General features: G+C 38.9%; 4 protein-coding genes across 5 annotated transcripts in view; 2 read left to right on the top strand and 2 right to left on the bottom strand.

Annotated features, from left to right (window-relative positions):
• mettl15 (methyltransferase 15, mitochondrial 12S rRNA N4-cytidine) overlaps positions 1-15,457 on the top strand; it is a 47,013-nt gene extending 31,556 nt beyond the window's left edge. For both annotated transcript variants that reach the window (XM_023424406.2, XM_023424405.2), the window contains exons 4-6: positions 6,523-6,714; positions 8,252-8,430; positions 13,936-15,457. In XM_023424406.2, coding sequence (XP_023280174.1) covers positions 6,523-6,714; positions 8,252-8,430; positions 13,936-14,366 — 802 coding nt within the window. In that variant the 3' untranslated portion in view covers positions 14,367-15,457. The remainder of the gene's footprint in view (positions 1-6,522; positions 6,715-8,251; positions 8,431-13,935) is intronic.
• Positions 15,458-62,025: 46,568 nt separating this feature from the next.
• Positions 62,026-94,279, top strand: lgr4 (leucine-rich repeat containing G protein-coupled receptor 4). The gene is made up of 18 exons (XM_023424375.2): positions 62,026-62,814; positions 72,487-72,558; positions 76,972-77,043; positions 77,978-78,049; positions 82,144-82,359; positions 83,822-83,893; positions 84,946-85,014; positions 85,460-85,531; positions 85,772-85,843; positions 86,050-86,118; positions 86,208-86,279; positions 86,557-86,622; positions 86,797-86,868; positions 86,968-87,039; positions 87,194-87,319; positions 88,619-88,716; positions 89,788-89,841; positions 89,989-94,279. Exons 1-18 carry the CDS (start codon positions 62,633-62,635, stop codon positions 91,395-91,397), a joined length of 2,937 nt encoding a protein of 978 aa, XP_023280143.1. The 5' UTR covers positions 62,026-62,632; the 3' UTR covers positions 91,398-94,279.
• A 1,651-nt stretch (positions 94,280-95,930) lies between these two features.
• On the bottom strand, positions 95,931-129,637 carry mybpc3 (myosin binding protein C3). Its single transcript, XM_087178778.1, has 33 exons — positions 129,554-129,637; positions 125,443-125,712; positions 123,581-123,715; positions 122,793-122,870; positions 122,146-122,294; positions 121,500-121,617; positions 121,328-121,376; positions 120,180-120,218; positions 118,378-118,437; positions 117,346-117,372; positions 114,683-114,846; positions 114,455-114,587; positions 114,327-114,329; positions 114,062-114,186; positions 113,863-113,968; positions 112,654-112,820; positions 110,708-110,873; positions 110,516-110,622; positions 110,390-110,419; positions 110,161-110,300; positions 109,604-109,675; positions 107,724-107,883; positions 107,487-107,591; positions 107,170-107,358; positions 102,540-102,674; positions 102,113-102,280; positions 101,687-101,775; positions 100,303-100,498; positions 100,049-100,188; positions 98,375-98,534; positions 98,106-98,242; positions 97,477-97,663; positions 95,931-96,438 (listed from the first exon to the last, which is right to left on the bottom strand). The coding sequence occupies exons 1-33, from the start codon at positions 129,576-129,578 to the stop codon at positions 96,377-96,379; spliced, it is 3,891 nt and encodes a 1,296-aa protein (XP_087034904.1). The 5' UTR covers positions 129,579-129,637; the 3' UTR covers positions 95,931-96,376.
• Positions 129,638-131,462: 1,825 nt separating this feature from the next.
• spi1b (Spi-1 proto-oncogene b) lies at positions 131,463-140,992 on the bottom strand. The gene is made up of 5 exons (XM_023424306.2): positions 140,619-140,992; positions 140,000-140,090; positions 138,579-138,775; positions 136,417-136,564; positions 131,463-134,143 (listed from the first exon to the last, which is right to left on the bottom strand). The coding sequence occupies exons 1-5, from the start codon at positions 140,658-140,660 to the stop codon at positions 133,830-133,832; spliced, it is 792 nt and encodes a 263-aa protein (XP_023280074.1). The 5' UTR covers positions 140,661-140,992; the 3' UTR covers positions 131,463-133,829.
• Positions 140,993-144,179: the final 3,187 nt, after the last annotated feature.

The raw sequence follows: 144,179 nt of genomic DNA, 5'->3' as shown, positions 1-144,179 counted from the left end.
TGTTCAGTGATGTTAAGAGGAAATGTCACAGTAGATTGGCTGTTTAATAGGGCTGTCTATACTGGATTTTTCTCATGTTGGCTCGTTAGTCAGGAGACCACTGACACTATGGTTACTGTTTTCAGTGTTTTTACAGTGAGATATGTAAATCTTATTTCTTTGTTTAAAGTGTTTTAGTTATGGCTAATTGAGTTGAAATGTTTTATTTCTACGAGTTTCTACGTTACATTAAGCCAGCACAGGGGATTCAAAGTGTCAACATACAAGCCTGTTGTGTTTACTTAGCAGTTATGTTTCTATTCTGTTAATTGTGTTTAGAATATGGAGTCATCTGCTCATGTCTCCCAGTGTCTCACCCTGGTGGGTGCCTATACACATGTATATTTGTACAGAACGTCTGCTCATAATAGTGAACACTTAGTATTGAAATGTTTGTAGAATGAGGTGAGCATAGGTCTTAGAATGTGAACTTGTAATGAGAGATAAACAGGGCAATATGTGTATGTTTTTTTGAATGTTTATTTGATATTTTTATATACATTACTTTCAAATTTCAATGGATTCTAACCAGGAGTAAAAGTCATCACATGGTTCAGAGTCTGAAATTGATAATTGTCTGTGAGAGAAAGGGAGCTTGGTGTATTCCAAGCTGTAATAACCATTTTATGGAAGGCACGTGAGGCTTTTGAGGAACCTGTGAAATAAAGCAAATTATTGCTGAAAAGGAGCAACCCACTGCGTTCATTCACTGCTCTTTACAACTTTTTCCAGCATAATCTGTTACATTGGGACTGTAACAATCTTAATTCATATAAATGGGTAGGACAAAATATTAGGTGCCCCTCTCACTATAACCCAGTACAATTCAACAGCACCATGAATTATAGCCTCAAAAATGACTATTAAAATAAATCAACATCATCTCTCAATCATCTCTCAAACAGAGTCAATAAAAACTGAACATTATAATCCTTATGAAGGGAGGACTTAATGCAGGCCTTTTGTATTACACTGCATTCATTTTATCTGGGTGAATGTATGTCACAGCAATCCTTTTGAATTTGTGGTCCAGTATTTTCTAGTAAGGCATCTGACAAATACAGTCTGTCATTATTATCATGACGATTATTATTATTATTATTGTTATTATTATTATTATTAACACAGCAGTGACATGGAAATTAGATGGTGATGATTAGATGATTCAATAAAACATTTGAATATTAATGACATAACAAGCATGCTTTGATCAGGCAATGCACTAGTAACTACTGTGATGACCCCTGGGGTCCTCTTGGGGTTTGGTTCCCATATTAATCTGTTTCCAATTCAGGGGCCGCATCCTTTGTAGGATGGTCTAGACCACAAAGGCTGAATCAAGATGAGGCCGTCTGGCCTACAGAGGATTTCCGCTTTGCGTCACTAGCTGTACCTGCCCTTACCGTTGCGTCACAAAGCGTCACTCCTGTTGCTTAGCAACTTTGACAACGCAATTGAGTTGCACTGTTAGCTGTTCGACTGAGCAGAAACCCAAACGTGTAATCCTTGGGCTCTCTCTTGGTGTTGTCTGTTGTTGCTGCCATATTATTTTCATTACGAGCATGCATTGAATCTTGGGATAGGTTGGGCCATGAAGGGCCAACCCATTTCTCAGCTGCATTTGAAGGAGCTTTCAAAATGGGACAGCCTTCTTGCGCCGCTGTGACGCAATCAGTCTTCGAAATGCAGCCTCCAAAGGATCCGGCCCCTGAATTGGGACACAGCTTGCAACTCTGACTGCAGGTAGCTAATTGGTGTATCTGGAACACCTGTGCGGCCCAGTGTGTTCCAGGGCACATAAGTCTTGGCTGCAAACTAACCACTCTCTCTCAGCCCCTCTCCACAGGCACACCACCTCTTGAGTCTGGTTATGTTGGCTTACTTTATTTCTTATGTTTTGTCCTGCACCTTGCAATACGCGCACTCACTTTCCTTACTCATGCACAAGTCCATTGGTTTTCAGTGCGTAATTACATGAAGACCACATGAAGACTGGGGGTGAGTAATTAGTAAGTTCTGGTTAGCCAGTTAGAGTGAAATTATCTGTGAGGGCTAACTTGTGCCTCATCTGCATCTGTGGTGAACAACACCTTACTGTCTGTTTCGGTAATGATGGCTTCCTTGTCTGGGATTTTAGATGTGCTTTCAATGGCATTTGTGAATAGCTGTATAAAGGGCCAGCTAGCGCAGATAGCTGACCATTATGGCATTATGAAAGCAGAGAAAGAACGAGCTTGGTGCGGCCATCGCAGAGCCAGCACCCGGTCCGGAGCCAGCATTTTCGCTGACAACTGGTTTTGAGCAGCAGAAAGAGTAGATAGCTCTGCTGCACCCGTTGATGTTTGATGTTGTGGCTATTTTACGTTTGGTGCTGAAGTTTAATGAGTAAGACCCTGATACTTTTTTCACTTTCTTTGACCGTATTGCCGTTGCAAAATATTAGCCTGACGAGGACAGGGTACTCCTGCTTCAGTGCGTCCTCATTGGGAGTGCCCAAGAGGCTCATTCAGCTGTATGTGCTGAGGAGGATTTGGATTATCAGATGGTGAAACCGACTGTGTTAAAAGCATACGTATTGGTGCCTGAAGTTTAGTCACTGGGAAAAGAGTGATAAAGAAACAAATGTAGAGTTTGTTTGTGATTTCTCTTCTCATTTTCACCATTAGTGCTCAGATGCTCAAGTTAATGATTTTTAAAGTCTTTGTAAGTTGATTGTGTTACAGCAGTTTAGGAAAGCTATTCTCCAACACATTGCTACTTATGTAAGTCATCTAGTTATGTAAGGACTAGAAGCTCCTACTTGTGGCAGCTTCGGCCAGGTCATTACACTACAAATAAGCTAAACTTAAATAAAAATATAGAGGAGCAATTCAATAAAAGCTACTTGTAAGTTAATGACAATAGATAACTTTACAGGGCTCCGGTCTGCACCCATTTAGTTCACATTAGTTCTCACTAAAGTTCATATCTGGGTGTATCAGTGCCCCTGAGAAATGTGTCCTTTTTTCTATAACACGAGCGAGAGATAATAAATGGTAGTTTGTGTGATGAGCACTAAGTGGCTATTGTGCTCTAGCTTAAAATCAACAAGTCTTCTACTCCAGATGGAGGTTCATGTGTTGAGAGAAGTGACTCAATCGATGTGCACAGGTTGCTTCAAAAATGGGTGAGACATCAGATTTAATGACGTATTTGAAAGGGCATTGAATACATTCAAGATCAGAGACTGTCTTCATTCTCACAGGAAGAAGACCATCGGATCACCATACCCTGCTAACTAATGTGGACGCTAGGGTTAAAAGAAATTGAGACGTTGTTTACTGAAGCTGTTTGCGCCATTGATTGAAAATATATACTTTGCTGTAATACAGATGCAGTTCGCTCTTTCACTGAAGTACATGTCAAATTATATGCATCAGACTGTACTCCTTAAGTGGACGTTTTCAAGATGGTGCCAGTCTAACAAAGGCTGATAGCAATGATGTTGCTTTATCTGATAAAGACTGTTACCATAGTTGAACTAAGTTTATAAATATATCCTTATTAATTATTGGCTTGACATAGGGAAAATGCTTGTTCAACAGTAGACAAACTGAAAATGCATGCCATTAAACAAGTGAATGAATTAAATGAAGGACACTTGATACCAATAGCAGCAGTATTTCGGTTTTGAGCCATCAAGGCTTAAGTACGATTTTCTAAGACACGTGCTTCAAGGAAATACTTGAATTTTCCCAGAGTCATGCCAACACTCACAATTCCCTCAGAGTTTATGACGAATAGAGCAAGAGTTATCTCTTTGGTAGGTCACATATTGAGGCCTTAAAACATTTTAAAACGGCTTAAAAATGCATCTTAACCTTATACTGATAACGAATTGTACTGAGTGCTGGGTAAGGCTGGCGTATTCAACTTGAGCTGCCTAGATTTTGCAGTGGGTCCATAATGTATAAATTGTTAATCATTTAGACATGAAATTCAGACATTCTTTGCCACTTTTGTTTGAGGACTTATAACTTCACTAGAAACATAGTTTCATATCTGGGAACCAACTAAGTAGAGAAGGCTGCTGAAGACCTTTTGCTTCTAATGTATAGATGCTTACTCCTGTTGCTTTCGTCTACCATCATCTTTGTCCACACAATGCTAAAAGGTCACATGAAAAATGCATGAATGTGGCTGGCGGATCTCACCACTCGTGCATGAAGAAGTGACTGAGCACACAGCTCTGTCAGAGGCAAGGAAGGATCTCAATAGGCTAGCTAAGACGTTTAGTCGGATTCCAAGGAAATGCCTGATTGGTTTTAAAAAGGTGACTGAAAAGCTGCTCAAGCCATTGTGGGTTTCCACCTAACTCAATATATGGTCTCCCCATGAAAATTTCTGCTTATGGCGAGTGTGGGTGTTGTGTCTCTACAATGTATGTATGATGCTGTAAATATGGAAAACAGTCAGTATTTCCCAGGCATTGAAGAGGGGGCTTTACTTACCATTCCCATGCAGTAGCAGCTGTGACCTAAAGATCAGAGAACGTGAAAGAGCACTGCTTCCTGCTTCCTCATTACCTTAGCCTCATAGCACAGACTAAGGTGCCCTTGAGCACAGCACCTAACCACCAAAACTGCTCTAGTGTAAATCAGACTGTGGGTTGTACCGGCCAGCTTACAGGTGTGAATGTGTTTGCCAGCTCCCATTCATTTTCTATGAGAAGCAACATATCCTTCTCTCAAACTTGTTTGGAACGTGTCACACAGAACAGCGACGATGACCAAAATCATTGTTAGTAACAAGAAGAAATCCACATTGGTGGGAGTACAATAGTTACACATTGTTAATACATAGATTATAACAATGTTAATAACTAGATAAAATATTAAGTACTAAAAAGAGAAGAAAAAGAATAAATAATAATGACACAAAATAATAATAACAAAGTTATTCCAATGAATAGAAACATTAATGGAAAAAGATATAGAAACACAAGGTGCAAGGCCATTTACTTGATTTGGACATTTCTTGAATAAATCCTGATGCGCACATTTAAGAGATTAAGAAAATCTGGATTTTGGAAATTGTGAGTTGCATTTTCTAGTTCTTGTTTTCATAATATATAATAATAACCATGGCTTCCAGTTTAATTGTATGGTTTATCTGATTAGGAAAATAATCCCTCAATTTTGTCCAATACACTGTTGTATATCACAATTCATGAAATAGTATGGAACGTTTTACTGTGTCGTCTTCACCTTTACAAAAAAAAGATATTGGTGTACTTCAGGGTAGCATACTTGGTCCACTATTCTTCTTCCTTTTACATTAATGACTTGCTAAATGTATGTAAACAATTTCTTTTCTACTTTATGCTGATGACACTGCAATCTACTCGTCTGCTTCAACATTATTAACTATGCACTATCTTCAGAAGAACATCACGTGACTAACAAAAAAGTGAATGTATGTATTTTCTTTACAGAGAGATCTTTAGCTAGAAAATGTCCCAGCCAGGTTATTTAAATGCATAAAATCATTCAAACTGGCAGACAATTTACTGTTGTCTGCCAGTTTTATCTCTTCCCATCACAAGACGTATTGGATCAGTCAGTAAAAACTCTTCAATTAAGTGCATAATATCCTCAAACCCTCTCCTTGGACTAACTGCTGTGAGGCTTTATCACAGCCACTCTGTTTTATCAACTACATAACTCCCCTCTGTATTATTTTATCAAGGAGTAATTCTGCAAGACTTGTGTCACCAGAGCCAACACACAGGAACTCAACCTTTATCTTTGAATCGTCTTGAGATCTTTTTTGGTAAATCATGAAACACAATTCAGTACAATATTAGAAATACTTCCTCCTCTCTACAATTTAACTATTTGTAAAGGCATTTTTTTTACTTCAGTGTCAAAATTGTAAAGATTTACATGCCTTTTTGTGACAACTATCATCTTGAATCTCTTTAAACCATAATCTTTATCTTAGCTGTTTTCTGTACTTTTGATGAAGTATTTATTTGTAATATTTGTAATCTTATCTTCATCTGTATGTTTTGATTCAACCAGTTGCCTGTTTTTCCGGGTTTATTATTTCATTACTGTGAAATTTCCTTCTTCCCTTGTCTTCTTTAATATTGCTTTACTGTTAGCAAGCGACCAGTTCATTATATTAAAATATAACTTGTTCAAATGATTAACTAAGAGAACAATAATAAAGGCCCTCACACAGTGATATATTTTTTCCTTACTCTCTTTTTATTATCAGTTTCAACCCTTATTCTTCCCTCCTCCTGAAGGTTTTGTTGTCAGTGAGCTGAATGACAATGAAATTTTTTGAAAACACTTCATGTCAGCCAAATAATTAAGCATTTCCTTTCCAATTCCATTGATAAAAGGCCAGTATTTTGACAGTAGTTGTGCCATATGCACTGGTATACAAATGTCTAATGTCTAATTGTGCTGTTGCTTTCACAAATCCTTTCTCCAGTGGTTGTGTGAAACCATTGCTTGGCCGTTTCAGCGAGCTTGAGACCCTGCTGTCTAACATGAACGTTCAGCCAGGCAGCATTGATGCTGTCCTGTTGGATGCTGGCTGCTCCTCCATGCAGATGGATCAGGCGGAGAGAGGCTTCTCCCTCAGCAAAGATGGGCCCCTGGACATGAGAATGGATGGAGAGAGGTAAGAGATGAGGAACATAGGTAGGTCTGGAAAAGCTGGTGGATCTCAATCTGATTAACAAAACTGGAAAGTTCAATATCCTAATAAATAATGTTGGGAAGTGTTTGGTTGTCTGAGCCACTGATGCCTTGAAATTTCTTCAGTACCTATTGGAGCAGTAATGTCAAAGTGCAGCTAATAAAAAAAGAGAGTAGCCTCAACATGGGGCAAAATGGCTGGCAAAATGATGCTAATGGTGCTATTGACTTGGAAAAACTAAAATTTCAATGAAAGATTAGATTAAAGGAACACTGTGTAGGATTTAGTGACATCTAAGGGTGAGGTTGGAGGTTGCAACCAACTGAATACCCTTCCCCTCACCTCTCCCTTTTCAAGCGTAGAAGAATCTACGGTGGCTGCCAGGCAACGTTAAAAAGACCCCCTCTGTTTGATTTGTCCATTCTGGGCTACTGTAGAAACATTGCAGTGCAACACAGCGGATTTCACAGAAGAGGTCCCACACCCTATATAAATATGAGGGACTCATTCTAGGGCTCATTCTAAGCTAACAACACAACTCACACTTTCAGGAGGATTTTACACTAAAGAAAACATGATTATGATTATATTTAATTCTTGCCAATAGATCCCCTAAATCATACACACTGGTCCTATAATGTTTGAGTTTTGGCAAGGTAAAGGCATGACCATAAAAAATTATATTATGATGCCACTTTCCAGTTGCTATTCCTTCATAACAAAATAATGATCATAAAACTTATTTTATCATAGATTGTTGAATTTACAGTAACTGCTCTTTCAAAATTTTGTTTTTGGTATGATTGGGTTTGTGTCATAATGTTTACCATTAAATGGTAAAATATATTTTGAAGTGGAGACCGACTGATAAACCGGCCAACTCTCTTGATCACAATTCTTTAAATGTTACCTAAAAAAAGATGTTAGTTGTGTGTGTGTGTATATATGTATATATGTACATATGTTCAAAAATGCAAAAGTGAACACAGTTCAATTTGAATTATACCTTTATTTTTTCAGCCATAAAAAGAGATCAAAATGCAGTTGCTTATTTTCTTTTTTTTTCTCCCTTTTTTTAATTATGGCAGCATCGTGACTCCATATCATGTTTGATGCGTGTTTCTTCAAAAATGTGTCAATGTAATATAAAACCCCATTATAAACATGTTAAGCTGTCTCATATCTCCCTTTCTAATATTTGTGTTTGTGTGCGCGCATATGTGTGCCTGTGTGTGTCTCTGTGTGTGTGTGTATACCCTATATATGTATTGCAATGCTTATTGTTTTCAGAAATGTATATCCAGTATTATACGTGTATGTCAGCAGAAGAATCCAGCTAAGATAACCACATTATAAGCTATTGAACAAGATGCATTTCTCTTTTCATTCCCTCACAATCAGTCTGTTCATAACTGTCAGCCGTAAAGGTTTCCAGCTGTATCTCAGAGTTGTCAGGATTCACCACTGTCAGCAAGGACATGACGTCAAGCAGCTTAATTGGGCTTCTCTTTGTGCGTAGGTACCTCGACATGCCCTGCGCTGCTGACGTTGTGAATACCTTAGATCAACAGGCTCTTGCATCCATCCTCACTGCATATGGGGAAGAAAGACACGCCAGGAAAATAGCTTCAGCCATTGTGGAGGCACGCCGTGTCAACCCCATCACCCGGACACAGCAGCTGGCCAGCGTGGTGGCAGGTAGCTAGACACTATCCTGATTAATTCCCTGCAGCATTCTAGAGGCTGTAAAGGAAAATAAAACATGAGTGGAGTTATTAAGGCTGCTTTCCGATGTGACGTATTTGTCTCAGAAAATTACGTGGACTGTGATCTCAGTCATCATCCTCTGCTCTGGCTCTTTTTTGGGGTGCCTGTCTTCCACATCTTCCTTTGAGAGATAGAGATGAGACAAAGACAGAGCTGGAGGTGGCTGGAACAGAATGTGGCTAATGCCTTGAAAACAAACAGCATCTCACATACAATAGCCCAACCACATTACATTTTTGATATCTTTTTTCCCCTCTTTCCCCACAATTTCTCTGCTCACAAATATGCACACACACCTGACACAAATGAAAACACCCACATATGCTCACACACGACACACTTGTGCATAAAGCCAGGATTACATTGTTTGTCTTCAATGATTGTTTTCTCCTTTTTTTTCTTTTTTTTTTTTTTTTTTTAGCCGTATGCCTCCAGATTTGAGCTTCTGAACGAGTGAGATGTCATTTTAATAGTTATTGCACAGAGCGGTATGTGCGTCAGTGTCACCCTGGGAGAACAGGTGTGAGTAAGAGCAGCTGTTTGATCTTTTTTGAAGCGCAAAGCAAGTCACCACCGATGTTTATTTGGAACAACCGAGGGGGCTTGATTTAAGAAAGTTCCAGGTGTGGCTCTGTGACCAATTGTGACAGTGATGCTGACAGGAAAAATGTACAGTCACAGGGAAAATCATGTGTGTGTGAGACAGTGGTGGGATTGCTATTGAGACATCATTTAAGAAAGGTCTTTTGGTCATGCTTCCTCCCTCTCCTTTAAGTTTTTTTCACTTAAGGTTATATTGTTACGCATTACACAGCAGGAAATATTCATTCAAAATGCAGCATTTTTCTAGATGAAAATAAATAGTGCAGCAAATAATGTGTTGTATTTTTAGTCTTTATACTATTTTGTTTATACTATAACTGTTCATCGCATTACTTTTGAAACCATCCTTACTTTAGTACCTGAAAATTTAAGCTGTACTGTATGAGCTGTGAAATATTTTTCTATAGGTCTGTCTTTGAGCAGCATCAATTTAAAATGTGAGCCATTATGTTTGGTGCATAAATTCCAAACCTTCCTCTGCCTGTAGTCTTTCAACAACTCCTATAGTCACGTTCTGACTTCAGCTGGGATTTATGTATATTTGGTAGAGTTGTTTTCCAACTAGTTATCCAGTATATTGTACCGGTCCAGTATCCCAAGGATTTTCGTTGATATTGGATGATTCTGCAGCAGACAATTTGTGTCCAGTGCCAATGTTCATTGGTATATGCTATAAACCAAACTATAGTTAATTATCTTTGTGTACTTAGGTTCCCTGTGTTTATGTTCTTTTCCTGTCATCCTTTAATGTGAGGCACTTTTGTAAAGTCTGTTTCAGGACGTAATTTACAAGTCAGCTGTGCGTAATAGTCTTGTTGTGCATGTGGGGCCAATTTCGTGATTGGTTGAGATTCTTAAAACAGAACCACGGCATTGCTTTACAATTCAGACGAAAAGAGTGCATTGCATGTATCGGGCATTGAACGCACACAGGGCTTAAGTCCAGCTTCCATGTGTCTCGCCTCTGGGTGATAGGAACGTTTTCCTTTTATGTGCTAATGGAATTGGAGAAGGCAAATAAGTGAGATTTAACATAACAACACATTTGCATGGCACAGGCAGCCAGTAAAACACAACCAACCATGTTATACAGCTGCAAAAGTAACAGAAAAGTCCCCCAGCCATGAAATGTTACAAAACACAGCCAAGCAGCTTCGCCAAATTCAACCCAACATGTAAATGAATGGAAAGTGTGTTTATTTGCTGAAGGCTGACAGAGCAGGAATCAAGTGTAAAAAAAATTTACTTAAGCTGCATTACAGCACCAAATGCATTCAACACAATAACCCAGTAAATTGCATAATCACCCTGCACAGTATTTAACTGTGTGTGTGTGTGTGTGTGTGTGTGTGTGTGTGTGTGAGTGCGTGTGTGTGTTTAGGTAACCAGAGGGAAGGATGTATTGATTTAGAGACACCATAAACTGGGAATGTCCACCCAGAGCAACAACTGTAACTGTAAAACACGTGTGATTATCTACTTGAATTAATTAAACATTAGTAAAGAAGCAATCACTGCCGATTTAAGATGCATTTTTAAAAACTCTGTAGCAGTAAACTGCAACCTGTAGCAGAGTTCCACAAAATAGCAGCAAAATAACCTGTTTACAAAGATTTACAAACAGTTCATTTTCAGCTCCCTGGCTGAAACATTTGAATATAAATGTTTGATAAATGTACTGATATGTCTTCAGTAAGCTAATACAGGCCGAGCGATCAGTGGAAAAGCCACATGAATCATGTTCAACTTGTGTGAATTCTGACACAAGAATTTACATTGTTGTTCAAGTCCAAAAAAGTCCCAAATGAAGGAAGCTCTCATATTAGCTTTGCTGCATCATCCAAGTTTAAATACACCTGCTCCACCAGAGTATAAACTGCTTCACAAAAGAGGTGTGGTTTGCAGTCGGTCATGGTAGTACATAGGCCAAATACTTCTTTTGAGTAAACTGGTAAATTGTTGGGCAGCTACCTTGTTGACTGGCAACTAACTAGCCTGGCAAGCTGTTGTGACTGGCTAGCGCTAGCGTACTCCCAGTGAGATTACATGTTACCAGTTGGTGTAGTTCACCAAGTGCAGCAGCTAGCCTCGCAATTAGTTACTACGTCACCAAGCATCCATCACTACCTATTTCATGAGGACTTGCAAATGATTTATACTGTGAAACTTTGTGGTGTGACAAAGCACTTAAGTTTGATAAATTCCTCATCTGTGATGATGCCACCTCATTCTCAACAGTCCAACAGTGTTTCTGTAAATTTATGGCCCAAATTGAAAAATTTCAGCTTGAGCAAATGCATCATTTCATCTATGGTGCTATGAGAAAACAAAGTTGTGTCCATTTTTTACAGCTCCGTTTATTCTAACAAACTCAAGCTTTTTGTTCAGCCAGTAACACCAAAGCATCAAACACTCTTGTTGTCCTAATAGCCTCTTGTGGAATGTAGTTGTGTTCGTGCCTTTGTAGATGCATGCTACAAACATCAAATATAGCACTGTAAGATAAGACATGACAGTACAACAAGAGCTTTGTGATGTAAATTCTGTAAGTTGTCCTGTGTAATACCATCACAAAGTTGTGGTTCCTTGTTTCCCCTTTATGTACACATCTTAATATCTTCTTTTCTCCATGGATCTGTCTGTAGGACCTTTGAAAGATGAATTAGAGAGAGAGCACATGGCTTGGTGAAGCCAGACCAGGGCTGGTCCTTGCTGTGCAGGCATTGTATTGATTGCAGTGTGAGTCACACCTTGGGCTGTTTAGTGCAGGAGGAGAGAAATGCCACATCACTCACTTCTCTATTTATTGCAGTTTCTCTTTAGGTCTACATAAGTTTAATTGTTCTTTTTTTCTTCTGAGTGGTGGTAATGAATTGGTCAAGCTGGACATTAATATGATTCTAATATTTCCTCAACTTTAGTGTATAACAATTCTTTAATCAGTTATTAGTCGTGTTTTGGCCCTAACCTCTAATGTCCACATTAATTGACGTTTTTGTGCCTAAATTCTGATGCATTCTGCACGCAGTATGTTATTTATCAAAAAGATGCTCAATCGTGTAAGTACAGGCATCTCTCTCTGTGCCCTGCATGTCTGCAGCTAGATATGCCTGTCTCCTTATTGTACATGCATTTTGAGGGAGAATCACTTGAATATGAAAGGTTTTGCATGGAAATTTTTCTGCCTCTAAAAAGCATGTGCAAATTGCTCAGGAGTATTAAAAAGAAAGGTTGAGATGGGGAAGAGAAACTTAAATCACCCTTTACAGAAAGCAGGTCAAGACTGAGTGCACCAGCCAGAGAACAATAACAGCAACAGCAACAACAAAACAACAACAGTGTTTTGGTATTTCTTTTAACAGTAATCAGGGCATGAGGAGTCGTCGTTTTGTGCTCAGTAAGATTTAACTTGAACTTGGCATTCAGTGAACTGACAGATCATAAGAGACATTTACCTCGGTATTTTAGTGGCATATCAGCCATATCAACACCATCTTCACCCTCCATCTGCTCCGCACAGAGCCTCTGATGGACCTGCTGCTGAGTCCTGCTGGAGCTTGCTCTCCACTGCTTATATAGAATTCTTTTCAATAGGCTATGCTTTTTGTGCTCCATCTTGCTATGTCAATTCATCTTTTTTTTTTTTCTTTAAACTTCATTTAATGACTCCTCTTGCATTAATAATATAAACCAGCCTATTATATCTGATGATCTTCGGTCAACCAGAAGCATAACTACAAGTACTAAGTCAAAGGCAACTCAGTCAATGTTTTCATTCAAAAGTCTTTTTTTATTCTCCTGACCAAGTGAAGATCTCAGGCATTTCAACCTCTGTTGTGTTATTCAAACACTGGTAACTATGAGTCATTAGGTTACATAAAATGCTTCAAAGTAACAGGTGTCCAGGTATGGATTGGTGGTGTTGTAGCTGGTTAGTTGTGTGAAAGGCCCTTACTTTTTTTGCACATGGTTGGTTGGGGGCTGATGAGCGATGATCTCTGTGATTGATGATTATCAGAGTGATCATCTTTGCCAGTGTCTAGACAATATTTGACTTGTTTTCCCATTCATGTATTAACTTATTAATATTATTATTTTGCTGTGTCAAAGTAATATTCAATTTAATTTTCCGATTTCATGTGTTAAAGTTCGATCAGGTTGAACTCTGCAAAGTGACAGAGATTTATTTATGACCGCAAGCAAATACATCTCAGTCCATTTGTCATAGAAATGAAGGGGAAGCGAAATCTGATGCACATGCAACTTTAGTGTGTTGAAAAACACAGGGATCCAGTATTTATTAAAGATCTTCCAGAGTTGGTCAAGCACTTCATACTGCCACTCTACAGCAGTGGTTCTCAAAGTGGGGTCCGGTGACCCCAAGGGGTCCTTGAGGGGCTACTGGGGGTCACGATGACATAATGTATGACTGTTGGTCATGGGTTTCAAACACCTTCTAGAATAAAACATCTAAAAGCAAAAATCTTATTGGATGGGGGACACTGGGACAAAATGGGGGTCCATAGTCTAGTTTGTGTCGGTTTAGGGGTCCTTGATGTGAAAAAGTTTGAGAACCACTGCTCTAAAGGGACCAGGACTCCAACAAACAGTTATTTTCATCATTTAAGCCCCTAAAAGTGACCACACTTGCTCATCCATCTAGCTTTCAAAGACTTTTTTGTATTATTCTTTATGGCTTATTTTATTTTGTATCATGTTAATATGAAATAAAAACAAAAGTAAAAGTACCATAATAAAAAGACTATAGTGCATTAGACTTACATCCAGTTTTTACAAGATCCACTCACTCTTTGATCATTTCTTTGTCTCTAGGATCACTTCCTGCTGCTGTTGCCTATGCGCGTAAAGACCGACTCCACCGACCTGCACATGTGGCCACTAAAACTTTCCAAGCTTTGCGTATCTTTGTGAATGACGAGCTGAACGAACTACATGCAGGCCTGTGTGCCGCCCAGGCAGTACTGAGGACAGGAGGACATCTCTGCGCAATCACTTTTCACTCGCTAGAAGACAGACTGGTCAAACGTTTTCTCCGGGGAGATGACTTATCTAATCTGGATCATTATCACTTCAGCCCAAGGAATCAAGGCAACAGGAAGAAAAAACTGATGGATGAAAGAAGAGATGGTGGAAGTGTTCATTGGCTTCCTCTGCGAAGAAAAGTGATCACCCCAGAAAAAGACGATGTAAAAGAAAATCCGCGAGGACGCTCCTCTAAACTCAGGGCAGCACTCAAATTATGAGAAACCTCTTACAATTAATACCTAACATAAGTTCAGCAAAGATGTGATGGAGAAACATAGTAACTCTCCCCTGCACTTGCCTGCTGTGGATGCTGCTGTGTCTTTTTATAATTTTCACTGTAAATGGAAAATGTTTCTGCACTTGGGTACACGAAAAAGCAGCTTTTTGCAGTGTATCCTATTCGAGACCCAGCGTTTAATACCTCTATTTCAATTGTTTGTTCCAGTGAACACAACTGGCTGTTTCTGCTGGTGGGTTGTCATCTTTGATCCCACATTGGTAACTCCTGATGGTTGTTTAGGGCATTGCATAGTAATGGGGGGATTCTGGGCAAAGGAAAGAAGGAATCCCAATACCATGCAATATGTCAACTAGTAGAAGCTCTTTTTTCTTTCTTTTTTTTTATTTACTGGCAGGTGAAGAATGACAAATGACTTGAAACATCATGCGTTACAAACATAGCATGTTTCTGTAGTCATGCTCAGGGTAACAGTAGGGCTTGCAAAGACTGATGTGAATGAAAAACTGGATTCCAAATATGGATAAGGCAGGGAAAATAAACACAACAATTACCTATGTAACAAAATAATCTACACTCAAAGGTCCACTACCTGGCTCTCAGAGCTTTCACCTGCATCTCACTGTCTTCATTTACTGAATCAAGCTAGTTCAAGCGTCAGGCAGGGCTTGTGTGTTGAACTTTGGTCATGTAATGTAGCATTTTTCCACATGTAGGCTATTTACTATTCACTGAATGAAGACCATCAGGTGCAGTTGAGAGCTCTGAAAACTGTAAACTTATTTTGCTACATATCCTGTTCCCAAAGGTCAAGAATGGACTTCCATGCTTGAAAACAGCATGTGCACTTTAAATTATGAAACATGCAAAAGTTGGCATATCCGAATCCCAGTCTTGCTGGGCAGTAGTCTGTCTTTCTTTGCCTTAGCACTGAAAAACTTGTCTGAACTCAAGTGATAGCCACGACTGTGAACACAAAGTTATATGAAAGCTGGTCTGAGGTGTTACGTAAAAATATAAATGCAGTAAAAACTTTTTATACCAAAATAAAAGTATGTGACTGTTTTTGTATTTATTGCCTTTGTGTTATTTGCCTTTTGTATTATAGAATATACAGAACATAACTCACAAGTTTATAAAAGCTTTTGGCGCTGTAATGATCCTGTACATTACTGTGTTTAAAGTGACTCCTTGACAGATTTTAATGAAGAAAAGACCTTTCTACACTGAAGATTTGTTAACAAATTCCCTTGTGCTACTCTGATATATTTGATTTTCTTGCATTGCTAATGTTTGACAGCATATTGGGTGGCTATTGCAGCTCAACATATAGACTAAAAAAAACTCCTTTCTCTATTGACGTCTGTATTTCCCCTGAACCTCCCTTGATGAGTAGCTCAAGCGAAACCTCTACTGTACCATATGAATCAGTAATGCCAGTAAATACTGAATGACGCAAGTGTCAGAAGTGGTGCTGAATGAGCTGGGTGGTTGTTCTTGAGCATTCTCTCACCTTCGACTGTAAGCAGATGAGGTGTTTTGATCTTTACTATTTGACTTTGACTAATTGTAATTGCTCCATCAAGATTATTAACACTTTTTTTTCTTTCTGTCTCAGTTTAGTGCACTCTAAATATACCCTTCTTGTTACCTTGGAAACTAAATGGCGTAAGTAACATTTAACTGTCTAAAATTACATGCTGTTTTAATCTGATATGAAGTGATGCTATATTTTGAGTTTGAACGTCCCTCCCTTTTGACATCAGTGGATGTTCGTTAATGCAAATTATCGTCCCTGTTGACGAAATATGTCATGACATTTGATCTTTTGGATACCTTGTTTCCATTTTATTGCCATAAGACCTTTACTGAATCAGGAGGTGAACATGGGTAAGAAAATGAATAGTGTTACTCACGACATCACTACATGCATGGCAGTGTTAATATGAATATAAAACCTGAATAAAACATGGGAGAGATGTCCTCTTTTTTAAGCCAACATTTTCGTTAATGAACAGTTGCCTATTTTTCTGAAAGATTCAACCTTGACATTTTTAAGTGGTCTTTTATACTTCCACCGTTTCACTGGCATGCAGAATGCGATGACGTCATGTTGACGTGTTTGTGTGTGTTTGTGTTTGTTTGTGCGTGCGTGCGTGCGTGCGTGCTTTAATTAAATCTTGTGAACACTAACTCCACAGGTTGTATTCAACATACAAGCACTGATGAGATTAGACTTAAGTATATTTCATTTTTCATAGAAATACTGTAGAATGAATGTGTTAGTTAATTGTCTGATGACTGTTAAACATATGTTATAGTGATGACTTCAATGAGTCATTAAGAAGGTCAAGTGCTTACAGCGCAATATGTCGTGTGTAGCCACGATTGTGGAGTAAAGTACATTTACTCAGGTACTGTAATCAAAGGTTAACTCCACTGATTTCATACATCAAAGTTTGTTTACTAAATATGTATGTTGCATAAAGTCTTTTTCTCAGTTAAACTGCCTCAAGTGATGTCATTTTAATATTGTATCCATTGTATCTATTCTCATAGATACTGAATACTTTTACTTGTGATATTAAATTTTCCAGGTGAGACTTACATCATTTTGAAAAATTAAATGGATAAATATATTCAATATGTTTAATACAATATTTTATACTTTTTTTCAATATGCTATTACTACTGAGGTCTCTGCCATGGATTGGTATTTTGGTGTTACAGATAAATTTATAATTTATGACAAAGATATATTGTTTGTACCTTGAAATAATCTCTAGGTGTATGTCTCTCATCCTTGTGGAGACCAGGATGATTTATTTAATGGTTTATTTGTTGCAAGAGACAAGACTCAATTGCAGGGCAATTGTGTATCCAGTGTAACCTGTGTCAGAGTGGATGAGGCGTATAAATGTAGCAGAGAACACTTTTTAAAGTTGTCTCCCTTTTTAGATATCTGTTATTTATTTAGTTATTCTGTGTTCTCAGTATAAAACTTATGTTTGTTTTTCAATGCAGGAAAAGATGATAAGACAGGAACATCAGTGATTATAAATTGTTATCTACGACATTGCAAATTCTCAATCACCATGGAAACAGTAACCTCAGATAACAGTAAATATACTGTAAGATGGTGCTATTATTGTAGACTTAGATCAATCCATAAATTGACTACCAGATACGTAACTAATAGCTACTGTTGTGAATCACGTATCTGAAACCGCAGGCAGACACACTGAGGATCGTCTAACCTGCTGCTAACAAACCTGTAGACACAGGATGAATGGCTTCACTTGATACAGGAACAAGCATACAAAAGCAAATCTTTATTTCACTGTCAGGTTTCATTGTTTCATGTCAACAAAGGAATACACAACAACGAGACCTTAAACTATTTTTTTTAAGGGGTCTGCACAGCACATGAGAGTGGAGCAAGTTTGATGACAGAAGGCTCTTATACAAATCTTTTTTGCATTTTATATTAAAATTTCAATCACTATTTTTTTTTTTACATCATATATGCTAATCACTGCCTTAATGAAAGAGCCAGTCTCTGACATAAGAAGCTCACCTCAAACAGTGCAGGACTACATACCTTGCAATTCAACAAGATTTGTGGGTAAGACATGATAATTGACTGGAGCCACAAAGTAGCAATACTGTACCACTCTGTACTCCATTACAAGTAAACATCCTGAGCTGAAAATGTTACTCAAGTTAAAGTATGTAAGTATTATCAGCAAATGTATGCTCACATTAATGGTCCCTGTGAATGATACACATTATACACTATATTATTCGATCATTGATAATAAGTACAAATAATAAATGCAAACTAAATACATTTTGGTAATGAAAAATGCTATTTCTGTATATCTGCATTTATTTGTTTATTTATTTATTTCTGTGTTTATTTAGTTGTTTATTTATTTATTCATTGATTTAATTATGCATTTCTAGATTTATTTGTGTATTTTTTCTGTATTTCTACATTTCTAGATTTATTTATTTGTGTATTTCTACATTTTATTTATTTATCCATTTGTTTATTTTTATGTCTGTATTTTAATTAGGTAGGCGGTCCTACCTCAGTCTAAAGCTGGATTGATTATAGCAGTGTAATTGGTTGGATGGATCTACTACTACTGTTTTGACTTGAAAGGTACGCAGTCAGGAAGTCATTTTTTGCCCTTCATATTTTTTGACATCTCATAGACAATTTATCAGTTTTATACCAATAGCACTAAACTGTGGAGTGAAGTGTGATCCAATGAAAATTCCTGTTATATGGAACTTACATTGGACTTCAGCTGTAGGTGACTTGTAATGAACCTTTAATTGAACATTGACACAAAAAAGTAAAACATAGTCAGATGAGTGAATACTATTATTATTATTATTATTATTATTATTATTATTATTATTATTATTATTATTACATTATTTGGGGGAGGAGGGGGCATCCATATGTTAAAGTAAATTCTGTATTTGGAAGAGCAGAATCTAAAACATTAAAAACAAACAGATACAATGACAGAAACAAGACAAAATCCATTCATAGCTGACAGAAGAAGAAATATGTGCTGTGGTCTTTTCTCCCAACAAAATGAATGACCATGCACCACCACTGGATATTCATCTGCCCCTGACTGTAGCTTTTTGTTATTTCTCAATTTCTGGTGGAGAGGAGTGAGACAGGTGGTGTGGCAATAAACTCTCTCTGTGAGGAGAGAGACATGCGTCAGCCTGTGGCTCCCCCATCGACAGTCTGAAGAATGTATGAGTTTCACAGCGTTAGAAAACAGATTGAGGCAGCCACAAAAAGATCATTCTATCCACATCTTTACTCCCTCCCCTCCTACTCTCGCTCCCCGCCCATCTCTGCTGCTCCGCCTGCTATAAAAAGATTTCTCAGTGAAAAACACTGAGGTCAAAACTGTTTTGAATAATTTTTGTGATTGACGCAGGGCCTGCAGGTCTCAAGGGAAGAAGATCCAACTGTGACAGAAGACAGCCATGTTGGATAACAGGCCAGGAGCTACTACTGTGTTTTGCTGACTTTCAATTTAAAACTTAGTTCAAGGGATTAAAATCTGACATTGAAAACGTTAATTACAAGTGCTACCATCTTCAGAGATTACTCAAACTCATCGCCTTTGAGCTGCCAAAAATAAATTGAAGGTGTTGTTGCGACATTAGTGTAGTGTATGCGTGTGTGTGTTTTTTCCTCTCCTGTGTCTCCAGGTTCCGCCCTCCCCCTCCCTACTCTGCTGCAGGTGGTGATTCACACCTGTGCTGAAATTGGTTATCAAGGACTGGAGCTTAAAAGCTGGAGGAAACGCACACACTGGGCCAGTGAACCATGTGGCAGCATGTGTGCTGAGTGCTTGTGTACTGGGATCGGTAGGTTACTTCCTTTAAAGTGAGGGTGTAAATTGTTCTCCAACTTGAGTTTAACTTGGGCTATCTTGAGTTAACTTTATTTGTGGAGTTTGTTGTAGTTACTGGCCTCCCCCACCTTTTGAAAGAGGAGGTTCATTTAGAGTTCCTTGGGCTCGTCCAGGATCGAAATGATTTATTGTTTTGTTGTTAGGCCAGAGTTTTTGTGTATTATCTCAGTTGACTGTGACTTGGTGTCTGGGTGTCCATGGTCTAGCATTCACTACACATTATAACAGCTTCCTCAGTTAGATAGGTGAGTGTTCAGCTGGGTTGTATTAGCCTTTCCATCAAGTACTTGTTCATTAGTTTTGCCTTTTTCTTATTTTTGGAGTAAACCATGGGCGGGGATAAAGTTCCCTGGTGGAGGTAGGCACCGAAGTTTCAGTCTTTGACGTTGCCTTGAGCCAAGAATGCTGTGGAGGATTGGTAGATTGGTAATGTTTGGGATCAGGCATGGTCTGGGGAAGTTTGTTTTTGCAAGGCTTGGCAGAGTATTTTACACATTGTGTTTGTGGCATCTAGCATCAGTGCTATTGTGAGTTGTGGGGTATTGTATTAGCCTAGCTTAGCTGGGTGAATAAGGTGGCGTTGCATGCTGCTGTGTCGGTGTTCTTGTTTGCTCCAGTCAGAATGAAGTATTTAACTTAGTTTGACAACTGTAGAAAAAAGGATGTGGTTTGTTTGCAGAGTTTTATGGTATTCCTGTCTTGAACTCCCTTGCTTAAAGAGGACCGAAGGCTAGTCTCAAACATGTTGGTAGAGAAAGGAGTTTTAACCTCACATGCTTCAGCATATTTTTGGATGAGGGCCATGCTGATCCTCAGTAACCAAGCCACCACTTGCTGATTTTTACTCCTGGTGTAAAGAGTGATGTTAGTGAAGTGGGGGGTGGGGAGCCATGCACACTACCACGATGTGAGCCAATCTCTGTAGAGAAGTCTCCTGGCTCTGGGTTAGATGCTCGGTTAAAACTGTGGTTAGCTCATTTTCATCTGGAAACTCAGGTAAAGAGAGAGTAGCGTGAGTTTCAGCTCCAGGGGGAGTTGGCGTGCATCCTGGAGCGTTCTGGAGCTTAAGCTGACCACAGCCTTCATTATGTCTCAGCCATCATCAGAGTACCACTGCTGTGTCAGGTGGTGTACAGGGTGAACTGATGTCAGCTCACTTACTCGAGAATCTCAAGCTGAAGGACACACACCAGCTTTCTTAGCTTCTATAACAACCAATTGCATTTTTGCACCTGCTTATTTCTGTCTGGCTATTTAACACTGTCCCTTACTTCTTCCAGGACAAGAGGGATTCCCATAAATGTAAAAAAAAAAAAAAAAAAAAAAAAGTGAATTTGACTCAGCAAGGACAGCACTGTTTGCCTCCACCCACACCTTCCTGAACCATGTTGTTAGTTCAGGAAGATGAGGTTGAGGGGGAAATTTATAATTTTTCTGTTTTGAAAATGTACACAATGTTTTTACCAAATGACATTCAAACGGTCATGTCTGACAAATGACATCAAGCTGCTAGCTGCTGCAACCCACAAGCTATCATGGTCAAATATAGTTTTATATGATAGGATGGGTCATATTGGATCATTTTATTACCCTATTTACACCTGATATGAACATACATTCAGTATCTGGATATAGATCTAGCTAAGGAAAATATATTTTGATGTATTGTGCTAAAATAACAAAATAAAGAAGTTAAAATTACACTGAAGAGAAAAAAACAACTACCTTCAAACCAGGTTGTAGGAGGCAAACCCTGGAAACCAGGAGCTGCTGGTAATCAACACCAATGAGGCGATATATTGGATGGTGGCAGCAGGATAAAATCACCACCCTTCAAGTAGGTGTACAGTATATGACTAAATCTTACCACCCCCCACTTACTGCCATTATCCCACCGTAGGGAAAATTGCCTGTCTGGGTACAAGCCTGCAATATTCCCAGCAGTCGTCCATTTGGCTCTTACAGGAGCACCACTCTCTAGAATGACAGTGAAACTGAGGTCATGAGCCGAACAGTCACCCTGGGGTTAAAATGATAGAGTTTGTGCAAGTATAAATTACTCTATAACACAGGGCACCTTCACTCCAGCCTTTAATGGATACCTTCCTAGTCTTGCTTTATGGCTATCATATCAGTGTGAGCCCTGTTGGCTTGTGGAATGTGCTCTGACAATATAAACACAGGACCTTGTTAACTCGCATATCACAGACTGTGATACATTCGGCTATTTTTAGTAATTTTCTGGCTTAGCAACTCACAATTTTATAAATATGTTCAGAGGTAGTACTGAGGTAGTCCATTCCCTATTACAAGCCATTTTTTATTTCTTCAATTTCAACGTGAAGCTCATTTTGACTTTTTGAATTACTACTGTTAACCTCAGAAACAGTAGTTTGACAAAAAAAAAAATTAACTCAATGTCCACTTCATTACTTACTCACCTAATTTGAACTTTCAACCACAACTCCTGTTTAAATGGTCTAGTAAGATCTAGTAATAAAATGTTTTCTTTTATTTGAGGGTTTTTTGGACAAAATTAATCAGATTGTTGCCAAACGCACCAACAGCACTTGTTTCGGTAGACGCCAAAATATTAACTGTGCATAAGCAGTGGAAAGGCAGTTTGCACAAAATGGAAATGTTTTTAGTATGTTTTCCGTTAACTCAGTAAATTTCTTTCAACTGAAGTCTGTTGACAAAAAGGTATTGTACAGCACTTGTAGAAAGTTCCTCCAAATTAAACAGCGAAAGACGTATCTCCATGCTCTCTAGAACAACGCAGAAGATTTTTCTGGTCTGATGCCGTTATCAACTGGATGTCATCAGTTTTACAGTGGCTTGAAAAAATCAGTTTTATGATGTGACAACACTTTGGTTAAGGTTTGTTAGGTTTAGGCAAGAAGTATCTTGGTGAGAAAGATCATGGTTTGGGTTGAATTAAGAACTTTGTTAAGGTTTGGGAAACATTAAGGACCTTCACATGTTTAAGGTTCAGGTAATGATCATAGTGAAGTTTTAAGACAAAAAAAGTTAAGTCATCTCCCAATGTTTTATTGACCATCCATCCACCCTGACCATTTGCATATTTTGTGGCTTTGTAACATCATCCCCTTCCTTCCTCCTTTGTTCCCTTCGTTTGCTCCCTTCCTGTGAATCTTAGAGAATTTGTTGATATATTGGCATGTAATATTAAGTATTCGACTTTGAGGCAGGGTGAAACTTTTGATTTTGTGCAACCTTGGTGGTTAAAAGTTCAACCATTTTTTTTCCCCTGGAATACATGTTCATGACTAGACTCTGCTTCAACACTTTCAAGATGTATAATTTCTGCTTTTGCATTGTATCATCTAGATGACTGCAGTGCATTATTTACTTGATTTAGCCTGAGGCTTGAGTTCAGCTTAGGTTAAATATCTGCAAATCTGATATTACTGTCAATTTCAGAGTTTGGTCTGTTCATTATAAATGGATTGCATGGTCCAGGAAAAATTGGATTTGCAAAGAGCATTCATCAATGTTTGCATGTGCATGGCAAAGTCAAATACTTACTCATTCATCACCACATCAGCATGGCTTTAAGAATTTTGTATGTTCCTTGTGGCTGTTTTGAAATCACACCACCTTCAAGGAGGGACAATATTTTTTGACAAATTGCAATCACAAACTCATCCTACTGCATTTATGGTCTTCCATCTACCCCTGTAATGTGTGGACCAGCAAAGGATAATACTTAATTTTTTGATATAATTCTGTCAGTACATGATCCCCCTTTTTCATAGTGTCTTTTTAAATGGTCTACTCCCATTATGCTGATGACACCCAGCTGAATATATTTTTTTAAAACTGAAACTTGCTTTGCTGTAATAAAGAGGGAATGGCCTTTAACTTCTTAAAGATGAAGTTAAATGAAGCAAACTTTAATCCTCGCACAGAAAATTTTAATTTAACATAAACGTTAATCAGCACTTACTCAATCCTGTTTTCAATAACTCAGAAATACAGCTACTATAGATCAGATTATATCTTCCTTGGTCACCTTGATAACTGCAGCTCTCTATTTCTCTCTCTATTACGCATGTCGAGGCTTCACTTACCTCCCTTGGCTCCATTACATTCCCAGTTCATTTCATAATTAACTTTAAATTACATTACATTTAAAGCCCCCCATGGATTGACTCCTGCATATATGTATTTATTCATTTAGATGTTTTTCTATATCATGATGATGTTGGCATGGTGGAGTCGTTTGGAAGTCATAGGATTTTGGTTGCTGAACACAACTTAAAAGCAACAAAATGTCAATGTCAGATGTTGTCAGTATTCAACGTCACATAGATGTTGACATTAGACATTGACTTTTGGTCACCTGACATCACAACCTACATTCAATCAAATATCAACGTCTAATGACGTTGGTAGCCAGCTGCGTGCCTGTTTGGTTGTTATTAGGCCTTTTAAAGTGCAGGCAGCTTGACACAAAACTCTGTAAAAGTTTATATGCAGATGACTCTGCCCTTAATGTTATTAATGACACATAATAATTATAATATCAAATGTGGTGTTCAGCAAACCATATCAGTGTGGAGGGCAGACAGGTTCCTTTGTTTGGCAGTTATTTATATTCAGACACATTGTTATTTATTTTTGTGCAAGACTAAATGATACAAACAGAAGAAAATCTCACCCATTACAACAACAGCAAGGTATTCTTTGCCTCTTTTTTCCCTTAAGTCCAGACTCCTTAAAAATCTGTCATCCCTCAAAAACAAAAACAAACAAACAAACAAAAAACAGGACATATAATTACAGCGATAAAGTATATTTACACTGAAAACAGAATAGAATTCAAACGTTAACCCCAGCAGCTCTTGCTTCTGCAAAAAGGTTTTCTCTTCAACTGCAGGATTTATACCTCTCTGTCGCCATCAGAAATAAAGACCACTTTAATAACCTGCTGGAGCTATGCAACATTCCTCTGCACCTTAGTGATTTACCTGCCAACAGGACATCTATATACATCCAAGAGGTGAGAGCAGAACAGAGCAAGGTATGCTACTTACTTCAGCCACCTTTCATGTAGAAATCCTTGTGTTTTTTTTTTTCTCTGGCTCCTTCAATTTACATGGAATAAAAGCGTATAGAGCCATCTGTAACTGAATAAGATTTATAGGTTGTGGCAGAAGTCTGTAAGTCCTTTTTATGTGTGCATATATGGATTCGTAAAATATGTATTGCTCTACTGCGGTGATAGAATAAAGTGAAGGATCTGAACAACAACAATTGTTATTTACACCATTATGGATACAAATGTAATCCACAGTACAAAGCATGATTTACACCGTTATAATACTGTTTTCCTCTTCATGTATTGCCAATATACTGTATTTTTAAATCATGATCTCTTTTCTTTTTACAGACCCAATATTTCAGTGAAGGCTGTTTGTTGTTATATTTTCACCTGCCCCACCTAACCTGCACACAGCTTTGGGTTTGTGTTCAGAGGGAAATAAATGGTGAAAAAAGAGGTAAGATTTGTTCAAGGTTTGTTATTAGAAATTTTTCAGATACTTTAACGTTGTGAACATTATAGTTAGGCACTGATAATATTCATGGCAGTGGTAGTTACACAAAAAACTGCACAAGAGATAAAGCTCTGGTAGTGTGCTGAGAGAGATAGATAAATACAGCAGACAGATAGATAGATAGATAGATAGATAGATAGATAGATAGATCTAAGAACACAGACAAATACACATAGACAAATGCACATTTTCAGAGTCTCTCAGATGTGCGAAAGGCTCAAGTGTGGCTGCTGCTCACAAAGAAGTTGAAGCAGAGAAATGCCACAGCGCACGCTGAGTGACGTCAACCAGGAGGCCCCGTGGGGATGAGGTGAGTCAGAGCCAGGGCCGCGGCCTCGCCAGCTCTCCGCAGCCATGAGCGCGTCATCACCAGTCTCACTGACACCCTCTCACATTTCTCTGCATCTGCTTCAATGTGCCTCTGCCTCCCTCTCTCCCTCCGCCTCCTCAAGAGGATCTCTTCACATCCATGGCATACGCCAGTCCTAGCTATGCCTGTCTGTCTTTGTCTCTCTCCACACTTTGGGGTGGGTACTCATCAAGCATGAAATGTTTTATATCTAATGATGGTGAAAGCTTTCTTTGTCTTTCTATGTTGTTGAAGAAGGATACTGCAAAAAAGAGGTAACATGCAACAGAAGCTTGAAGGTTTGTCATTAGGTATTGGGTAAAAAAGGATGTTTTTTTAGATATCTTGACATGTTGAAGGTGATAGTTTTGTATTGATAATGTACTATAGCACAGTTTGGTGGTGCAAGCTCAGTGAGTCACACCTTTGATCGACACTGTTAGTTAGACAAAGAACAACACAACAGACCAGCATCCTCTAATATCTTCCAGTGAACCATGTACAGGTTAAGAGAGCAAACGCTTCTGTATCTCAGCAGTGTAGGTTTAGGCTGATAAGGAGCTCATTAAAGCAGGGTATACTGTTAGTGATGGATCAGGGCTGGCAGATCTGAGCTGTGATGATTCACCCATCACTAGCAGAACAACACTTTAAACATTTTTGAGGACACAGAATGCCCTGTATACCTTCATCACTTATCCCACCCCTGGGCCTCTCCAAGCAGTCATTGTTTATCCAGCACTGATTGGTAATAAAATACAAAAAAAAAGGATAAATAGATCCTCCAAATAAGAATTACTGACTTTTACGATCACAGTCATTAATGTTAACTGATGACACCAGTTATTTAAGCTTTTATCACTCTTTGACATAAGGCGTTTTAGAATGCCACATCCAATTTATGTTTTTTTTAAAGCAAATGTTTACAATTAAAAAAGATTAAAGTTTCAAAATAGTGGTAAATTGGTCTTTGTATCGTAGTAGACATGACATCAAAAAATTATTTTTATAACCTTTTATTTTAGCATTTCACTAACTATCAAACTTGAACGTAGACAGGTTTCAGGTCGCAGTAGTGTAATGATTAGTAGATTGATCAATTAGTTAATTGCATAACATTACATTTACTCATTTGACAGATGCAAGCGACCCCTTGTGGTCCGTGAGTAAATTCGGTGTAAAACTGGTGTAGCTACGTGAGTCTCACATAGCTACACCAGTTCACACTTAATATTTTGCAATTTATGTTAAAAAATGATCAGCATGACATTTGAAAGTAAATGTAGATCAAGCTTAACAGTTAGCCTGCACTGGGATTGTGCTAAACTTAACCAGTTATCATCTATTAACTATCAAACAAGGACGACGGGCAAGATGATGAACCTGTGCCTTAAGACCGGGTCAATAAAAAAAAAATTAAAAAAAATCAAATGAAACCTCCGACACAACACAGGTGAAGTATTACTCCTCAGTAATGACTGAGACTCATAGTGCGTTTGATCACATCCAGCCAGTGTTCATTTCTGTGTGATCATTTTGATGCTACATAAATAGCACCACTTGTTGCCATGCAGTGTATGAGGTGCATGGGTTGTTGATAATTAAAACTCCTGTCCCAGGTGACATTTTACCACGCCAGCTCACCGCAACACTGTTGAAGTATTAGGTCCTATCGGTTTTGGGGATGTTTGGGGAGTCAGGTGGTCCGTGAGTTTTATTTGAATGGTTAAGTGGTCCTTGGTCTGAAAACGTTTGAGAAACACTGATCTAATGGTATAGAGCACAACAAAAAAGAAAATCAATACCACAACTTATTTTTTCTATGGGTAAAAATCAGACAAGTTAATGCGTTTTCTTTCTTGCTTCACTAACAGAGAACATTCTCTGAAATGGGCCAAATCAACAACTGTCAGAATCTGGTTTGTCAGAACTCTGTTAATTCTTTCACACACGCTCTGCAACCCTGAACTTATCCAGACATTACCTAGAGGGGCTGTATGTGAGAACGCAAATGTTTAAAGCTGTTGGATCGGACATCAAACGGACTTAATTGATCCGACGTGTGAATAGAGCAGGTCATTGTCCGGAGAATTCACAGTGAACAACATGTTCAGTGTTGATGATGTTTGTATCGCATAAAAAATGTGGAAAAATATAAACATCCGTGGGTGAAGAAGAGACCAATGAAAATGTCTTAACTGGAGAGACAATGAGATTAGGGAACTTCTGTCGACGCCAAAATGATCAGACCATCTTTGATGTGCTGTAAACGCTGTGATTTCCACGGCGTACTTTTGGTGTGGTGTCCTGCCTCCTGCGCTCTCTAGTCAGGCGCCACTCCTTGCCTAAACCAAACTGAATATTTCCAGTAGCTGAGAACACGTCTGACGCTGACATGGACCTGATTCTCTGGACATTGCCCAGAGTTCATGTGACAAAATAGCTTGTGAAAAACTGAGCACTAAACAATAACTTTCATTATATCTTTTGAAAACTGAGTATTAATCGTACTCCATGTTTTTACGCAGTCGCAGCTCTTGGGATGAAATTTACTACAGATACCAGTTGCTCCATATAGTGGCAGTCCTCCAATGGCATGGCACAGCCAAGCCTCTTGTGGGGAGGACTGCAGTAGATGCAAGGGAGGGGTGGCAGATATAGAGAAACAGACTTCATCTTTATATTAACCTCCTTCCAATTGGATGACGCCTGTCTGCAAGCTGCCTGCAACATGTTCGAGTTCCATTCATGCCAGGTAGAGGCATCAGCTAGGGGGAGCATGAGGGTGTCTGCTGGGGGAGGGGTGGTGGCGGCAGCAGTGGGGTTGCTGTTGGGTTGAGAGCAGGGTGGGGGAAGTAGCTTGCCCGGAGAAAGAGGTCTGCACCACATACAACATTCAAGCGGACATCTGACGTCAGTGCATCAATAATTAAAGCATTTTATTCATAGCCTGGGAGAAAAAGAATCAATTGACAAATCACATATTCACTTTGAGTTACTTCAAACGGTGAAACAATTAAAATGCACAACATGTCTGTGTTGTGTGTGTGTGTGTGTGTGTGTGTGTGTGTGTGTGTGTGTGTGTGTGTGTGTGTGTGTGTGTGTGCGTGCGCGTGTGTGTGCGTGTGTGTGCGTGTTTCTGTGTGATGCCATTTACACATTTTTCTATTTATAGCGTCTATTTTATTTAGGATGCATTCTGCAATATATGGCAAAGACAGGCATAGAAATCGTGACTCACTTTTTTTTTCTACTTGTCTGCCTGTGCTTTCTGATTGGTTATAACGTGCATCTAGCCATTGTATTTATCCCATCTATCATGCTTTAGCATGGCAACCTCCTCATTTCTATTTCATTTATTGCTGTTCCTTCTTTCTAAGAATATTCACATTTTAGTTCTATTTCTAGTTTTTGAGGGTCTGTGGTTCATTGGAAAATGTTAAGTTGATAAATGTCACAAGCTATTAGCCATATTATGTAAAACTGCATTTGCGCAGGTATTCATGAAACATGAAGTTGAACAAGAAGACGACAGTTAGATTTATAGACAGTTATTTATATTAAATCATTTTCTGATACCCTTTCAGAGGAACTAATGGTGGTGCTGTCATTAGTAACATACTCAGCACTTATTAACCAAACAACCAATCATATGAACATATATATATAAATATATATTATCATTAATATCATTATTATTTATTAGCAGTATTGAACACTAGTACCTATAGGTATTAGTCAGATTTTTTCCACTACAATCTACAATTAAAGATTAACAGCCGATACGATAACACCATTACCTATGGGCATAACTTATTATTTTCACTGTTACAATTAAAAACAACAGTTTATACTGCTGTCCATTGTTCTCAGATAAACAACTTGTTATAAGATAGGTTAAGACAAAAACAAACGATTTTCTTAGGCTGCACTAAGTAATGTTGTTTATATGAACAATAGAGCAAATGACTGTGTGTAATGAACCCACAGAGAATTTTACCATCCTTCAGCTCACTGTTTTGGTTTCACAGAATGCCACCTTACTGTTTTGGTTCACTCTCACCATGTTTCTCATGTTTATCTGAACCTGCCCGGCGCCGGGAGGCGAAGTTAGCGACTAGCTTATGAAGATTTAGCCGCTAAAGAGTCAGATGGGATCTTTCAGGTGGAGCCCAAAACAGAGGAAAAGACATGAATGAATTTGTATGCTGAGGTCCATTGAGGGTAGACTGTTTTTTAACAAATGACATGTTAATTAGTGAGCTTTAAGGGTGTTCATAGGTTGACCTTCTTACCTTTGGACAGAGCCAGGCGAGCATTTCCCGTTTGCAGTATTCATTCACAGCTAAGCTATCCAGTAGCTTCGTACTTACCATACAGACACAGATTTCGATCTTCTCATCTAACTCTTGACGAGAAAGCAAATAATCATATCTCCTAAAATGTCAAACCACTTCATCAGTATAGCTTTAATGAATCTAAGATGCTTCAAACGCTACAAACATTGTCCGTGTCCAGTCTGTTAGGAGCTGCTTGTAACTTTGGTCAGCCGGCAGTCATAGGAACCAAAAAACATGTGTATCCACACAGTATCAACACATATCACATGACAGGAGCAACCACAGCTTTCACAGGATTTCAGTGATGCTTTATTACACCTTTCCAAAACCAGAACCATCAAACCAATATGAATGTTGACTTCATTAACTTGCCAAGCGTGTCCTCTGTGTTCCCTTTCTGACTGTCCTTGCCCTGCCCTGACCTAAGCTGACCTCAACTCTGTCTTTGCCAGTTGCTGCATCCTGGCCTTTGCACTTCTAACCTCCCAAGACACTTTTGGATATTCTTTCTGTGGATTGAGTGCATGTTTTTATTATGGTCAGAATCTGCTAGTAAGCTGTATTTAAAAGAGAACATCACTGTAACCTCCGAGCTGAATCCCAGTAAGAAAAAAAACAAGAATCAAACAGATACCACATACGCAGAACAAGAAACTTACCATGAACTGCAGAAATGAACATTTTACACTATATTGGGGCTGTCACAATATCAGATTTCATGGAATACAGATAATGATATTATCACAATATGAATTTAGTCACAGACATCAGTCACATTCATTTATATCTTTGTCTATTGTGTGTTTTGTCTTTTATTTTGGTAAATGAATTTGACTCAAATTCGAGTCTAGGGAGGTGGCGAGGGAATCTGTAACCATAACTGTACAGAAGTTTACAAAAAGAACAATTACACTTGTTGGATAGTGAAAAGGCAACCAGAAAAACTGATAAACAAAAGATCCAAAAGGTCCAACATCTGCCATCATGATATTGTCATACACATATATCGTTAACACAATATCAATTTAATTTTGTAAATATCAAGCTTATCATCGATACCGGTATATCATGACGACCCCGCTCTGTAGCCTGTAGATAGTAAATCCTACTATCTTTATGTTTCCTTGCAACCCTGTCTCCGAGGGATTCTGTTAAAGATTCCTGTGAGTAATTAGGTTCAGGCAACAAAAGCACTTCAGGTTAGGGAAAGATCGTCTTTTTGATTAAATGTTAAACACGTGTTTGAAGTTACTTTTGACTTTTTCAGTTGTGAACTAAGAGTCTGTTTTCTAACCTTGACCAAGTGCTGTGTGTTTCCTAAACATAACCATAAAAAAACATAAATAACAGTGTTATGAATGTAGTTTCTAGGAGACACACTTGTGTTTTATCTGGCTTGTATTCCTTCTTATTTTGATTGACATTTGGCACATGTGCTATGTTTCAATTAAACTTTCAGCGCTGCCCTTTCCACTCAGCCTTGCCTTTGATTAATATCTCTAAGTTTATCTGACAAAACCACCGTGAGCCAACACTTGAAAGGATATATTTACATACTACTACAACTGCAGTCTTAATGAATGATCTACATAATGTGACAACTTCCTAATTCACAACAGAGTCAAAGTGACACTAAGACTCATGTGTAAGATCTGTGGCTGGGAGGTTGCTGGTTTGATTCTCAGAACTGACCGGTAGAATGAACTAACATCACACACCTGTCCTCCAACTCTTTTGGGTTTGTGACCAGTTCCCCACGGTGCTGATTATCAACTGCGGCAGCGACCACTTTGTGTTTGCAAATAATAAATCTGTTTTTGAGTTATGTTGGGTTCTGAAAGTTTATTCAATCTATGATTTTTGGCTTTTTAAGACAAATATATTTTCACAAAATCTGGACAGTGAAATAAAGTCCAGGCTGTATCTTTGACTCTGTGTGAGGCTGACCATGCCACTCAAGTCAATGTGCCATTCTCTGACTCATGGTGTTGCCTACAGTGGGGGAGGGAAACTCAGGAGGCAGAGAGTGAGAGAGAGAGAAGACCAAGAGCTCAGATACTGAGAGTGGGATGAAGTTTTTTCTCCCCCTACTGACTGAAAGGCTCTCTGGTATTTTCAGTTGAATATTCGCATCGATGCATGTACGTTCAAAGACCTGCATACATTCATTTCTGTTTATTTATTTATCTATTTATTTGCAGTTTTGTTTTTTACGATTTCTTCAACCATCTAAGATCAGTGGAGGAAATTAGTTTTTGCCCTTTACATGTAGTACTTAAAACAAACAGAAGAGTCTTCACAAGTTCTTTTTTTCAGTGATGCATGTTTTTAATGTTGACACATTATTATTCAGTTTGGAAAATCGGGTAGGGCTTCCTTTTGCAGCCTCAGTTCTTCATGCTGAATTCCACAATATCTGGGAAACATTTCTTTGAGATTCTGGTTCATGTTGCCGTGATTGCGTCACATCATTTCTGCAGATTTGTCAGCTGCACATTCATGCTGCCAATCTCCAGTCAGCTCCAACCAGTCGGGCCGTTCTCATCTGACCTCTCTCATCAACAAGGCGTTTCCGTCCGCAGAACTAACTAACCGCTAACTGGATCTTTGTTGTTATTTCACTGTTATATACTCAAACGGGCTGATATGGCACATTTCAAATTACAGCTATGGCGATGGTGTGGCAACACTTTCTCTGCATGCAGGCATAATTTTCACAAGCCTTAATGTTTTTGAACCTAGTATCTTTTCTTAATCCCTCATCAGATTTATTTAGGTCTAGCTTTTAATATTTGTTAGTAGCAAAGGTTATAAATGACTTAATTAAAACTTAAAGATCTGTGGGGGACCGAGCTGAAAGGCATGAGGAGTCACAGGCGGATGTTGAAAATAGCCTAAGGGTTGTATTTACCCAAAAATTAGAAAAACTAGTTTACAAAAAACAAGCAATAAAGTTTTGGGGTCATAAAAGAGGCCAATGAACTAAACTCAGGCTATGATAATAAGGTTTCTTAACAATCAAACTGACCTAACAAAACTCAACTGATCTAACAAACACAGAACAAATGGGACATACAGTATTCAACAAGTTCACACAAAGGGGACAACATAAAACACTGGCACAGTAACTAACAACAGAAGAAACAAAACAGGACAGTTAATCTATAAATTGAAATAAGTATTGTATCCAAATACCAAACTTAACTCTAATGAAATATACCAAATATCTTTGCTAAAGGCAAAAGGGCAAAACCTCAATGTATCAAAATATAATTCATAGTTTAATTGAGCAACAAAAAGACAAAAAGAAATTCACTAATGGTACCAGGGCTTTTTATTTTAAATTTAAAACAATGAACATTGAGTAAAGAACGTCACTGATTTATCACCACTTACATGTACAGTACATCACAGCTCTTCCAAGGGACTGTTGACAATAAACTAATTCCCTAATAAAATAGAGTAAATAATATCACATTCATTCATTTACATTCAAGACAGAGAACATCTGCAACAACTAATGAGAGTTTGCAACTTAAGTAAAATAACTTTTTTCATTTCATTTTCTCAACTTACTTTGAGAAATAGTTTTTTCTATAAAACCCATTTTACCGCTCAACAAAAAACCAAACTTATAGAATGTTAAAATGTTAAAATCGTTTTGATTGAAACACATTTTAGATGAACCTATAATGTTTTTATATGAAGATATCTGTATGTTGAGTATTTTGTCTACTGACTGTGTTTTGCCTTAATTTTGTGTTCATGTATACTCTGTGAAGCGTGTTGCATTGGTTTTGAAAAGTTCTATACAAATGAATTTGTTTAATATTAGACTGCATTTAGATTACAAAATGTCACTTCTTTTTTACGTGTTTCCCTCCGACCACACCTTCTCCCCAAATACAATTTCTTTAGTGTATCTCGCAGCTGCACACATATTTGTTGTGAATGGTATCACTTACGCATGTTGAATCACACATGGTCATGTGAGCTCAGATATCTATGTCAGCGACAACCTAGGAGTCAACAGGATAATCCCAGTTAATACTTTGACCCACTGTGGGGATATTACAGGTGAGAGGCAAAACCAGAGAGCCATGAGAACCATCTATGTCTAATTCAAAATGTATTCAAATTTTAAGCCTCATGATGTTTTTATAGAGCTTATGCTCATGGCCACAATAACCCTTTTGAGTCAGTGCTTACCAGTATAGGCTACATGTGCTCATCAGCAGGTGTGAATATGCAATTTTTGTGGTATTAGGAAGAAAAGCTGTCCTCTGATCTCACACACACACACACAGACAGACGCACACACACAGACACGATTGTCTGCCTGTGTGCACATGGGTGCATCAGTGTATGTTATGTGTTTGTATTTTGATTCTAACATGAAAAGGCACTTCCACACCCATATATTACCTTCTAAAAATAAAGTCGTGACGTCAAACAACAGTTATTTCAGTTGGTCAGCTAGCATTCCCCCTCCCTTCTCAAAACTCACTCAATAACTTTCAGGCTTAAAGAATCAAGGTATGAAACTGTTTCTTAGTAAACAAGCAACACGCAGGATAGATATGTGACATTTGATCTTATATCAATGGTCATACAATCAAACTGATTATGGGAATGTACACTATGAAGACTGTTCTCTCTCTAAGCCAGTAAGAATCTAAATGTACACTTAGAGAGCAATCTCAGAAAACATTTTTGTGCCAGCACATACCTATTTTTCAAAATTCTTTTTCACAAAGCATATCTACATCCTTTCTTTCTGTTGTCATGGTGTAATGCAGCATCATACACAGTTGTCAATATACATATTAAAAGCAAACATTATGTCCCACTGATTGAGGCAACTCATAAAAGATTGATATGTTTCTGCGAGGCTAAAGTGTAGAAACAACTTTAGGACTGTTGACTTGATAAGTATTCACATCACATATAACTCTCTGCAGTGAGGCTTAGATATGAGTCATAGTCTAGAATGGTAGGAGGGCACATTAACAGACTGCCTTTTTATTACCACTCAGCCAAAAACAAATATCTTCAATGACTAGTTGAATGACTGTGGACCGATAATTAGGAACTGCCTAATTACAGAAAATATTAAGGTACTTATATACATATCAAAAATACTATAAAATGTTAAATTAATCTGTAAGTGATCCTGGAAAAGTAACCAGACAAGTCAATGAAGGTAGTGATTTACAAGCTAAGACACATTCAATAAATAATTTTAAAATCGTGCAATCAGCGATATTATCATTGTTTTAATGACATGAAATGTATGTTTTATTATGGAGGCTAAAATACGCCAATGTGATAAATACTATCTAATTATTATCACTTACTTTTCTGGGGTACTTAAATTTAAATAGTGCAATTTAAAAATCACTAAAGTTGTGGATCCAAAACTTACACTATATTTACATTTAAAAAATAGCAATAGTAATAGTAATGAATTTATAAATATATTTGCAATTCTAAATTTTGTCACTCTATTGAATAACTTTCCTTTTATTTCTGCTACTTTAACATTATGAATGTTAAATATAAAAGGAGGTGCAACCCCCCAGATAAATAACAGGAGCTCAACCTCAGTGCAGAGAGAGTCAGGTCTTTATTTGGGACAGGCTTATATAAGAGACAGGCCTTGAGACAGGCCTTCATTTCTGCCTGTTTATTATTGTTACCCTGATGACGAAGGTCCACTATGCGTGCCATTGGTATGCTCCTCTGGATCGTAGCCAAGGGGAGAAGCGACCTACATGGTCGTTAAAGTTGGAGGACCTGCCCCCGCCCCCAAATGATGTTAAACTACCATGAATGAAACTCAACTTTTCATCCAGAATTTCCAAATTTAAATGTAGGCTTTTAATGTGAGCCCCACCTCAGTGAGTTGTTGAGGCCTTTATTAATGATCAGCCTATTTGTTTATGCTGTCAATGCCCAAGAATATTAGTTGAGAGAGATTTGAGACCGGTCAAGATTTTTATATGAGAATTTACGAGGATATGACAAGAGTGTTTAGTCAGAATGACAGTGGTGTGTAAGTATTTGGAAAGGCCCCAGGAAGTTTAGTTAACACAACAATAGTCCTTCACTGCCTCAAACTTTACATCTGCGCCTCATCTCATCTCTGTCGCTCCGTTCCTCTGAGGATTCTCTCACCTCGTACCTCCCTGTAGCATGGATGAGGATGTGATCCTCCGCCTTTGGGCCTGATTCCACTCATGGTCTGATGCCTGCTTTTCTTGTTGCAGCTTCAATCTCAGAGGAAACAGCCAGTGTGATTGTTATGACTTTAAGGTGGAGGCAACACTGCCATTGGTCTAAAACAAAAGCGAGGACAAACAATTTCAACAAAACACGGAAAGTACACGAGAGGAAAACAAATCTGGCCGACTAGTTATGTCGAGACAGTTGGTGAACAAAACAAATTTGCCTTCAGTTGCAGATTACTCTCACTTCGGACTCCTCACACTCCTCAACAATGTTTGTTAAAATTCTTAACCAGACTTTAAGTATTGGTCTCATTTGGTCTCAATAATCCTATTATGTATTTAAGTCAAACAACTACACTATTGTTGAGTTTAGTTTTGAGTGAGTGAGGAGCAAACACTAGTTAAAGTTAATGAATGTGAAAGTTAACGAGCAGTGACATCTGATGAAACCATACACCTTGTAAGCACAACAAAGTCTCTGTGGTTTAGCTTTTATTCTTGGAATTGTTTTGGGTCTGACAGGTGTAGATCCCTCTGGGGAACAGACCACAATCAAATGCAGATGGTGTTTGATTGCTTAAAAAAAAAAAAAAAAAATTGAATTCAGGAGGCGCAAATTCATTTGTAAATGTTTTCAAATCTATTAATCCTTTGCTTTTTCAACATTTTGTATTTCGTAAAGGTCTGTTTCTTTTCTGTGTTTTATATTGTAAACTGAAGTAGTTGTTGGACTAGTGTTGGACTATTGGTCAAGAAAAACAATTTGAAGATATTATCTTCGGTTCGGGGGATTTAAAGTGGAGAATTTTATTTTTACAACTCTACAGTAATGTAAAGGCTAAAATACATCAAAAATAAATTTTAAAAAAACAGTAAAAAAAATGGTGATGGCAGAGCAGGTATTCACTTAGCATTGTACCACAGTTACAAGACAGAGCCAGTAAATGCTTCAGATTCCACAGAGAGTCCAAGCGACAACACTTCAGATATTTTGAGGATGAGGAACTGTTTCCTTTTGAAGAACAAAGCAAGAGCTGCTCTGCTCCATATTCATCCTTCTTTTGTTAAGTCTGCTGCATTTTTATGCCACTGAAAAATGTAAATATTGAAACTTGTCGCGAACTGCTGTGGGAGCAGGAGTCAAAGTCGGCTAGCAAATGGCAGTTTACATATTCTAGTTGTGAGAAACATATTTCTGAATGAGTCTTACATAAATATCTCACATCAGCTGGGTCAAAGAGACACACCACAGCAGAGCGTCATCTTCAGTGGAGTATTCAACTGACTTCAATAAAGCAGCGAGCCAGACTGGTTTCAGTAAGTCTTGTTAACTTTTCCCAGTAACATGTTTCATGAGCAAGGCTGAACGAATGTTAGGTATTTGCACAACCCTTCTGGTCCTGGCTGCCTGTCCTACAACTTAAAACATGTTGTGGCCAACAACTTCTGACCTGGAATATTTTCCCCCTCAGATTCACTACTACACATCCTTTGTGACTGCTGGTTTTATTTCCTGTGTGGTATTTTTCTGATATACTTAATTTTCTGTAGCTTTTGCACAGCATACAGTATGTGTATTTTACATTACATTACATCCATCGTCCATGGTGAATGATGCAATGATGCAATGAAGCAGTCAACGGTATGATTCATAAATGTGTGATGCAAATCCACATGCCACAGACTTTAACATTTTCTTTCCTCCCTTTAATTTTGTTCACTTCATACTAAACTAATTACACATGGCATGACTGACCTGCCTTACAACAGTCAGGATCTGTCATCCTCACTGTAAAAAACATAGAAAACGCTACCAATATTTCCTGGAGCTGATCTGAAAAAACTGCACAAAGATTCAGGAAAATATTTTTTTTCAAGGGAAAACTTACACTTTTTGAAGAGACTATGTAATGTTAACAAACACCGTTTTCTGACTACTGGTGGGATTAAAATGCCTATAACACAAGCAGCAGCAGTGAAACAAGAGTGAAGCATTAACACCTTTAAAGGACCACCTCATTGCAAAGAAAGCGCTCTTTGCAATGAGGCAGTCCTTTAAAGGATGCAAGTTGGGGTCAGAGTAATGATGTATGCAGCTGTTCAACTCCTGGTGTCTGCCTGAACTGACTGGTTATATTAATTGCTGAGATAGTGCCATACACGTAGATCAAGAAGGTTGTTTAGGCTCAGACCTATTTGTCTAAGTTAAAGGTTTGATTATGCAGTCGTATCAGCATCACTAGAAAAATGCAGAGCAGCTGTAGCTAACAAATGATCAGGAGGGTTTTTGCCTTGTGAAAAATGTGTAAAATGAGCACGCTTTGCTTTGATGCACATGGAAAAGGCTTTGGCGTATAAGTCTGGGACGTAAGCAATTTACGGAAGTAATGTTACAAATTATAAATCTGTTCTCAAATTGAACAAAAGTAAGTATTAAAGGTTGTGTGTACGTGTGTGTCTTTGTGTATGTGTTGAGAGCAGTTGAACCAAGGCTGTGAATGAAACAAAGAGCTAGTAGCTACAGCAGAAGAGGAAGTAATAACTCTTAATGTTGGGCACTTGGGAGATGCACGAGGCCTCATTATCTCCCTAAACGCCTCAGGCTTCCCGGTGTTCTCACCTTACACCCACTGCTGACCTATGACTCACCAGCCCCTTTATCCTCATAGTAAACCTTTATTACATTACCTTAATCGCGAAGCATCATGTTAGAAGGTTGGAGGGCAAACCCCCGGCTCCTCATCATTTATCATCTCACCCTCTTCTTATAAATGACGTATACATGACCTGGCCCATGTCCATCTGGCAAAACACAGTGCATACATTCTTCCAGCATGATGTACAAAAAGAACCAGTTCACTTTTATTTAGATTCAGCAGAGAGGTTGTGGCCGAAGTCCCTGCATGACAGAACACAGGGCTGTTTAGAGACTGACGTCACTCCAGTGAGACAGTCAATGGAGTGACTTTTGTCAGAGAACTGGTATGTCTCTGCACAATAATGTTTCATCAACCGTTTGAGATTATGTAAATGTAAATATGCTTTTTATCAGTCAATTTATCAGTTAATTTTTGCATGTAACCATACAAATCTGTGCCTCCAGAGACCTATTTCCCCACATTTTCTCTCATTTGGTAATCACTGAGAAAGCCCTAATTGCTTTTTAAATATTTTATCATTTGCAACAAGGCAAAATGACAAGAAGAATGATAATGGGCTAAAACTTGAGTTTCTATATATGTGTACCAATTTCCAGAGGAGATGGGATTTTATCAAGTATGATGACTAGACTGGTTTATCTGGCTACCTAATCTGACGAAATAGATTAAATAATTACATCAACGACAGAGCAGTGAAATAACCCCGTAATGTTGGATTGGAATGGCTATGTTCATACTGCGCCCAAATGTAAAGCTAAGTCCGCCTAAGGTTCTTGTTTGAAAAGCTTCTTCTTGCAAAACTTCTTTTTACCTATTTTCGTAGCACACAAAATATATAAAATACTGCAACTTATACTCAGTATAAGAAGAGGAGTATGAGAACAAATGAGTACAACAAACTGCTACCAGACCTCCGTGCAGCTACAACACAGAATGAATGATATATATCCTCATTTAAATTCCACATTTATTCACAGCCATTACAATGATGTCACTGTAAGCAGCAAACAATTGTACAGCAGCCACACTGTACTGAAAAAATAAGGCGTCAGACAGGACTCATTACCTCCATAACATAAACAACTGCACAGCAAGTAAACACAGCCAGCCACGGTGGGTCGTTGGCCAGCAGTAAATCCATGAGTGAGCAATGACAAAAACAAGCAATTCTGGTAAACTTGCAAGCTAACACTTCCAGATCCCAAGCAGATAGTCACACGGTGGTGTGACAGGAGCCACAAGAGGCTTGTAAACGCTATCTTTTAATTAAAGAATGTCCATTTCATCTTGTTTCCCTTTAGTAGACTTGGAACGGTTGCTTCCACTGTACTGCAGTTCCCCTTTGTCACCACACAGACCGACTGATATTTATAAACTGTAACAAACCAGAGGGGCACTGTTTCCCTTTTTTGGAGGAACTCAGTGAAACTCGTACGTAGATGGCTATGATGGTGTTACATGAATAAAGAGTCAGTTATGTGACAAATGAAATTATGTTTGTATCAAAATGACGATTGTAGCCTTTATAAAATACAAGTGAGTCCTGACATCCTTTCCAGAAAGAATGTCTATGCATTTTATATTTTAACAACAATACCGCCAACTGTATCTTTTTCTCCCTGTTTGTAGTTGGTTTGGTTGTTTTTCTTAAAACATATGTTGTAAAAAAACTTTTAGGTTGTCCAAACTTAATAAAGGGATACTCTTTTGAGTGCCAGGCCATACATTTGTTGTGCACTTGAAATAAGGCTCAATTAAAAGTTTCATCATTGATGGAGAACAGTGACTATGGTCAGACTCGGTTAAGTCAAAAGTAAGTTACAGTGGTGACAAGTTTTCACAGCGGAAATAAACCATCAACACAAAAACCTCTAAAACAAACCCTGCTGGAAAACCCAGAGGTGTGTAGTTCCCACTGAGGACACACAGGGAGTGTTCTCGGTGTGATTTTCTGCAAATATATGGGGACATGAAGTGCAGGTTTTAGATCATCATGTAGAAACTCTAGGACATACTGTTTTAAATAAACACAGCAGAACCCGGTTAATTGAACATTTTACAGACACCTTCGATGTATTTTTTCATTACCTGGGGAGGGAAGGGCTGCCTGGACCTATAACGGCTTCAAGTATTTTTTTAAATTATGTCTACATTCCTAGTTGCATATTTGCAAAATATATCTAGTTCATTACCCCAGTGGAAACTCTGCTGAAAGTAGTGTCGTTAGCCATAATTTTACAAACCTCTGAGAACACAGCACAGATGAATGGTGAAAAATATGATTATGCTGGATTGAAGGCAACAAGTGTCCATATAAAGTGTATTCAGAATTTGAGCATTTGTTTGCTAATTTCACACAGTTTAAAATGTTGGCATATTTGTTTATTAGTATAGTGAATCACTCGGTTGCAGCCATGAGGAATTATAACTATCAATTTATGGTAAATGAGCAGAGGCTCACTGATACAACAAGGGATACAGCGATCTTTGTGGGTCACCTTAGTTGCGCAGGAGTGCGTCTGTTACTTAGAACCAGAGGTTTTTCATCTCAGCCAGAGGCCACAGTCTCCACATTCCTTATTTCCAAGCCTCACTTCTGCTGATGACTCATCTCCCCTGCCTTATTACAGGGAGCAGCACTCACTCTCCGTTGTCGGACTACAGGATTACTTTACTGCTCACACCTTATAATGAAATGGGGAGGTCGATGCAAAAAGCTTGTGAGAGTCAACAAACTGATTGTAAATTATTTCTGAATATCTGTTTGTATGAAAGAGGGATTCAGATGTCATGAAGAGGTGAATTTACAGAAAGGAAGATTTAGCCTGCAGCAAAGAAAAATATGCCTTAAAGATCATACAGATGACATAAGAAATAATATTCCTCAATCCCACTAAAGCACATGCTGGATTCAATGTTCCAAAAAAGACCTGGAAATATATATGAGTTGCTATTTCAGGACAGTTGTTTATGTAACTTTGATCCTAATGGAGATTCAAAGATGTAAAGCAAATCAATGCATTACTCTTGCCTGTGCCGCACACTGGAGACACACCCTCGATTCACATCACAGTGTTGTCACAATTCTCAATAATGCTATGTCGCATTTAATCACTTGTCATGCTTATAAAATGTTTTCATCTTTTTTCTTTTTTTTTTTAAATGTCTGAAGATATTTAAAGTACGATGTTGAATTTTTGACGACTTGAGACTCAACATGGACTTTTTTAGAATATTAAGGAAACTAAAAGTTACAATATTTTTTAATATATATCATATATGTAAATTCTACTCCTTCTGTATTATTATTGGTATTATATGGGTGAAGAGGAGCTCAGACAAGGTGTCAAATAGCTCCTGCATCATCCACCCCCCCGCCCCCCTCTTCAGCTCCAGACTCTACCTTACTAGACCCTTTATCATGGAATAATAAAATGGAATAATAATGGAAATTCCCACCCACTGTTATGCTGCGGAGTGCTGAGGAGTCCAACATCTACAAAACTGAAGACCCAGACATTTTTCTCAGGAGTTGGTAGAGACCAAACAAGATTGAAAAAGAGAGTGAGCTCCTCAGGCGTCCAGAAATAAGACGATTTCAACAAGTGTACAAAAACAACATTATTGACATTTAAGGGACAAAGCCCTTTAATGACCGTCGTAATTATGACAAGAGCAAAAGAGGAAGTCAGGTGATGTTGTTGTAGAGCAACATGGTCCGCATAGGGAGGATGGAGAGATGACTGACTGGACTTTTGTAGGCTGCTGTTTGTTTCCCATTTTAAACCGACAGCCACTGTCAATTTTTTTTTTAACCATGACCACAATTATTCAGTAACCATAACCGCATGTTTATTATTGTAAACATGATGAAGACGGTCTTCTAATCTTATCGAACTAGTCACATTAACTAAAACCATGATCTTTCCCTACACCTAACCAAGTTGTTTTTGTGCCTCAACGTTAAACCTGCAGCGGAAACAAGTTGTGAACGTAACATTGGCATATCATCACCTTTTACATTTATATGTGAACTTGTTAGCAAACAGTTGTTTATTTACACTCATTGTCATTCGTTTGGAGTCATGTTTCTGTCCACCTGATGCATGTGAGTCCAGTATTCACTCACTTTTAGCTCTGTTTTTGGTCTCTACCTACTCCTGAGGGAAAAATCTGGCTCCTTAGCTGCAAATACGCCACTGCAGGTAGTGAACAGTTCACTGCTTAGCTGCCTGCTGCATCTGAAATAGGACATCATGAGAGCGGTGAGAGTGAGCCAAAACGCCAGATAGCTAATCAATTACCTGAAACTCACCACAGGTAGCTGCAGATTCAGGTGATAGTACTCTGTAGGTTCATATCTATGAGCATTACACATTATCATTTGACACACTGTTATTATAAAAATGTTAATTATAGCCTCTTTAACTATAGCAATGTCACATGATACAATGGATTTATTTTTCAACTGTGATTTCTAACGAGTTTGGAAGTCACAGACCATGTTCTTCAACTTTATGAGGCGATAATATTTCAGAACACGACAACGTCTATCAGGTTGTTTTGGAGCTCTTCTGCCCTCTTGTGGCCAAAAATTGATTATTGCAGCTTTAAGTGTAGAGCTCACCATCTCCATGGTCACTGTTGAAATAACACTGCTGAGACTCCACATTCTCAGAATTTGTAGTCGGCTGTGTATATATCTATTACTTATGTTATATACTAAGCAGACATGAAAGAATTTAACTTTTCAAATATGCTTTAAATATACGGTTGACTGTTACCTGTGCAAGGTTTATCACCCTGTTTACTGTATTCTCTTTATTTATCACTGGCACATGCATAGGGCCCAGTATGTTCAATAACCCCCGTCTTCTCTTCCTTTATGATTTAATCAGTGAGTGTTGGCAGGAGCCTAATGGCAAGGCCAGTGATGAGTCAGCCAGGCTGCAGTTTTGGGAGCTGGAGGTGAGAATAACACTGAGGGGAGGAGGAAGGCAGGGACAAAGAGAAAACACAAACTGAGAGGAAGACAGGGAATGAGGAATACCATTGTGAATAAAACTGAAGTTGGAGACAGGGTTTATTTTCTCTAGTGGTCATACAGTTTAAGAATTGTTGGAATGCTAAAGGACTGCTACCTCTTGAAACACCCTATTAATTGTCCTCTTTGAAATGTTTAACACCAGGATAACCACAAATCTTTGAAATGAGCAGATTTGTTCCATACTTAGATCACATTCCAGTCCAAGGATGCCTTTCCTTAATCAGGAGTCTTGGTTGGACTCATGCTCGCCGAGTGTTATTGAAGCAGCTCTACTTGGTTAGGATAAGATGAACATAAATGTTGTTGAAAGCGTTTCCTCCAGAGTGCTGCAGTCATATTAGACACACTTGTATACCTCCTATCAACCTGATTGATGAGCCAGACTTATAGTACAGACTCCAACATTCCTTCCATATCCCAGCAAATGCCATTGTGACAGAAAACCTTTCCATATCTGTGTTTAGTCCGTGGCCTGAGGGCTTTATTTTCAAACATTACATTAAATGTAATGTTAATTATGGAGCCATTTATTAGGTGACTGTATTTTCACTGCCCCAGGCATTAAGTGACATTGTTTGGGTATGACACACCACAGTTTAGACAGTGTGGTATTTTCATTCATAACACTCAAGCTGTTCCCGTTCCTGTTATTGAACCAAAGACACCAAATACGTTAGAAGACATCTGTTAAAGTTTATAAAAGCTTAATTTTATATTTCAGTCTCATCAAGTTATACTAAATTTTAGAAACATGTTCGTATTTGAGCTCTTATTTGTTCATTTTTACACTGACAACAAAGCAGTACCTTAAAATAACATTGTGTTTTTGTCTCTTTGTGTTTGTCTCTTCAAAAATTTCACCTTGCCAAGGGATTATATCTGAAGATACAAGAGTAATTCAGAGAAGGTATGAAAAACACAGGTGTAAATAAAAATGAATGATGACCGAATTCCACTACTTCAGTTGAAGGGTCCTGGCGTTGTTCACGCTGGACTCTTTGTCTCACTGTCCTGAATGACCCGAGGCCTCGTTAATGTTATTAATAACACCTGCCGTTTTCCAATTATGACGAGTCAGAATGTCCTGAGATGTTTCATTGACTGACCAGTTAAATGTAAACTGTGTTTAACACATGAAAATGTTGGGGTTTGTTTAAAAAAAAAAAAAAAAAAGAATCATGAAAGAAATAGAGTTATTGTGCTGCGTTGTGGTGACTGCAAGACTGTATTTGTGAAGCTGTGGTCATTTTCTGATACAAGTTTTGTCAGTGTGATGGCCGCACTAGCATGACACCCAAAAGTCACATATACAAACGGATAAATAATTGAACACACAGGTTTTAATTTGATATAACTTACACAGTTTTACTAGCATTTTTTTGACAGTATAGTTGCCTATTTGGGGTGGGGTTTAGTTAATTTTCTTGCTATATTATTTCCATAAACTTAAATTATTTAATCGTTTCCTTTAAGTTTAAGTTTTCTTTGAAGTGTAGAACTATGAGGGCAGAAGCTCTCTTGTTCGCCTGTTCCCAGCGCAGGTGAGAGCCTGCCTCTTTCTCAGCCTACACATTTCAGGGCAAAAACTCATGAAATGTTCTTAGATTTTTTATTTTTTTTTCTCAGTGGCCACCTTATAACCACCCCCACGGGTGATGGTGAGGTGGCCAGATTTCTTGCACTCATTATGAGTGAGAACTCAAAAGTGGTTCTCACTCATTATAAAAGTAGCCAGAATGGTTTATTTTATATTTCTGTCCATACAGCCGCAGTGTTCACAGGCACCTGAATGTAGCAGATGTTTGTAAATGGGTATGACTCATATGAAATCTGGCTGGTGTCTGTAAGAAACTTTTTCATTGAAAATGTCACTGACATATAAAGGTGTGAAAATAGTGCGAAAATATGTGAATTTGAATTAATTATGTATTCAAGGTCTGGCTAAGAAATGTCACCATGACCATGACCATGGACTGGCTGCGATCTGACTTTCAAAGAAAAAGAGGTTGAAGCATGAGCTTAGGTGTTGAATGATGGTCAGAAGTACCAAGAAATGAGGGTGAGAGAAAAGGAATATAATAGAAGCGAGTGTCAGTGTCTTGAAACAACAACAGAGTGAGCAGAACATGCCTGGAAAAAACATCTGACCCCATGACATTTTTTTTCCACTAATGTTAACAAAATAAAGTTGTGAGACTCCTTAATAGAAACTGACTTGTTAAAAATTATTTTATTGTAGTGCAGTAACTCAGGTGCAGCCCTTTTTGGAAGCTGAATATTTTAAAGGAGGCAACCCGAAAACAAGTGTCCTTCAGAGGGCCGAGGTTGTACAGGTGTGTTTGCGTATCTCCTCTCACCACATGAATTAAAAGATTTCTACGTCTATCATCAGGATCTTGCCCTCGAACAACCAACACCAGCAGTAAGAAAACAGCCAAGTTTCATGATACTTACAGTAGTTTTAAATTAACATTTACATGCAGTGGAAATGATGAGAAACAAGGCAATGGTAAATTGATCCATACAATTCAAAATATATTCTAATTTTAATTGTTACTTTTTACATTCAGTGTTTTAATCTGGTTAAAGGATAGGTTCACATTTTGTGAACAAGACTTTTCTCTTTGTGAGCATGCACATTTATACATTGAAAGAGTTTTTATGCCTCTGCGTCGACAGCAGCCAGAGCCGGAGGCATATTGTTTTCGGGTTGTCCGTCCGTCCGTTCCATTCTCGTGGACACAATATCTCAGTAATGCCTTGACAGAACCTCTTCAAATTTGGTGTAAAAATTCACTAGGACTGAAGGATGAACTGAGTACATTTTGGTGGTCAAAGGTCAAAGGTCAAGGTCACAGTGCCGTCACAAAACACAGTTTTGGCTTTGTGAATGCAATATGAGGGAATTTTTTCAAATTTTCAGTGAAAAGTCTCCACGAACATCTAAATTGTGTTTGATATGCCAAAGCCCGTCCCAACCAAGATGCAGTTTCCAGAGGTTTCTGTGGAACTCGCATTCACAAGTGCAAGCAGTTGCAAGCAGCCTGCATGTCTTTTGACTGTGGGAGGAAAACTGAGCACTTGGATAAAACCCATATAGACACGGGAAGAAAATGGAAACTCAACACAGGACCCACGCTTTCTTTCTACGGGCAACGATGCTAACGAGTGTGCTTCCCCCACAGTGAATATGACAATAATTTGCTGTGTGTCCAAAGACTCGCTGAATAAACGACCCTTATCAAACGTAGAGTCCACCCACACAGGTGTTTTCACCTGATTGGTCCTTTTTCTCAGGACTGTGTGGGTTATGCATATAGTACGTCATTGACATCCTCCTCACTTTCCAGTTAGTTTTTTTTGCACCTTTTAGGACAATTTAGTGAACTTTGGAAACCTCACAAAATGTTCATCATATGCATTAAAGACGTTTGTACTTCATGGGAGTTTTCTGGAGTAGCTCATGATAATTCTACAGTCTGTTCTCAACTGCAACACCATAACTTCACTTAAATACCTTTAGTTTGCAGTTATTTCATGTGATCCTCTACAACAAATAGAATATCTTTCTTCATCACAATGGCTTTCCATTTTAAAGACCAACTTTTAAAAAATTCATCAAAGTTGGAGCTTCTTCATGGCCTGTAGTTACATCTGGCCAAAAAATACCACCAAGTAAACCCTTTAAAAAGATAGCTTTACACTAATTTTTTTTGTGTTAATTTGAGAGTTTTAGATGTGATAATAGGTGGATTTTTAAACCTTTATATACACCCATGTGTGTGTGTGTTTGTGTGTGTGCCTGGAGGCGTTCAGAACGGCGTTTACAATACGTGAAGCGCTGTGGAAACTGAGACGAATTATGAACCTTTTGGCTTTCCATACAGGTGTCCTCCTCTGTCAGCTGATCCACTCTGCTGCAGGTGCATCAGTCTGAGAGATGATTAGTACTGAAGCTGGTACAGAGAGGAAGGACGCCGACCTTCAACATGGAGGTGTGGGATTGAACCTGAGCTTGGAATTAAATCACAGGAATATTATTATAGAAATTTACAGAAATGTTTTCAGACACACCATTTGATTTATAATAATTTGTTTATTATATTTTATTGAACAAATTATCATAACTTACCAGACTGCGTGGCAGGGGTAATGAGCGCATGCTGTATATGGGGGTTCCCTCTTATTAGCCAGCCAATTGCAATTCACTAGCAGTTTCTCATATTTTCCGGTTACTTGAAGTCACTTGTATTATTTTATTTGCTCAAACATTTTACTGGAGCTTCTGTTTTCAGTGACTTCCCACTTTACCAGGACCTGCAGAAAACAAACCTTGTAAGCTTGGGAAAGAAAAAAAAATATTTGCAGACCAAATCTAGCTCACCAGCTGCCTATTGATGATGCCTGTTGTAGGGACACAGAAACTTGCTACATCTGTTGTTTGGGTGCTGTGACTAACCCTATCTTTGTACTCCTCTCTATTTGTTCCATGTAATGTCATTGCGTTTAAGCTTTTTATATTTCTATGCACTCATTCTAAATGAATTTGGATTAACTCTTAAAAGAGCAAATCAAAAATGTTAGTAGCTGTAAAAATCGAAATATTTGGAGCTGCATAGGAAAACAGAAACAAGCAATAAGAAGTAATTGTGCAGCAGATGTTTCTTTAGGTTTGTTTCTGCTTCAGAGACAGACATAATCACTATTAACTCTTGCTTGATCTCATATGGGGACTATTCTTTCGTACAGCAATCTGCTGCACGCTTCACTGTTTTCACATTTTCTCTTTCACAGCAAAGAAAAAATGTTTTATTCCCTCATTAAACCACATAAATAGAGCTTGTGCATTATGCTTACAAATTGGTCACAAGCTTGATTAATTACTGTTGCATAAAGTAGCATGTTGACAAAGAATTTAATGAGAAAATAACCAATATTTCTATATTAACAATGGATTGCCTGACTACTTGAATGTGAAAGGGGTTACTTGTAGTGCCAAACCCACTATATTAGACTATAGTATGTGTAGTTCTCCACAGCTCTAGTGTCATTCAGCTCGTTGTTCTGGTTTTACTGTTTTATTTCACTCACTGTTCTCACAGTGTTGTCTTTGGTCGTGGGAGGCAGCTGTTTTCAGTGAAAAAGCTCTACAAACTCACTGTGTGCTACCTCGCACCCAGCGAGCTACCAGCACCAAACCAACCGACGGACAAAGTCAGCGACTAGCTGGTGAATATGTTGCAGTATTTCGCTGCTAAATTGGCAGATATTTCCCTCAGGAGTTGTTGGAGACCAAACAAGAGTTAAAAGGAGAGTGAATATTCAGCCGGTGGTGTCTAAATTTAATTCATTTGCAAGTTAAAAGATGATAATATGTCGTGTTTTGTTTGTTTTTGCTGCCCCCAAATGGCTAAGAAATTGTGATATTGCAGCTTCACTATTTGTAAATTATTGTTGGACATTAATGCTACACTAAAGTATCCAAAATTGATTAAGTGTGTGTGTGTGTGTGTGTGTGTGTTAATGTTTTCTGTGTTTGTCCATGTGCGTATTTGAACTAAATAATGTAATTACCTTTGAGAGTTTTATCAATATGAGATTATAAGATCCAACTACTGGTGCAGAGAATTACCAAACAAATGTGAAAACACTTCGTATATCCATCTGTACAGTGAGTGTGAATGTGTGTGTGAGTGTGTTTATGCGTGTGTGTGTGTGTGTGTGTGTGTGTGTATATGTTTTGTGGGTGCATGCATTTATTTTGCATGGCACAGATCATCAGTTGTGAGTGGCAACTTCCAGCAATCATGTGGTGAAAGAGAACGGAGGAGTAGTCCATCTTGTGGTTAACAGCAGTTATGTAATAAAAGTGGTTAAAGCATCTTATTGTAAATGTGCAGATGATTAAGCTACTATGTCAAGCACATGCCACAGTGTTGCAAAAACAACACAAATGTTTGCCTCATCACTCCTTATTTTACAAGGCTCATACACAGTTATTCCCTTTCAGGCCCTCTGCATTTCTCCGCTTCATGATTCCTTTATTAACATCATCTCATCAAACACACAAACGCCTAGAGGTCTTTGGGAAAGCCTTGCTTAACTGTGCTGGCAGAAATATGTGCGCAAGAGAGATCCAGGGACGTGATTCAGCCCTCTGATGTCTCTCATGGAGGACATCGGCTGAGAAATTATTAATTAGTTTTGCACAAGAGTGGTAGGAAGGAAATACTATCAGCTATACTTAGGGCTATAAACTTTGGCTCCTATAGAGTGGTATGGTTTCTCTCAGTGGATAAGGGGGGCTTGTTTACAGCGTTTATATTTTAACCGTATATTCCTATTCTTTGTATTAGTGGAATAGAGACACTGTGGTAGAAAAGACAATGATCTGCAATAGTATGAAAGGGGCTGTAAGAAGCTGAGTAAAGTTTATTTTCATTAGCAGATGGTATGTGATTGGCGCTCAAAGAAAGTTTTACTTGTGTCCAAAACTTGCTCTGAACTGAACTAATGACTGATGGCAAAAGTGCAGTACACAATGCTTTACTTTGTTTACACCCACCAAACCCTCCTACAGTATCTGATTCTCATAAAAGGCTCATCTCGAGTTCATAATGACGAACATCACTGACTTCTACAAGTGAATAACTTCTAACATGCAATTTTCTGCAGCTTCCACTTCAGAACTCAGCTCACTTTCATCTTGAAAAACAATCACTGCACTTTTCTTGGTATCGACACTTGCACAATTGCATAGATGTAGAGCACTGCCAAAGGATAGAGCTGTGATAATAACATGGCCATTATTTATTTCATGCATATCAACATGGTCTTCCTCCATGCTGTTTTTTTTTTTTTTTTTTGGTTTGTGATATTAATTCACATTTTCTTTTGCCAAATTTCCTGAAAAAGCTCTGAAAACCCACTGCTGAATGCCCAGACATGTGCCCCCATCTCTGGGCATATTTGAACCCAGAGCCTTCTCTCTGCGAGGTGACAAGACTAACTGCTCAGCCACCATGCACCATGCCATCATTAACATAACATATTTATCATTAACAATTACATTATGCAACCAAGCCAAGCTGACACAATTTGCAAATGAAATTAAGTAGAAGAGGCTACAGTGATGTTAGTGTACAGTAACTGGCTACTGATTAGCAGATGAATAATATCAAATTAGCCACTTCAAACAAATGCTAATTTTCCACATTAGACTAAATTAAGTTAGTGTGGACTGTACTGCCCCTTGTTTGCCAGTAGAAATTCAACATAGATAGATAGATAGATAGATAGATAGATAGATAGATAGATAGATAGATAGATAGATAGATAGATAGATAGATAGATAGATAGATAGATAGATAGATAGATAGATAGATAGCATTAATCTTTTCCTGGCACCTACATTGTATGTAATCTATACATTTATGCTGCCAGGAATTCACACACACACACACACACACACACACACACACACAGATAGAGAGAGAGTCTGTGATCCTATATTTTGTTTGCTGAAAGTGCTTTAACAGCAGCATGTAAAAATAGGCTCAGAGGAGTCAGAATCTTTAAACAGCTCCTTTACAAGAAAATGCCTACAGTGCGATGCTTTGCTCAAATGATCACGTACTTTTGTTCATCTTCACATCATTAGGCCAGCTGTTGAAACCGAGCCTGGCTGACACCCAGTCATGTGTGAGCACTAAATGAATTGATTGATTGCTTTATTAATAGTAACATGTTTTAGTGATTGTGTTCATGTTTTGGGAGGGTGTGGTGACTCATATCTTGTTGACATGGAGACCAAAATAGCAGCCAAATGGAAGAGGACATTCACGCTACCCTTGAGACGTTACACGATGGTGGAGAAAATGGAGAGAGAAAGATAGAATGAGAGAAGTGACAGAAGGAGAGAGGATAGGAGAGGAGAGCTTAGAGAACTATGAAGGTTTGTGTTGTGTAAGCCAACGGTGAGTCACAGTCATCGTTTGAATCTTGAGAACTAATAGAAAATCGTTTGTTTTCTCTCACTAGGGAGTGGGTTAACTCTGCAAGGACAGAAAAGGAAATAGGGTGATTTGAGAAACAAGAAGGAGCTGTCTTATGCAATGCATGTCGAGCTCATTGAAGAGTGACATTAGGATTTGGTACACCAAGTGCATTACACGTACTTGCAGTAGGTCAGGTGAGGTTCTGAGAGGTTGGAATTTTACTGCTCAAATGTGTTATAACGCAGCAATGTGTCAACACTGCGACAGATTTTACCACCAGGATGAAATCTAATTATGTCATTTACTGGTCAGAGGCAAAACATTTTTTCAGCATGGCTCTATGTCGAGCTGCAGACATTCATGATCCCCAGAGGATGAATCCTAAAGCCTTTGGTGATCTCCTGACTTTCCCTCTAGCTAATTAGCAAATGCTAGCATGCATTGTGAGCATGCTGATGTTAGCATTTATGAAACCTCACAGAGCTGTTAGCATGGCTGTAGACTCGTGGTCTTGTGATGCTCCATTTCTAAAGATGAGATTTATCAATATTTCAGGATATGTTCAAAATCTAATGTTTTTGCATCCTTATTTAGCTTAGCTAGTGGAGGAAAATGAGATTTTGTTTCAAGTTTCTTTACTTTTGTTGGTCTACACCACTAGTTCTCCACAAGTGGGAACTGAATCTCAGGGTCACTCTGAAAGAAATAAAATTTCTTGAACGAACCGCTCACCACTTTTAGACTCACATTACAGCTAGAAGATCTTAATTAATGGGGTCACAAGATGAAAAGGTCGGGAACCACTGCCTACACCACTATCAACTAGGTGATGATGTGGTTTAAAGGAACCGTGTGGTAACCTGACGAGCCAGATGGTTTGTCACACCGAACCATCTGGACGGGCGGGCACTTTCAGAACATACCTGGGTGATTGGATGAACCATCTGTCTATCATATGTCGTAGTAGGAGAGCACCAAGGAGGAAAATCAACAGCAACCCACAGTATGAGGAGTCTTGAAAGCTAGATAGCATGTCTTGCCTTCTTTGTAAGGAACATTTGCGTATAAAAGATGCTCTTACAAATACCAAAACAGTTGCTTCTCCGTAGCTGCTAGTAGTTCCTCCTTCATAGGATGCTGATTGGTCCAAACCCATGTGTTTTGCAGTGGAGTTTTTGCTCATTAGTAGTGCTGTGGAGTAATATTTTACAAGTGGGTTGTCTTTTTTCTTTCTTTTCTCTCTTTTTTTTGTATCTCTTGCAAGGCAACACAATCCACATTTCTGTTGTTTCTCTGATAGACAGTGACACACCAAGAAACGTAACATGCACCAACAATGACAAAGAAAGATTACAATCTGGTAAACATGGATGTAAACAATGCAGGATTTAATGACATGATAAGAGCGACATGAAATGAAAGCATTAAAAAATGGCTTTGCAAACGTTTTATAAGTACGAAAATGCATTTGACACATTTGTTAGACTTTAAGGGTTCATACAAAGCATTGTGGTGATTGACACCAAATGTTAACAGAAATTTGTGTATAACAAAACTCTACATGGTGCCTTTAGATTTTAGTCACCAAATCTCAAACATTAGTATTCACAAGGGAGAGAGAATAAGAATACGTTTTTGGTTCGTACTATCTGCTTCACACTTTCTCAGGGATTTCATTTGAACCTCGCCAATCCCCTTTATCCAGCAGGATCATATAACAATTAGTCATAGAGCAAATTTAAAAGTCCCACAGAATATTTTGCACAGACAACCATACTCAAACTTTATCTACACAATGCAGCAATGACAGCAAAATGAACAACATTATAGACCATCCAAAGATCTAATACGTGGCATTTAAATTTACACAATATGAATCCAGAGAATAAATAATGAGATTTCTCCCACTGAAGAACCAGGCGATCGTCCATGACTTCAGCTTCAGACAATGTAACATTTGACCAATTTATTACACATCTTGTGCTTCAGTTAATTCCATCCAACAACAGTAAACAACTGACTAGGATGGCATTTGCTTTGTCAATAATTTTAGCCCAAACATGTAAAAAACTTGCAACCTCTTAACTGATTTTCATTCCCCACCCCCTACACACTGCACTGTTCAAATTACACCGCTGTTCCTTTTCATTGTCTACACCCAGTAGACTTTGTGGACATACAAAAGAAAAGCAGCATGGTTTTCTGGTGCTCCATCAATTGCAAATGTAGTTCCACAATGAACAAGCAGGATAAGCCAAACCTCGCCATCAGCAGGACTTTTAGATTGAGAGGTTGAAAATTAATCTGACAGCATGCTTTCAAAAGACAGCCTGGAGCTACAGGACACATATGGGCTAATATTTGTTTTTATGTTTCTCTTGCCTCTGTGGTTTTCAATTATTATGTTTTGGGACTGTTTGGGCAGAGTTTCACACTGGGTTGCTCTTTGTGGCTAAAAAGGTCCACATTTAATTTATCATGCTGCTTTTCTTGTTGTATACTATGAATATTTTCTACTGGTAACAGTTTGTAATGTGTTATTGCCAGGAAATGTGCCAAAGCTGATTTATTTTTAAGATACTTAACTGTAACAAAAAAAACACATCTTGAGGTGCAATGTAAAGTTAATGAGGACAAATTATTAATTAGGGCTGAAACAAGTCAATTCATCGATTAGTTGTTCCACAGAAAATTAATCCTCAACTATTTTGATCATGAATTAATTGTTTAAGTGTTGTTTTTTTAAGAAAGAGTGCCAAAAATGTCCTTGTTCAGTCTGCTCGAAGGTGACTGGATTTCTTAGTCCTCTATGATAGTAAATTGAATATTTGGGGGTTTCTGGACTGTTGTCATGCTCATATTTCCCGTTTTTCTGACATTATATCAACAAAAAAATGAATGATTCATCAAGAAATGAAATAAATAAATAGTAGCTGCCCAGTTATTACTAAACTGTGTAAATAAACTCTAATCATCATATTTTTAAGCATGTTTATACCCGTTATTATCTATTGATTGCTTCTTGGATGCTGTGAATAAAACAACACCATTTCTCCTTATTGAGGAAATTGTCCTAAATTTGCACCCTCCTCACAGTAGGAAAATCAGAATACACTTAGGGTCATGGTATGGACAGTAAACTCCATCATTATTTATTCTGTCACTTCTGAACATTTACAGTAGTCAGTCTGATGAAGGCGCATCTTGTTCTTCTGACAGGATATTTTATATCAGACATATGCCACCAACTGATGAGAAACAACAGTGAGCACTGTACTGACGCTAGCATGCTCAGATAGTAGAATATAGCTTGAGGGGACAGTGTCACAATGAGCAGATTATACAGACAGAAAGGATGAATGACAGGACCACATAGGCGGATCATGCAAGAATGCAATTACTGGACATGCATTCTGCAAGATTTTAAATGGTAATTTGAGGAGAAAACATCTTGAGATACAGAAAATTTGAGCTATAATGTTCCTTTGCTGAGAGCCTTTCAACAAAAATGACAGCTGAAGCATTATAAGCTCTAATACACGAGAGTGTCTTCATTAACTTATACCAACCATTCTTTGATTAAAAAACCTGGAACAATTTTCCCTCTTTCGCTGGTAAAGCATTATGTCCATGAGTAACTTTTAATGAGAGTGGTAGCTTTAGGCCTTAAGACTTAGACATTTCTTTAGAGCAATTTGTCCTCCATTGCTGCTGAGGAATTATTTCCTTGAGTAACCTTTAATATGAGAATGTTAGCTGTAGGCCTTAATAGTTAACATTTCTAGGTCACCATATCCGCAAGCCTCATCTATCTGAGTCAGTACAACCTGATCCAGTTCCTATTTAGTTCCACGACCACAGGTTTATAGTAAATGTAGTAGCTCGTGGTGGTGGGGATATAAAATTGGTGTAAATGATACTCATGGGCAAGCAACATTGAGACTTGAATGGCCGCAACTATGTGTGTCCTCAAAGCCCCCTTTGACGAACTCAAAAACACAGCAATGTCCCAAGGTTATTTATATAATACTGTCTGAGCAAAATGACAAGTGCTTCATTACCTTGAAACATCAATGAAGACTTTATTTTCATAAGTTAACTTCACAGCCCGCTCTCTTTCTATGATCCTTTTTGCCTGAGATGCTCCTTATTTTTTGTCAGCTATGGTCATCTTACAAAAGAAGCTTTATTATAGTCTGGGAATGACGAACATTGGACATCCAAGGCTGTTCCAGAAGAAGGTGATCATTGTGACCACTGACGCTCCTCCGAGCACAGACAGATAGCGTCATCTGGCGTTACGGTCACACTATCTCTTACTTGCTAATAATTCTTCTAGCCTTAACATCAAATTGTCCCTTAGGGCTTGCCTTTCTTATTGAGCATCAGAGTCAGCCTGGCAGAGAGACAAAAAGTGACAATCATTGACATTTTTCACAGCGTATAATGGAGCTAAGTATCTTGTATGATCACAGGGCAACAGAAGCAGATAGGCCTGCGTGAAAGAATTATCTGATGCTGGAATCTGTGTTAGTCATGTTAAAAAATAACAGGGAATTAGATGTGTTTGCTGCATAATTTTTATTCAAATGTTTAAGCGTGACCATTAGCATTACTGTTGGGTTACTGGAAAATAGAGAGACAGCTTTTTACCACTAATGGAGCTAAAAAGTGTGAAGATGGTGCCTGAAGGTAGCACATGAGCAAGGGCCATGTTATCACCTAAAGCGAAAGGATTTATCGCCTGTATCTAGACTCAGCTTGTTTGTGTTTACATTGTCAGATGTAGAGTGTAAAGGACAATCCCCGCTGGCCGTGGTTCTCGAAGTGTCTCTTGAGTGTTTTCGACTTCCATCACTTGTCTTTCTCTTAGAACAGATTTAGCTCTGTGCTACGTCTGTGCAACAAGCTTATTATGACCAATGATGTTTTATTGTTCCGCAACACTTAGCGGGTGTAGTAATTATGATGGGAGCAAAGGAGAAATTCATGTGTTACAAAGCGAGAAAGTCCATGAACACACAACTTAAACTGCATGTTCATTATTATAACGATGACAATGAAGGTCTTCTAACCTTACGGAAGTAAACCTAAGCAAATCATGACCGTTCCATAGGCTTAACCACGTATTTATTTTGTAACCATGACAACAAAGGGTACGCCTGCTGCTGTGGGGGGCGCTGTTTCGGGAGAAGTTCCTATTGGTTGCATCAGATGGTAGGAACAAACCACCTATGTGGGTGTTCAGGTTGGAAGATTGGATACGAACACCTTTATAAAGTTGATATGGTGAATGTGAGAAATCTCAACGAGCAGCAACAATGGCATTCATTTGGAATCACTGAACAATTCCAATAGGTCAATATTCACTCTTCTTTTAGCTCTGTTTTTGTCTCCACCAACTCCTGAGAAAAGTATCTGACTCTATAGCCGCTTAATTAATTAACACTGTTTTCACCAGATAGTTGCTAACTGTGTCTGCTGCCTTCTGTGGCCGAAAATGTCACCGATGGGAGTCAAAGATGCAATAAAGCTCTGTAGAGCTGAGGGAAAATGCGGGTGATGCTTCTTTGTGAGTTGGTGACTAGCAACTACTTTCATGGTCATCCGACTTAGTTTTTATTATTAATAAAAAGTATTGATTATAGCAGCTTTAATGTCAAAATGTTTCATCTTGGTCAAGGCGGAGCTAATTTACTGCTTGGCACTTTAAACTCATAATAATTTATCATATGTATGAGATGATTCATTTTTATGAAGGTAAAACCTGAATCTGCAAAGTAATGACTAAAGATGTCACATGAATTTGCATTTCATACAGTCAAATTAGTACCTCAAACAACTTCAGTCCAGTACTTGAGTAAATGTACTGAGTTATTTTCCACCATTGGGACTACTTTTATCATAGTTATTTCATCACCTGTTTTACTTCCGTTTAGTCTCTCAATTTATTTTGGGCATGTTCTGTTGAAACACTTTTTTTCTTTTTCTGAGGACAAGACAGAAGCCTCTCTGAAAACTCATATGACATTTGTTGCACATGGTACCGTAATGAAACTCTGAATTCCTCCAAAGTGTTCCTTACTCCTCTGTAATGTGACGTATATCAACATACAGTTTTCCTTTCACTAAATGCAACATCTGCACAGTTTCTGTTTCACTACAGTGTAATACTCCTGGGGAGCAGAAATCATGACCAGTGAGTGTGAAAGGAAAAGAGTTTGGAGCACTGAGAAAATCTAACCACTGTGGGGTAGTGTTTCTCTTCATAAGAACTCAGCTACACCCACAACTGTGTTAAGAAAGAAACTATTATAAAAAAATAATGTTCACTTCTGTGTGCTTTGGCTGAAATAGTACAAAATAATGATATGAAATTCTACAGTGTGTACATACTAAACAACAGTGGACCTTATTGGTGCTTGTTGGGTTATTGGGTTGTAAAGGCCAAAACAAAAGGACAGCTTGGTCTGTTTAGATTTCTTCCTCACAAACTTCCGCACATGTATGTCTCAGAGAGATGGATACTATGCTTTACTGTTTAAACAACATGTTTTGTAGTTGAAAGCATAATTCTTGAATTGAAAAAATATATTCTGATATTCAACAAAAATACCTAACCCCTAATCACCAGTCTCCCTGCTCAGATCATGCAGTTTCGTTCAACAGAGGCGTACCAGTGTGTGTCTATTTAAACAGGCTAATTCCAGAGAATACTTAGGTCATACTTTCATCCTTGACCGAACAAAGTTGTGGATGCAATCAAATTTTTTGTATTTTATTTGTATTTCATATCTGTGCTTTACTTTCACCTCTAAATAAATACCCTCTCTTTCACAAATAAATGAAATAAATGAATAAATAAATATAAGGGGTTAGTAGTGGTATTCAGTCAGATTACTTCAGGAAACACTGCCCCTCAGTGCATGTTTCCATCCATGCCAATGCACATGGACATGTTTTAGTCATAGTAATAATAATACCAGAATTTATGCATCATTTTATTTATTTACAGCACAGGACACAATGTACTCCATTCAGCACTACCTGGACTCAAGTTTCTCCACAGATGCAGTCCATGGGATGATGCATTGCTTCACTCAGTTAGATAACAAGCGTGATAACTTATCCCACAATTACGCTCAGACATCTAATAATTGTTGACTTTTATGATTTCATATGTTTCATCAATACCAAAAGCAAATAGTTTGCCCAATTTTAGCATTGCTCTAACAGAAAGATTTTACAATATCTACAAAACAAAGGGTACTTGCCTGACTTCATGTAGGCCAAAGGTCATTGCTGGACAAGGCATTAGTTCACTGTTGGGAGAATCCACTACACCAATAACGTATTGCTTGTAATCCAACCCTGCAGGTGCGTCATATGCCTCTGGCTACAAGAATACCAAACACAGTTACCACACCCTGTGCACCTTGTCCCTCATTTGGTTGACTGCCCCCCCCCCCCCCCCCCCCCCCCCCCCCCATGCACCAGTGATTAGCCCATAATATAAAGGGTGGATATACGCAGGTGCTGTAAGGGTGAATTTGTAAGCGGTGTGTGAAGAAGAGCAGTTTATTCATGGTTGGAATATATGTGGGAACAAACATGTGGAGGCCGGAGCAAGGTCACTGATAGAAATTAAGCACAAGAGGATGAATTGTTGTGATGTTCATGACATGCAGTGCACATTTTTTCTTCCATTTATATCCTTCAATGGCTGAATTTAACTACTGATGCAAAATACTCATAACAATATCAATGTAATTCTTAAAAGATCGACTCATTCTTTCATAGCAACATTAAAACATGAAGTTGTTTGTCAGACATCATGTCAGACCTCATCAGCCAACTCCACACTGGGTCACTGCAATGCTACATATGAAGCTTCCAGTTGCCCACAGACAGATTTGAAAGAAGGTCATGAACTGTAAGATATGAAAGACCTTCACATTCATTTAGTTTTTGTCATCTCATGCTAATAGAATAATGCTAAATAATATTCACATTTTCCACAATGTCATTTCATATGTTTGAAAGTGCACATTGAGGCGTTTATGTATGTTTTGCCACAGATTTGTGTAAAAAGCAGTGTGTCTGTTATTACTTCCTTGTTTTAAATGCTGCACATCTGGCTATATATAAGCATTCAACTGCAACAGAAACTGTGAATTACAAACTAGTAGTGATCCATGTATACTTGGTCAAAACAGTTAACATGATGGCTCACAGTGACAATCTATAGCTTGTTAGTTCTTTATAGCAAGCGAATGGTTGACCCCTAATTGAATGGACACACACACAACACAAAACATATCTGGGCACAGTTTAGACCTGCCACAGCCATCTGAACAGTTCAGCAGAAGCCGTCAGCGGTGTGTGTGTCTTCTTGCTAAAAGGTCTTTGACAGTAGCAGTTGATTCATTCATTCAGGAAGTGTACTGTTAGTCTCTGCATTCTTTTGGCAAAGACATAATTATGGCAAAAACACCTTTTTTTTACTTGTGTATATTAGGCATTAGTAATTGCTAGTGAGTCAGACACTTCTTGCACACTTTATTGTGTTGTATTGTATTTTACTTTAAATGGATAAAATTCCCATTTTTGCCTTTCCCAGTTTTCAAAATGCCCACCTGTGATATACACTCAATAACCCACAATGACAGTGAAAACATGATATTTAGAATTTTTTTGCAAATTTATTAAAAGAAAACTTAAAGTTCTGACCTTTGCTGTGACACTCCATATTGTGCTCAGGTGCATGTGTGTGTGTGTGTGTGTGTGTGTGTGTGTGTGTGTGTGTGTGCGTGCATGTGTGTGTGTGTGTGTGTAGAACTTGATTGGAGCTCACCTGTGGCAAACTGAATTGACTGCACATAGTTTAGAAAGGCACACACATGTGTATATAAGGTCTCAGAAGTCACATTACATGTCAGGACTAAAACCAAGCCCTGAAGTCCAGAAGACTCTCTGTAGACTTCCGTGATCAAGCCATGGACATTTTGAAACCATTTCTAATGAGCTGAGTGTTCCCAGGAACACGGCGGGCTCTAATTGTGAAATAGAAGAACTTTGGAACCACCAAAGACTCTTTACCAGAGTTGGCCATCCAGCCAAACTGAGTAACCTGGCACTAAGGGCCTTGCTCATGGAGTTGACCAAGAAGCCGACAGTCATTCTAGCAGAGCCTCAGAAGTCTTCTGCAGAGATGGAGATCTAAGGTGTAATTTGCCACATAACTTTCTCACTTTAACTGAAATCACCCTACCTTCACTTGCAATCATGGGCACGGGCATGTTATGTACAAACCCAGATGGAAAAAAGACATGGAGATGCATGTAGTTGTTTTGTGTCTTTTTCTTGATGTTTATTTAGTAGATTTGCGTTTTGTTTTAGCTGTTTTGCATCTCATTCTGGTTGTTTTGTGTCTCTTTATAGTTGATTTACATCTCTTTGTGGTCTTTTTGTGTGTTTGTGGTCACTTTATGTATCTTTTCTTCTCATTTATTCCTATTTGTTGTCATTTTATGTCACTTTGTTGTAGTTTTTGTCTATTTTTAAAAAAAATATTTTTAGGTTTTTGCATTTGCTATGTAGTCATTTTTAGTAGTCATTTTACATCTGTTTTAAGTGATTTGACATCTCTTTATTTTTCCGTTTTATTCCTCCTCTCCTTGTTGTTGTTTTGTGTTTCTTTGACATGTTGCAGTTGAAGCCCAGGGGCCCCCTGACCATTTGGGGCCCTAGGCCAGTGCCAGCAGTAGGCTCGTCCATGCTTAGATAGTTTACAGTAGTAGAACTTTTAGTCAAGTAAAGTATCTGACTACTTTTCCCACCAGACTAAAAAAGTTTTACCTTACGTTTATTTGTTTGTTTGTTTTCGTGCAACTGCTTTGTGGGCGAGTGTGCAGCACTCGGTTGGCAGACTGTCGTTGTGGTGCAGGTCTCAGCACAGGCCGGGCCCAGTGCTGCAGGTTGTCCGGTAGGGTGCCTGCCGAGCTACAAGCATGCTGTTGATGTCAGGAGCAGAGGAGGGGAACGTGAGGAATGGCTGAAAACTGACGGTGATCTCCTGCAAGGAAACATACCAGGACAGAAAAATGATTGTCCGGTATGTTTAACTGAAGATTTCACTGTCACCGGATCAGCTTCTTAGCGACGCGTTAACAGCCACCGCTAGTTTTTTTTTTTCGGGGGGGGGGTTTATTTAATGGGACAACGAAAACGCAAAAAACGCAAGGTAGGCTACCGCTCCTGTCGCCAGCACTGCTACTTTATTTTCATGGACTAATACGACACACAGGGGGTTGAGAAATGTTTCACAGCAAGGTAAATCGCTCGTCTTCGTCTTCTTTCTAACACTAACTAGACGTTAGCGTGGATATTTTTGGTCAGGCTCGTTAATGTACGAAGTGTTTGAACGTTACATTTTGTATTGAAAAGCGTCGGTTAGGCTTCATCTCTTCATGCCTCAACCGACCAAACCACATGAGAAGTCGACGTCCGGAATAGATTAAACCACTAACAAAGCCTCCCCTGTCCGCCTTTTTGTGTCGCTTTCACCTGAACCGACGAGGAGAAAATGCGTGTGGATTTGTTTTGGATATGTTTGTGGTGTTTCCTTCGTCCTGGTGCCACCGGTCAAGGGCAGTCGACGGCCGTTTGTTCGCCCTCATGCAGCTGCGATGAAGATGGAGGTGCAGACTGCTCCGGGAGAGGACTGACCATCGTCCCAACCGGGCTCAGCGCTTTCACCTACTACCTGTAAGTGCTAACCAACATCCACCGCGAAGTACACGCTCAAAACATGTCTGTGCACCTATACATGCCTCACCGTAAAGGCCCCTGTGCATGTATGGGATGTTGTTGTATTTGCACCGCAAGTGAATGATGGACATTCACCATCACCGGGTAAACTTTTCACATACTGTATGTCTCACTAGAGGAAATACTCTGAAGATGTTAGTCAGAATGACCTGGTTAGTCAGGGCTTGTAGTCTGAGTCATTATTTGATGTGTCACAACCCAAGGTCTTCTCACAGGTCAGTTTACAACACACAGTTATAGCTACAACTGCTTACCAACTTCTCCAGTACAGCTAAAAAGTTGCATTCCTCTCAGAAACAATATTAAACCAGCTCACAGTTGAGTTGTAACAGACATCTGTAGGGCTGAAACTAATATTATTAGGTACTTTTTACTTTTAATCCAGGGTTGCAACAGATGCTTATTTCCATTATTGATTAATCTTCTGATTATTTTCAAGATTCATTATTTTTATCTGGAAAATGTAAGTAAAAAGTGGAAAAGGCCTATTATAAGTTCCTGGAGGCCAAGATGACATCTTCAGATGTCTTGTTTTGTACGATCAACAGTTCATAACCCAGATATATTCACTTTGATATGATATGACCCTGAAAAGTATTACATTCTCACATTTGAGAAGCTGCAACCAGTGAAAGTTACATATTTGCTTATGAACAAAATGTTTATTCATTATTCAAGTTATTCAACGATTATCTGTCAGTTAACTAACTGATTAATTGACTAATGGTTGCAGCTCTAAATCAGTCATTTTAGAGTTGATTAGTCGATAAATTGAGCTTCAGAAAATAAATGACAACTGTTTTGATAATAGAGCAATAAATACTTTCTGGTCCCAGTGTCTGAAAAGTGCAGATTTGATTATTTTCTTTGTCATGGTAGTAAACTGAATATTTATGGGGTTTGGTTTTATTGTCTGGATTTATAGGCAATTTGAATATTTCATTTTGGACGCTTTGGACATTTTTTAGACCAAACTGTTTATCAAGAAAAATTATCAGAAGCTTAATAAATAATAAGAACAATTGTCAGTTGCTGCATTCACTCTATAAAATGTATAAAGTAGTCAAAAATGACAGGCACAAGTTTCCAGAGCCAATGTTATGTCTATAAATTTCTTTTTTTTTGGCAACTAGCAGTCCAAATTAAAAAATATATTCAATTTACAACTATATAAAACTGAGACAAGCAGCAATCTCACATTTGAGTGTCTGGAACCAGTGAATGTTTACGACTTAATGATCAGCATGGTTTGACTTAGATCTGTTTGTGACCTCATCACTCCATGCACTCCCTCTAACCGTTATTTGCTACCCGTCGTCCAGCAGCAGGTTGTGTTTTCAAAGGTATTTTTCAGATATCAGAGATGTCTACTTTCTGCCAGGAATGATAAAATGTTTGTCTGGGGCTAAACCAGCTAATATTGATTGAAAACCAGGCTATATTGGATTTAAACATTAGTTTGGCCCCTGATAAACATTTTATTTTTCAGGCAAACAGAAGATGTTTCTGGGATCACATAATCACCTTTTAATAGACAACTTACTGCTGGATCACAGGTGAAAACATAACAATTTGAACTTTACCCCTATGTTTGGGTTGGAAATGCTATGCGACTGAATCATGGAGTAAAGTTCGGAGTGTTGTGCTCACAAATGGGGCTAGATTTGGGTGAGTTCTGCTGTATGGATTGTAGCCAGCACTGCCTTGTTCCCAGTGCTGTACATACGTAAAATAATTAGGAGTCAAGCTTGTGCCATTGTCACATTCTCACCACAAGAGTTTAACTTCTGCTTCAAAGTAAGGGCACTGGTTTTTACAAAAAAAAGTGGAGCTCATGGGCACCAGGCAGGTTAGATCTGCACGGAAGGGTGCAGATACAGTTGATTGCCCCATGAAGAAACTCTTCAGTTTGTTTCACAGCCACTGGGTTAATCATAAACTTAAGTAACCACCTCTGCAACAGAACTGAAAACAGCAATTTATTGTGGCTTGTTGTAGTTACTGTGCTCCCTTGAATAACAAATAGAAGGAGTTATGACTTTGAGTTTACACAGGCACTTGTCTATTTAGAATGTTTCTTGGTTAATAGAATAACTTGCGTTTCATTGTCGCCTTGCCTCAAAGTGTAAAGGCTTGTGCTTGTTTGGGGAAACCTCTATGTGGTTTTGCCACCTTTTAAGAATGGTGGCCCAAGCCTCACTACACCAGAACCAATATTGTGCCACTTGAAATCACCATTGTTAAGAGAGTGTTAGGTAAAGTAAACAGAGGGAGTGGATTCATATACCAGGCTGTCAAGACATGTCACGCTAGGCCTACTGCTTACAGCTGAATCTCTCGGCATACTTCTTCCTCTGGGAGAAAAAAATGCCTCAATGTATTATGGGCAGTCTGACATCTCAACATGAAACAATGTTTTCACAAAATGATATCATACCTCTTATCCCCTCTGTGCTGGCCTATTTTATGCCAAACTGGAAAACAATATGTTGTTTTCAGGATCTTCTCGTCTCACAGTCTGCTCTCGCCATGGTTATCTCAATGCTCTGTGACAAGTTTTAAACACCAACGTGCCTAATGTATTCACTTCAAACTCTTAAAAGTATGTGAAAGGTTGTTTGTCCCTCTCTCTGTCCTACTCTCATTTGTTCTCCTGGTCTCTTGAACTTTAGTTGTCCTCTCCCACTCCCTCCGTCTTTTGTATGTGAAGCACTGGGGTTAGGGATCATGATGGATTAGTGAGACATATTGCAGCTGCAAGGGCTCCTTCTCTCATGGCTAATGCACCCACAATGGCCTGCTGATGTGTAAGGGAAAAGTCTCATATATGAGTGTTTTGTATTACAATATCTTCAACTGAGCTCATTCACATTTGTTTGCAGTTATCATGTCTTTAGAATCAATATGGTGATGTAAAGACAGTGAGGAAAAATCTAGTCGGTGCCAAAAACAGGGAGTAAGGTGTATTAATTTAAAGATACAAACATACAGATATATACACTCCAAATAGCAGAAACAGACAGATTGAAGGTAGTGTTTTGTAAGCATAACTATGTCCAAAGGTCAGGAAAACAACTCTTTTCAAGGCTGAGTATTTAAGGCTGTTAATTTTGTCGTTCTGTGGATTTGTACCTTTTTACTCTAGGAAAAAAAAAAATGGCAACAAAAGACCATACATTGTACAATAAATCATATGACAGTGTTCGAGTGGACTCTTACCTACAGCCCACAGGGGCTTGAGTTTTGGCATCTGTAATGGAAACAGCCCTGTCACAGAAAAGCAGATGAGTGAGAAAAGAGGAGGCCCCTCAGCCAGTTACAAAGCAAACACTCCTTTTGAAGGTATGTAGTTTACCTGTCACTGAGTCTCTGCACAGGTTTCGTTTTTTGGCACAGTGTCTGCATGAACTTGTGTGCATTTTAAGGGAGCAAGAGGGAGTTATTACAGCTTACATCTCACTTGAGTTAGGCCCTTTCATAGTGTGAACAAGGTTGAGACTTACGGAAAACAGAGGGGTGGCGTCAGGGGTCTTGCACTCTGCTGGTGAAGCTAGCCGGCTTCACCACTGGTGCCCTCAATCCATTTTTAACTGAATGATACTTTTGTTCTTGGTCAGCAGAGGTGAAAGGATCCAGTCAGTGGTTCCCGCTCCCAAACAGGATGACTTGTGGATGGGGGAATATTAACGCTCTCTCCCCCTCTCTGAGTCCCCAACCCTGTCCTCCACTTATACACCTATTCCCATCCCCCCATCACATAGTTTCTAACTGCTAATGATTGCAGGTTTTCTGCATCTTGTGCCCAGTATTCAAAAATGAACTATCATCCCAAGCTGAGTTTTTTAAGATTTGACGTTTTTGACTTAAATGGTCAAAGGTCAGGGTCATAGGACTAAGACCTGTTAACAGGACATGAGCGTTGAAAAGAATGATGAGCAAATGCTCAGAAGTGTAAAGAAATGTAATGTTTGTCGTGTGGAGAGCACATCGACAATTCTAGACCATCTTAGGTAGTTGACATTTATTCAGTGTATAGCCCAAGACTGGAGCAGAAGGATGCTGCTAATTGTGCATTCACCGTCCATAATATACCTGTGCTGAAACTCCCATTTGTTTCCTTCAGTAATGTGACATAATAGAGATAGGTTAGCTTTTAAATGTCCTTTGTACCAAATCATGTACATATCTACGATGTATAATCTTAACTGTCTATTCACCAATATTTGACACAATTGATCAACTTGTCATTGCATTGTGCAGTGCAGTGTGCTGCAGCATCCATTTAATTGTTTTTTACTAGTATCTTGAACATCCTTGATTGTAGGTTTTGAGAAGAGTTTTTGTGTGGATTGTAGAAATAAGTTTAGTAGAGTAGTAGCGCCTGGTTACAAAAAAGAAGGAAGAGATTATGTTAGTCCATATTTTCAAGACGTGAAGTTTTTCTCAAAAGTGATAGAAAGTTTAGCTTCAAAAGAAAGGGAGTTTGGAAAAGTCTTGATCTTTGCTGTACAGTTTACTTTCAGAAAACGTTGAACTCGTTAAATACAGGGGGGAGAAGGGTAAGCTCTTCTACCTCTGGAAATCAGGTTTCACTTCAAGAAAGAGATGATAAAGTTAAAAGAAAAACGTGAAGGAAGTGAACTTGTAATTTGCATTCGAAGATATGTAAATCCTGCTATGAATATGCAAAATCGTTGCTAGTACTATTGAAAATTATGTATTGAAATGTACTTAATACGATTATACACTATATTCTATAGATTATGTATAAGGCTCTTAAATGTAGGATTTTTTTGCAAATTTATTAAAAAGGAAAAACTGAAATATCACATTGACATAAGAACTCAAACTCATTGCTATGACAATTAAAATTCTGCTCCCATTTCTCGTGATCATCTTTGAGATGAACTTCTGGAAGTTCTGGATCTCCACACAGGATCTCTGGAGGTCAACCACAGTGACCTTCAGGTTCTTGGTCATCTGCTTTACCAAGGCCCCTCTGCCCTGATTGTTCAGTTTGGCCAGGCAGTCAGCTCTAGGAAGAGTCCTACTTGTTCCAAACGTCTTCAATTTAAGAATTATGGAGGCCACTGTGCTCTTGGAAACCTTCAGTGCAGCAGAATGTTTTTTGTAGCCTTCCCCAAATCTGAGCCTCAACACAATCCTGTGTCTGAGCTCTACAGGCAGATCCTTCCTCCTCATGGCTTGGATTTTGCTCTGATATGCATTATCAGCTGTGAGATGTTATATAAACCGGTGTGTGCCTTTTATGAATCATTTCCAATCAGCTGTTTTTACCACGGGTAGACTCCAATCAAGGTGTAGAAACATCTCAAAGATGATCAAGAGAAAAGGCACGCAAGTGTTACAGCAAAGAGCTTGAATTTGATATTTTTTCATGAGGCTGCAACATAACAAAATGTTAAAAAAATTGAAGGGGTCTGAACACTTTCTGAATGATATGATAAAAACATGAGTAAAAGGGAAATAAAAACAGTGCTTAAATTCCCTGTGAGCAGACTGTAGAGCTGCTCTATCAGCAGACTGCCTGAGTGATCCAACAAACTGTGACAGAAACATTAATTGGGAACATGCAACAGATTCTCTATAAATGCCACACAAAGTCTCCATGAGGGAAGGTGCATTTTTTTAAAATTGTTTTTCAAATTTTCCTTTTCAAAATCCTGATCCTGTCATACATTTATATGTCACTTGTAAGCACCGTCTATTGCCGTTTTCTGATTGGCAAACAGGACACATAAAGTATGTTCTGGTCAGCAGTTTAACCACCATCAGTATGCAAGGTTTATTAAACAGCAGGTAACCATAGCAACTGGTCTTCTGCTTTATGCTGCGTTATCACTGAACTTAGTTGAAATGGACCAAGCCATATGTTTACCTGACTAATGCAATTCATGTGTTATTGCATGTGTGATAATGTATAGCTCATTATCCCACATGCATTTTACATTAAATAAGGTTGTCCTCGTGTAAATTTAAGGTGTTGTCTAGTGTAATGTTGTACACTAAAAGTCACTTCTACAGGCTGTGAAAAAAAGTCACTGATGACAGATGTGCTGTATGTTTCACTTTTGCTTTGACAGCAGGTCAACACACAGGAACCACTGATAATCTAAGCACAATATTCAGAAATTAAAACATTTTTTTTTGTATTTTAAGTATTTTTTTTTTAGAGCTTTGGATGGTAGGTCATTTTCAAATTTGTCAGATAATACAGGTATGAAATATCCATTCAACTTTTTTTTTTTTTTTTTTTTTTTACACAAAAGAAATTACACAAAAAGTGAAAACAAATCTCTACCAACTGATGTAAATTCATTTTAAATCCAAAATGAAAAAATATTGATTGCATAAGCTTTCCTGAACATTTTTACAATATGGTGTTACAGTATGGTGTGGGTTGGTTTTAAATGGATAAGTACAGTAGCTGTGTCTGGTTTGTATAGCCATTACACGTTGCATTAAGGCTGAAATGTTGGATTTTCGATTTATCAGACCACAGGATCTTTGTTCAAAGCGTGTCCCTTTTTTCTAGGAGTGTGTTTATTTTGGCCACTCTGCCACACAGGCTTGATTTGTGAAGTGCTGCGCTGATTGTTGTCCTTCCGGTGAAACCTCTCATAGGAACCAATGAACTCTCTAGTTATGTTACAGTAGCTTTTGGCATTTTGGCTTATGACCTCAAAGTCTTTTCCTGCTTGTTTGGATTGGTCTGGGTAACATATGGTTTTGTCTTAGTTATGAAGCCTATTGTGCTCTTACATATCACCTCACAAAGTTTCCCAACAAGTAAGTTTTATCAGGTGGTTAAAGCGGCTGCACAACAGTTACGCCCAGTAGTTATTAAGTGTAAATATTTAGCAACAATTAAGCTCTTTGTAAGACGTAGTTTGTGTGGTTATGCAGTGATCTGTAAATCTGTACTTGGTAAACAACCTATAAACAGGCCAAGTTTGAACTTACAAAGTGCTGCTGCAACAGGCAGCTGCTCTGTGCTTCGTTGCTGTGTTTGAATTCTATGGACACTTGTTATAGGCACTGTCTTTTGTGGTGTTTTAATATGGGTTTGTTTTGTTAGAAATAATGTCAAATAAACAACAGGTTGTAGGAAGTTTCAGAGATGCAACAGATGCACAGAGATGATCGTACATGTGTTTCAGCATGTCAGAAACACAACGGTTTAAACTGTATATGATTAAAACCCCCATATTCACCTAAGCAGAAATATGCTCAGTTAGTCTTTGCACCAGATATAAGTGTATTTACTGTTAATCTCATTCATTCTGATCACATTCACTGTCTGATTAGTCTGATTAAAACACATAATTTTAGTAGATGATCACTACACACTGTTAAAACTGTTATTTATCACACTATACACAGTGTTTTAATGTTTGTCTCTCTGTGTCTGTGAGCGTGTAAGCAGTGCGTATGCACCCCATTGTATCTCTACCTTCATCTTTTTCTTTCTCTCGAAAGGCAGCCCCTAAAACCATATGGTAAAAAAATTTGAAATTGGGCACACTGATTGGGGACACCCCTGTGATGCTTTTCACCAAGTGTCACATCTGTGCTTTAAGAGGTCTAGCGCCACCAACAGGTCAGATTTGGGGGTATGTTCACGTATGTAACTTTTGGACCGTATGCCTGATTTTCAAAAATGAGGTACCATTAGATTCCTTGGATAAAGCTGAGTTCAATGATTTTCTGCCATATTGGATTTTATGTAAAAGTGTTTTTTCACTACTTCTCAGACAAACTTTGCCAATCGTCACTAAAATTGGCACAGCTGATCTTCAGGCTAAGTCTCACAAAAGTTACAACATGGAAGAACTCAAGTCATATCGCAACCAATCTTTAATCAACTGACATGAAACTTGCTGTGAGTGCTTACAACCATGCCCTTGACACAATGACATAGCGTTTCCATGGCAACAGTGGCCTGCTGGGCTGCTTGGCCCTCACATAGCTGATTGCCTCTATATTGTTAGAATATGCTCTTATTATACCTTAGCAATTATATTTTCCTTTTCTCAAAGCATGTCTGTTTTTTTTTCTCAGATTCTCTGCTTCCTCTGCTAAAATGAAGCCAAATGGCACATGTGATAGAAATTTACTGATACCTGTTTGTAGAAGCATTTAGGCTTGTCACCGTTTATCACATCTGCATTTTTAGTGTCCTCTTCAATCTATCTTAGCTGGGACAGGCCAGGACCTTGATGAGTAAAGCAGCCACACACAGAGGGAGGGAGGAAGTGTGATAGAGTCGTGCAGGCCTCCCATACTCCCCAGGCTTGCATGTGGTTCAAAGCAGTCAACAGTCTGCAGAAGATTTAGTCAAACGGTTTAAAATGTGGTTAGGGATGTATCCATCTGACCATCAGTGGTGGCAGATCTGCAGCAGTGGTTGAAGAACACCACCAGAGATGTTGTCAGGGTAGGAAAAAAAAAAAAAAAAACCCATAAGCAGGATGTTGATGGAAGTGGTGTTGTAGCTGCACAGTCTATATGGTAATTGGATAACCAGGTAAGCGGAGATGGGATATAGGTCGCTGGGATGATGAGGGTTATGTCAGGGCCCGCCTTTTAAGGCTTCTTTATGTGTGTGTTTGTGAGTGTGTGTGTGTGTGTGTGTAGTTGGGACTGCAGAGGAAGGGCAATATGATCCTTGTAGGATTCAGGGGCCCACACACAAGGTCCTAGAGAGATCTGGCAGTGAAATTCAAGATGACCAGTCGGAGAGTGAAAGGGAGGGGGGCAGGGGGTTGCTACATTTGTGAATCCCGGATGTTTTTTCAGTCTTGATATGAGCCATCTCTTTACATATGGCGTCTGGGTGGAGGAGGGGTGGGGGCTTTCTTTTGAAGCAGGTTAGTAGATTCCTACTCAAGATTAGGCATCCAGAGTTGAGTTTACTTTCACATTATAGGTCTCCTCTGCAGACCTAATGTAGCATTTTGTCCCTTACATTTCACTGCCAGTTGAAAACACACAGCACTGCTTTCCTAAAGATAACACGGTTTCAGTAGTGAGCATATACATATCAGTGTGTTTTCTTTGAAATATCATTATGAAAATGTAAACACATATTCTCATATTAGCTTTGGCGGGGAAGCAAATCAAGTCCTGTGTGCATATTTTTCATGCTGCTACATGCCTATCTTTACTTGAAGTTGGTTTGAAAACTGAAGATCCCTGCGGCTAAGGAGAAGGGTTTTTTCAAGGCTTTTTTGTCGTTGAGCTTGCACTCATGCAGGCACAGTCAAAAGACATAAAATGAAAAAAAATTATAAAACTGTCTTAAGGCATGTGTAACACAGCTACCCTGTTGTTCGTATAGTTTACAATTACACAACTCAAAGACTTCATCATGTTACGATCTTAATTGCACGTTTGATGTAGTTTGGTTCATACAACAAGACAGAGATGAATTTCTCTAATAAATACAAAATCTTATACAAGTAAGTAAAACATTTAAGATCTGTTAAGCCTGCTTACTAAAACCATAACAAACTCTGATTCAAAGGTTTTAGTGAGCTCAGAGATTTCACTGTGTTTCTAACTGATATTTTTTTTTTGTTTCCACAGTGACCTGAGCATGAACAACATCACTGAGCTTCCAGCATATGTATTCAAGAACTTCCCCTATCTGGAAGAACTGTGAGTACATGCCCCCCCCCACTTGTTAATGATGTATTTACTCTGTACAATGTTGACATGAGGGCTGGGCTTTATGATACGCACCTGGGTATTTGAGTTTGTACTGCAAAACACACAGTATTGGTGCACAACATGCCCTTATTCTGAGCCGGAGAAGATAAGCGTAGCATTACGTGAGGTAACGAATCACTCGCCATTCATGAATTGAGCAAGGGCGGTTATAAAAGGTGCAGTAAAGCTCAATTAAAAAGGTGAGGTGAGACAACATGTATTGAAGCTGCAATCATGTGACATCCTGTGTGGATTTTTCCTTTTAAGGGATTATCAGGGTGGCAACAGCACATCAATGCTCTGGGGCTTTGTTGAGTGGCATACATCTAATCTCAGTGGGTGTTTGTTATTTCTTTATTCTTTAAATACTCGGCTGTGTGGCTCTGTGCTGCTGGGAGTCAGAGATAAAATCTGTCTACCTGATATCAGGTAACATGTGGCCCTGAGAATGCAAACTGACCAGCGAGTGAACAGCGGTTCCAGCTCCACTTGGCCATGTTTTTTCAGCTCCCTTGCATCTTTCAGCCGGCCGAGTCTTCACCCTCTTCTTTTCCATACACCACCCCAATCTCCTTTGTCGAAAGGCAATTTACTTTTCATCACATTGTGTGGAGGAATGCAAGGCAGGAAGGAAGAGGGCAAAACAATGGTTTCCATGGCAACAAGGCTAAAAAGCCACCCAGTCTTACTGCTACGTCTTTCTTGTCTTAGATCGTCATAATGAATGGACTGTCTATGGGGCGTCTGTTTTTAAAGAGAGGTATTTTGATTGACATATACCCTTAGTTCATATGTGTGTTTGTTCAACCTTTTTCTGGAAACAAATCTGCAGGCTTGTCTCAGTGAACTTTGGTGGATGGCTTTTTTGCTCTGAGGCTGCAGCAGTGTCAGTGAACCAGAGCATGGGCCCTGAGGGCAAAGACAGAAAGGGAAAGAGTTGACAGAGAAAGAGAGCGGGCCATCCTCATACAGGACAGGAGCGGAGACGAGGGAGGAATATAGCTTCCTTCGTAGTCACGCAATCTCCTCTGCTCTCTTTCTTTCTTGCCAAAGGCGCAACAAAGCTCAGCAGACGTGATGACAGGTATTCTCCGACTCCTTAGCAGTTTGTTTGTATTCTTGAAAATAACCTGTGACCAATAGGCTGACTGCATCTACAGTGAATTGTGATAATGACATCTGGGTCAGTCTTATGTTGCTTATATGTTGCATTTTGTGCACAGTATGATTTAAAGCATTTATTGTCATTAATGTAATGTTTTTTGTTTTGTAATGTTTAAATGTATTCCTCTGCAGTGGCAGTAGGCTGGTGAACAGTAATCTTAATGTGATGGCGGAGCTACAGCTATGTACTTTCACTACCACCACAGACACACACACACACACACACACACACACACACACACACACACACACACACACACACACACACACACACTGGAGAGCTTCTTGCTAGTACATATAGATACATGGCAGGTTACTTCTTACTACCAGCTCTACCTCACTATCCATTCTATGAGCAATGTCCCCTGACCCCTTGCCACGAGCCTCCCTCACACTCCCCTGTTGCATTTTAAAAATATTCCTTGAGGAAGGGCTCTTCTTCAGAATTTGAAGGTGTAGTTACTCTTAAAGGATTTTGGACTATGGACTCATTGGTTGGTTTTCATTATTCTCTACAGTACAATGAATATGATGTGTAATAATGATACTACAGTACCCAAGAGCCTTGGTTGCCGCTGCCATGGAGAAGCCTGACAGTGGCAATACACTTAGTCGTTGCAGCTGGGAATAAAACACAGCACTATAGCTGCTAATTTGATCCAAAATTAATTGGGTGTGATTGGATTTTTCCTGCTGAAATGCAGCTTGTGAGTTGTAGTTAACTTCAACTACAAAGTAGTACACAGGCTTTTACCTTATTTGAACTAGAAACTTTAATTTCTGATTTGTTAATCTTTGGTACTGATGATTCAACCAGGAGAGTTTCATGCCTCCAACTCTAAGCTACGCAACATAGTCTCTGGGCAAAAGGAATGCAACTTTTCTATAACCGAGGCACTTTACAACTCTGAACATGGTGATATGAACATTTTCATTGACAACATGAAATGAAATTGAAATGAAGACATAGGCTTATCGTAACAGCTACCTATACCGACAGTGATACAGAAAGGTGTGTATTGCACATGTGGGAGCATGTGAGCCAGTTGTGGGGGAGGGGTGCTTGTTTGGGTTTTGCTATAGTAGTTTCCCTTATAGAAAGTTAGTGTATTGTTACAGCAAAGTTTAAGGCCTAAATATGTTTTTTTTTTGTAAACTTCACAAGTCATGTTTTTAGTCTTCTGTCAGACTGCACTGCAGGGCTCTTTGTGCATCTACTCCTGACAAAAGTAGACCTGAAGGAGTGGTGTTGCACAAGGATAGGATTTAGCCTTTCCTCAGTGAGATTTAGCACATTCTTCTGTCCTCATCAAAGCCTGGGGCGACGTCCTGAATTTGCTGAGAGATGCAAGAGGAGGAGAAGCTCTTTATATTGTGAAACCTGAAGGATCTGAAAGATTTGTCAAAACACCTTTTCATGTAGAGCTTAGCAGCTTGTGACATTGACTGCAGGTTCTGGGTTCTGTGAGTTCTTGAGGAATTAAGTCATATTGAATTAACCACATTGGCTACTATCTGTTGGAAATCAACCAGAATATGTAATTTTTAATTTGTAGGCGTCCATATGCGTGCGACAACTTGTACTGTAGTCATGACTATAACTGCAGGTCTTGGAGTGAAAGTCTAATTTCAAAAAAGATGTGGAAAGACACGCTCTTGACAAATTGTGGCTCAGTAGAGACAAGTGTTCACATTGATTGATTTGGTGGTATTGTGAATTATTGAATATGTCTTTGTCTCAAAGCCAAGTCAATCTCAATTGACAGCCTCTTTAAAAAGCTGGTGAGCATTCACATCCAAATATGACAGCTATAGTCAACCATACAGTAAATATGGCCTGTGACGTCCAAAATCTTCTTTTAATGTGCGTTCAGAGCAGTTAGTCTGCTGTTGGTGGAGACCATGATGATGAGACATATAGTTTTTTTTTGGCAACAGATTGTAAATCAATCCAAAATAAATAAAAATTAAAAAAAAAACAATCAACTAAATAATTTCTTTTGGCAAAGTAAGGTTTTTCTTCATTCTGGTTTTTAATTGTTTACTCACATGCTCTCCTGTCAAGCTGTCAGAAGCTTTCAATTTAGAAGCACAGAAAGACTTTATTTAACTCTTTGAAGCATTTTACAGTCTTTTTGGACTTGCCATCTTCTGTGACGCTGTGTCTTGGCTGCTGAACAGGTGACTCTCCATTCATGTGGTAGATGGAAATTTATTAGTAATTTGTTGCCTCTGAAGCCAATTTTCCATCCAAATGTTTCATGAACTTGGAACAAATTTTCCAAAAATCTGCAAAAGAAAGTGGAGTTAAATGACTGTTTCCATCCACCACTGTGATGCAAATATTAAAAGTTGATTCATTGAAATCATCTTGTTTCTATGTTTTTATGTGCACATTGATAAATAAAAACAGGTGGATAGAAACTTATGAAAGCTTTCTTGCATACAAACAAAAAAACAGTTTTCAATCCACACGAAGGGTACATGGTCTTCTAGTACAGTCAGCCTTGATTCTCAGGCTCACACCCAACAGCTCTTGTTGCAGGGAATTCAGTCTGGCCTGACTCACATTGCAGAGTGATAAATCTGTTGCTAATCTCTCAAGCCAGATAGTATACTTGGGCTCCGTGTGCCAGTCAGCCTGTCCCATGCTTATTTACACCCCTATTTCCTATACACTTCCTGTGCCGAGCAGGAAAGGGAGGTGTCCCCTCAGCCTCAAGTAATTCGTGCAGAGACTGAAGCAGCTGCCTTATGATAAATGTTTCAAGACAAAACTGTTTAAAGGAAATAAGGATAACGTTAGAGTCATACACAGCTTGTCTCAGCCTCAGGGCGGTGAATTATTTTTTCACTCTCTCTAAAGGGAGCATTGAATAGGGCCAGGAACAGTTCTAATCTCTTGTGGGTGACAGACGAAGTGACAACAGGCCATGGCACAGACGCATGTCTTTGACACCCCAGACCCCGTGTTCAGCTTGAGAGCTGGAACCTGATCTACTAAGGCGTTGGATGTGAAGAAGTTCTCAACACTGTGTATTGCTTTCTTAATACAATATACTCTGTTTGTAACAGTATGTTCTTTTCATGCAGCAAACATGGTCTCCTGTAGCTTTTAAGAAATGTCTCAAATATAAACTTGACTCTCTCCCTCTCGCTCTCTCTTTCTCTCTTTCTTTCCGTCTCTCTCTTATTCAGACGACTTGCGGGGAATGACCTGTCATTCATCCACCCTGAAGCCCTGTCTGGACTGCATCAGCTCAAAGTCCTGTAAGCATACATCCTCCCTGCCACCACCACCGGTGTCAGTACACACATACATACACCACCACATACACTTATGGCTGTGACAGCGTGAAGTGCTCCACACAAGGGGTGGGGGGGTAAACATTGCAGTTTGTGGTAACATTCCGGTGCTGTCAGTTATTGCTACCCTAATCATAGTCATACAACTAACATCCACTTAGAATAGACTAAATGCACTTTTCCATTCCTGCCCCGACTGTAAACTGTAACATCAACAGAGAATTGCATACAAGCTCTGTCTATGAATTAATTCTGCATAATTTACATCAGGCAGCACAATTATGTGCTGCACACAAAAAGCACTGCCCTGTTGATTCTGCACTGAGCCAAAAGTTTAAAGTCCTGTTGAGTCAGAGGTGAGGTCTTAGATATGAGACTGAAAACACAAACACATCGAGGCATTGTATATGCTTATATCAGTTGATTTATTCACATTGTTATCTGCAACTACAGAAGTCACAACATTATAAGTTTTATTTTGACTACATGCAGTTCAAACAGCCCCATTCACATTGGATTTGGGTCAGTTATTACAAACACTAACTATATAAGGACACACAATTTTTACATTGCTCTTAATGAACCAAAGATGAAATACAGACTAAAAACCAACAAACAAATGCTCTCATTTGATGATCAAAGTTTTCTCATCAGCTTGGCAAACACGAAATCAGGGAAACCACTGTCCTTTCCAAAGGAATAACTGTAACCAGTGTGGCTCAACACACTCACTGTGTGTTGACTCAAATCAACACACAGAGGAGACCTTCACAAAGCTCACTAGTATAGTGAACAAGGAATGTACCTGTGGATACATATTGTTTTAGGTTTGTGATGCAAAAGGAACATTGTTGATTTTGTTGAGTTGATATCATCACTTTCACCATTTCATCTTCAGGATGCTCCAGAATAACCAGCTAAAGACTGTGCCCAGCGCAGCCCTGAAGACCCTTCATTCTCTCCAGTCTCTGTAAGTCATGTGCAAAACGCTCACACACACATGCTCAGGCATATCCATGCAAACATGTTTGGGGCATTGTCAAAGAACATTTGAATAATTGTACAGGTGAGATATTTTGTTGTATTGAAATAGCTTGAGTTGGTGAAACTACAGCCTCGTGGACTGAAAATTGACTGTTTTGAATTGCGGATGGAACGGGTAAATGATCAGGGTAGTAGTGGTGCGGCTGTCATTCATGTGTAAATGTAAGAAATCACTCTACTAAGTCATAATGTCACACCAGCCATGTCAGTGAGTCTTATGAATAGCCCTTGTATTCTCTTGTAGTTGCAGTTAATGAAAAAGGTATTTCGACCTGAATTCCTGGACAGGAAGATATGCTGCAATCATCAGAGCTGTTGTCAGAGACAGCACTGCAGTGTATTTACACAGCCTGCTATCCAAAGTGGAATTCATAGAGTTTGTGCCAAACTAACAACCACATTCTAGACAGTTACTCACAAAGACAATAAAGCAATAGCAGAACACTATTAATCTATCTACTAAAGATCTAAACGTTTTGTGCTAAAAATTTGCAAAACAAATTTATGCAAAAGTTGGTATATCGGCAATAATGGAGTTTAGTTTGAGGCTACTGATTTGTCAGTGTGAATGACAGATGAGATGCACTAAAAGTATATATAGAATTGAGATCAGTACTTGGGCTTTTTTGCCACATTAGGTGCATGGTTCAGTTGGTCCACCATTTTGGGCCAGACCGAACTGTCTATTAGTAAACTAAATACATTAAAGAAGTTTTGAAACTGAGTAGAACATATAGTGGGATTGCTTTTGCAGCAATCTCACCTAACTACTACTAACTCTCACCAAGACATTTGTAGTTGTGAGTAAAATGTCTCGACAACAATTGAATGGATTGCCATGAAATTTGGTACACGCATTCTCGCCCCCCTCAGGATGAACTGGTGATCTTTGCCGATCATCAGGTCAATTTATTCATTTGTCCAATACTTCAGCTGTACTTTGTGTTTAGTACTATGAATAAATAGCATGCTAACCTGTGTCAGTCCAAAGCACCACTGTGGCTAAGTACAGCCTCATGCATATCTCTCCAAATTACAGAAATAACACGTTGAGCCACGTTATTTAAAATAAATGTCAACTCTGGAAACGATAAAAAAACTGCATTGTGTTACGGTAACAGTTTGTCAAACTTCAGCAACCATGTTCCTGGTCATATTGAGCATCAGATTGCTTGAACTGTTCAGAACAGATAGTTGTCATACACCATCGTACTTTAATTTTCCCTGTTTAATACATGGCTGCAGCCATCACTTATAGTATCTTAAATTATACCTACAGGCAGGGCTGTAAACTAACGGTCGCCACTCGCCAAATGCGACTAAAATATTCCCCTGGCGACTTAATTTTGGAGGGCTACATGCCATGGGGCAGGTAAGTGTTTGTCACAATATAGCAAAACATTGCTGCGATAAAATGCCTAAACATTTTTGGAGGTGCACGTTGACGGACGCAGAGGCTCTGTGTCGGGGGTTCACGTCGACGCAGAGGCTCTGCGTCGTGACGGCGTCGACTTGACGCAGTAGTATAAATCAGCCTCCACGCGTCACCACCAGCCCGCGCAGTGTTGTTCCGGCGCAGCAATGTGGAGGCACATACCCGGTGTGAGTGACCCAAAAAGAAAGAGTATAGAGGAGAAAGCAGCGCACCAATTAATTGTGGTTGGCAATAAAACGATGAAACTCGAGACCATCCGAGAGCACGAAGGAAGAAAAATGTCACGCTGTTTGCAAATCAGTGTCTCGGGCTCAGTCCGAGCATCTCTTCACTCAACCTGCCGTGACTGCTCTGACGTCTTTATCAGAAGAGACCAAAGATCATGCACTGATCCACTTTGTTCTGTTCTATTTTTTTTTTTTTTTTCCTTGAATTTTGTTATTATCATTTGTTATCAGAACAGGAGGTTAACTGGTACTGGCACTGCCCATGTTCGCAATGTTTTGAATATTCAAAATATTAAAAATGTATTTTGAATAATATTTTGGTCTCTTTCCTATTATATATATCGCTATATAATACTGTTATCTCAATGAAAAGTACTGAAACAGATGTATATGTAACAAAAAGAGGCAATTTATTACTTGGCCGGTAAAAAATTTACTTGGCCGGTAGATTTTTTCATCTACCGGTCCCCTTGGCAGGTGAGCCAAAAAGTTAGTTTACAGCCCTGCCTACAGGTAACAGCAATATGACGAGGGTGAAGACTTCACTCCTGCTGCAGTGTTTGTTGTGCGCTAAGCAATAGCACTGTGCAAATGTCAGTCACTCTAAATCAGCAGGTTTTCAATGAGCTTGTGTGTTCCTACATGTTTACTCGTAACTGTTAGCCCTCTAACAATTTCCTGCTTCGCTTGCCCTCAGTCTCGACATTGTATTTCTGCGTCTACTGAATGTCAGTTTCATTGAGACCATAACATGTACATAGCTTTATTTGTACCACCTACCTCCACCACTGCGCCTTTTGAATTTGACAGTGACTAAAGGAGAAATGGATCCAGCTGGAGAAACGTGCTGAAAATCCAGCTTTCTCTCCATTATCACTCCTCTATATCCCTCCTCGTGTCCCTTGCTTCCCCTCGTCTTTTTTTTTTTTTTTTTCTGTGCCTCTCCTCTTTCTTTTTAACAGATGTCTTTTCTCTGTGAGGGTTTTAAGGTCTGTAGCTGAAGTAATATGCTTTGGCAGAGCTAGGACTTGGTTTGTATAAAGCCTTAGAGAGCTAAATGTCAATCAAGACTGTTTTTCTTCCAGCCCAGACACTTGAGGAATTTTGAGGGAGGGCGAGACGCTCAGGGAAGGAGGATAGCATGAAAAAACAGTGCAGTGATGGTGAAACGGACACTTGTGCATTAATCTTTAAATTAAGAATATTTCCTTTTTTTTATTTTAAACCACCAATCTATTGGCTTCTGATTACAATTCTATCTACAGGGGTCAGTACTCTCTAGTACATTATTAATTTCATGGGGAACACTTACACATTGGATACCCTAAATATCCACAGCATGAAACTTGAGAGTTATGCTCTATATATTATAAAATTAAAATTTTGTGAATTAACCAGTAAGAAATGGACAGGTTAATATCACATTTACCGTGGCAGCCAGATAAACATTGTGTGTCATACATTTGAAGAATGAAGAGTTTTCCTGAGTGAGCGATGAGAGGTATTTCTGTATTTCTCATAAGTGTGGCTAAAAAAAAAAAAAAAAGACAGAAAGTTAGACCATTGCAGTGGTTGCAATAATGCAGGTGTTGTGCTGCTAAGTGGTCACAAAGAGCAAGTGTAGCCACAGAGTAAAGCTCAAACCTCAGCCTGCAGTCAAGATTCAGATGTTTCTGGAAGAGTTTATAGTCTAGGAGGATGTTGACGTTGAGCTGCTGCCCCTCTGCAGTGAGTTGAATGATGTGAGGTTATGCAAATGCAACTTGGGTGCTTTGGAGGTGTTCTGGGTGGGGCTAGTAACCAAACACACCAAAACGTCTATCACATATACATAAGGCTGTTCTTTCTATATTTATTTTATTTAAAGTTAGGATGGTAATCACTGCCCTGCCAGGACGCCCTGTGTGCAGCGCTGACACACACACACACACACACACACACACACACACACACACACACACAGAGAGAGCAGGGGCAGAGAGATTCTGCAGAGTTGTGGAAAATATGCGTTTTTTTTAAAAACTCATCCTCAAAAACAAATGGATTATTAAAATGGTAAAAACACAATAACACAGTTTCACGTTAAAAATCTCCCTTTCTCCAACAGACACAGGACGTCAGGATGGAAAGAGTAGCCGACTAGAAATGCTTTAATGTCCGGCGCTTAGGGAAAACCCTTTCATATAGTATCAGTAAAATGATCAATTCTTAAACCGGAAATACAGTTTTCCTGCAAGAATGATATGGAAATAATTGATGGAGAAAAAAAAAGTTGTGAATAATTTAGCTTTTTTATTTATGGCAGTATCAAATGTCTTTTTAAGCATCATATTAATTGAATGAATCTGTGATTTGTAGTCGCCTGGATGCGAACCATATCACCACCGTTCCAGATGACAGTTTTGAAGGCCTTCAGCAGCTGCGCCACCTCTGGTTGGATGACAACAACCTGACGGAGGTCCCCATCAGTTCCCTGAGACACCAGGCGAACCTTCAGGCTCTGACGCTGGCACTCAACTGCATCTCGTACATACCAGACAACGCCTTCACAAACCTCACCAGTCTAGTTGTGTTGTAAGTTATATTAAGCTACTGTACAAATGTTTACAAATTGTTTACTCAGCAATTTGCACTGATCCCTTCAGGTGTGATTCAAGTGTACTAAAAAAATATTCTAATGATGGTTTATATCAAACTGAACTAAACACTGTTGTATGTTACGTCACTGCTACGTGAAAAAATACCAAGAAGGACAGAATTTGTAAATGGGTAAGTAGTCATGTTGCAAATCAGTCCCTGGATTAAAAAAAACATATAGACAGTTACATAGTTACATACCATGGTATTTCATCAGTCAAGGCTTTTGGTGAGATATCTTTTAAAAGCCACAGCATTTGAGTAATAAACAGTTTAATTCATTAAAGTGAGCTTCCCCAGGACAGCCTGAGCATGCGGTCTTAATAGACCTATACACTAAATAACTCAACAGGAACAACCTGCTGGTGTACTTTTTTTAAACCTTAATTAACCTGCCACACTGACTAAGAACATTCTCATGTTTACTGAAATGACCTGAGGGAGAAGCTGAGGAGGTGACAGTCACACGGTGTTGAGTAGCTCCGGATATTTCTCAAATTGAAAACCAACACATGCAAATTCCCTGCAGAGAGATTATACAGTAACAGTTTCATGTCTCTGTAGTATCTGTGCCATGACTTGTAATGAGTGGATGGATATTTTTGGGGGGTAATTTCTGTAAGTAACCAACTCTCACTCAATCTGACTGAGTGCTAGTAAAATATGACTGGTTCTCCCCTTTAAATTAAAGAAGCTGTAATTCATAGTTGCTCATACATCATCTACATTATTCTGTCACCACAAATCAATGCAAATTACCTCTCCTTGTGTTCTGCTCTGACTCTGAATGTATCCTCTGAGCAACTGCAAATCAGATTCACAGCACAAACTTTGTACTATTTATTTCCACAGCTTAGAGTCAGTAAGTCAACAAAATGGGCTGCTGCTCCTGCCTGCTGCGTTTTTGTGTGCAAAATATGCCATTGGGGTTTGAATTTGAATGTTAATGACACGCTGAAAAAGTTGCTTGATGGTGATGTAAAAATCAAGATTATGTTGTTGTTTTATGCATGGTGGGAAATGCTGAAACCTTCCTTGAGAAGAACAAGTACAAATGCTGTATTTGGTGTGTTACGAATCTGAGGGATTATTCCAAACTTACATTTTTTTTCCCCCTTGCTGCTGTTATAGAATCACACAAACACAAGCACACAGACACACTGAATGGTATTGCTGCAGGGTTAGTATAAACATGTCAGGATAAACAGGAAGAAAAGACCTAGAATCTATTAGGCTGGGAAAACCCTCTGCATATACACATGTAGTACACACACCTGATCAAATCACACACATCACGCAAGGCGGATTAAAACCCCGGATGAATGGGAAAGATAATTTTATATCTGTCACAGCATGAAAACCTCAAAAATGCGCGTAAAACTGCTTTTTGCTTTTCCAGGCATCTTCACAACAACAGAATTAAAGAGATAGGAGACAACTGTTTTGCTGGACTCTTGAACCTGGAGACACTGTAAGTGGACAGTCGTACAGTGTGCATCAGTCTAAGTGTGTTTGTGCTCGTGTTTGTGTGTGCTAACAGCTCCCCCACCCACCTCTGCCCCAGTCCTCCAGACATCATTGTGTCCACTTCCTCCTTTAATTGCTCTAGGATAAATAGAGCAAAGTACATGATGCTTATCAAATCTGCCCTCCCACTGTTCACTTCCTCCTGCCACACAGCCTTACCTAATGGCAAACAGCTACTGTACAACACACAGACCTTTTACAGGAGACTGGGGATGTCCTGATCCTTTTTTTGTTTTTTATCCTAACTTCCAGTCTGATCCATTTAAAATGAAATATCTGCTCTAGTTGTGGTGATCCACTGTTTACATTTCCCTACATAACAACATAGCAGAGTGAACACTTAATTTAGTTATATTGAAATTAGTTAAGGTTTGCAATGGTGTTTTCAAGCCTATAGTGTGGTGTGTCGTGTTTTGAATAATATCTACCAAAGATCAAGGCAAAGTCCCTACTACCTATTGTGCCAAAACAATAACAAATCAATTGATTGATTAGTCGATGGGCATGAAATTAACAATATTTTTAATGATGCATTACCCTCCTGTCAATTTTCAAGCAAAAATGACTTTTTTCTGGCTTTTCAATTGTGAGTGTTTGCTGCTTACCCCTGTTTCATATCATTATAAATTCGATATCGAAGCAACCAATGATTGAATCCAAAAAATACATGTCAATTGTTAAGTAATTATTGTCTGTAATCCAAGCTCCATGGTTCAGTTGCTTGCAGCATGTGGAGCTAAATCATTCAGTACTGCTAGCAGGTCATATCTTTTGTTAATAGGATTATAACAATGCTAGTAATCTTAATTATTAACAATTGGTGTGTGACTTGGAGCTGACCACAGTCACACTTCAATTAACAATGCTTAAATGCAGATCTTTTTGTTTGCATGTACCATTAACTAGTGGCTTTAGAGGGATGGATTTGTTTCACTGTAAAGCAAAAGAAAAAAAGAACAGCACTGACTCTCTTTGCCTCTCTCTGTCTCTCCATAGAGATCTGAACTTCAACAACCTGATGGTTTTTCCCAAAGCAATACAGGCCCTGCCTAAACTGAAGGAACTGTGAGTGCATTGTCCTGCTTCTGCTCTGTGTGTGTTGGGGGGGGGGGGGTACTTTTGCTTTGACACTTTAGTCAGGGACTGGTTAACTCATCAGCACATAAAGGAAGCTTGTTGGTGTCTATTAGTTTTTATGTGATTTAAAAAAAAAAAAAAAAAAAAAAAAAAAAAAGACAAATATCTGACAAAGTAACCCTCAGAGTGTCAGTGAATTTGACACATCACATTTACAGATCTGGTTTCTGTAGCAGGCTGTGAGAGTTGTTTGGCACCTTTGTTTGTGCTTGATTTGGTTGAACTGTCTATGCATTTGTAACATGGTTTTTGATTTTTTGGGTTTTTTTTTTTTTCAAATGTTTGGTTTTTGTATATAGCAACCTAACTTATAGGTCAGGTTTCATAGTGAGCAAAGTGTCTTCACACTGTCTCCTTGCTCTTCCTCCTGCAGCGGCTTTCACAGCAATGATATTGCTTCCATACCTGAACGGGCCTTCCATAACAACCCCCTGCTGCGAACCATGTAAGATCAAACTCTTCTGATTCACTGAAACAGACATAACACACTAATAACTCAAACTTCTTTAATGGCCACCCATGCATGATGTACAGTATGCTTTCTGATGAGCACACACACAGTTTTAGCTGATGTGAGATACGAGTGTAAGGCTTCAGTAGATGAATGTCCAGAAGATGGTGCCATTCTCGCATAGTAAATGACTTTGGTTTGAACTCTTCCCCTGTGCTCTTGCTGCCCTCCCAGACATCTCTATGACAACCCTCTGTCCTTCGTGGGCGCGTCAGCTTTCCAGAATCTGTCGGACCTGCACTCCCTGTAAGTCCCACTGTCAAGCACAGCTTCTGACAAATCACTGTTACCAAGTTCTGTTTGAACTCCGTCAGTCAGTGGTGTCCTAAACGTTAAACTAAGATCTATTTTTGTGTGTTTTAAAGGGTCGTTGTGTCTTGTTTGATTCATACCAGCTCATACTTTGATGTTTGTGACAGTGGTTTTACTCTTCATCACCATGTGTGTTTCAGGATGTTGCGTGGGGCCAGTATGATGCAGGACTTCCCCATCCTTACATGGACTAATAAACTTGAGAGTCTGTGAGTGAAGTTGGACTTGGATGCAGCATCTGTTCCCGCTTGTGCTTTTGTGTGTCTCAGAAGTGACTCATTAGGTTTTTCATTTCCAGGACCCTGTCAGGAACCAAGATCTCGTCCATCCCCGCTGATCTGTGTGAGGATCTCAAGTTGCTTCGGACACTGTAAGAGACTTTTCCTTTCTTTTCACCTGCAACAGAACTTAAAACACATTATACAAATAATTGTACTTACTGAGGATTAAAGATTGTTAAGAATTTTGGATTCCCATTCATGCTAAAAATGTGGCATTTCAGAAAGTGTATATACTATACAGGGAAATTGTTTATAAACTACCTTTATAGTGGAAGATGATCAACAATCCAACCTTTTTTCTTCATTCTTTTATTTTAAATTGTCCCAGTTGTCTAATTATTGAAGCTGTTTGTGTCCCTCCATCAGAGACCTGTCCTACAATGAGGTCGAGGGGCTTCCGTCCCTCCAGGGCTGCGTCCTCCTGCAGGAGATGTGAGTGTGGAACATTTAGAAGACAGTTAACAAATGATTTCAGACAAGGATAGTAAAGATTAAAGGGCTGATTCTATTTTAAGACTAAAATAAGAGAATGTAATAACAATGAACACAATAAAGGTAATTAGCGGCTTGTTTATAATCTGTTAAATATTTGGTTTGAATCTACAGAAGCTTTCAGCACAATCATATTCAAGAAATTGAAAGGGACACTTTCCAAGGTCTCTCTGCTCTCCATTTACTGTAAGTTCGCTCAGTCGCACACACTCAGTAACACACACACTGTAAAAACAAAGGTTTTATACCTGGATTGTGAATTCATGCCATTGTGATTTTACACAGAGACCTGAGTAGAAATGAAATCCGGGTTATCCACAGAGACGCTTTCCTCACCCTTACTGCTCTCACCAACCTGTGAGTATGACCTGTGTCTTATTTTACCACCGTTCATCATAAAGAATACAGAACTCCACTTACATATCATTGTTTGGTTTGACTTTCTCTATTGTACAGCATTAAATTACTTGTGTGTGATCTTTTTTTTTTTATTTTTTTTTTTTTATTACAGAGATCTGAGTATGAACTCTCTGACTGTGATTCCAACGACTGGACTGAGCGCCCTCAGTCAGCTAAAACTCTCAGGGAACCCACAGATGAAAAATGTGCTGACAGCAAAAAACCTACCCAAACTCAGGTGAGGAAGAAATTCTGTGGCCGCTAGTTCTGTCATCTAAGTGTTTAGGAGGGAATGTAGAACATAACACTATGTAGCTACAACATCCCAGATTCAATTTAAGCAGGTGACTTTTGATGCATGTGTTCCCCCGTTTTTCTCTCCCCTTGTTCTCGCTCAGCTCTCTACAGTCGCCCTCTGATACAGGCACAAAATGCCCCAAAAAACATTTAACATATAATAACCTTGATTTGTTGAAGGGTAAAACAAAAATTAATTTAAATTGTAGAAAATGTATAAGGGTTAGCTAGAGGGTTGAAATAAATCTCAAACTGGGATTAGATCAATTGTTTTTTAACTGTTTGTCAACATTTCTTCTGAATTGTTTTCAGAAAGAAAGATCACATTATTGCAGGACATAGCCCTTACACAGATATGGCTGATTTTTAAAGGATTTTTAAAATAGAGTTGTAGTGAAGGTCTGCATAGAAACACCAGGTCTTGGTGTTGATGAGGAATTCATTTTCTCCACAGAAACCTCAGCTACTAGTGTATTTAATCACTTTTAGCCATTTAGTGGACTTATTTTCCCTCACCTTTTGTTTTCACAACTAAATACGAAAAGACATTAAACACCTCTTTGCAGTTTATGAATACATTGATTTTTCCATGTATTTTTTCAGTGAGTCTTATTATGTCATCCCTAGGTTACCTTAAATGCCTTATATATGTACATAACTGTATTTCTCACAGGGGAAAAAATACTTTCTGGCCTGTAGTGTTCTTGCATCTAAAAAACACTTGCTTTGACACAAAGAAGACAAAAAACATCTGAGTCCAAAATGGAGAAAACACAGCATACATGCTGCGCTGCACAAACTCAAACCAAGCAGTTGAATTGTTGTGAATCACCACAGCAGATGAAATCATTCACCAGTGCTTGATCTGTAAAAAAAAAAAAAAAAAATGAACACGTGAACAAAATATAAAAGTGATATAAGTGAATCTGTTTTGCTGTTTTTCTCTGTCTGCTGTGATTTTATGTGCGTGACTGACTGACAACAAACTCCACCTCTTTGCTTCTGTTTAATGAGAAAGCCAGCTGAATCTGTTTTCTTCACAGTCGTAGACACACTATGGAAACATCCAAATATTATTATTGAAAAAAATCAGAAGGGCCAGATACTTGCAGACAAACACATTATTTATACTTTTTCCAGTATGGTTTTCAAGATTCTGGACCATCTGTATTATCAACACTGGGCCTCAGTAGGATGATATCGGCCTCTCTAAATGATCATTGTTTTTTTTTTTTTGTAGGTCCATCTCTGTCCCTTACGCCTACCAGTGCTGTGCATTTGTTGGATGTGACTCAATGACGAGTTCCTCTGAGGAAAATGACGTAAAGAAATCTACAGGTGGGAATGCTTCAGTCAGAGCCTTTTCCGTGCAACAGTTTACATGTTAGCTAAACTTCTTTTGTTTTATTTACAAAAGCAACTACAAATATCAATGGAGTTTGTTTTATATAACCCTCCAAACAGCATTCTTTATTCCCAGACCACCAGATATCAGATGTAGATGTTGGATGTTTTTGCTTTTTTTAAGTTTTACCCAGTTCACAGCCTGAATGCGTTTTGAAACTTCACAGATTGCATTATACAGATGTGTGCATCAGGAAAAATTTACAATGTGTTTTATTGCATTAGACAACTTTTAACAACTACCATTAAACACTGTCCTACATTTTCTACCTAAAGTGTATAGTTGTAGGAAACATTAGGAAAATTACTCCCATTATGTGCATCTTATGTTGTGTAATGTGTGCTCTGTGAATTATCTTATATTGTATTTGCCTTATTTTAGTATTTCTGAACATGCTGAAGATATTTTTACAGTCATTATGTTACTAAGTCGTCTTGTTTTGTTTTAGTAGTGGAGTGCAGTTTAGATGGAACAAAACTGACAGCTTGGAGGAGAATTTTATAGCTAAATATGTGTGTGTGATATTGCCAGTTGTGGGTCGTAAGTGGGGGATGTAGTTTGAGAGCTATCTCTATTTATTGGTAGGATGGTGGATTTATTCCAGTTTATTGTTTAATCAGAGATGTTGTGAGATGTATTGATGGTTTTGATAAGTTCTGTGACTGATTTGTTTGGATCTTGTATGAATAGAAGTACATCTTCTGCATATATGCTTATTTTATGTGTTTTCTTATTAGTGTGGATGCCTGTTATGATGTTTTGGTGTCTTGCCGCTTCTAATGGTTCAATAAAGAGTGCAAATAGTGAAGGTAAAAGTTATGTCCACTCTTACCTTCACTATTTGCACTCTTGTCTGGTGCCTCTGCGGAGTGTGAAATTACATGAGATTAGGTTGTCAGTCATAATTGCTGCCCTAGACTCATTTTGGTGGCATACCCTGTATCTATTTAGGATTAAAATAGTCTTTAACATTTTTCATCTATTTTCTTTTATTTTTTTTATAGCGGGAGAGGACGTGGAAAGAATCTCAATGATTATGCACTGCTCCCCTTCACCAGGTAACCATTAAACAGCTCTTCACATCTTTCATTGTGTATCTATATGTTTGCTTTTGTCAGCCAATGTTTAAGAGCTTTGAAATAATCTGAAAATACATGGCTAAATCAAGTGTCAATTTTTAATCAACCGTATTGTTCCATCGCCAGGAGCTTTCAAGCCTTGTGAGCACCTCCTGGGTAACTGGATGATTCGTCTGACAGTCTGGTTCATCTGCCTGGTGTCGCTGGTCTTTAACAGCCTGGTGCTGGTGGCGACCTTCTCCCCCGCACAGCGAGCAGCAAGCCATTCCCACTCCCTCACTGTATCTCTCTCTCCAGCCAGGCTGCTCATGGGGCTGCTGGCCCTGGCCAATCTGCTTACAGGTGTGTATGTCGGCGTGCTGACCGTGCTCGATGTTGCTACCTGGGGCTCCTTCGCGGAGTTTGGTGTGTGGTGGGAGATGGGGCCTGGCTGTCAGATCACAGGAGCTCTGGCCGTCTTCTCATCAGAGTGGGCGGTATTGTTACTGTCACTGGCAGCTGTGGAGCGTAGCGTTGCCGTGCGGACGATTCTCGGGAAAGTAATGATGTCACCCAGGAGGAACGGCGGCAGCCATGGCGGATGCTGGAGAGGAGATCGACGCTTCAGCCTGGCTGCAGGACTACTGGGGCTGCTGGCTGCTGCTGGAGCCTGCCTGCCTCTCCTGACCTCCAGCGACCAGTCGGCCTCTCCTCTCTGCCTGCCCTTCGCTGGGGGTGAGAGTCCAGCTCTGAGTGTCACAGTGGTTCTGGTGCTGCTCAACGCACTTGCTTACCTGTTCACTGCAGCTGTTTATACCCAGCTGTACTGCCACCTGGGCAGGGTGGAGCTGGCTGATCCAGAGCAGACAGGTGCCCTGCGACATGTAGCCTGGCTCATCTTTACCAACTGCATCTTCTTCTGCCCTGTGGCAGCTTTCTCCTTCGCCCCTCTCTTGACTGGCTCTACAGCTGGCGGCCCAGAGATCGCCAAGTCTGTTACCCTCATTTTCTTCCCGCTGCCTGCGTGCCTGAACCCAGTGCTGTATGTGTTCTTCAGCCCAGCCTTCAGGGAGGACTGGCTGAGACTACGCGGCCGCGGAGGTTTCACCAGGGAGGTGAAGGCTGGTGCTGAAAGTCATGGAGACGAAGGTGGTGGAGGGTCAGAGCTCACAGACGGGGGATCCTCCACCCACCTGGGCTTTGACTGTGGGGTGTACTCACAGCTTTGTGGAGAGACAGTTGTATGCGAGCAGTGCGAGGCAGCGCTGCATGCCAGGACCTGCTCTTCCCCCTCATCCTCCACAGTCTGTAGTCACTTGGTGAAGTCTCACAGCTGTCCCACCCTCCTGGCGGGAGCTGCAGTGTGCCCGCGTGCAGAGGGGTTTTGGGCAGACAGCGGCACTCCCTCCGCTCAGTCTGAGTACGCCGATGAGGGGGACTCATTTGTGTCGGACAGCTCGGACCAGGTTCAGGCCTGCGGCAGAGCCTGCTTCTGTCAGACCAGAGGCCTTCCTCTTGTACACTATTCATACAATATACCTCGAGTCAAGGACTAAGGACGCTTCAGAACTCCACTATATGCACAGATCTCTGTCATGTGAATTTAGATGCTACAAGAATATGTAAACCTTTTTATATAAAGAAAAATGTGCCAACTACCCTGCTCAAAGACTATTGAGCAAGCACTTAAGAAAACAGATGCAACCAATCATTTAAAGGGAACTTGGATACCATTTCTAAATGAGCTGAACTGAGCACATCATGTTACACAATGGTCGACAAAGGATCTTGCAATGGAAAATCTTGCCACCAGTGCCTTCCGAGTGGATATCATGATTTTGCGAGCTTCAATTTATGTGTCGAAGACTTTATGGTTCCTCTGTTTTACCTGTACTTTTAAGCTTTTTAAATTTTAATTGTTATACATCATGTCAATTTTTAAAGCTTCTCCACAGCAACTGTCGATTTTATACTTAGAAAATTTTGTTTAAATATAAATGTAGCAAATGTAATAATCATCCTAGACTTTCTCTGTTTGAATGTAACTTTCAGGCGGTCTTCACCCATCAGAGGGGAATAATGTAACGTCACCGATAACTTCTTCCCTACCTGCGATCATACTCTTATCAGTGTGAGAATGGTGAATGCTAGTCTATAATAAACACTTCTTTGCTTTAAGTTACTAAGACTGAGAATGTGATGAAAGTAGCAGATATCACTGTTTTAGCAACAACTATGCTTGGCGGTTTTGAAAGATTTTATTTATTGTGTGAGCAGCAGGAGTGTCTGGGTGGAGACGATTTCAGGTGTATGAAAGGTGGCCTTTGAATGATGAATATACAATATAACCCTAAACATTCACCAAAACAGAAGCACCTCTTTTTCTTATCCTTCGCAGAAAGCTAGTACATACACACAGGTTTAGGTCATTATTTTCAACAGTCTGAAGGAAAATTCCTGTTATTTTTAAATCTGGGCCTTTTTTTTATTTAGTAATTTTTTCATCATGCTCTTTGATTTGGAACAAAGTTTTTATTTCTTAACTGCAGAGCTATAAAAAACACACAAACACAGTAAAATAACACTTAAATTAGACCTATTTTATCTGATGTTTCAGCTTATTTTTGGCTTACAGAACAATGGCTGACCTATTGCTCTATTGAATACTGCGTCAAAAGCTGAAAGATTAAACAAAGAAGAAGAAACCTATTAATTAGTGAGCTTTAGATATACTGGTAGGTGGATTATGTTCCCTCCAGATACATTAAGGCTAGCTGCTTGCGCCTGCTTCCAAACTTTATGCTAAGCTAACATAAGCATACAGATTGTATAGAGTGGTTTCTCATTTCTCATATAACTCTGGGGGACAAAAAGAGAATATTTGCCAAAATGACGCAAAAGAAAAATACAGCCAAACTTTTGTTTTTATTTTACCCCATAAAATATAAAAGTTTCTTGACAAACATACAACAAACAGGAATCAAAATCACCTTTATTCACACTATTTTCATGAGATGACATACATTTGATTGATTAAAACCCATTTTTAAACATAATTTTACTTGTGCACAACAAGTTAAACACATGAATACCGTCCAAGTTAAACACGTGAATGTAATGTGAAAGCATCGTGACGTGAACACAGCAGGAGACTGGCAGCCAGCTGAGTCAACAAGAGTGTATACACAGTGCCAAAAGGTTTGAAATGGACTATTATTACTGAAAAGTGGGTGATCATTAACATTGACATTTAACGACATTGTCTACACTGATTTTGTATTTAAAGGATTTTTTTTTGGTGTTGGTATACAGTCAGTGTACCTGTTGTACTATACAGTGATGTAAATCGCCAAATTTTCTACCGGAAAAGAAAATGGGCATGATGGAACAAAAGTAGTAAAATAAGGCCTATGTTGAAAACAGGAGGAATTACCTTCAAAGTAATTAATTCAGGAATGTCTTTGCAATCCAGTTTCATTATCAGTGAGTGACTCAGAAACTTGCTGTATGATCATTTAAGTCTGCATCGTCCACTTTTATTGTACAGATCATCAGAATAGCATTTTTATACTGTAAAGCATATAAATGTAGACATCTTTTGCCCTGACAGCTGACCTGAGTGATACTGTGAGTGACGAGGAGTTGACTGATGTTTGGTGTGCTGGAGCATGACCGTACACATTAAGGTGGATACACCCTCGGAGCGTGTATCCACAAGTGCACGTCATGTGAGTGCTCAGGAATTTAGACAATGTAGGCAAACATTTTCTTCCACCAACAAGACATTCTTGTGCCCTTATAATGCACCATTTAATTGTAATCCTTTGGGTTTGTTTTCTGTTTTCATGTAGTCTCGACTGGGTGTCTAAAATCTTGCACCAACCAAAATGTCCGTTGATTGTTTGAGATGCCTGATGTCCCATCTGGTGAAAATGTACAAATCTTTTTTAGTAGTTTGGTTATTGGTTTTTGTATTTGTATGTAAATTATTTGAAAAGAAAACAAGTAATCAAGAATGGGATGCTAACCAAGGAAGCTACCTCCTCAACTGTAGTGGCTACCAGCAGTGCTTTGTAAAAGAATAGTCTGTTTTCATTTGTTGTTACTTTGTTTGCGTTCTTGGCTTTATGTTGACACATGTGGTTGTACATCATCATTTTAGTGCAAATTGTGGGAGGAATCTATGTACTGTATACTGTGATTTTTTTTTTTTTTTTTTTTTTTTAAATCAAACTATAAACTATGAATTTTTTTGGTTTATCTTTTATAGATACAAACTTGCAGAATAATATGGATTATGAAAAGTATCTCACTTAATTTCAGTTCAAATTAAATCTTGTAGTTTTTCATGTGAGATCTCCCCACGTTGTTTTTTTATTCTGTTCAAGTAGAAAAATAATTCTATAAATTGTGTATGAATAAAATTGTGTTCACTGCATTGTCTCATAGAAAGGTCAGATCTCCTGAAAATTAAAGCATTGACAATAATCCTACATGTTTTTCTCCCAGCAGAGTTCCTCATCAGTCTGCAGTGGCCTCATGGGAAGACAGGTCAACTGTTCATTTTCAGCTGAAATTATGTAAACTGTGTTAGTGTTAAAGGCGACAACATGTCCTATTTCTACTATATGCCAAAAAGCCAGTGCGGTTTAATCAGTTGGTCACTTCAGTCCAGACTGAAAACCTCTGCACCAATTGGATGGACAGACGTTCACGGTCCCAAGATGACGTATCCTAATGACTTTGTTCAATCCTCTGACTTTCTCCATGAAGTTCACATTTATGGTTTTGAATGGAATATCTCATGAACTGTTTGGATGGGTTGCCATGAAATTTGAACCACACATTCATGTTCACCTCAGGATAAATTGTATTTGTTTTGATGATCCCTTATCTTTTCATCTAGCGCCATCATCAGGTCGAAATTTCACCTCAACCAGCAGTTTGGTTTATAGCTAAATACCAACAAAACGAATGACATTCTTATCAGCCTCAGCTTCCTTTTACCATCGGCAGTAGTACAGTGTGTACATTGATGTATCAATAATTATAAATCATATAATTCTGAAATAGGCAATTCTATATAATGAGCACTTAAAGTATATGTTGATGCTAACATTTGTTACATTTTGGCTGCATTGTATTTGTACACTGTGACATTGTTACTTAAAAAGATCTGACTACTTCTGCTAATGTTAGCATTTAGCTCAGAGCAGCGCTGTGCACAGCGTGGCTATCGGCTTACTCCCATTAAACTATTTTCAGTCGAAGTTTCCCATGTAAACACTATTTTAGGGACAGTTTTGCTTTTAATCTAATTTTTCTAAGTCTGTTCACATTTATAAGACCATTCAGTGGAGTTGCCTGCCTCCCATGTTGTCCACTACTGCAGGCTGCCTTCACTCATGCAAGTGAGCTGTAACTTGGTGATGAGTGAGAAATTACCCCCTGGGATTGTATAAAGAATCAGACATGTAATTTGATAAATCCTGTTTAGCTTTGAACCATGTAGCCTTTTCATTTTGTAATTTGTGGATTCTGGTGAAGTCCCATGTCAAAACACCTGACAAAAACTGAGGCGCTCTAAGACATCCGTCATGTATGTTAATAGTGAGGCTGTGACAGGTACAAGGCTCGCTGGATCTCTTGCAGCTGTACGCTGAGAGGGAGGGCACAGGAAGTATTTACATTCAAGGCATCAAAGGAATAACTGTTGACTGATGTTACAGCAACCCCTGCACCAGCATGTGTTCCACTTCACTGACACAAGTCCCCAGTGGAAAAAAGGACATCCCAGCTATTCCAGTCCTCCACACACATCCCTCTGTGGCGTGCACATTAGGCACATGCCCCACACTTCTAGCTTTAGTGAGGCTTTGTTACAATAAAACTAAGCCCTCGACAATTCTTGCAGAGTTCCACTGGACTTCTGACTATCAGTGGCATGCTTTTTGCATTTCCTGCATGCCACCGCTGCTGCAGTGATCATGATGGCAGTTTAAGGAGCTGCAGTCCACCTCTACCCAAGTACTGACTACACTGTAACATAATACCACTGCTGGATGTATGACTGAATAAATCACTCTGTATTTTGTGCTTTTGGAGCAAGCTTTATGCACACAAATCAATCACACTAACAACCATGTAATCCAAGAATGACAAATCATAAATTAGTTTCATAAATGCTATTATCTATTATCCATATTTACTACACACCATTATCCATTAAATCTCTAATCTAAGTTTTTGAAATGAAGGAGAAAAGGAGTGACAAACCATTGTAAATACTAATAATTCCATATTAAAGAACAGTCAATTTAGTTTATAAATTTACAGCAACCCCCGCACAAGTAGTAAATTTAGTTTATAAATGTATTAACAGCGAGGATGACTTGATAATGGTAAATGAGGGAAGTGGTGCAAAACAAACAAAAAAAAAAGTGAGCTAAACACAGTTTGTTATGCAGGTGAAGAGCTTCAAATGACACAAAACAGTCGACATGCAGGAGACGCTGGAGACAAATCGATCTTCTCTTCATTCAGCAGCTCGGAGCTCTTTCTTCTTTTCGTCTTTCTTTTCTTCTTTCACAATTTGAGCTGCAAGGCAGGGACATCGGTCAAGATACAGAGGCGTTATTAAATCCGTTGCACAAAGTGAGGTTGGTAGCATAATGTTCATAAACAAATACAAACAAGTTACCATTAGTTTTAGTTTACCAATAGAACTTTTTTAAGTTGATTTGGCTAAAATGTTATTAAACAGGTGCCTGTTTACACATCCAGAAGACTTATTATATATTAATATTAATTAATTCATATTCACTCCATTTAGCTCCAGTTTGGTCTCCACCAGCTCCTGAGGGAAATATCTCTGCTCTCTAGCTGCTAAATGCTTCTCTGTGATCACCAGCTAGTTCCTGGCTTTGTATGTCTGTGTTTCGGTGTTGAGCAAGAAGAGTACATTGAGCTTTTTTGTTGAAAATGATGCTATGAGAGCCGTGAAAGTGAAACACAACAGTGAAGTTGCAGGCAGAAAAAGACGGAGGGAGACTTTCATTTAGAGTATATATATCTACACCAGATCCAACTACTTTGTTGTTTCTGAAATTTTCAACCACATCTCAAGTGCTCTCAACCCAATGATGAAGGCCAGGAGGTGTGATTGAAAGCTTCAAAAAGAACAAGTTGGATCTTCTGTTAAGAATTTCTTTGGACAGTTTTCATATTAGTTTATGGTAATCCTGCATTTCTTTTGAGCTCATTTCTATTTTGCTATAATCAGAAACACAAGAAAGTCTTTCCAGGAAATTTCTTAAAAATCAGGAAAACATGACATAATACAGTCCATTTCCGTGTTTTTTCATCACACCATTCTAGAAATTCCACCACAGGAAAAATAAATGCTATAATTGAACATTTTTACTATATATTCTCAAATTTACACTAAAATATATTTTTCTTTATAACAGACTGCCATTTATTTGATGTGGACTTTGATGATAGGTGTTATTTTTAAAGCATGAAAAGGAGGGGGAATAGGGAAAAGGAGGATGCTGGCTGGAGGCTGGAGTGTCTAAGAGCATCATGACAAAGAGGACACGTTTCTGTCTCTGTACCACCGAGCAGGATACTTACAGCGAACCTCCAGTTTACACTCCACAATGTCTTCTCCGCTGTCGTTGACTGCTTTGCACATATACACTCCCCCATCGAATGGACAGGGCTTACGGATCTCCAGCGTCAGGACGCCCTGCTTACTCAGCATTCGGTACTTGGCTTCATTTGAGATGTCCATCTTGTTTTTGTACCAGGTCACTTTGGGCTAATAAGATAGGACAAAAGATCACAGTACATCAGGTGATATTTTTCACAATCTGCAATACTACTTACAATTGCAAAATTAGGCCACAATGCAGTACTGACACAGTAGTATTCACTGGATTTATCTGCTGGATACTGTGTGACTGAGAATGGGGTGTTTATTACCTGCGAGGTTACCTGTGTGTGTGTGTGTGTGTGTGTGTGTGTGTGTGTGTGTGTGTGTGTGTGAGAGAATGTTATAGGTATGAGTCTCTGTTGGTTACAAAACTACAAAGTGGACCATTGGTAAGGAATTGTCCAAACTTCATTTAAAAGTTCTTCTTTTTTTTTCATTGCAATAAACGTTATGACCCAGCTGCCGTTCACATCTGAGATTTTTTTCTGGGTGTCATCAAATATATGATTGATTTTTATCGCAAATATCATGTAAAGACTCTACTGACCTTCGGTATACCTCTGACTGAGCAACTGAGGGTTGCACTGTATCCTGCTATGATAGAGCGGTTCACTAAAGGATGTGTGAACTTGGGAGCCTCCGAGAAGTCGTGTTCCTTGTAGGAGGGCGGCTTGTAAGCGATACCTGCGGACGGACAGACAACATTTATGACGACAACTCGGATTTCAATTGCAATATCTGTACTTGTAAGACATAAAATCAGAACCATAACTGCTTTGTACTAATTATATACAGCATGGTGCAGTCAAAGCCCACCTGTTTTCTGGATGTAAGCACTGTCTTTTGTTTCTCTAGCCTCTAGGCTGAGGCCCACCAGGTTCATGGAAAAGGCTCGGAAGACGTACTCATTCCCCATGATGAGGTCAGACACGACGCAGTTGGTTCGCCTGTACTGATCGTAGACTGTATACCACTCCTTCATATGAATCACAAAAAACATTTCAGTTTTTCCACTTCGTTAAACAGTTTATCTTGTGCAGTATGTGCACATGTATATTGGGCCCTTTTCATTCATGTACTTGCGTGGATATGCATACAGATACACTTGACAGCACTGTCTGCTGCATTACCCCCCTTGACACCTCCACCTGATGATGTCACTACAACTTGAAAACTGTGAATCTTAAAATAAGAAACTAAAATGTGGCAGGCAGACTAGAGTTAATCACATCAGATTTCTGTAGTTTACCAAACCATTTAGGCACACATAAACTAAAATTGAATCCATTTTTGTTTGTTCACTCAGATATATTGTATTTGCTGATTAAAATATGGCAAATGACAAATCTACCTGAAACTGAAGGAGTTGTGTGAGAGTTTAAATTCATTTATTAAGGTATAATATTGAAATAGGATACGAGTAGATTTAAAGCACATGTGCCCTCAGCCCCTTTATGTCTGACATCTAACAGGTACACCGTACATTGCTACTGGTAACATGATAATCAACATCCCCAAGCTTGCTATAAAGAGATGCAAGTGAAATTAATTTGATCTAATAATGACCACAGTGAAACATGAGCCATCAGACGAGCTGGCCAGGAGAACAATGTCCCCGCGTCACTGTACAGACAACCCGGACCAGGTCAAGGCTACGAGGATAAGATTAGGACATTCCTGGCCGACATTGTTCCTGGCAGCTCGAGGTGGAGGATGGTGGCAGCTAGAGCTCTTGCCAGCCGGCCCATAATGCATCACCCACAAAGGAGATTGTGTGCTCAGCATTGGCTGATTGCAGAAAATGTGTCACAATGGAGGCTAAAATATCCCTCTGTGTCCATGCAGCATTCATCCTCCCACATGTACAGACACACTCGTTTGTGTTAACAGTAAAGGGAGGTTTGCAGATGAAGGCAGCTAAAGGCCTACAATGGCTCCATTTCAGGTTTAATGACACGGTGACCATGGTGCCTTTCTCTGAGAAGACCACTGGAAGTCATATTTTATTTTTCCGCTCTGTTCCTTGTAATCCAGACATGACATGAGTGGCCACATCTTTACTTTCAGTTTGATTGGATTGGGCAGTGTCCCAATTATATTCAGATCTTGGTCTCTCTTTCAATACGTCTAGTACCTAAAAGCACCATTTGCTTTTTGGGGAGTGTCAAGTGCAGGAAAAATCTAATTTTATTGTTCCTCTTTCCAATCGCAGCTGCTCATTATCGAGTGGAGCAACATGCATTTTTGAAATTTAATTTATCTACATTGGCTTCAGGTTGGTATTCCAGCACCTTTCAGATTGGGCCCGAAATTTTCTGAATGTCATATGCATGTGGATTCTCTGAGGGTTTCTTCTGGCTAATTGCTATAAAATTATTTAATTTCAATAAGAACTGCATTTCATAAGAAGATTGTTTTCAGCTTCATTTGAATTTAAATTAAAAACAGATGTGAGCTTTGTTGCTAGGTCCCAAGGGTGTGGAGTCTCACCATGGTCTTCTTGTCAGCTTTCTGAACGGTGTAACCAGTGATTTCACAGTTACCGTTGTCCTTAGGCGGCTTCCACTCGAGTGCCACGTTGAAGCCCCAGACATCCATGATCTTCAGAGCCTCGGGAGGCCCTGGGAGATCTATAGACAAGAGATAAGAACTCTGTAGGAGGTCACTAGTACGAATGTTGCTACAGTTTAATGCAGAGATTGTATTTATCCCTGCCAGCTCTCCATGTGTTCAGTCCTGCTCACCTACAATCTGCAGATTGACACTTGCCGTGTCTTCCACATTCTCAATCTGCACGTGGAGATCATACTTCCCCGAGTGTTTTCTGTCCGTCTTGCGGATGAAGAGGATTGTATCGACATCGCTGTTCCTCACGTTAGCGAATGTGGGTTCCAGAGGCTCCCCATCTTTACTCCATGTCACCTTTGGCCTGGGCTTACCCTGCATGGCCAGAAAAGACAGAGGCAGGGTTTCACTTCACATTGCTGTGTGCCAGTCTACAGATTACAAACAAAATCAACCTTTTAACAATATATTCATCTTCAAATACATGATCAGTTTTTAAGGAGATATTACCCAACACGGCTTTAGTATGTTGGTCAGCCTGTCACTGAGCCACTGTGATTTCAGAGTGAAAAATCTCAACAACTCTGAGCTGGATTGCCATGAATTTGGTGAAAAACATTCATGGTCTTCAAAGGAAACGTCCTAATGACACTGTTGATACCCAGACCTTACATGCAGGGCCACCAACAGGCACCTTCAGTCACAAAATTAAAGGTGCCTTTCGATTTTTCATTGTTTCAAAAAGGGCTGGGTGCATGGACGGATTATGAGAAAATGGGCCTCTGAGCAGAGATAGGTAAAAGCCCCCATACCTTTTCTTTTTAGGATCCTCACACTGAAAGAGAACATTATTAAAAAATTGTTTTGAGTCTCCTCTTGGTATCCTTTTGTCTTTTAACTGAGCTCTGTGACTTTCAAACAAGAAATACTAACAGTCAACTATACAGAGCTCTGTTTCCCTGGGCCTTACAATAGCTATGTCCCAATGCAGGGGCCGTATCCTTCAGAGGACGCCGTCACCAGCTGTGCCTTTACTGTGGTGTCACAAAGCGTGGCTCTTGTCGCCGAGCAACTTTGGGACAGGTTGGGCCATGAAGGAGCCGCTCATTGGATCTTTCGTTGCCCAGGAAAAGAAGTCCACATTTCTGGGACGCATTTGAAGGAGCCTTCGAAATGGGACAGCGTAGTTGCGCCGCTGTGACACAATTGGTCTTCAAATGCATCTGAAGGAAGTGGCCCCTGAATTGGGACACAGCTAATATAAACCATGAGAATGTAGAAACTTGTCCGCCTTGTTGTCAAGCAATATAAAATTACATTTATCGTAATTGGAAAATTTTACACATATGATCAACCCCAGCACAGTTGTTTTTTTTGGCCACATATTCCAGATTTACCCAAGTAACTGGTTATTTGTCAAATGTTTCACATGTGAATACTAACTGCCTCATTCATGTTTCACTCAGGTGTTTATACTGTATGAAGTCACCAGTGAAGCGCCTTGGTGTTTAGAGGACAATTTTAAAAAGGCGGCTGACTGATTTAGTCGACTGTGTACTGCACCTGGAATGGAATCAAAAGGTTGACAGTGTCTCCAACTTTCTTGATGAGAGTCTGCCGGAGATTTCTGGGGAGCCAAATTTTTGGGCGTTCTGTGCAAGAGAAAAACACGAAACACAAAGTAAGAGGCACGAGGGGTGGACTCCTGGGAGTTTAGCCTTGAGCTAAAATAGATCTAAATAAACAAATGTGGAGGAAATGAAAGAAGCTCAAGGATGAGCTGAAGTGAGAGGAAAGGTTTGGCTTTGTGATTATCATGTCTCCTATAAATAAATGCATTAAATGCTTAATATTTAGTGTTTCACATCACTCCACCAAACAAATGAACATAACAGATAGAAATCTAACAGATGCAAGGTTGAATACAGCCCTGAAACAAAAACTAGAACCAGACGAGTTGCCAAAATGAGTAAATCCCCATCTACTCACGCATTATCTCCCTGATGGTGACAGGTTGGGCCAGAGTGGTGGGAGCACTGGGACCCGCCATGTTGTAGGCTCGCACACGGAACTGCAGCTTGTCTCCAGTGGTGAGGTCTCTGACAATCAGGGATGTCCTCTCAGTCAGACCCTGAATGGCTGGTATCCATTCATCAGCTGAGGCCACAAAACACACCAATCACTTGACTGCAGATGTGACTATGGAGATAGAAGTTTATCTGACCCTCTACTTTGATATCACTTTGATTAGATGTGCGGTATTGGAAAGCTGATAGTATAGGGGCTTACAGAAAACAAAGAGAGGTTGCTGCTCTTCACTCTGATTAACTGATTATTGCACATAAACTTTGATGATATACACTATAAAAACAAGCTTCCTTATCAAAAGCATGCAGGGGTTAGCTGCAGCACTTACTGCCCTCCTTGCAGTACTCAACCCCATAACCCTCGAGTTCAGCCGAGCCGATCCTCTCAGGCGGCCGCCACTTCAGCGAGATAGAAGTGTCACTGATGTCTTCGACAACCAGTCCCATGGGCTCACTTGTAGGGGCTGAGAGAGAGGCAGAGGGCAGATAAATGGGCCGTGTTAGTCAGTTACAACATTAATGCAATCATTTCAGAACGGATTACTGATCAGGTGGATGAACCTGATCATGAATTTACAAAGTATGTAAAGTAACAAAATCCCTCCCAAAAGCTTTGTGACAACAAACATGGCTTCAGCTCTATCACCATCATCCATCACAACTTTACTGTTGATCCACCATTATCTTTTATTTTATTTAAGATCCACTTGACAGTTTCATTTCATACGTACAGCAAATTCATGAAACGCCATCAGAATAAGACAGGAGGGTTATTTTATACAATCTGCCAACTGAGTGAGTAATGTGAAAGGACACGCGGTTTTTAAATATAGTCTCTTGTAGATTTACTGACATGTCACCAGGGTCTGTTTTGCTTTCAGTGGCATCTACAGGTTTCCTCTGTCATATGACACGAAGGACACCCCTGATGAATGAGCCTACAAAATTAACTACTGACATGAAAATTATTCTCAAATTTACAAGGATGTCCTCTTGTTGAAACTAGACAATGATGAGTTTTGTTATGTGAAAGCTACACGTGTGTTCTGGAGCAATCCTGACAATGACTTATCAGTGATGTCAAATTACAGTCAAGGTTAAGATGTATTTCAGTTTTTTTTCAGCTACAACTGCTACACTCCTGATTTCACAAACACGGGTTCACCTAGTCTAAGGTAAGCATCAGAGCACATATATGATGCTTGTGCTTTTCTCAGTAATGTTATTATTATAAGCTTTATTTAGTAAGGAAGGTATCTGTTGCTCGAGATCTTGATCTCAAAGCGACTGAGTGCAAACAGACAACCAAGCCTGAACAGATACAAACAGGTCCAAAATAAAAAGTTATACTTCATCCACGGTGCAAAGCAGTGGAAGGCAGTCAGTTTAAGTGGAATGAGTTTGTGTGCATGCCTGTGGGGCCCTGGTGTTCACACAATCTTGAGTGTACAGTACTTGCCAAGTACGGTTGTTAAGTACTGTAGCTGTAATTGTTCATGGTATTGTGTTATCTTGTGTTGTGGAAATAATTTATGGTTGGGAAAGTGGCATGAACTGCAGCTGGTGTAACTATGGAACATGTTTAACATCAAAAAACATTAAACATCTGGGGAAAGATGAGCTGTGCGACTGACCTGCTGGGGCCTGCCGTACTTTGAGTCGCTCAGGACGTGATTTAAATTCGTATTAAAAGACTCCCCACACATTGCTTTTGCCTTGCAAGGAAAGCAAGGCAAAAGAACATATATGCTACAAAAGAAGCATGTACAGTGATACAATATCAACTGTGGCAATTATTGACATAATTGAAGCTTGGTCTATCGAGCAAATCAATGTTAAGAGATAAATTCAAAGTGATGCAACATTAAAAGTCTTTGATTCTTTCCATGCATGTTGCACAGCCAGGAAATATTTATGGTTTTTCCAACCCAGTTACGATCCGGTGTTTGTATGCGCAAAATACTAGGTAATGCATTGCTGTTGTTTTACTGGAAAACAGTCAACGATGTGACAATGATGTGACATCATTCCCAGCTCTGACTTCAGAGGTAAATGGCACGCAGCATTGGGCCTCAGCACAGAATTTCTAAAATAAGGAGAGCTTCCTTTCTCAGAGCTTCTGGTTTTGTAGGGGGCACTTGTGAATGGGGGCTTTTGGAGCTGTAACCACAAAATGTCTGGGAATGACCAACTTACTCAACAACATGATGACAACAAAAAGTGGTATTCCAGTATATTCCAGTATAGGGGTGAATAACAAAAGCTAGGCTACAGAATGACCCGCCACAGGCCATCTTGCTAGTCCGGATCCCACTTTTGCTCTAAGTACAGTAAAAGCAAAAGTCTGGTCAATGTTGTCCTCGTATAATTCCTACTACTACTCGTTGTGCATGGTGCAGTGCACAAGTGAAGAATCCTCCAAACAGCAACGAAGGACATCAGTCAACCATGTATTTTTATGACGTTGCAACTACTTGTTGACAGCATGAGGACTGACTGAAAGGTGCTCAATTTTAGTTGTGACTTCACGTCACAGGACACAGGCTAAGTATACAGTGCAAGGAAATGATGGCAACACTTCTCAGAGGTCAAGGATATCCTTGTGTGTAGAGAGTCACCGCAGCAGGGATTGTTTATAAAGTAGCTCAGGGAAGTCTGGAGTAAAGGTGGAGAACGCAGAGCAAAATCTCATCCAAATGAAAAATCTCATTCAGATGTAAACATTTTTTTCAATATAATTTTGACATCATCATGACGGGACAACCGCATGATTATCAAACCATGCTTAACACTTTCAAACATGTACACTACTGAAAAATGAGCAATATGCAGCCAATTTTTTTTTCTTCCCATTAAAGTCATACACATATAAACACAATTAAGTTTCATTTGCATTTCTAAAACCTACATGACAATCCAACATCTCAAAACGAATAATGCCTACTGCCAACAGGTTGCGGCTCTGGCTCTGGTTCAGCAGCGGGAACCGACTCCACAGGGGTCTCCTCTGCAGGGGGACCGCTTTCTGTTGGGGGGGCACCCTCTGCTGGCGGCGTCTCATTCTCAGCTGGAGCTGCCTCTGCAGGTGCAGCTGCTGGTTCCTGTTCTACCTCTGGAGGTGGAGGTGCATCTGCCTCAGGCTTGCTAACTTCCACCTCTGCTGTTGCCTCCACTGGAGCATCAGCTGATGTGTCCTCTGCTGGTTCCACTGGTTTCTTCTCAGCTGTCTTTGGAAGCTTAGGCTTTGTCATCCTTTCTCGGTGTGAAGCAGTCCGGCTGCTGACTGAAGCTGGTGGTTGTGCGTATCCGCCTCTTCTGCCAAATGACTTCCTCTAACCTACGCTCTCATCCTCTCTCTCACTCTTTTGTTCCCTCCTTGTAGTCTTATAGTCACAACAATGCTTCTTCTGCAGCAGCCTCCACAGTAGCGTGAACCTCTCTGTGTTAAGCAGCTGGTCCCAGCAGAGCCAAGTGCTTCCAGGCCATTATTTATAGAGGGGGATGCCACGGATAGTTTCCTAATCAGCTGTCTTACAAGCGATTGGCCATCTGGATACAATGATGTTCCCTCTTAAATCAACAAGTGGAGGGATGAGATGGTCGTTAAAAATCAAAAAGAGACAATCCAAACCTGAGCCCCCAGCATGTATGATACTGTTACAGAGACCAGGGGATCCAGACCTCTTGATTATGGCACACATCTCTGATTAGTTCACAATTCAGTTAAAATGAAGCGAAATGGCAATTCATTTCGCTTTTTTAACTCCTCGTGTTTCAGTGTTAAGCCCTAAACATGACAAATGCCAGGATGTCCACAAGTATATTCTGCACCAAGAAAGCTCGCCCTTTAAAAATTGACTTCAGATCTTAATTGTGTCTATAACATTAAATATCCATGACAATAAGCAACAATCAACAAACGTTTGCCTCGAGTGATCCGGTCACAAGTGTACAGCTCAAGTACAGGTGTGAACACACCCAAAACCCTTTTGACAGATGTTCATTGAGAGCACATTTGGAGATGGTCTGGGCCACATGTGGCCCTATCTTTCAGCAGCGTGAACACAAATGCATCCTTGGCCACATTGAAGGACCGCCTACTCATGGTCATGTGCCACAGGCTAACTGCATGCACTGTATTTCGCCCAGTGCTTGCTCGTGGTCATTGTTGGGTCTCTATAAATAATTTTATAGACAGTAAGGTCTAGACAAGGTCTGTACGAAAAGTTCCCTGAGATAACCTCTGTTGTGATTTGGCGCCATATAAATAAAAACGGACTTGACTTAACCTCAGAACGGATGAGCAGAGGATCAAATAACCAACCCTGCTCTACCTGAGCCTCAACCTCACCTCTTTAACATGTAAACTAACTCTGTGTGACTTCGGTGTGTTTTTTTTTTCCCGCACATCATCTGACACACAGCAGTTTGCCTTGTACGGTACCTGTTCCTCTATCTGTCTCCTGTGGTGTTGGAATAGAAACAAACACATAACCTTCATGGCTGACATTACTCAGGAATGACCTGTGGATCATCTACTGTATGTGCGACCTATATTTTTTTTTGACACAGAGACCGTCCACAGACTTCTACCATTACAACAAACATGACCCCGTTCCGCTCACAACTACAAGTCAACCAGGGCCCGTGACCCCGGAGAAACCTTAGACTGAGCAAACAAGGCGCGACACAACCCTGGAGCCATCAAAAGTCAGACATGTCAACTTCATCACCATGCACCACTGCTCATCTAGACAAGCCATCAATCAAGTGTGCAAAACAATATTTCTTTTTTTTTTCATTTAGACTAATAATGAATGCATGATCTGCATCTTCAACAGTTTCGTCACTGAAAAAAAAACTCCTTTCAATGAACATGCAGTGTAGCAAATGTGTGAAAATGATTAAATGAACACACGTGGGATGGGAGCAAGTGAAGACCTGCTGGTAAAGACTCACCGACTGGCACAAATGGCTGCGAGGCAGGGCTGTGACGAGACATGCCAATGCCGTTGACAGCATAGATTCGCATTTCATACGCCACTCCTTCAATCATCCGCTTGGCTTCATAGGTGGTGTCGGGGTAAGGGTCAAAGTTCAGCCTCATCCACCTGTAGCTCTGCTTCTTCTTCCGCTCCACCACATAGCCTGAGAATTAACATGGAAGCAACGTTATGTTGTTATCAGCTTGGCTTGTCAGAACGACAAAGGAGGATGCCTCAGAAATAACAAATTACGCATTTTGATGTGTGTGTTGTTTTTTTTGTTTTTTTTACCAATGATGGGTTGTCCACCATCGAACCGAGGTGGGTCCCACTGGATAACACAGGAGTCCTCTCCCACGCTGAGGACTCTGGGAGTCTGGGGAGGATCTGGAACATCTGGGAGGGAAACATTGCTCTTGTATTTAAAAAAAGGGATATTTTATATGTTTTAAAGAAATAAAATACATTTGACATCAAGGCTTCATATATGATGTGATTTTACAACTGTGATAGAGAGCTCTGCCTTACCAACAACTTTCACATTGATATCTGCACAGTCCTCCCCAGCAGGGTTTCGAACCACAACAGAGTAGATTCCCTCGTCCTGCCTCTCAGCCCCCTCGATGGTGAAGACACAGTGGCCCTTGGTGGTTTCGACATGGACCCTACCGTCTCCCTCGGTGACCACCTACACAATGAGAGCCAGAGAAGAGTTACTGGATTGTGACTGACTGGAGCATCTGTTGGTGACTGTCCTCTCACTCTAAACTGATTGACAGCTCTGTTGCACGTACTCGTAAAGATGCTGGTACAGTAGATGTAGCAGAGATACATTAACGCCATGCCACTTTGGGGGAGAGGATAAACATAAAACTTTCCAATATAAAGTTTCTTTAAGTTTTTGTGCATATCATGCTTTTCAAAGACAGAAGCACAACTCCAGATGTCACCATGCAAATGCAGAACCAGTGCTCAAAGGGGCAGTTGTGTTGTGCATGTACTGATTTCTTGTAGTTTGAAATTATAATATAATATATTATATAAAATAATATATATTATAAATATTATAAAATATAATATACAGTAGCTACTGTGCAAAAGTGTTTAGCACTTTAGGCGTTTAGATTCTTATCCATCACGCAATCCCATCAGGGAGGCGTCTGATCAGTCTCAAATTCATTCTGCAGCATGACAACAACTCACAAACACACAGCCAGAGTCATGAAGAACTATCTTCAGCAACAAGAAGAACAAGGAGTCCTGCAACAGATGATCTGGCCCTCACAGAGCCCTGATCTCAACATCATGGAGTAAGTCACACAAACAGACAGAAGACACTGAGACAGACTAAATCCACAGGAAAAACTGTGAAAACTTCTCCAAAATGCTTTGAGACAACCTACCTGCCACGTACCTTGAAAAACTGTGTTTTAAAGGATGGTCACAACTGATTTGAATTAGTTTTTTTCTGTTTACGATTTGTATGAATTGAGAAAAAAAACTATTAATGGCACTGTTTTTGAAAGCATCCTCACTTTTTTAGTGCCTAAGACAATTGCACAGCAATATGTAGTATATTGATCTGGTTGGCAATTACTAAAATCACCAAATGACCTCAAGAGAATCCTTTAGCGTGTAGGGGAAAAGTTAATACCTACAGTAGTTTGTCCAAAAAGAAAAAAAATCTTATCTCAAGCTCCATTTACTGGCTAAAGAAGTAGCTTTAGTTGAACCTGACAGTGAGAAATTTACTTTTTCACACTGTAGAAATCAAGGTTTTCTCTGCAGACACTGGGCTGACAATACTGCACCTGCAAGTTTGATTTTAATGTCTCAAAATGTAAAATAATTCAGTTAAACTTCACAACATGTTAGTTTATTTGATTATATATAGTAATTATGTATTTGAGCATGTAATCCTAGGATTATTTTGCAGAGTCATGTTATAAAATTACCATACACACTTACAGTTTCCTCTGACCTTTGTCCCTCTGAAGGAAGATTCAGAACATGCTCTTACCTTAATGACATGGTGGGATATTGCACTGCATGCATTTTTTTTTTTACCTTGTTGTGGTTATGTAACACTGACACAAAAACAAAACACACGTTGACTGCTAACCGCCGGAGAAGCTGCTTTCTGTCAGTGTTACTGCGGCAGCCTGTCTGTTTCCAGGGTTGTAAATGAGTAAAGCTCAACCTGTTCAGTCAAGTACTTGCAAAATCAATTCTCCTGTGCTTTAATGCTGGCTGCATGCATTATCTTTTCAACACTCAAGTGGGAACACCACTGCAGGGTGAACTTATTGTCAAAGGTCACACATTGGTAAAAGCTGAGAAATATGATCACTGTCGACAGAGTCAGAGTACTTCAAACAGACATATTCATACGGGACATGCATGCTTACTTCCCCATCCTTCATGGTCCAAGAGGTTGCCGGGACTCCGTTCTCCTCTCCATCGGGTTTTACAGAACTAGCCTACATTTGAGCAGAGCAAAGCGGTAAAAGCCGAAGAGAACCAAGAGGGCATGAGCCTCTCTTTCTCCTCAACTCAAAGATCAGTAGGCTGGTAGGCATCATTGAATTGAGCTGTTAGTAGCATTGTACTTATTCAGCTTGGGGGAAAACGTTTAAATATCTCAGCCAAATGTTAGACACATCATTGGGTCTACAGAGGTAACCTGCGCCGTTATTTTCAGCATCAAAATAGTTAGTTGATAAAAGTGTGATCTCCTCAGCTTGTATTATATTAGATCTGTTCTGCATGTTGTTTAAATTCGCCAACATTTTTTCTGAATTAAACATTTCAGCATTACTCAGGCTTTCAAGTTCATTTCTGATAGTGAAGGAGACATTGCCTTCTCGTGAAACCTCAGATTTCAGACCTTACCTACTGCATTCTGGACAGATGGCACATGTTAGACGATGGGTGTGTAGCTGATCAGCCTATTTGCCTGTTTTACCTTCTCTCCCTTGGTCCAGACCACTGTGGGAGCAGGATCTCCAGTGATCGGGACGTCAAGACGCAGTTTGTTGCCAGCCACCACCACGATGGTTGAGTCGGCAGTACGACCCATACAGTCCAGGTGGATCTTAGGAGGATCTTAGAAATTGATGACAGACATGGTGAAAATGGACCGAGCCTTGCATTGTTTTAAATCTGCACACTGAAAGAGAATAAGTTTGCGGTACCTTGGCGCGGCACATAATCGATCTTCACCTCTAGGAGCACAAGAGAAAAAAAAAGAAAGTGAGAAATTGTTTAAATATAATTTAGCTTGTGTGTGGTAATGAATGCATGAAAAGAGTAATTATTACCCAAGAAATTGAGTTTGGCGGAAAGGTTGAAAGCGTAGCCATCTGGCACAAAATTATAGTCCCCCTCGTCCTCTGGTTTGACATCATCAATGGTCAGTTTGTGGATCCTAAAAAAGATCAAAAGTTTACTTCATAGTCTTATCGGATACAGTATATGCAACATATTGAATGCATCCATAAAAGTGTCCTCACCTGCCAATATGTGTGATATTCACTCTCTCATCGGACTTGACCTCTACGCCATTCTTATACCAGGTTCCCCTCACGTTCTCATCTGACACCTCACACTTGAAAACTGCCTGGTCCTTCGCCTTCACTGTGAGGTCTGCAATGCTCTGGTAGACCTCCAGGTCTTTCTCTACGTAGTCAGAAAAAAAGCACACACACACACACACACAAACAGGCTCAGAGTGCAGACAGTGGAAACGATGGAGGCCGTCATACTTCAGAGTAGGTGCTACTTTATGAGACAACGGAATAAGATGCACTAATAAGATAATGTGATTAAAAGAAATAGATGCAGCTATTGTATGTTGGGATAATATGGTAATAATATGTTCGAGTGTGAGGTGTTCATCTTTGTGCAGCCTTTGTGTGTTGTATCATAGCAACAGACACAAAGGGGGATAATTGGATTTATGGTAGAAAATGAAGTGGGAGGATATGAAGACCAGATGCAGGAGCTTGAGGCTGATACTGTATATCACAAGAAATAATGTACATGGGAGCTATTGAAGTTATCCCAAAGAAACTGTTATCTGGGCGAGATAACTCACACCAGGCTCCTTGTAAAGGTTACAGGAGTTTCATGTCAGCGCGCCACGTCAGCCCGGGAGGGTGAATAACGTGGGAATGGCATTATAATGGGAGTTCAGTGTTGATCCCTGCTGCGCGATGGCAGCTGGTAATTCTTGGCAGGGTTGGTGTTCGATTAACAAGCCAAACAAACATAACAGGACTGAGAGCAGAAAAAAAAAAAGACTGGGTTTAAATCTACACACAACAACCCCTGGGAAACACACACATGTGCATGAATATATATATGCAAAAGTAAGAGTATATATATTCAATATGTAGCCAGGACTAAATTATTTCCTCTACAAGAAAACACAGGAGGTCAAACTAAACTATAATGAAACACTGATGGCTGTAATGTAGGTTTTTCGGTTCATAATGAATACTGAGCTAAGATGAAAGGATTACTGGGTGGTAAAAAAAAAAGTGGGTGAGACTCGCTGAGGTTTTTATTTTGCCTACGTCCGAGTGCTGACGAGTTTGAACCGTCACAATCCACCGTTTTAAGATCACCTGTGGATTCAAATAAAGACTTCTAAGCATATTTATCGAACTTAAATCTTCACTTACAAAATATCCCATGTCTTAAATACACACACAAAAAAAACACCATATTGTTGAAAAGAAATTCTACCTTAGAATCACACTTACAAAATTCTGAGGCTGCAGATCTTTCATCAACATCATCAGGCTGTTGAGACTTGGTACTAGAGGAAAATCTATCATCTAGTAATGAAACATACTTTTAAACCACAACTTGCTCTTTATATGATTTTTTACTGTCATGGAAAATTTGTGCCTGAGATATTGAAGATTTTTGAAGCAAAACGCAAAATGAGGTTGCTGCAGGTGAGACTGAGTGAGTATCATGGGAATGTAGAATTTTAACTGTCAACGTGGTGTGTGGTAGTTTTTGTCATAAACTATATTGAAATTGAAATTTTTCTTTTAGTTACACATGATGATATAGCTGCTACTGAATGAGAATGTGTGACAAAGAAACATTAAATCAACACAACAAAATGACAACACAGCAAACAAAGACCAGAGAGAGAGAGAGACCAGGTTGCTTGTGCAGACCTGTGCCCTTCAGGTGAAATATTGTCCAAGTCTTCTAACTTTAGCTGGTATGCTGGAATTGCTGCAGTAACCTTGGCAGAATGATGCGACCAATGGCAAGAGCCATTATATCCCAAGGATAGACCGCATGCCAGGAGTGGCAAAGCCATGTGACTATTGGTAGGGTATGAGAATGAGCACTTGGAGTATTCATCACTGACAAAAAGAGGTTCATACTCATACTGTACTCACAGCTCTCAGCACACAGCACGACTGACACTCACCCTGCACCATGAGCTCAGCCATCGACTCGCCGCCATTTGTTTTAACCTTGTAGTGGCCGCAGTCTTCTTTCGTGGCCTCATTAATGATCAGAATATGTTTGCAGCCGTCTTTCTTGAAGCGGTACTTGAAAGACTCGTCTCTTGTCAGTTCCACACCGTCTTTCTCCCTGCACAGAAATTCACACAGCAACCAAACTGATTGCGATTAAAAGTATCATACTGTAATTAAACTTCAGGACCAGGATTCAAGAGCTGGTCAAAAACATCATATGGCATGAATCCAAGCTCCAAAGTCCTCTTACTATTTCTGGAGCTTTCAACCATATCTCACATTGTTACATATACGACCACTCGTTTTCACATGACCGAAAGTTCACATTCAGGTCACATGATGACAACTGAGCCAGCTCGATTTACTGAATGAAATGATTGTGAGATGTTGTTGAAAGCTTTGAAAACAAGTGGTAAGTGACCTTTGAGCTGATAGTAGATTACCATACACTGTCCCCAGAGATCAAGAAATAACATCCATGCACAGGCTAATTTAACCAAAAAGTTTTATAAAGGTTAGTAATCAGATTTATGACTGATAGGGTGCATGGATCTTTGTGGTTTCTTCATGTCCAAATGAACTTCTAAGCTTCATCAAAAGCGATTTTTCTCTTTTGTATTTTGATCTTTGGCTTCTTGTTCCAAAGAAAAGGAATTTGGACTCAAGTAAAAGCCTACACACATTTGCAGCAAATTTCTCCTTCAGATAAAGGTCACATGGAACATACTAAAATGCTGATGTGACCTTTTCATTGAGGTGATAATTTACAGCTCGCAGCAATACTTCAGTCTGTCAGAGGTCTGGCATCTGTCTGTGGACATGACAAACTCAAATGCCATCTGCTGGGTGCCTGAGCAACAAACACTGTGTATGACTGACTGAAAAAGAGACTAAATTAAATCTGATTAGATTTGATTTAATGACACTTAACCTGGGAGCTTCTTCAATCCACCCATGGCTGATTGAGTTTATTGATTAATGCTTATTGCTTTAGGAACTGAATGGTTTTTGGGGACTTGCCTGGAATTTGATTTGTACTGGTAGTTTTAAGTTGTAATAGTTTTTGATGATTACTTTTTAAGATTTATGATCCAAGGGCATGAAATTTCCATTACGAAAAGACAGCTGGTTTGTGAGGTTAAAGAAAAATGTCTAACCATTTAACATTGGCTCCTTCCTCTGAGACTTCGCACTCCAACTCCACCCGCTCACCCTTCATGACCATCTGATCCTCCAGATTCTTCACAATCAGGACAGGAGGCTCTGCAGAAAACAGATAAGAAAGAGAGACTCAACTGAAACTCTTAATCTTGCAAATGTGCATCCTCTGGATTGTTTCCTCTAAACCTTAATTACCTTTAACAAAGAGCTCAGTGGTGCATTTCTCCTCCCCCACCACACAGCAGTATGCAGCATCATCTGCCAAGGAGCAGTGGTTGATGGTGAGGTAGCGCATGTTGCCAACACTCTCAAATATGTACCTTGACAAAGGACAGGATGATTTTCACACACTGACGGCACTGTTTCAATCTATTTAACACTTTGACTACATATTATTTTTCAGAAAACTGAAATCTCAACAACTAAAAGAAAATGTTTTTGTTTCTGTTATGACACTTACTTGCTAGTGATGTAATGAAAGGAGCAGGTAGGGAATTCATGAAAGAGGTTAGAGAGAAAAATGAAAAATAATTATTAACACAGTTGCATGACAATGTACAGGTACAGCATGTTGAGGTGAATTCAAACCTTCCAGTTGGTTGAATTTCTTTCCCGTTCTTCAGCCATTTCACATCAACATCTGGATTGGCGACCTGAACAGCTAGTTTTATTTTATGCCCCTTTGTCACTTGGTAGGCAGGATCCATCTTTTTGAGGAAAGCTGCGTTTCAGAGTGTACACACAACACGATAATCACTCACTGCTTATTTACATTTTGTTAGGATTAGACCAAAGTCACAAAGTCTGCATTCAAACCTTGGCTCTTTTTCTCTTCCTTCTTCATCTTCTTCAGTCTCTTCAGCATGCCTCTGAGGTCGGTAATGCCATACTGAAAAGCGATCTTCTCGTATTCTGAAGCAGGAGCTTTGCTGAGAATCTCCCACACGTCCACGTCGGGCTCTGTGCTCATCTGCACAACTCTGATACATGTAAACCAGAGGAAGATGTTAAAACTAGTTATTTAGCTCAGTTTGCGAGTTACATTATGAATATAGAGTAAAGGAAGTAGGCTCTAACAGAGATACATTAACACCAACATTTTGGTAACACCTCACCAACAGATTAGCTATTTATTTTATTCACAACTAATTCACAATTAACTATCAATGAACTAACAAGCGAGTGATGATGATCAGCTTCATACATTGTTTGCTAATTTAGAGCAATAAATGAGGTCGGTAGGTTGAAAACGTAGCCTAAATTATAATTGTGCGTAAAAATCTCTTTACTAGTTTAAGCACATATTGAATGCTCATTGTTTTTATATGCAAATACGGATTATTCACGGGGCCGATTGGACCAGTGTCCTGGGCCCTCCGACCTCTAGGGGGCCTCCAAACCCCCGGTAACTGTTGCCTTACCCTGGCTTTTTTTTTTTCATTTTTTTCTTTTTTGTTGTTGATAAAATCACATAAATTAGTTGAGTGTGTGTATGTTGAAATACGAACTAACAAATGCAGAGTTACTTTCTTTGCAAATAAAAATATTATGATTGGTTTGCTGGATGTATCTGTAGCATGATGATGACGAGTCAGGTCAAAGGTCAGATGGTGACCGTGGGCTTTTAGCGGTACCGCCGGCTGGTTGCGAACTGAAATTCGGACAAAGATACAATCTATCTTGACTTTTTTAAAAAGTCATCTACTAGCTTGCTAGCATTAATAAAGAGCCTGGAGAGGATGCTAACGATGCTACGTCGCAGAGGCGTTGGACAGTAACCAGGCAACAGCCACTGACGTTAGTTCATCCGCATGAAACGGGGGCAGAGAGCCACAGTCCAGCGACAGACACCTGTTCAACTGCCCCACCCTCAACACCACCTGAGTAGGTTACCAGTTTATCAGCCCCACAATTGATTACTTTCTACCTGTTTTACCACATTGTGAGAATTAAAAATGAACCTAGAACAACACTAAGGCAACAACGCTAGAACTCTGGTAACTACTGGCAACAGAGTAGGAAGTCGTCAGAGACCTGGACTTTAATGACGTAGTGCAGGAGTTTTCGAGGAGAAAGGCCAAAAAGAGGACTGTCCAATGAGGTAGGTTTTCTCTCATATTATTATAGAGTATCCTTATTTAATGTATATGTTCCACCATGTTGTATTAATACAATGAGAGGTAGTTGTCATTGGTTGGTTTTTGAAAAAAAACGACTTAGATCTATTTGTAGATCTACCTAAGCAGAGCAGTCTCTCTCGCTCTCTCTCTGTCTTTGTCTCTGTCTCTCTGTCTTGCTGTATTTGGCTCTGTGTCTCTCTCTCTCTCTCTCTCTCTCTCTCCCTCCCTCTTTCTGGGTGTGTGTGATGGAAGAATCTGAATCATAGCACTGTTTTGGTGGAGGTGCGGCAGTATGTGCTTGTGTATGCCATTCAGCTATTGTTGCTGTTGGTCCAGGAAAGTTTTGTCTAATCATGTATTGTAAATCCTGTATGATAAAATATATCTACAGGTGTTGATATTGTCCTTCAGGTTGTGGCCATAGGCTGAAGACTATCAGTGTAAATCCTGTACAAGCTACAGGTGTTTCCAATAGATAGTAGCCTCCACTGATGTGAGGGGAGCAGAGTGGGGGCTCAGGGCTCAGGGGGCTCCAAGATTTTGTGCACAGGGGCCTCTGGATTCTTAATTTCCAATATTTTGTTGGAGCTGTTTCACCACCGTCTTAAATGTATCCAGATTTTTCCAACTGTGAGCTGAGAATTGTGGGAGAAAAGTACACTAAAAAAATCAACCATTTAGTACGCATGCTGCCGTATGTGAGAATACTTCTTGTTACTTTTCTAGTGTGAAGACACTACATATTAAACACCTGCTTAGAAACAGTCTTCCCCTTCTTCCTGCTCTCTCTGTCCCTTTTTACCACACCTGTCCACTAAGTGCCCTCAGTGACTTTTCTTTCTCAGCCAATCATGTGACCGCTGATTGCATTTGTAAGTAGCCATATGCCTGCAGCTTCCGCCCATCAACTCATTAGCTCATCAGTACAGTCTATGTAGACAGAAGTTTTTTTCTGAGCTGCTTGTCATGTTATTTGTTGTTTTTCTTTATTTGCCTCTATGCCTGATTGATCAGAGTCAAGTGTTTTTGTAAATGCTCCTCTTGTTTATTTAACTGTTTACGAGTACTGTGAACACCTTGTTACCTGGATAGTGAGATATTAATAGTATTTTGTTAAATGACTGGTCTGTGCACATATGAATAAGTATTTCCTACTATATACCCTATGCTATATATTTGCAAACAATGTATTTTTGTTGTTGATCATCAGATAATAGTTGTCATGTCTAACAATTATTTCATTTTCATTATGAAATGATACAGTCAAATGTTCATTTTTTTCAAGTAAATAACTTAAAATAACAGAATCAACAAAAAGTTTCCCTGTGACATCCAGACAGCATGTCAGCACTTTCTTACCGATTTGAGGATTTTATGAAACTGCTGCTCATTCAGAGGTTGAACCCAAGAGGCAAATATGGCAAAACAAACCAGACAGGTTAAAACACAGCAGAAGCAACACAACCAGCATATTAGAAAATATGCTATTAAAACAAATTAAATATTGTAACGATAGTAAAACTGCAATAAAGCAAGTCTTCGGCAATAAAGACAAAATAATGTAAGTTAAAATGATATACAAGCTTCATGCTGTGCTTGGAGTTTGACAATTTTCTTGTGCACAGGGGACAATAAGTATGTGGTCGTGGTGTGTGATACACAGAAGGGATTTTTGATGTGTTGGAAGGGGAGGAAAGACTACAAAGTGTCACTGAAAGAGAAGGATGTCTCATCAGGTGAATTGATGATAAAGAATCCATATGGCCTTACACAAAATGTCAGGGAAAACCAGAAATACTATGTAAAGGGAAGAAAAAACAGTAGAAGATCTGTTTCTGATAGGTATCAAAGAAGTGTTGTACATTGTATACTGTAGTATGAGTGAGAGGGCATTCAAGATCGAAAATGCAGTATTAGTGATCACAGGATTAGGATCAGTGTAACAATAAAAGTGAGATAAATTAGGGCAAATACCCCAAAAGATGGGAAATGAGGACTTAAATAGCTGTTTGTGTGGATATGTCAATATGGTAGCGCAATGTATTTTCACTAGCAGAGAATTGAAATGCTTTGAAGAGCCAACCCCATTTTCAATTTAAAATCCTTAGACACAGGGAGCATCATATCACCCTAATTTATCCTTGTGCATTGTGTGTTAGTGTTCAGGCTTATTTGCATGCAGTAAGTGTTATTAGGTGATCATTCACCCGATAACACATCATTCATTTTAGTTTGCAGAAGTGCAGAAGTTGCTTACTCTCTGAAGATGCAGGATGACCCAGAAAGAATGAGAATGACAGAGTTTTATTATAAAAAGTAAAAAAAAAAAAAAAAAAAGTTACCTCTTCCTGAGAGTCAACAAATTACTGTCACTATTTTGTACTTACTTACCTTTTTTTTAATAATGTGCTGAAGTCCAGCTCTCCCGAGTCTTCTTTTCCATCTGTGCTACTGCAGAAATATCAGTCACCAGCAACAAAACATCAACATCAATAGCCACACTAGGTTGATCTCTCCAAAGAACAGATAAATGTTAATACTTCACAGACATGGTTTGTTTTAAATAAAACAAATCCATATTCCTAGGCTTTGACACTATATTAATCTTTTTCTGTTCACTCTATAAACCAGAGGGATACTGAACTGTACAACACAAATATTCAATTACTATAATTAGAGTGAGATTAAGATAGAGAAATTGGATTGGACATAATCACTCTTTAAGATTGAAAGGAAATAAATGGGTTGACTGATAAAAAAAAGTAAATATACAGGCATGTGTTTTGCTGGAGAGACAGGTGTTGCTATGTTTGAAGGAACAGATAGATATCTTTGGGAAATACACTTATGTATTTATACCACTCTAATGTTTGTGTTGACTGTGGAACCATAGCTGGAACATTAGCTTGGCTTACCATAAACACTGGAAGTGGGGTGAAACCATGGATGAATTACCACACCTCAAAGATGGCGTCCATTCACTTGAATAAAAACTGCCCACAGAGTGCATAAGCCAAAAACTTCCAGGTTTGCTCTATATATATATTCCAAGTGTCCTGTGAACAGTATTATAGACGTCTCATTTATAATGGAGGTCTATAGGGAGAACGCTTTTCAGGCCATCACTTTTATTGTAGTGCCACGAGTGGCCACCGGGATAGACAGCAAGGCAGAATGGCAGCACTGTATCCAGCTCTGTTAATACATGGATGAAGCAGCTAGCTTGGCTCTCTCCAAAGTTAAAACCCACACCAGGACCTCTGATTAACACATTACATCTCATATCAACAAGTTGTTTATGGGAAGTTATGAGCTGTAACAACAGCCTAGCTCTCACAATATCTTGCTGTCACAATGCACGATGAAGTTGCAAGGCAAATATGGTTTCAATGGTCGCAATCTTTTTTTCTAACTCTTGGGGGAAAAAACGTGAATAAGTGTATTTCGCAAAACGTTAAACTATTCCTTTAAACCATGAGCAGCAGCAGCAGTTGTCCAAGCAAGAACAAGACAAAACACTCAAGGTTAAAGAAACCGACAGTCACTAAATAGGACCTGCTTGACTAAAGACAAGGGCATAGATATGACTGGGTGCTTGTCTCCTGCTTCTAATCTGAGAGCAGGATTAGAAGGTGAGTCTCTGGTTTATGAGGTGAAGTTACAACACACCACAGCTGCATTTCCTTTATATGGCAACCCTGTGGAAGAGCGCGGCTCGCACTTTCAGTACGATCAAACCGCCATCAAAGCTCACTCTGCGGGGTGGCTGTTTGTGCAGCTGGCTTTGCTGTTTTGATTGAGACCCAGGAGGAGATCAGAGAGAGCTGACGGCGGCAACGAGTGGATGTTGCATAACAGATTAATAAACCAAATCTCTACATATTGAGAGTCAAAGGTTAACACAATCACTGCTACTATAATTAGCAACTACAACCAGGATTTTGAATTTGACCCATCCATCTCTGTTTAGCTCTCTCATGGTCTTCCTGCTGTGGTTACTCTCTCAAACTCAGCAGATCAGAGGCTGCACCATCCACAACACTGGTTCTGTTTCACTCAAAGGCAGAGAAGAAACAGGCCACAGGAGAGAGAACCAGTCTCTTATCCTGGTCCTGATTTCTCTGTTCTTTGACAATCACAGTTCTCAGAGTTTGAATTTCGGCCTCCATTGTTGCAACAAACCCCTTTACTACCTTGTTGATGGTCCACTTCTCTTCTTATCGGCTTCACTCCTGATAGGTTAGCATTTCCAGAGTTATTTTTTTAAAAACATGGTAATACTCCACTACTGTGTTTGTGCTTTTTTTTTTTCTTGTTTTAATCTCTTAAATCCTTTCCAACAATTAATATAAATTCTGACCTAGTGTTAATTAGGTCTAACAACAAGCTAATTGGTAAAATTCCTTATTAATCCTTATCAACTATACTATGAACGAAAGTTGTTCAGAAGTTATTTATGTGGCTTGTTATGCTGATTACCGAAAAGACACTGATTTTCATTACTGCAGCACATATGACTAATTAATTCCTCTTCATCCCCTTGACCTCTAAATGATCTTGGATTTCTTTTAGAATTTGTCCATATTTTACATGGAACTAGAAGTTACAACACACACCAAAATGCAAAGTAAAAAGCCCCAGATGCTGCATAAAATGAGGTTTAAATGCGTCCAAACTATAATGAATATATTCATACTGTAGTCAAGTGAATGTTCCCCACAGACAGCAGGAGATAGCAATTCCATTCTCAATTTAAATTGGTGTCACATTACATTTCATAATGACTCAGAGACTTCACTTTAAATTAATTTGAGATTAGGAGAATTAAAAGATGGCCAAGGCTTGAAAAGTAAAAGAAAAAAATCTGATGAGGCATTAGAACAGAAATATTGATGCTCTTTATATCCGTTTCATATAAAATCATTCAGTACCTAATCATTCCTTCTCAGCATGGTATCATAAGGTGTCTTTAATCAAAAATGAGTGATTCGAACTATTTATGAATGTTTGTGGTGTGGGCTTTTTAGTGTAATAAGTTACAAATTGAATCTGGCTTGTATAATCCCTATAAAGAGAGGAAACACAGAGGCTGTGCGATACTGTTGAAGAAATGTGCAGGTGATCCAGCAGTCAAGCTCTCAGTGAGCAGTTATACGACTTCACCTTCACCTTAGTAAAATTTACCAAAGTTTTACCTGAGTTTGTGAGAGTACTGTATTAACTGGTAATAGCAATAAAGGAGGTTCAGCATACATTACATTTAAATTTAGTGTGACCATTTTTTGTATTGAATTTGAATTTTGTATTTTCTGCAAAGTAATAAAGTCTTATAAAAACTCACGTGCGCCTGAAGGCTGCTCTTATGTCAAAGCCTTCAGCAGCTCTTGCCTCTGAAATGCACAGCAGGATTCAAAGTCATTGTGACACAAGACAATCATGTTAGTGACGAATCTAATTGTATAATAAACAATAATAATTGGTGACACAAAATAAAAAAAATACAAAGTGCTCACCATGCACACTCAACTCAAAATTACAGCTGTCAAACTTGTCCCTGGATGAAACCTCACATCTGTATGCTCCAGCAAAGTTAGGCTTGGCAGCCATGATCTGCATCTCAAACGTGTAGATCTGCAACCACATGCATGAGGAAAGATGTGAAAGGGACTAAATTACATGACAGAGTGAGACTGACATCTTTGATTTTACACCATAACCTATGAGCTACATATATGCTTCATATGTATAACATTGTTAGTCAGCCTCAGATTGTGTGCCATTAATTTTCCCTCCCTGCTCACTTCCTTTTGATTTGTCTTATTCTGAAAGGAAATTTGTCGGATACATCTCTTTGCCACAACATAACCCTCAGGGTAGCGTGCATGTAGTTCAACATGTTATTGTGTTGAGTGAGGAAAGACCTTACCCAACTGAGTGTGAGAAGGTCAGGATTGGCGCAACACTTTTGTTGCCTCAAAGTAAAATTTTACATGTTGCAGTTTTAAGCTCATTTTAATGAAACGCACTGTATGTACCATGGGAGGCTGCTCACATGCTCATTAAAAGAAAGAATAGATCAAATAATTGACTGATGTCAAAATCTGGAAAATGTATGCTTTAGCTGCTTTTCCTGTTTTAGTGTCTGCAGCATTGCAGTACCTTCGTGTTGCGGTCATACATCTCCTTTAGCTGCAGGTGTTTTCCAGACTTGCTGGCGAGGTCCATCCATTTCCCTTTGAACCACTTGATGGTGGGTTTCTTCAGCAGCGATTCAGCATTGACTTTGGCCACAAACGTGATGTTTTCACCTGCACAAGAGAGCAGCTTGTTTTGTGTTTTAACACATTATCCCTTAGATTCTTGATCTCCAACGCAGCTTTGACTTTTTGTTGTTATTGTATTTATTTTGTGATGAATTTCCACAAAATAACAGCCTTTTTTTAGTGTAGCTTATATTTTATATATTTACTTTCATGTTTTATATCTTTATACATATAAACATCCAATTATTTAATTTCATTTATCCATTAACGCTTGGATTAAGGATGAACATAGCTGTTTGGCAAGTACCAATTTTAGTATTTTATGTTATATTTTCACATGAAGTGAAATACAATAATAAAATATTGATATAGCTTATGTATGAAAATGATTGTAACAGGCTTTATTTTAATCTTTTAAAAGTTTTTTCCTTATTTCAAATCTTATTCACACTTATACATATTCTAGCATTCCCCCAACATGGCGTAGTTGTTCTGAGAGAGATCATAATCCTGTTTAATGGTATATAGTGTGAAGCCACTCACCTACAGTGACTTCTCCGGTCTGGGGTCTCTCTGTGAAGAGTCCAGTCAGATCCTGTCTGGTGTCTGGAGGCTGTGCATCTGAAAATCAATGGCGTCAAGGCAGAATGCCACAACATGAAATTGAGGGGTTAAAGTCAAGCAATGTCTTATCCCAAAGCAGATTAGAAATCAGAGTAGGGAATGAAACCCATTCAGTAGGCTGATATTGAAACCATCATGTCATGACCTTGGAGCTATAAAGGTTTCATATGTATTCAGGGATATTGGCCACTGAATTCATACTCTTGACCACAAGAATATGAATTCAGTGGCCAATATCCCAATCATTTGAACTTGACCGAACTGCACTTAGCTTAAAATGCTGAAATTGGCTCAGAATCACTGAAGTACTACAATGATGTATGATAAAAATGTATGTTGTGAATTCAAAGAAATTTGATGAAAATTCTGCCTGACTCTTTTGAGATTTTCCAGCAGGTGATTTGAAATCAGGGGCTTGTAAGACACTTCTTACGCTACTTACAGAGGCAACATATGGTACTGTATCCATATCTGTCAAAACATAGAAAAATATGTGCTATAAACTGGCAACTTAGTCCATCGCCTTGTATCTAAGCATGTGTTGTAATGTGCATTTATGTGGCACATCAAAAACACAGGGATGCTTTTGACATTTTTAGGAAAAGCTTAACTCAAGGATCATGATGGAGCAGGGAGTATGAAGTACTGAACAAGGGATTAAATGAGTGATTGAATTGATGAATAAATGTTGGGAGTGTGTAACTCACCCTCAGCTGGAGGAGCAGCATGTGCTGGGGCAGCGGTCTCTTCCCCTGTGGGTGCTGCTGCAGGTGGAGCCGGGGCCGGTTGTGGTTCTACACTGGACTCCCCGGGTCCATCAGTAGGGGCTTTAGCTGGAGCGTCTGAGTTACCATCACCACAGAGATAACAAGGCACAAGTGAGAGATACAGTACAATGACAAATAATGGGTCTTCTAACAAGTTATCAGCTGCAAGAGCAAGTGTCCAATCTGGCTTATTTAATTTATATTTGTTGGGCAAATATAAATTAACATTTGACTCAGGAAATTGTGTCTAAAAAGCCGATTTGTTTAGAAAATCAATTTTTTGCTGTTTGGTTCTGTTCTGAGTATTCTGTGTACCAAGACACATAAAAGATTTAAAATGTTGACATTTGAGCAATTTCATCTGTTTCACATTCTTCTAAACACTGTTTCGTCACTGCCAAACATTTATCTCCCAAATATTTCTCATGTCTTATCATCTCTGAATGGGCAAATGATTTTCCATTTGTTATCAGCTGCCTCTCATGCCTATCCTGAGCGCCAGTCAAGTGGTGGTTACTCATGAGGAAATCATGCGCTGGTGTGTGGGTCAAGGTCACCGTACAGGCAGAGTAAGAGTGGCTATGATATGAGCCACAGACAGCTGTGGGAAGTCGTTCGTCGCACACTGGGCCGATTAGTCTGCTGCCTTTCTTCAAGATTTGTTTCCGCTTTATCAAATCCAAACAAACGACCTCAGCAGGTCACACTGACAGACTAATGGCACAAATGTTGCTCTGTGACACACTTGAGCACACAGTCATTGTAGCAAACAACACAGTGCTCTATAGATTTGTAAAGTGCTGGACAAAATGATTGTGATGAAACCAGTGATAAGACATGCTCACAGCCTTAAAGGAACAGTTCGGTTTTTATGAAAATATGCTTATCTGCTTTCATACCGAGAATTAGATGAGAGGATTGATACTACGCTAATGGCGGTATGGTAAATATGAAGCTCCAGCCAGCACACAGTTAGCTTAACATAAAGACTGGAAACAGGGAAAACAGGTAGCCTGCTTTTTTTTCCACATGTAACAAAATCTACCTTCCAGCACCTCTACACCTCTACTCACTAATTAATACGTCTTAAAGAAGGGACCTTTGTTAAATGAGTCAAATAAATACCTGCTATTTGTAACTCCAAGTTGCCTGCTGCCAAGGACAGATTAAGAGACTAGTGGTCCCTGGACAAAGGCATGTAAAAGACCAACCACTCCTACCTAGAAGCAAGGCCCCCAGACTGAAAGCGGCTGTATCATTTGTGGTCGTTTGATTGACTTTCTACTTCATACAGAGGATCTGGTGGAAGGTTTAAAAGTCGTAATAGAAACATGGATTATTTGACCCTGTTTGAAGTTCCAGGTGTCTTTTTATTGAGATTGATTGATATTGATTGTTTTCCCCCTGTTTCCAGTCTTTATGCTAAGCTAAGCTAACTGTCTCCTGACTGTAGCTTCACATTTACCATACAGACATGAGAGTGGTATCAATCTTCGTATTTAACTCTTGGCAAGAAAGTGAATAAACACATTGTTCAAAATGTTGAAGTACTCCTTTAAGAGCAAACATTTCTCAAAGCTATATCACACAAAGCTGTTTCAGAGATTTGGTTTGGAGCAGCTGTCAGAGGGTGCAGAATGTGTGTCAATGTGCAGAAACATCAAGTGCATGCAGTGCATCAACTATTTACTGGCTCAGTGGTTTTCTGCATTGAGTGCTCTGTTTTGCTTTGAGCTCTGTGTTGACTATACAGCCCGGAGGTGAGTGAGCAGACACACAGCTGCAGCATCAAAGTCTCCCACCTGGCTTGGCTACAACCTTCAGCTCAAACTTGACCTTTGACCCCCCAGCAATCACTGCATAGACATTGGCATCTTCCTTGGTTATAGCTTTTATAGTGAGGGAGTGCTTGTTTCCATCGGCTGTGATCACGTATTTGTTGCCACCAGCAATGTCCTTTGAGTTGCACTGCCATTTTACTTTAGCTTCAGGCTTCTCAGTCTCTGCTTCAAAGACCACAGAGGACCCCTCCTCTGCCTCCTGAGTCTTTGGTTTCTTGATAAATGCTGAAACTGAAGAGGGAGGGTGAGTTCAAAATAAAACGTAAGCCCTTTGAAGTGACTGTTAGACTTTTTTTTTGACGATTAGGAGAAAACACAGATACTATAATTGTCTCACTGAGTGTTCATTGATGAGAATTTTATCAAAATGTGAGAAAATCAAGTAACTCTTTGCACTTTGAGTGTTTTTTAAGTGAAATAACAGACCTGAAATACTGTTCATGTTGTCTTTGTTTCATTGGAAAATTGGTTTCATTAAAAAAACAAAACGCATGCAAAAAGAACAACACATACAGTATACTGTACCACATTACAGCGTTAAACACAGAGGGAAGGAGGGGGTGGGGCATTCATAGTTTAACAAAAGGAGAAGAAGGCTTATGAGCTGAGTGGAGCTGCTCATATCTACGAATTTACCTTTTCCCACTCCACGCAGAATGTCTCAAAGCATGAATATCTGGCTTTATAATAAGTCGTGTTTGTGCATTCTTGGGGTGGCCTACTCTTACAGTCTTTGGAAATACAACAGAATACTGAATTCTGGAGCACACAGTTTCCAGCCTCATTTGGAGAGTCATGAAAGAGTTAATCTAAACACGGTTATTCAACATAAACACCAATTTATCAGCATCATTACACATTTAAAGATGTTCCTAAGGATGCCAACTAAATTCTGGTGTCATTTTCGAGTGTGCTTGAGTTCATAATGTGATCTCTCAAGCCGGTTTGTAATTGTGTTGAAATGTTCTTGTACTGCCTGAGAATTAGTGGAGGATTAAGAATACACTTAAGTAAAAGTAAAAGTCCTTAACATAACAATGTGAAACTAATCATAAGTGATTCATATATGACATGGTAGTCTTCCACCGCTGCCTAAGAAGATGCTTTTCATCACAGGATGAACAATATCTGTGGCACACACATCGTAACCATCCATCCTATCTTCTTTTTGAAATTAACTTTCATTATGTAGCATTCAATCAAAACATTATCGTCACCATTATTATTATTTTTGATTGTGTTGTCGAGTAGAAGCAAACCTGATGAAAATGAGCCCAACAGCCCCAAACCAATCCAAGGATGATCAGAGACACATGTATGACACACTGAACATAAGCATGCAGTTACAAAACTAACTACACATATCAATAAAAGTAACAGTAAGAGACATGGGTAGTGACCCTAAATGGGGAAAAAAAAAAAAAAAACAATACACAGTGTCTCCTGTCAGTCCAAAAAACTATTAATAGTAAGTTTTACATTCACTGTGTAAAACACCAGCTGTTGCCTCTCCTCCTTATTCTTTTGAAAATGTTATAAAATTTGCATAGCGATGTCATCCTTGGACATTTGTCATCTTTAAAAAGAATCTAAAAATAGTTGACTATAACTGACAGCGCTGACAGTAAAGCTGACTTTAACAGTAACACCATGTGTTTGGAACCATGAAATGTGGGTAGGTGTCATTCAGATGCAGGTTTGAGGCCTGAACAGTCTGCATTACAAAACCATACAAATCAAAAAAACGCCACGTGCTGCAAGACGACCCTATGAGTTTAAATATAGGATGCATATGTACTGGACTATTAAATGAGGTTGCCAGGCTTCAGCTGCAACAGGGGCACAGGTATCATAGTCGAGGGATTAAGCTGACTCTATTTTTGTGACTCTCGAGGCACAGAAAGAATGATGTGCTCTCCGTCTGTCTGCAGCCAGTGTTCTCTATTGCTACACCATCTCTTGTCAAAATGTCAATCATTCATGCTGCTTCACCTTTCACACCTTTTTCTGATTTCATTTCAAGTGAAAAGGACTCAACTCTGTTTTAAAATCTCACCTTTGCTTAAATTCAATTTGTCATATGTTAAGTCTCACAAGTGAATGAGAAATTATGCCACATTATTTAAAATGAATGTCAACAAGTCAGTGAATTACCTGACACATTATTAACTATTGATGTCATTTTCTGTTTCCTATTGACAAATATCTCTATATCGCTATACTCTCAACAGCTTTGTTTAGTAAGGTTGAGGTACAAATTTAATCGCATTAGTGTTTGATTAGTGATGGTTAAAGTTAAGGCTAATCTTAACATTAACTTAACTTGACTGTTTCATGAAATAATGTTCATTTAAGCTGAAAGTCAATAACAGATGTTTATTTGAGGTTATTTGTTTGTCTCAATGATACACAATTTATATACATAAATTACTACTATTTCAACTTTTAATATTATTAAATGATAACTGGCTGGTAGGCCAAAATGCCAAAATGCAATAACACCTGGTGAGTTGTTTTTATATAATAATGTTTTGAATTTTTTGATTGATTATTTTACTGTTTTGTTTTGTTAAATTGTAAATTTGTAATGTTTTATGTTTTTTTTTCTCATGAAAATGTGTTACAGCAATATACAGACAACTTGACAAAGTTTACTTAGACTAGCAAAAAAAGAATGCAGCTGAAAACATCCTGTTGATTGCAGGTTATTTATTTATAATTGATAATAATACCTCAGGCTCAAGAGAATCATAACTGTTATTGTCCTGAACAAATCCCTGACACTGAAAGTCTTAGCACACACAAGCTGGCCACTTGGGCTGCTCTGTGTCATCTGATACATGATACGTCCTCACTCCACAAACAGCAAACAGCTATCCATTCCCACTGAAGAGAGGGAAAAAAAAACTGTGGAAAGTCATTTGTCAAGTTGGAATCCCGTCAGGCATTTTTGGATCAGGGATGCTGGAAATGTGACAGTGTCCATTTCCAGCATCAGACGATGTTTCCACCTGGACCATGTGACGTATAACTGGGTTCCGGACGCGGCCAAAAGGGGCTTAGAGTAACTTTCACACCACTGGAGAGCTCTTTGAAGTGAAGATGGATAGTTGCATGCACTATATTGTGATTTGGGCTACTGGCTATGTGAGTATTGGTACATCATATTACCAAGCAAGTTGTCCCACTCTATTAAACCAAGGAATATATTTGAATTATATGTGATGGAGAAACAGATCTTTACTGCTACTGCTACTGCTACTGCAATGTTATGACTTTATTTTAAGCTGCATTTGCCGCTATCTGCAGACACAGACTTTATAGTTACTATTTATATTGGTATATTCATAGTATTTTACACAGTTTGTTTTAGTTTTTAATGCCTAATTTGTATGTAGTAAATTTTTGTAATGTATGTAGCAATATAGATTTTAAAATTTTTATATTACTTGTCAGTGCATTTGTTCTTGTCCTACTGCTGCTGTAACTTCAATTTCCCAGTATAAATAAAGTTTAATTTAAAAAATTTGATACAATTATAGCATAAAATATATTCTATAAATGCTGATAAATAGCAAAAATAAGGTTTTAATTGTGACAAAATAACCAAAATTGTGACATGACCATTGTTATTACACAATTCAACACAAACACAAAAAACATGACACATTTTCACATTACTGTGGCAGATAGTCAAACAGTACAGTATATGACTGTTTATCCTAAAAAGAAAATGGACAGATCTCAAGTGTGTGGTTTGGTTGTGGTTTATAGTTGCTTAAGAGCCAGGTGGTGGCCCAACACGGTCAAATATTTTCTCACATATTGTAATTTCACATAGTTATTTTCTTAGCGGAAGTTTCAGTTTAAGAAGAAGACTGTAAGACTGCACAAAAGAAGAAATGTTTACCACTAGATATTCTGCTGCAGCATGTTGATAACACAATTAGTGTGGTTGAAAGTTCACAATTTTCATAATATGTACTACAGACTTCTTGATAGCTGAAAACAGACTCGTGGTCTGACAACAAGATTAACAGACAATGAAAAGTAGCCGAATGAGCACACTTACCTGCTTTTTTGACTGGCTCTGGCATCCTGAATGGTCTCTACTCCTCCACAGTGTGACTCACTTTTCCTAAACAGTCTGCTGTCTATCTCAACCCTCTGCCTTTAATAGTGCTGCTGCTTGCAAATGGCCTCCCCTCCTTTCATGAACCATCCCACCTCTCCTGACATTTTTTTTCTAGGCCCAACACAGTGTCCAAAAAACAATAACCACCCCCCCATACTCCCCATCAAAGCTCATCCCATCCCAGCAGCAACTTGGCTTCCACCCCACCCCCAGTCATGTTTGACCTCAGGCTATATTTCAACCATCCTTTCCTCCAACACCTCGGCTGAATGATAGGCCTTGAGAGGGCGGGGAAGGGATGTAAGGCAAGGTTATATATAGAAACTTGGATCCACAAAAAAAGTTTGTTTGCTCTCCCCACATCTGTGCTGCACCCTGTCAGCTTGTAAATCTAAGAATGAATCCAACTGTGTTTGAAATATAGTGATCCACAGTTTATCTGTTGGCAAATATGAGGGTGTTTTTCCCTTAATGGATGAGGTGTTTAAAAGAATTCCATACCTTCTATATTTGCAGGTGTCTTTAAAAATTAAAATTAAAAAATTGAATAATTGGTGGTAATTATGTAATTAAATTAAGGCTGGCAAAATATTGTTTCACTATTTATATGAAGAAATACAGCAGAAGAATGTAAGAAATAACACTATAATATGGCCCATTTACATGTAAAGACATCTTAAGTATAGTAGCCTATAGTATAGTACAATCAAATATAGTACTGTATGCATAGTATAGTAAAGTGTAGTATAGTATAGTATGGTACAGTATAGTATAGGACAGTACAATAAAATATAGTATTTGTAGTGCAGTATAGTATAGTACAATAAAACAGTATAGCATAGTATGGTGTAGTGTAGTGTAGTATAAAGCAATCAAATATAGTATAGTGCAATAAGGTATAGTATGTAAATGTAGTGTATCATTGTATTGAATAGTATAGTATAGTATATAGTACAATAAATTATAGTATAGTGTAGTATTCCATGACTGCTTTTACAACACTTGTCATTCAACAAGTACAGCCATTAAAGCTTTTTTCTTGAATATACTTGAATACTATACTATACTAAACTATACTATAATGTACTATACTGTACTATACTATACTATAGTATGGTCTTTATTCAGAATTCCTCACATCCATCCTGTGCTAGTATATTCTATTGTGAAATCTTTATTTTATTGTGTTGTGTTGTGTTGTGTTGTGTTGTGTTGTGTTGTGTTGTGTTGTGTTGTGTTGTGTTGTGTTGTATTCAAGGCCATTTCTTTTCATCTTCTCAGCTGTCATGGGTATCAATTACCACTTCACCATTGAGGGGAGCTGTTGGCTCTTGGGACAGCAGGTGCTGCATTATTTTTATATTTACACACTGCACATTACATTTTAGCAAGTTACTCCTTTGTATAATAGTACAGTATTATGTTATTTATTATTGACTCATTTCATGTAGGATTTTAGTGTTTTCTCATATTTTATTGGAGTGAATGTCATCTGTAAAGTCGTTTTGAAGTGTTGCAAATGAACATAGGTTGCTTACTTCCTATTTTTCTCTTAAAATGGAACTGTGCTGGTAGTAAAGTAAGTGTGTCAGGGCACACAGGCCAATATACATAAGAACTGAGTGACAAGCCACTTCACCCTCACAGTTCCTCATAATTTACCAGCTATCTTTACAGCTGTAATGAAAGATGAGAGATCTCATCTGTAAACCTCACACTATACAACTTTATACAATATTTACTTCTAACCCTAACCCTTCTTCTTATTCTCCTTCTCCTTTTTGTTGCGCTTTCCCTCTATTATGAGATGTTATCACAGTCATCGCTGAAAAAGTTACAATACACATACATGGATGAGCAATTTATTTTTTACAAGCAATTCTTACAATTAACATACAGGGTTTTGTGTTTTTGTACAAACCATTTTATTATCATGCAAATAAATGTGATAATAGTATTATATCTAACCTAATCACAGTGAATGCTCAGGTTAGTTTATCTCATTAAAGACTTATTTGTGCCACTTTGCTGTTTTAAATATTAAATGGAAATGGAAATATATACAAACAGGAGTACGAACTATAATTAAGAGAGAACTTATGCAGGTCCAACAAGGCGAGTCAGACACGGTAAGAGGAAGGCCCAGGTCTACCAGGAAGTTTTCAAACCATAATCTTTCTGAGCACAATAGTGGTTACACACAATGAAACAAAATTTCAATTAATATTGAAAATGTTTAAAGAGACATTTCCAAATAGATTATGCACTGATACGTGTACATCCACATGTTAAAAAAGCATACTGGGCATCACAGTGACCTATGGTCTAAGATGCATACCATGTAAATGCAACACCCCCTCTCTCTTTCCCCTTTTTCTTTGCAATCGTACACTATCAATGACTGTTCTTCACTTGAATGTGTTCAATGACAGGGTTGATACCACTGTCATGTCGATACAGTTAGTATGAAGCTAGACCCTGTATCTGCTGATGTACTGGCAATCCCACAGTCACGACACCACTCCAGGAAGTGACTGCTCAGATAATCAATTCAAATAACTTCCTCAAAGTGTTGTTTTTACATTTAGTTTTTATATAGATTAAAGAAAAGACATATTATGAGTTTAGTACTGAGCTGCATAACTGATAGACAAGTGGTACACAGTTTTTGTTACCTTTGGAAAGAGCCAGGTCTGTTTCAGTCTTAATGCTAAGCTAAGATAACCACCTACTGGCCATAGCTGCATATTTAATAAACATTCATGAGAGTGGTATCAATCTTCTCATCATACTTCCAAAAATATTTAAATTGTTTATTTTAACATCAAATTAAAAAAATATATCCAATAAAAATAACCTCACAAAGAAGATAAAATCTTCCCAAATTTGAAAATGTGAAGAAAGGTTTATGAATGTGTATTTAGGTCTACAACTGTGATCCTATAGAGTTAACCGAGCACTTTCATTGTAGATGTTGGCCAATAGTAGTTTTTCTGTTTTAAAGCTGATGGTTTCTCTGTATGCATGAACGTAATTATGCACTGGCATAAGGTGTTGAAGTTATTAAGCCTACCCTCATTGATATAAATTTGACTGAATGTATTAGACTCTTTTAGTTTTTGCCAAATAATAAACTGGGTGTTTTTGATCTAATGATTTAAAGGAGCTATTTGTAAGTTTTCTCTGCCACTAAACGTGCTTTCTTGCTGGGTGCAGATGGTGGTGATTGTCGCTTGACAAGAGCTTCGGCCGTCATTGCGTTTACATGACGGGAGGTTTTAGTACACCCTCTGAGCAGCACTGCATCTTCAGGGCAGATTGGAGGCTACAGTGAGTTGCTATCGGAAAGTGACGAGAGTTACCAGGGCTAGCTGGTTAGCGTGCTAACTTAAGTAGAAGAAAAAGAGACAAGAGATGCTTTCCACTGCTGGAGACAGCTCATGGTGAGTAAAGGAATAAAGTTTGATGCTGAAATCGTAACATTTCTTCAAGACTGGTAAGTAAACAGCTGTTAATGCTAATGAAGACTATGTAGCAATATCAAAACTTACGAATAGCTCCTTTAAAGTGTGATATCCAGTGAGTAGTTGAATTTGTTGGATACTCAGGAAATTTTCCTCATTCTTTTACTGCTGTTGTTATTTATTTATTAACTTATTAGATATGTTTGGCAAACATCTCTCTCAACCCTAGCATCACATTACTTGCAGTTCCCACTTTCACAACGGAATTGCTGCTCTGCAAAGTTGGGAGGGTTTATTGAGCAGATTTTGCCTATCTCAGGGAAAATCTGAGCGGAGGCAGAAGAGACAAAATTCCACAAACAGGAGATTCTTATTGTGCTTTTTTCAAATCTATATATCTATTCACAAATCTCCATATGCATATTTCCATATTGCTAATTTCTGACCTATAAACCACACTGAGGTTTCTGTGGTATTAGTTCTCTACTTTGGATGACAGTTTCTAAGGGGTCTCCAATATCTTTTGTTATACAGAAAGGCTTTGGGGATTATGTCTGTTGTTCCATACTTTTATGCTGCATTACCAGTATTATCAAAGGATTGGTCCCACTGTACAGCAGTATTGGTGCTATTCACAAAATGCTCCTGTTTTTATCAGAACAGCAAGGTTGATTAAGCATCAAACACCAGAAACTATAGCTGTAATGTCAACACTTGATTCAATCATGACATTTCAGTATCTTTCCTGCCTACATATATGGTTTTCTCTCTAGATGACTCTTCCCCAGGACCTCATCACTGAACTGGTATGTTAGCTTCTTCTTAATTTTTTTCACCTCTCCAGTTTTGCCATAGTTGCGCAAAGCACGAGCCATCTTCTGATAGGTCATTTTCTTGCGGTTGCCTTTCTGGATTCCCCAACGGTGTGCGAGTGCCTCTTTGTGTTTGGAAGAAAACTGGAATGTCCCTTTATCTCTGTCCACCCACCAGATACTGTCCTTCATATCGCCGTTTCTTAAAAGGTCCAACAGGAACTGGTACAATCGGATCTTCTTTTTATTGCCTTTTGGAGACATCAGAGAGTTGTATGTATTATAACTCTTTGTTGCTCACAAATTTAGCAACATTACTTTGTAATAATGTAAAAGATTTGAAAAACAAATTTAAAAAGGTTAATCTGTCTCATTCCCAGGCATGGGAACAGTAGAAGAAACTATATATTTTTATGAAATTCAGTTGAGTCTATACAGTCATATCAATTATACAGTTATACAGAGTTTAAGTAGAATTTGGGAACACAGACATCAGACAAATTAGTTGAAAAAAATAAAAAATAAATAAAATTTTGTGGGTAGCAAAGGCAGAATACTACATATCTTGTAGGTCAGGTTTTATAGTTTTGCAATACAGTTTGATGACTACACAAGAAAACCCATCAAAATTCTGAGGAATACTGCCAGTATTAGTATTAATTACACTGTCACTGAGCTGCATGATAAACCTAGCTTATGACATGTAAACTGTCTCTGAAGCAGATTAATCAATGCTTACATATTACACATGGTGCTTGTTGGTTTACAGGTTCTTCACATCACTTTACAGATGTGTCTGTAGCCCATTGATACAGTTCAAAGGTCAAGTGCTGAGTTTCAACTAGAAACTCTACATACTGTATACCTATATCAAAAATCAGATTAATGACAAAATAACTCATTTTATTGTCATATCATTCCAATCTTTGTGCTCAGACAGTTCTCATATACTCTGCAACTTCAAAAATTCAGTAAAATCGTAAATTACAGCCTGTCTGTACTCTATATTGTTTCCATTTTAGAAAACAGGCTAATAAAAATTAAATCTGATTGTAGTTTACAATCCTACTGTCATTGAAATTCGACTGTCATTGAAAGTTACATAAATAACCATGGTTCTCCGAGTTCAGAGGCTCGCCACTGCTTATTCCATATGTGCATGGTCTTTTCCCCACAGTGTACAGTCTCAATAAATGGTCATTTAAGGACCATGCATTGCCTCTGTGGTTAAACTTGTCTGAAACATGTTTCTGAGATGCCTATTCACCGCTGCACCTACATATTGAAAATGTGCTGTCCATGTTCACATTAAAAAATGACATTGCATTAACACGAATGGAAAGAGCTGGCTGTTGTCTGCTGTAAGTACCAGTGAAGTAGATGACATACAATCACCACTACTGAAGCGCTCACCTACTGTAGGTACTTATAAAACCTAATACAACTAGTTACAAAGGTATACTACACACAAACCATTTGACTATAACTACTGCAGACACTGTGTACCAAACACTGCTTAGGCTCAACTTGTTGTGTCAGATCTTAAGCTTGCCAAAAGAGGAAGTGGAGGCTGTTTAGTGAGCCAGCACACTTTATTTAACTATGAAGTGAAAAAATACATTATCCTGAACTAAGGCCTAGTGACAAATGGTCCCTTTGACTCAAGTGGAATAGTAAATCAATCCTGCTGTGCTGGACATGAGGCCTGTTCAACAAACAAGGTGCTGTCAGTCACATTTATGTAGTAAAACTAGACAGAGTGGACCAAAAAATCACTCCACAGTTCTATAACAAGTGGGCACCTCATCAGAAGGCCCAAAAGGTGGCCACTGGGGAAAGCCTGCCATTCTTCTAGAACAACATTGGATTACTCTCACGATTATTTCCATCCCATGTAAAAATCCAACCTTCGAGACTAAGGATATGACATTGTCTTTTTGTGAGCCCACTTCTGTTGAACATGCGTCACCCTCAGTGTGAAAGCAATTGTGCAACTAGTAGCTCGTCCTATAAATGCATCTTAAGTTGTCAGCAGAACAAAAAACTGACATGACGCAATACCAAACCTCCACCATCCTAATGCGAGGACACTGGCCAGTAATCTAGAAAGGGCCTTTAGAGCAGCTCTCATTCTTACATGGTGAGTAGAAAGCACTAATGCCCACTCACACACTATTCTACTTAAATGAAGGTTAAATACCAAAGCAACTGCACATATCTCTCCTCTTGGTGGAGGGAATCGACAACAATATGCATTGTGATACAGCATAACCACTTATTGACAATAGGAGCACCGCCAGCACAAGTAAGTACTAAGTCAAAGACAACTAGACTTGGTTCAGATTCTTGAATCTAAAGCAAGTCCAGAGACTTAGCACGTCTAGATATACCATGACCTGGATGACTGAGAGTCTTCACATGGCCAGCACAGTTGCTGCGTCTTAAAGTATTGGTGTTAACTGCTCAGTAGAGAACTGGAGTGCTCACACACAGTATGAAATGGCCTGTAAATCTGTTTCCTTACCAATTTCGCCAGGGACATAAGGGACTCGATCTCTCAGACATTCCTCATCAGACACCTCCAGCGGGGGACTTCGTCCTCCATGGTCTTCATCATCAGAGCTGCGCTGAGACACGTGTGGTGTATACACAGTCCGAGGAAAGAATGCTACCTACAGCACAAGTCAGAATTAATTCTCTTAAATATTAAATCAAAACATTTGAAATAATTAAACTTGGATAATTGCTGATCATATACAATGTCCATTTATGTTGCTCAAAGGTTTAAAAAAACAAAAAAACTGCATGACAATGTTACATATAATGTATATTCTGTATTTAATCGTCAAGTCAGTATGCCATTTTTTAATAGTTACACAGTTATGCCATAAAAGTAAATTCATGCATCATTTCACAGACTACAACATGACATGCTGGGAAATGCTTGGATCCTTAAAATGCGGTGAGTGACCTCCAAACTGCAGAACCTTACTTGAGCTTTAGCTTGATATTCAAAGCCGGAGAGTATACAGTACTGTACTCCAGTCCGGTTTTGCAGGACTTGCACTTGAGTATTTCCATTTGAACCTACTTTATACTTTTATCCCACTACTCAACTTTTTAGGCTATTAGAATTATTTATCAGCTAAAGTTACTGTTCCTAATATCAGGCACATGCTTTGAAATGTGAGTTTTTAATCAAAAAATAATTGTCATTGTAAATGAAAGAATATAGCAACATCTCTCTCTGCGTGAGCTGTGATGTGTGGACGCTGCTATAGCTGTATGCCTGGGTGGGCAACATATTCATAACATCCTTTACAAAAAACACCCAGTGGTGGAAACCTACATGTGAATTCCATGTGTGAAAAGTGGTTTTCACATTGTATTCTCATATCACGTTTCAATCGATGCATTAACACTTTTTTTCTACACTCAAGCACATTTTGCTCCCATTGTAAAAGTGACAGCCGTTTTTTTTTTTTGTTTTTTGTTTTTTAATCAAAAGGGAAATTTCACTTGCTCACAAGTGAAAACTCTCATGTGACCTAAAAGCTCACATGCTATGTGGCTTCTTTGTGAAGGACACAAACAGCACAAACACAAGCTGTGGATTTGAAACGAAGTGTGTAAGTGTAAGTTGAAAAGTGGCATGGAAATACTTTTTTTAATATGCCAGTCAACAGTACATGCATTTCATATGTTGTAAATGAATAGATTATTCACTATAACAACCCTAATCATGTTAAGGTTTTGCCTGTGAGCAGTGCTGGATGCATCTGAATTTATTTAGCACATAAATTAGATTCATTCTTCCATCCATTTCTTTTCTTTTAATGCATGTTTAGCACTTTTGCATGTATTGCCTTAAGTGTATGAAGTGTGTGATTTTCTTTTTTGACTGTTGCCTTTTTAACCACCTCTATTTGTAATTGCACATGTTCACTTGGTTAGACATACTGCAGTTTAGTGTTGTGCAAAAACAGAAATCTCTGTTCTAGTTCATTGGTTCACAACTGGAGGGTCGAAACATGCAGTTGTGACTCTGAGCGAGCTTCGCTAAGCTGTCAGTCTCTATTCAAAGAAAAATGTTTTTTTAACTGAAATTAAAAAGAAAAAAAGAAACAATACTTAAATTAAAGTTTTTCTTGTAACTTAAAGATTCACTTCCTGATTTTTGTAACAAGACCCTAAAAGGCCTCCAACTCCCTAAATGTCCTGTCTGATCTGAAACCCAACTGCGAATTATGTAAAATATCTGCAGTGAATCAGGATGACATTTGCGAATGTGGAGGTGTTATTGTGCACTACGGGTAGTGTGTGTAAGTCATAAGACCTCTGTTTCATTTTAAGAGTAGTCTGTTTCTTGTACTTATAGTTTTACTACCTTAGCACCAAAAACACTGAGAGCTGTTAGTCTAATTAATGCTTTAATTGGTCAAATTAGTGGTACACTATGTTCAGGAAAGTCATTCAGTCATCATGTTGTAACCCTTAATTCTGAGGTTACATTGCTTTAGTAAAGAAAACTTAATACAGCCATTTATTTTTTGTTTTAGTTTTATGCATCTTAACTAGATTTACATGTGTATTTCAATGCATGTAGTTGTGTGTGTTGATGTACTTCCTGGCTGTTTATATTTTTCTATAGAAGTGGGTTTATTGCTGGGTGCAAGACGGACTTACTGGTTGCTGTAACACATGTGGATGTGCTGCAAGATTTGGATCGAGCAGGTTTTCTGCATCATATCGTATGGCTTCGTGTCGTATGAGGCCAGGCGGGTGGAGAGCCTGCACGCTCTGCAGCTCTGTGAAGTTGGTTTCTTGTAGGTTTTCAAACTCTGCAGGGTGTACGTGAGGGTGAGGGTGGTAGTCCCAGTGATCTAAATAAAGAAGGTGAGAAACAGTATAATAGCCACAGCCTATTGTATCTTAACATCACTGCTTTATTGTATCAACAGTTGCAAATTGTAAGTCAAACACAGCTCCATACAAAACTCAAGAAATTGTACTAAATATATTTTGATCTAGTAAAAAGACATGTTTAAAGATGACTCATGGAAAAAGCTATACTGTCTGTCTATGAAAATTTGTCTTTGTCATAAAGTACCAAGTCAAAAACAACTGCAGTTGACAGTGAGGTGCTTACTCATAGTGCTAGAGTCCGCATAAACTGAAACAAAATGAGGAGAATAATGGAGAATTCAGCATGAAGCTCTTTCCTGTTTGTTGCCACACTAGCAGTGTGGCCACAACCGTTGACTGTAAATTTCTTTACTCTTTTTCACATGGTCTTTGACCCCTATTTCCCACAGAATATAGTTGAATATAGTTAACAGGTAGATAAAAAACTTTAAATGTTTTAAAGAGTTAGACATATTTTAAGTATGAGCTAATCAAGGAAATAGAGGAGTGCCAGATAAAGATGGAACAAGTGTTTGACATGACCGCTAATCCAAAATACACTGTATACTCTTAAAACATATCAATTAAATTAGATAGTGTAGCCTTGTCATACACCCATTGAAACACTGTAAAATCACCCCCACCCTCCCAACCCCAGGCATGTACTATTTATGTTGTTTTGGTGCAGTATTCAAAACAGTTGATTACAAGAGAAAGTAAAGCACCTCTCTTGTATCAATAAAACCCCATGGGGCGAAAGTTGTTCTATGTCTGTAGTCGTAGCAGCCGAAAGAAATGGCATCTGTTTCCTGTGTTCCATACACCCTAATGTGGTGTGTTCCAGCTGCACACACTGCAGGCTTTTTATGTAGGCTTACAATGCAACAGAAAAGTCAGTGTCACCACATCGGGCCATGGTGGTTAATTTGGAAAATAAGAGAGATGACTAAAATGACTAGTTTATTTTAATGGAAACTGAGAGCACGGTGTCGAATGCAAGATTCACTCCAGTGGATTTAGTTCAAGTCATTACCATTTACCCCAGCAACCATCATCATTATTTGTTTGAATATTATAGTTTTTTATATATAAATAATACATTTAAATTTGAATATAACCCACTGTGATTTAAAAGAGAAACTGGCGATTTCAATTCAAACAATGTTCACATGAGACTAAAGCACTGTTGAAGTAAAACTCACCTGCCTGGATATCTGCATCTAGGACATATGGATTATAATATTCTGCAATTTGGTGTCTGTAGATCTCTGGTTCATACATTTCTTCTGAGTGCTGCAAGAGCAAATTAAAACATTTTCAGCCACAAAATATCATGAAAGAAAAATCTTCTACTAGTGTATGTGGTGCAGACGATACCTTACATCATTACTTATCTAATCCTTTAAAGGAAATAGAAATACTCACCATCTGTCTTTCATAAAACGTTCGTATTGTTTCTAGATATGTTTACATTTGTAAATTAGACGAGGCATTAGCAATATTTGTTAAAAAAAAAAAAAAAAAATGTTTTCCTTGCCACTGCTGTTCTGAAACTCTCAAGCCGTTTTGAGTTTCATTTTCACGATGGCCAAAGTATAAAAGACTCTTACACTTTGTATCCTGTATTCAAATTGAAGTAGACTCACATTAAGTCGTGTAATTTGAAATAGTGAACTTATGTTGTCCTTTCTCTTGAATATCAAACGTGTTTTCAGTTTAACACTGCGTTTAAAACAAACTACCCATGGAGCTCTTTTAAGCCTCAGATATTAAAGAGTCAACTCAGTGTTTAGATATGAATAAAAAACAAATCATACTTACAGGCGGGATGAGGTAGCTCTCCATTCTGTATGGATGCAACATGGAGACCTCTTCTCCAACGGTCCGACTCTCAGACGCTTTGCTGGCAAAACACTCTCACAACCTTTCAAAACTTTAGCGGCACCATTGCACAATGTTTCAAAATTTCCTTTCATTCAACGAAAACCAAAAGATGTCTCTCTCTCTTATTGTGTAGCATACACTTATGACCTTAACTACTCTCAGAGGCCTTCAGCCGTGTCAAATAAAATGAAATAAGCAAGGGCTCCTGTTTGACTGTGAAATGAAAAAGGAACTTTTGACTTCTGTAAAAATTGTGTGGGTGGGAGCAGTAGAGTGTGTCTTGTAAAGGTTCCTGGCCATTGATGATTTGTCAGTGAAGACCATGAAATTTTTATCAGGGTCTATCTACTCTACCCTCCCTCTGCAGCCAATCATCAACAAGGGTTTTTTCTCACATTCTCACCCCCGCCAAAAAAAAAAAAAAGAGTATTACAGGTGGTTAACACTGAGTGCAACAATCTACTGTTGAATGTTTAATGTTTAAGTCTGGTTGATTTTATTCATGTCTTGTGCTTTTAAGATATTTTTCATTAAAAATGACCACATGCTTTGGTCTCAACCTCAATACAGTCATCCAGTGTTATACAAGGCATAGTGGATACACTACTACTTTATTTTAGAATTAATTGGCTGTCTAAAAGCATTTTAAAATGGTCTATTACACACTACAATGTGGTTGCACACAGATATGAAGACATTTTTAAAGTTTTGATTAATGTATCTTTGCTGATGCCAGTAATTCATAATTATTGACAAACACTGTACATTAATAAAGACTTGTAATGGCCTTATATATGTGCACAGCTACATTACCATGTGTTATAAACCAGTTATTAAATGGTTATACATGCTAGATTGGGGGTTTAAAGCAACTTGTTACCCTTATAACAACAAACTGACTATGTTCACCAAATGTATAATACTCTGTCCTTTGTAATCAATAACAAGAAGATTCTGCTTTATTAGCCATGTTTGTTTAATCATGTAGTAACATCGAGGAGCATTAATATGACTCTAGAAAATGTTATATATATAAAAAATTTATTAGGCAGATGTGCTAGAATTTACAAATCACATGCACAACAAAGACAGTGTTAACTGTGGCAACAGATATTATTTTTAGTTGTCAGTACATTGTAAACAACCATGCAGTCCTGAAACTGACAGACTGAAAGTGTTCACTGTAACAAAATGACTGAAACATGGTGTTTGCTGATGTAAACAGTTTTTGGAGGAAAAAATGTCAACACACAATCATACCCTCACACACACACACACACACACACACACACACACACACACATCTGGAAGATAAGATGGAGATAAAGTATTTGTGTTGAAACTACACTGAGGTAAATTAAGATATTTCTAGAACAATGCCTGGGGTGGGGTGGGGTGACTCCCTCTACTGCAAAACAACAATGACCAACCAAGAAAATGCAGAAACTGTGTTTGTTTGATTCAAAATAAAAGTTAAATGTGTTAAATGTGTTGGTTACCAGTTTCTGAGTTATATTAGGGAAACTGTAAAAACTGAAGTATAAGTATAAGAATATTTACAGATGCTGAGATAATGGTTGAATGGTACAGTAACAGTGCAGCACAAATCTGAGTGTATATTCTTAGCACTGCCGGTTTAAGAAGAGCTCTGCAGCCCTCTGATAAGGCAATGTGCTGAAAATATTACTCACTGTAACATCGAAGAGCTGAGGTTATGTTTATCTCCTAACTAACATCAGTATGCTTATTCCTAGGTGCTGAGAGCTTAGCTACCTAAGCACATTAATCACAGAGGAACACTTATGATGAAGCTGCAGCAGATAGTGATTTTCAATGGAAACGTTTACAAATAGTTATACTGTGTGCCAAGTTTCATACACCATTCATCTTCTCATGAACAATATCATAACTAAACTGTGAAATTCTGTCTTCATTTCTGATGTAGTTTCAAATTTTTTTGATCAATCTTTCACCCTGTTTTCCCTCTTAACTGATAGAAGACCATAATCGTCAGAATCTGTGTTTGGGGAGCTGTTAAAACCACACAGACTGTGGCCAGCCCCCGACCGGCCCCCATCTTAATCACAGCTGGTTGAGCAAAACTGACGGCATATATAGTAGCATTTTCCAAGAGTATTAATACACAGCTGCAGAAAACCAGGCACTATTTCCATCACAACTATTTTCAGTAAAGCCAAAACACAATGTTTTTTGTTTCTTTTTTTTTTTCTGGTGACTTTTTGTTCATGTTGCGTGACAATGTGACTGTTTAAAATGTGTTCTTTGCCAAACTCTGTTCATGTTTTACTGAGTAAAATTCAACTTACAGTATAATACTAAGTCATTTTTTATACTTAAAGTTATAAAACTGTGTTGATGTAGAGCATTGACAAGTATTAATAAATTGATACTAATAGCAGCTCAATTGTTAAACTTACCTGATCATCATTTGGTAATAACAAGTAAGTGCTATCATTTTCAGAGGTGGAAGAAGTACTCAGATGTTTCACCTGCGTAAAAGTATTAATACTACACTGTAAAGTTCAAAGTTATAATAAGGATTAGCATCAAAATATAAACCAAGTATCAAAAGTACTTAGTAGTTATTACTTATAAGAACTAATTATGCAGAATGTCCCATGTCAGAGTAATATTTATTATGTTACTTGTTTTATTGTGTAACTTACTTTTAAATCTATTAACATCACTTTAGTTTTGCAGCTGGTAAAGGTTCATCATTATTTGTTGATGATATTTTTGAAATAAATGTAGCAGAGTAAAGAAGTAAAATACTTCCCTCTGAAATGTAGCCGGGTGGAAGTATAATGTTGCATTAAAATTGAAATACTGAAGTTTTGTACAAGTACCTCAAAACTGTTCTGAAGTACAGTACTGACGTAAATGTACTACCTGCTACTACTGATCATCTTTTATGAAGTGGTTTACTTCAAAGAAAGGTTTGTCAAAGCCGTCTGATGAGTCAAAGCGTCATGTCAACTGTTGTGGTAAACCAGGAGAATAAATATTTGCATCTCCATTGTTTTTTTCAAACTTATGCACATAACCTTGGGTGTGAATTGATCTCTAAAAGAACCCAAAAAATCCTGCACGTTGTTCATCGCTCCACAAACCTTTATCAGGTAAAATTCCTACAGGCAAACAGCACCGGCACCGGTGAGCGAGACGTGATGATCCAATGCACCAGTCTATAAGAACTTATTGAAGTTATTTGAGAGCTGAAATTAGAATAAAGCAATGATGTCAAGTGAATGGATCTGATTCATTCTTAAAATCTATTTAAAAATGAACTTAATGCGTTTAATGGGTTTGACTGTCAGCCAGTAGGACCAAGGTATTGCTTTTTGTGTGTACTTTTCTGACTTTATAGAAACGTAACACACAACAATAACATCATTTTGTGGACCACTTTATATATGAGAAATAAATCTCTCACAACATCTTAAAAGAAAAGAAGCACATTACTTCAACCAGTGTGGT

Source organism: Seriola lalandi, unplaced genomic scaffold, assembly GCF_002814215.2.
Source record: "Seriola lalandi dorsalis isolate HSWRI2012SDOR001 ecotype SW California unplaced genomic scaffold, Sedor1 jcf7180002054735, whole genome shotgun sequence".
Taxonomy (NCBI): Eukaryota; Metazoa; Chordata; class Actinopteri; order Carangiformes; family Carangidae; genus Seriola; species Seriola lalandi.
Note: the sequence above shows the minus strand (reverse complement) of the source record. Positions and strands in the feature narration are given on the sequence as shown.

Excerpts from the sequence above, each read along its gene's own strand:
- spi1b (XM_023424306.2), bottom strand. The coding sequence starts at position 140,660 with ATGTTGCATCCATACAGAATGGAGAGCTACCTCATCCCGCCT. Across the intron at positions 140,091-140,618 it reads AGAGCTACCTCATCCCGCCT|CACTCAGAAGAAATGTATGA; the intron begins GTAAGTATGATT and ends TTGCTCTTGCAG. Across the intron at positions 138,776-139,999 it reads AGATGCAGATATCCAGGCAG|ATCACTGGGACTACCACCCT; the intron begins GTGAGTTTTACT and ends TTCTTTATTTAG.
- lgr4 (XM_023424375.2), top strand. The coding sequence starts at position 62,633 with ATGCGTGTGGATTTGTTTTGGATATGTTTGTGGTGTTTCCTTCGTCCT. Across the intron at positions 82,360-83,821 it reads CTCACCAGTCTAGTTGTGTT|GCATCTTCACAACAACAGAA; the intron begins GTAAGTTATATT and ends TTGCTTTTCCAG. Across the intron at positions 83,894-84,945 it reads CTCTTGAACCTGGAGACACT|AGATCTGAACTTCAACAACC; the intron begins GTAAGTGGACAG and ends GTCTCTCCATAG.
- mybpc3 (XM_087178778.1), bottom strand. The coding sequence starts at position 129,578 with ATGCCAGAGCCAGTCAAAAAAGCAG. Across the intron at positions 121,618-122,145 it reads TGTATGACCGCAACACGAAG|ATCTACACGTTTGAGATGCA; the intron begins GTACTGCAATGC and ends ATGTGGTTGCAG. Across the intron at positions 114,588-114,682 it reads GGAAGAGAAAAAGAGCCAAG|CTTTCCTCAAAAAGATGGAT; the intron begins GTTTGAATGCAG and ends TCTGAAACGCAG.